The 113,037-nt window shown below is 39.1% G+C and overlaps 1 protein-coding gene and 1 long non-coding RNA gene across 2 annotated transcripts; one reads left to right on the top strand and one right to left on the bottom strand.

Moving 5' to 3' along the window:
* Positions 1–8,650: 8,650 nt before the first annotated feature.
* DOCK8 (dedicator of cytokinesis 8) lies at positions 8,651–106,112 on the bottom strand. The gene is made up of 48 exons (XM_053969014.1): positions 105,941–106,112; positions 87,707–87,809; positions 83,252–83,427; positions 80,219–80,290; positions 69,525–69,648; positions 68,562–68,774; positions 68,096–68,181; positions 66,910–66,976; positions 66,508–66,657; positions 65,825–65,905; positions 64,850–65,009; positions 64,126–64,259; positions 63,807–63,900; positions 62,496–62,658; positions 55,764–55,881; positions 53,283–53,353; positions 52,464–52,602; positions 50,832–50,933; positions 50,006–50,101; positions 48,635–48,869; positions 47,511–47,675; positions 45,573–45,748; positions 43,710–43,805; positions 42,671–42,766; positions 41,731–41,880; positions 39,265–39,378; positions 38,157–38,312; positions 35,369–35,508; positions 34,606–34,775; positions 33,148–33,293; positions 32,278–32,460; positions 31,459–31,594; positions 30,772–30,859; positions 29,020–29,116; positions 28,186–28,320; positions 25,947–26,099; positions 24,724–24,882; positions 23,870–23,970; positions 23,243–23,435; positions 18,552–18,695; positions 17,575–17,706; positions 15,820–15,954; positions 15,174–15,263; positions 14,491–14,727; positions 13,687–13,830; positions 12,645–12,751; positions 11,590–11,757; positions 8,651–10,987 (listed from the first exon to the last, which is right to left on the bottom strand). Exons 1-48 carry the CDS (start codon positions 105,991–105,993, stop codon positions 10,924–10,926), a joined length of 6,312 nt encoding a protein of 2,103 aa, XP_053824989.1. The 5' UTR covers positions 105,994–106,112; the 3' UTR covers positions 8,651–10,923.
* Positions 73,321–79,373, top strand: LOC128802530 (uncharacterized). The gene is made up of 2 exons (XR_008435474.1): positions 73,321–73,905; positions 78,311–79,373. It is a non-coding gene; the product is annotated as an uncharacterized LOC128802530 (long non-coding RNA).
* Positions 106,113–113,037: the final 6,925 nt, after the last annotated feature.

A 113,037-nucleotide genomic window follows, 5' to 3' on the forward strand; every position in this document is an offset into this window, starting at 1 on the left:
GCCATCTGCCGTGCACATGCATATAGCGAAGGCTGGGAGAGGGAATAGAGACCCCACCCTGTCGAGCACCAAAGAGAGAAACTTGTCTAAATTAATCCGGCCAAAGCCTCCAGGAGAAAGGGGATGACGATGTGAATGTGTTGCTTCTCTTTCACAGGTGCTACTCCTTTTCACATGAGGAGCAGGTTCCTCCTTCCCAGCTGGGCACTGGCACTGGCACTGGCACTGGCTTTGTCACTGTCAGAGATGCCTGTGCAGCTCCCACCTGGGGCTGTGGGAGTGAGTGTTTGCCTTGCTCAGCCTAAGCACCAGCAAGAGACACTGGGGTTGGGAATAGGTGCTTCTGCAGGGCTTTTCTAGATCCCTGTATGTTTTTTATTTGTAATCTGCTCTAACAGGTAGGAAGTCGGGACCATTAAACATTTAGAGAAAAAGTCCCTACCACCCCCAAAAATCCCAAACCCACCTATTTCTTTCAAAAAGCCAGATGCCCTATGTCTGTGAGTAGGAAATCATAAGGGGCATGTACGGAAGTAAGTAAAAGTAATACTTTGAAGAGAGATAACACATTGTATTTTTCCATTATCTGGTCCAGATAATGTGGTATGCTGTGGTATGTGGATATGTGGATATTGTGGTATGCTTTGGCAGACATTTCAGATTGCTTACAATACAGATAAACCCTATGCACACATAGAGCATGTGTTAAAAACAAGAAGGACTTCAGAGAAATCATCCTGCCCTTCTGCAATGGGTTGAGCAGAGGCTCAGGCAGAGTGAGCTCTCATGGATTTCAAGCCCAATCCTGGATTTTAACATTTCCCATGCCTGAAACCTGTTTATTGTTGGACATCCCTCACAGCTTACTCAGGAGCCACTGGGTCAGTCACATCAGCATCCTCTGTGCTGCAAGTGCACCTGCGTGCAGGTGATCTGCAGGCTAAATTTAGAGGCAGGTTGCTTCAACCCTGCTCCCAGCTGTGGCCCACTTTTGTAAAAGTGTAAAAGGAGGGGCATCAGACATTCTCTCTGCTGCTGTATTTGGCAGCAATTTTTTGCTTTGCTGCCACTGTAGAGGCGCATGAGAGGCCACAGTTACCTTAGATGAGTTGCTTTAGGTCTTCCTCAAACTACAATGTATGTCTATGGCTCCACAGCAAGCAGCTCCTCAGCACCCTAAGTCATAAATTGCATAATTTCACTTCTCCCACATTTCTCCAACCTCAGAAAATAGGATGCTGACAATTCCACAAGTTTCACAGCTTTAGGAAAGCTCCTTAAGCCACAGTAAACTTTGGCTGATTTGTAGGGGTAGTGGAAACAGTCCTGATGTATAAAAAACACCAATCCTATGAAAATTTTATAAAAAGAATAATTTTGATTCTGCCAAACAAAACAAAAAGTTGAAATGTTCTTTCCATAGGAAATGGTAATGTTTTCCTGTGCCTTATTTTGTCCATTCTAGAAATACCACTTACCTGAAAAAAAAATGTATTTCTTTTTTATCCAAAAGGAAGATTTGGCATGTAGGAAATGGTGTTCAAGCACCCACCGAAGAATGACCAGAACTGAGGGACCCTCCCACCCTTGCCCCACAAGTCCTCCCTGCCTTTGTGGTGTGTCAAACAGGGCAGGGCAGGGCTGTGCTGCTGGAGTATCCCCCATGAAAGGCCTCTGGTGCACCTCTGCCTCTGAAGGACACTGTGAAGTGCTGATTACTGCCAAGCAGCTGCCAATGCCAAAACTGGATAGCAGCCTAAGGAATTAAATAAAACACTATTTAAAAATACTGAACGTTTGCTGTTGTGAATATTCTGCATACCACAGTGAGAGCAGGGGTAATGCGTTGTACTGGTGTGAATGTCCCCACACAGTGGGCATGGCAGCTGAGAGGCAGAGTAATCCTCTCCACTGCAAGCCTGTAAAAGCCCAGCTTTTTCTCTCTTGTGCATCTGCTGTCCTGACTTACTTTTAGAGATGCAGTAGTTTCACTAGATGCACATTCTGTCTCTCTTTTCTCAGCACAGGACACCACTGGCAGTTCACATTGCATGGCTGGTTTCTGCAGAGCCCCATCTGCAAAGGAAGGATGTTATACAAACACAAAAGAAGGCAGGGCATTTTTTCCACCCTGGTTCGTGGCTCACATCAGTGGCAGCAGGGAAAAAAATACCATATGCTTGCCTGGGAGTCCAGAGTGAGATGAAAGAATGCAACAGGACACCTGATTTTCCATCATCAGAGTTTTCAATGCTGGAGGGTACGTGTTGCTGTTTGCCACACATTGTCTTGGATCTCACCATTAGGCCTATGGATATTTGAGGCAGAACAGTGTTCCGGATTTGTGCATGAATGCACAAGAATGCAACTACAGAAATCATTTACTAGATGAAATGTAACACTTCTCTTTGGAGAAGCAGTGTCAAAATATGCTCCCCAAGGTTTGCACAATTCTAATATGACAGAGGAAAAAGTTGCCACCAAACTTTTGTCCCTGAAATATTTTAAAGAATGCTTGATTCCCCAGACCTCCCAGACCTTCATTTTTGAGCAGGACGAGAAAGCCACTGCAGTTTAATGTAGTTGTATCATTAGTATAATGAAGTTGTACAACCAAGCTCAATCTCTGCAAAAGGCCTTACTTCGACTTGATGCCTGTCGTGATTCATCTGAGAGATTAATAGAATAATTTCCTTAATGGATATGTGCATACAGCAGCTGGGGTTTTGATGTACATTGGAGAATCATGCTGAAACCTAAAATGATCACCAAAGGTCTCTTTGGATGCCTGTGCTGGGAAAGATGAGCATGTCTGCATGACGGCTTGTGAGAGGCAGAGTTGGCCTGAATGAGGCTGGATATTCACAGGATGACTGTCTTACATGCCAGGGCAGGGAGAAAATATTTTACAGCACCTCAGAAGCAAACTTGAGACCTATAGTAATAGGCAAAACAACATCTGTAGGAAGAACTCAAGACAGAAAAACCATTGGCAATTTCTTGCTGGAACAAGAAATTTATAAAATCAATTCCCAAAGTTAGACTAATTTGATGCAATCCTAAATTTATGCATGTTAATGCCAAGGAATATCAGAATGAGGAAACTAATGACCCCAGCATTTGTTTCCCTCATGCATAGGTCATTGGAGTAGCTTCTCCTTCGTTGTGAGGAAGGTCCTATTCTCTCCTGCATAGATAAATTTGTTTACTTTGTACAAATGATTATTTGATTTCATCAAATTCATTAGACAACTGTCCTCTTAGAATGGTGTTTCTCAGCCTTCATTCTGGTTTCAAGTACATGAGAGTATTTTAACTTAGAGGCATGGTATCTTTTTCTTAAGAAATATGATTAGGATATTGAGAGTCTTAACTGTAAAAATGCAAGAAAAAACTTGATGTACTTGGGCATTTTGTTGAGAAGAGTGGTGGACCCATCTTCTGTTCTTCTCACCTACTGACTGATTTAACAAATAAGGGCCCATCTGATGGTCATTTAATGATGATTCTCAACACTAAAGGTCACATCTTGACTAGACATCAAGCTGAAGAAAACAATGGGCCTTTTGTTCCTGTTTGGAAGACATCAGTGTGAAGCTGCTTTTCAGAGGCTGGGGACTGTTTATTTGTTCTTCAAACGCATGGCATGCTGATTAATCTTTATAACACTGGTTGTGGGTGTAGATCCTCTCCCACAACTCACAAAGATTTTTCATCCTGAAGCATCCAATACTGGCTTTTGCAGCAGCAGGGGTGCAACATGCCTGTATTTGTGTTTCAGTGAACTCATGACTAGCAGTGTAAGCCTTCAGCCTTCAGATGTACCTACTGCCAACACAAGCTGGTACAGATAGTAAGTACAGATTGATCCATTAAACTAAACCATTGCTTCATTTTAGTAGCCAGATGCTTCACTGGGACCTGGCAGTTGTTGTATGGATACAGGTATCCTCTCACTGTCTCAGACTACCCTGGAACACATGAAGAGTCCCAGTTTTTAATACATAGTGTGTGGTGTTATATTTTAGTCAAATGGTGTGCTTTGTCTCACCCCTCGAAAATGTATGGTTTATTCCAAGCCTGTGATCCTCCCCTGAAGTATCACGTGTCTGTAATCCCATTGGCCCAATCTTACTCCGTGCCCACTTTGAATCTCCCTGTTAAGTGTGCTGGGGGGACGGCGCTGGCTCTCTCTTAGCCGGCTCTCGTGGCTGGTGCTCTCTTGGCCCCTCTTTCTCCCTCCCCTTTCCCCCCTCACTCCCCCTTCCCCGCTTCTCCCTCAGAAACCACACTGCCTCCTGGGGGTGGGTAGGACCCCAAATAAACCCTCATCTAATTGGCACCCTCAGAAGCCGTGTGGAGTCTCCTTGCCTGCCTGCTGCTGCCAGCGAACTCACAGCTTAGGCCCCCCCGCCTCCAAACGCGCTGCTACAATGGTGTGCAGTTCTCCCTGGATGCAGGGAATGCACTTTGGTACTATTTATTAATGCAGAGTACTGCTGAGGAGTCAAAAAAATAAGTTAATCCCCAAATGACTTATTGAGTCAGGGCAGCTTTCCAGCAGTGGCATTGAGTAGCTCCGTCAGTGTTGCGTGCTGGCGTGTCCCAGCTCTGCTGCATGGTCTCTGTAGTGTGTTCCTGCAGCTGTGCCTGTGGAGTTGTGAGCCACCCCGCTACTTTTGTGGGCACTCCCTTCTACACTGAACTGTCCAACTCAAACCACACATAGGTTCAAAGTAGTCAGGCAAAGGGATCTTGTGCAGGCGGTGCGTCAGGGAGAGCAGGGATGGGAACTATCTGAAAGAGAACTGCTGAAGTTAAAGGAAGATTAAACAAGCTCCCATTTTGCCACGTACTTTATGTTAAGTGCTTTCCCAGGCTGTGGGAATGACCAGCACTGTAGGAAGGCTCAGGTAACCTTTCTAGGAAGATTTTCATCACCATGGAAACACTGAATGCTCTCACAGCAGCTGGTGCTGCAGGGCCAGTGCCCTGGTGATGGTGCCTCCTTTGTGAGCAGGACTCCAGAGCGCAAAGGCACTGGGTGGGTATATTTGGGTGCATCCCCCACCAATTAGCAATACAGAAAATTACCAGTGAACCAAAACTAGTGGAAATAACAGGACATGCTGCAGTGCCCTCTGTTTCCTCAAACAATGCCTGTCTGTGACTTTATTTCCAAATTATGTCATTTCCATCCACAGCACCCCTTTTGTGCATAGGATGTGGAACCAGCGGTCGCTCCTGGCATTACTGGTCATTACTGCAGGAGATGTGAAGGGCTGTGTCACTCCTAAACAGCCTGAATCCTCTCCTGGAAGCAACAATCCCAAGTTTGTTCTGTTTCTTTCAAAGGAAGGATGTTAAAGGATGTGCCTTTTGTTTGTTGCTTTTGCAGTTTCCCAGTTCTTGGTGTAAACTGGCAAAATCCAGGAAGTCAGCATTAAAAAAAATCAAACCAAAATGAAACAAAACAAAACCCATGACATCAACAAACAAACAAACACAGCCCACTAAATCCACAGAAACCCCACAAAAATAAGAATGTTTTTATTAGGAAAAAAAAATCTCTATTTTATTTATTTGTTTAAATATTTTGTTATTACATTTTGCCTGACAGCTGCTATTAGTGCACAACAGTCCTCACTTCGGTGCTGAGTGCCCCACATGGTCTAGAAAGTGAGATGTATTCAGCAATTTACCCTACCCTTTTAAAGTACTGCTCCCTTTGTTTCCAGCAGTGTTGGTGTTTTGATCTTTTCCTTTCTGATTGCTTATTAATGGATGGGTTTCTTTCACTCAGATGCAGCCTTTGTCCTAGGCTGCAGCAGGCCTTGAGGGCAACTGATATTCCCTACAACCTGAGCTGAGCAATCTTTTTACACATCCTACATGCTCTTTAATCTGCCATAGATTACAAGAATTTTGCTCTTCCTAATTTAATCAATTATTGAAGCCTCTTACATAAAACAACTTCTTTGAAATATTTAGACACTGTTGATTTAATATTATTTTCCCAATATTAAAAGCTGGCACTATGAATTACAGTGAAGATGCCATCCTTCCAGGCTGCTAACAAATCTCCAGCCTCTGAGACAAGTGCTATCAACTTAATTTTTGTAAAATTGTTCTTGCTCACAAGCCCTTCTCCTTCTTCCTTCCCCTTCCCTTTCTTCCTCTGGGAAAAACATCTCCTCAAGGAGATTTGGGCCCAGGATTTTATGCTTTAAGTCAAAAAGGAACACACTCCTTTGGAGCACTTCCAACCCTTTTTTGATACCTGAGAAGGGACTGTTCATCTCTTGAAAAACTGACTGCAAAAAAAAGGCAGGGATAGGGTTTTGTACATACTTCCTTTCTTCGCTATGTATTAAGTCCAGAAACACTTGTTTGCTTGAGGTTCTTAAGCTTTTAAGATGGCTTTCTGGCACTTTCAAATTCTAGATGTACCAGTAGTGCTAATCTTGCTTTTGTTTGTTTGTTTCCATTGAGCTCTTCTTGGGGAAAAGAAATTTGCCCAGATGTTCACATTTGGGAAAGTCAGAAATGTGTGATTGGAAATCTTCTCTTCCAGTTGTTTTACACATGTTATTAAATGCACAAGACTTAGTCCTCTTGCCATCCAGCTGAAACACCTTGTCCCTTTGGTTATTTAATTTTATTTTGTAATATGCATCCTAGCAGTAGTTGCATGTTTAGAAATATTCCATGAATAGAGGCTGATAGTGAAGAACCTTATTTCTGTAACAGGACATAATTCTAAAAGAACATAGAAAAAAGGGTGTGTAATGATTTAGGTATCTTTTAAATTAATGAAGAGAAACTAAAAAAAAGGTAAAATTCAACTTTGTATTTTTTTTTCTAAAGAGAAAATTTTGTTTTGAAGGGTGCAAAGCATCAAATTGCTTAGAACAGACAAGCAGAACAAAATGTTATAACTTTCAAGGCTTTCTAAATTATTCTTATAAAAGTTGTTATTGAGCATCTTCAGGGGTTCAGTTTTGCATGGTTTGGTCAGATAAACACTTTGTTTGATGTTTTCAGGATCTTTTACTGATCAATATTGAGTGATAATAAAGTTGCAAAACAGTCTGGCTTTGAATTAAAATGAGTAATTTAAACCAATCCCTCAGTAAGGACATAAAGAGTGACAGAAATGTCGTCACTATGTGAAGTGCTCAATGAATGCCAGAATTTACTGTAGCTTTCCAAAACATAAATTGAGTTCTACTGTGAGAGTGCATTGTCTTTTTTCGTGTAATCAAAAGGGACTTTTGCTAATGGCGGCACCTTATGAGCATTCCTTGTACACGTTCCTCTCTATCAGAAGACATCAGCAGTGTAGTGCAGTAAACCCCAGTAAAACAGTGACTGTGTGCTTCATTTTCATAACAAGCATTGCTTTGAGAGATTGAAACACCTAAAAGAGTCCTAGCTGGCTCTGTGTCAGGCTTTCTGCTAAACTTTAATTGCCCTTTCTGAAATATTTAAGACAATGATACTTCCAACAGACAAAGAGAAACAACAAAAAAAGAGTTTAAATGTTTGCTTTCGCTTTCCCCAGCCTTCACAATTGGTGGGAAACATAACGAGAAAGCATTCAGCTTCCCAGGAGAGGTCAAATAACAGACACCTGCCAATTTTAAGTGACAACACTGCTTTTCTCTGTACCCAGCACAAATGTGGCTACTCCTACTCATGGTCATGCCTGTTCAGTCCATCACCTCCTGATGTTGTGATTTTTTTTCAGGTAGCATGAAAGGTGTGCTCCCTGTATAGATACTGTTCTGCAAACCAGGAAATCCAGTGCTGCCCATGTAGGGTTCATAGTTCTGACCAAAAGCAGCTGCCTTGACTATTCAAATGTTTTCAAAATGCGCTGATATTTATACTTCCAGGCATTATTGCTGACCCTCTCATACCTGGCATTGACTCCTTACATCTGCCAGATGTGCAAGTGTATACCAACACCTGTTCTGGATCGGGTGTGCTCTCCTGTGGCAGTGGGGCTGTGCCCAGACCTGAGGCTGCTGGTCACCACCTTGCCACCCATGTGCTGCTGCAGGATGGGGCATGGCTGATGTGTCAACAGAGAGAGGCTGGTGCTGAGCTAGAGGATTCCTGTGCCAAGTTCAGCGCTGTGCTCCTTAAAGCTGGTGCTTGCTAGTGGTAAATGCAAGGGGTGAGTGAGCTCCGGTGAACTCCTAGCTAAATGTCTAAGAGGGTATCATGCTTATCTGCTGGTACCCCTTTGACAGTCTCAACAGTTTAGCCCTGGATCTACCTAGTTTGGACGCACAAAACTCTTCCTAGTCTTGAATCATCCAAATACTGAATTCAGGAATCAGGCATGTTTCTGCTGTACAGCTACAGACCAGGGGAAGATAGGAGGGCACTACTGTCACTGAGCTTCCCACTGACATTTTTCACATATACTGAATGAAAAACAGAAGTTGGGAAGCAACTTGTTGCTTTTAATCCCTGCAATAGTCACAATTTATCTTAAAGACAGACCAACACATCCTCTGCCCAAATACATGTATTTTTTGCTAAATGATGCTTCCACAAGAAAATGTTCTTCCTACTGAAATTTTCTTTCCAGCTGCATTCTATTGAGATACAAGACATAACACAAATGCATTTCAAAATATACTGTATAACAATAGCTTTATTGCAAAATTAATATTGTAAGATAGAAAATTTGTTTCACATAGTTCAGCTCTTAAAATAAATGTACAACCCATGTTCCATTTGCAGCAGGGACAACATGAAATGCAAGCTGAGGGCAAGACTGGCCATCTGATTGCAAGGTGCTCAGCTTGTAAAATGGGAGGGAAGAGTCCGCCAGGATTTATATTATCCTGAGTATTATTTCAGTTCAAGGAACCACTTCATTACTTTTATCTAGTATATTGTACACCTGTTAGGGGTTTAATTTACCTGAGGTTTCTGTTAGTTAGGCTGTAAAGGATAAGTATCTTGTAAACAGTGATGTTAAATTGTGACCTTTCTCCTCAACTGGAAATTAAAAACAATAGAGAAAGGGCTAGGTTCTGATAGGCAGAGACCTCATAGCTTCAAAACTTTGGGAAATCAGTAATTTTTCAATCTAGAACTGTTTCAAAGCAACTTGAATATAGAGAAGCCACTCTGACATCGAGACATCTTTTGCTTTGAGCTTTTTATACCATTTGCTTATATACTTTGGATATGCTCACTTCAAAGTCAGGGAGTTTTTATTCCTGATTATTTCATTTAACAATACTATGAATGAAGACTGAAATTATTTTCTTACACTCCAAGCACTGTGTAACTACAGGGTTTATTTCACCTATTTCTACATCTCATCTTTTTTGATCATCTGTGCTAATCTTCTACAAAGCACATTCAAAGTATGATACAAATGTCAATTAAGTGCTTGGAATATTCATATTATCAAATTGCAAGGCTACAGGTGACCATAAAAAGACAAAATGTTTCCACTAAAAGCAACAGCCTCAATCTCCCTTACACTTTTGGGTCAAAGAGGCCTTGCCTTTTGAAACATATGGTATCAGCTCTGAAAAAGTTCACTGTAATTTTCTAAAATGAAGCATAAAGGAAAAAAAATCTACCATTTCCTTGAATTTTAACATTAAATTCTGTGCTTGGGCAAATTGAATTGGTTACTTTAATCAGCATTAAAGTATCATTTCCAAAACATTGAAGAGGTGCAGGAGAGGAACTAATATTTACAATGCTTTCTCACATTCTTGTTTCAAAATACAAACATTATGTGGCAAGCATAGTCACAATAAAAATTGTAGCTCTTCCACTGCCTCACTAAAGGAGTTCCAAAAGTCCTAAAGAGTTCCAGAAGTTCTAAATGAGTTCCAAAGTCCTAATTTCTCCTCTCTCTTTGCATCCTCATCTGAAAAATTGTAATAACATTTCCATAATTCAGAGAAGTGGTGTAAAGATTACTTAGTAGGATATTTGCTTAGGACTCAAAAAATACCAAGCACTAGGTATTATAAATTATGTGCTAATTTATCTTAAGCTGCAGTAAAGACTGAGTCAAGTGATTTGCAGGAAATCCCCATTGTGAGCTTCTGTAGTTAATTTTCAATAAGTTTATCTATGTAAGAGCTTTATGTAATAAAGAATCACTCATAGCTTAGCATCTTCTTTTTAAACTATTACTTGTTAGCTCTGCTAATATAATATGTCACAGACTACTAACTGCATGTCAAGTCACTATACTGCATGTTCCTATACTTAGAAAACACTTCAGAAGATCTATAAGAACTGTCTATTGTTACTTCTTGATTTTCATGCTTTGGTTGAGAAAACTTGTGCAGAACTCCTGCAGTTAAGGGCCATGACAAGAATCTGTTCAGAAACTGACTGAGGAAATGATCCTTCCCTAGAGTGCCTGCCCAGCAAACACTGAGCAGGTAACTATGTCCCTCCTCATTAAGACAAAATTTAAGCATGTGATTAACTTGTAGAATGTGCTTTTACTTGTTAAATGCTGTCTCGATAAAGGATTATAAACATATATAATTTGTTGTTATTCCTTAGACATGTTATTTGGATTCACCTCAATCAAACCACATGAAGTTCTATGTCTCTTACCTAGTCATGACTGGCTTCATGTCACTGGCCACTCTAAGGTCCACCCCTCTGCATTAGGCCATTATTGTACAATATATACAAAAGTATCTAAAAAGTATCCCCTTCCTTTCCAAGCCCTCGTGATATGTGCTTGATTAGGATTGATCCCCTAGTATTAATTCAGTGATCTTGTGTAAATGCTTTTCTGCATGCTGTCCAGAAAGTGCACATGCTGTCTTGTGAGAGATTTCTGATTTCATAGATGTGGAATAAATATCTTGTCTGTCTTGCAGCATGAAGCTCTTCCTTGGCCAAACCAGATAGTGCTTAGGTGCTTTGGGAAGAAGTCTGGGCATCATATTTCCTAAAACTGTGGTTACGAAAAGATTCCCTGCAATGAAACAGATTCATAAATAGAGTTGGCAAATGAAAAACAATCAAAGAAATACCTGTCTTGTGAAAAGGAACTCTGCTGAAACATGCTATGTGTTGGCAGGTTAGAGTTGTCATTTCTTCTTCTCCCACCCCAAACTGGACACAGTGACTTTGTGAAGAAGCGTATAGTCATAATCAAAGTACATTAGGCTCTTCTGTGTCAGTCATGTGACTAAAAAGGATTATGTTTTCTGTAGTGAAAGGATGGCTTCATGCTGCCTAACACCACATGGTGCCATACTTGTTCTATCTCCTTTCTGGCTTCAAAGGTTGAAAAATCACAAGATGTTTCCAGAAAATTTGTTAGGGTGAGAGGGAAGTCTTATCTAACACTTCATTGAAATTACATAAATCCTCTACCCCCAAAATGCAGAGATTGAAAAACACAGCTAACATTACAGTCATCTCCAGTGGAAGTCAGCAGATTTCTTTAATCAGTAATGGAGTTAGCAGTGTGTATTCTGGCTTGGTTTTAGCTGCCAGTAAAACTCCCTTTCTTCCTTGCAAAAAATGGCATATTTTTGTATAGCCATAACAGATAACCTGCCCTAACTATACCTTATGCTATGGGCTTTCACTACAGGTTTGTACAGCTCTGGGATCTTCCTCTCAATCATGGGTCTAAGGTTCTCCTTCAGTTTCATGTAGTTTCTTTTGAGCTCCTGATGATATTCCCGCTGATCAGCAGTAATAAGGTGCTTGTTTTTCTCCACTGCTTCACCACACCTAGACAAAAGGAAAGAAAAAAAGACATGACGTATATAATCTACTTCTGTTAAACTCAATAAGGTGCTTGTTTTTCTCCACTGCTTCACCACACCTATACAAAAGGAAAGAAAAAAAGAAATGACATATATAATCTACTTCTGTTAAACTCCCTTGTTTTGTGTTAGGTAATTTAAATGGACAAGAATCCAGTTCTGGCTTTTTCAAGTACATAAATTGAGATGATATTTTTAAGAAATTAGGAAAGCATGAGTGAACTAATAAAAAGCAAATTTAATGACTGCAGAATACTGAGCTAGCTGCCTACTTACTGTATAAACAGATAAATTGGCAATAGCATTACTTAGAAGCTGTATCTTCTGTATAAGACTTATTTTTATTTAACTCTATTTAACTTATCCTTTAGCAAGGAGGATAGTCTGGACTGAGGAGGTGAGTATCATCGTATGTGAATATTCTTGTTGAGATTTACAAATGTATCTAAAGCAAAGGACGCGTGTCTGCCACTACCACTGTGTCTGCTTGACAGATGCGGTTTTCTTATGAACAGCTTTCTAAGTAAGAATGTCATTTTATTAAAAATCAAATCAATGCAATAGTCTGATGTTTGGTTTCTACAAGATGTCAAAAGACAAAACAAAAGGAAGATCTTAATTTCTATATTATTAGTTTAGGGTGTTAACATTTCTTCCCTTTGAGAATGCAATGCCGACCTAGGCATTAATGTGAAGCAGAAATAACAAGTGTGGTCCAAGTGTTCAAAGTGTGAGATGCCAGGATTCATGATGCTAACTTGCATAGGTAATTACTCAGTTATATTATCATTGCAGTATTGCTAATATTGAATGTATTGATGTAATTCCGCATTTCAATTTTGTTTTACTGACCTCATTATAAACTCTTTGAAGCACAACCTCAGCTTGTTGTGATGTCGATAAAGTTTGGGGTCTGCTGGAATTTCAGCCAGGAACACTTGCGCTACCTCTAGTGGTCCCTTATAGAAATAACAGGAAAATGTGAAAGCCACCTCCTTAGACTGAAAACAGAACACACATTTGCTTAAAGCTGTTTGTTATTTCATGAGTGCAATTATGAAAGAAAACAAAACTATGCACAGTTACCATAATAGGATGGATTTTAGCTCCCTTTCCCCCACAATACTTCCTTTGGCAAGCAGAAATTTTGCCCATCATATCTTATCTTCTCCTGTTATTATTTGTCTTCCAGTTCCACAACAAAGGGAACAAATTCCGCCCATCAAGACCTTCAGGCAATAAGCCCAGTACTGAAAAAGGTCACTCTTGCAAAGCTTACAACATTTCATAATAGATGCATTGGTTGGTAACAGAGTATTTAGGCTTTCAGAAAAAAACCCCAAACTCTGTGAAACTGTACATAACACCAAATTTTTGCTCAGCCACGGCTTCATCATTCCATTTTAATTTTTTTTAATTGCCTGGGCTTTTTTTAGTGTGTATGTTTATGTTATATATATTGCATCTCAGCTTTACTTTGGGGCACTCAGGACTTGACTTCATGTATTGACTTAATTTCCATGAATCTGAGTTTGTGATGATTCCACAGGAAAATTGTTATTATTATTATTCCCATTCCCCAAGGATTAATCTGGAATGAACAAAATGGCTGAGATGGCTAGCATGTTAGAAATAAAAATCCTTGGATGCATTCATAAGATTTCTATGAGTTTCTGCACCTACAGCCAGGACAGCACTTCCCATGAACACTTTCACCAAAAGCATAGCTAATGAACAGTATGCAGTGACTAAATATCAAGGGATGAAGTTTAAATACACACAGTGACTAAATGTGTCTGACTAGATGTACTTCTTCTAGTGCAAGAAATAGGAGTGCAAAAAATAATGCACAGTGAGAAAAGTACACTTAATCTGCCTTATTTGGATCCCTTACCTGATTTACAGTGGCTCCAACTGAACCCTGCAAAACCATCTGGAGCATTTTGGCATCTGGTGGTTCTTGGTTGGTGGCTGCAGTTAGTTCCTGTGTTTTTTTACGCATATCTTCAATAGCAACTTCAATTGGTGTTAAAATAAACTAAGTGAAAGGAAAGAAAAGATGTTTCATTACCTGAATCATGAATGCAGTTGACCTATTCTAAATATGACAATATCACTATCATTCCCCTGTTTCAAAAGCAGTAGTTGTGACATGCAGGAACACTGTCCAATCTAACTTGGTAGATGGTCATCTTGGTAGATGGTGCAACTGATCCAAAGCTCTTAGATGTCTTATTATTTGCAGAAATAGGTGTGAATCAGACCTTCTGTTGGCATAAATTCATTCTTATTCTAAATTACTTCATGACTGAAATGGTGGTGTAATTTCTACGTGTAAAGCTTCCCTGTCTCTAAACCAGCCCTAAGCACAATCTAGTTCTCTGACTGTACTCCTATACTACATCTGCTTTACCAGCTAGAAGTATAGCTACAGAGCTCCACATATCCTCCTACACAGCATTAGAGCTAGGAGGTAAAAATGTACATTGTACATTGAATGTACATTGGCTATTGTCTCTTCTCCACAGTATCTCTCTATCTTGCCTTGTCTGTCCCTTCTGTGATAGTCCTGTTTACAAGACCAGTGTCTGAGAAATTCAGCATTCTTTTTTTCTGTCAAGCATAAATTTGGAAATCTTCCCATCCAGAGATTCATTCAGTCCTTGAGAAATTAGATCTGTCTTCAAAATCCAATTACCTCTTCTCTTTGGATGACATTGATTCTAGTTTTGATGTAGGGGAAAGCATGCATTGTGGTTAGGATGGTGTTCCTCTTGTATTGCTCACTAAGTTCTCCTCTGGGACGCCCATCCATAGTGAAAGGCGTAGTGTACATGAACCGACAGATGTTGAAGTTCTTTTCAAAGTGGGTAACTCTGTCCTTCATCTCATACTCATCAAAATAGGGCTCCACAAAAGTAATTTGTATGTATGCCTAAAAAAAGAGGGAAGAACCATTACAATACTTTACAACCCAAGGAATGTAAAAGGAATGGCGCGTGTGAAGTATTCCATAGTACACATTGCCTAAGGATGTGTAGGCAATGGATGGTCTGGAAAAGCACACAGCTGATAATCCTTCAGAGGTCATTTTCTTATTCAGAGCTAACAAAATTTGCATCTAGGAGGGCAGAACTTAACTGTGGGGATCAGAACCAGGGCAGGGACCAGAGATCAGAACTTTTAATTTCTATACTCTCTGACAAGTTACCTTGCTAAGCCTGTCACAGAGGTTTTAATACCCCTGGGCACAGAGATACCAAGTTGGGTGGTTTCTTTTAGTGCCTTAATGTTTGAGCATAAAAGTTGCAAAGGGGACCTTCTCTCCTCATTTCTCTTGTGAGACAAGGCATTCAACCCTCTCAGTAGTACTTTCCCTACCTTATTGGGATCCAGCTTTCTTTTGTCTACAGGAGCAGAGTCCTTAATCACTTCCACAGCATCCTCCCCAAAACACTGGCCATAAAATCCCTGCAAAGGAAAAAGAATTATCCCAAAATTCTAGTCCTTAATGCAATGCTAATGCAATTCTAGGAGAAAGGAGTGACAATCATGACGATTTCTGGGCTTTGTACAGTCAGTATACTGTTCCACAAACCACAGCTGGCCAGGGTAAGGCATCTTCTGACAAAGATCACTGTGAATTGCTCAGACAATCACAGAGCTTGAAATTAAACAATCAGAAGGGGACACAGCAATTCTATAAAAAAAAAAAGCTGAAAAGATACCAAAGCAAATATCTGGCGTGCTCAAAATCACTCAACGTTTTACAGGCCTGCTTGAAAGAGACATAGCCTCAAAAGAATGGCTCACTTACATAATTATGCTTTAAAAAGGGATACAGTGAAAAGGAAATACTAAGGAAACACTAAGAAAATACTAGGGAAACGCTAAGGAAATAATCTATGGCACAAATCAGTCTGTTACTGATTTTTTTATATAGCAATGATAATATCAGGATTGTGTGGGTTAATTGAAAAGTATAATATACCATTTGAGATCCTGTTAACATAATGTTTTTCCTTACCTCTAATCTGTGAGAAATCTCTGGGAGTTTTGTAATTGCAGGCTCCTTATAAACAAATTCCTGTTCATCCAAGTCCCCAAATTTCGATCCATAGAAACCAACACGGAAGTAAGTTCCAAACATTCGTTTCTGACCCTAATTGATAAAAAGAAGAGGAAATTTACAAGTGCTTTATGTGGACATTGTAGTATTTGGGTGCCTTTTTTCCCCTCCAGCTGATGTGTAAGAAAATCCACTACTCTTACATTTTTCCCATTTCAAAGCCACTTCTAGATATCATCAGTGCTGATGGATTAGAAGCACAGGAGAGAAAGCATACAACTAAGGGGACATTTGACTGCAATCTAATTTAAAATTTAAGCTGATCATGAAGGAGGTTGCACAAAACAAAATAGCTTATTATTTCTTAATTCCTTTGAATACATGTAACAAAATTAAAATTTTGCAAATTTGCAATAAAAATTGATATAAATTTGAAACTAAGCTCAGCAATAAGGTTCTTCTGAAGAAAGTGAAGGGATGGTATGAGTGCTGACAATTTAGATGGGTTTTCATATTTATGAAATATGTTTTATAAATGTAAACACTCTTCTGTTTAAAACTAAAACCACTAACCAGTAACACAATAAAGTTATCTTTGTTAAACAGATGTGGCCAGGTGGACACAGATATGGTCGGCTAAACCCATTTTATATTCATTTCTACTTTTTTTTGTATGGAGAGCCTTTTTACACTGTAGGCTATGTAGGTAGACCCAAACAGATGGAAGCTTTTATTTGAAAAAAGGAAATGGAACTATTTCAAATTCTGGTGGGTTGATCATGGCAGGATGCCAGGTACCCACCAAAGCCACATTATTATCCCTCCCTGCAACTGAACAGGAGAGCGATAACAAATGGTTCATGAGTTGACATAAGGACAGGGAGTGATCACAAATTAGTTACTATCATGGACAAAACACACTTAACTTGGGAAAACTAATTTAATTTATTACCAATCAAACTCAGAACAGAATAACAAGAAGTAAAACAAATTTTAAAAACATCTTACCCCCTTTCTCCTTAGGCTCTACATCTCTTCTCCCAGTGGTGTAGGGAGAAGGGAAATGGGGGTTATGGTCAGTTCATCACATGTTGTTTCTCCCACTGCTCAGGGAGAGGAGTCCTTCTCCTCCTCCAGCCTGTGGTTCCTCCCTGCTCTAGTGTGAGCATGGGGTCACAGCCTTCTTTCAGGCATCCACCTGCTCTGGCATGGGCTGCAGGAGGATCTCTGCTCCTCTGTGGATCTCCATGAGCTTCAGGGACACAGCTGTCTCACCCTGGTCTGCACCATGGGCTGCAGGGGAATCTCTCTCTGGCACCCATAGCATCTCCTGCCCCTCCTTCCCCAGTGACCTTGGTGTCTGCAGAGCTGTTGCTCTCATATATTTTCCACTTGTCTCTCCTCTGAGCACAATTACATCTGGCCAGTAACTTTTTTCCCTTTTAAAATATATTATCCCAGAGGTGCTGCCACTGTCACTGATGGGCTCGGCCTTGGCCAGCCCTGACTAGCAGCTGGCATTGGCTCTGTTGGACATGGGTAAAGTTTCTAGCAGCTTCTTATTGACATTATTCTTTTAACCCTCCCCCTCCACTATCAAAACCTGGCCACACAAACCCAATACAGACATGAGCAGTTTTATTAACAGCAGTCTCAAACAAATAGTGCAACCCAGCAATGTGTCTTGCTAGCAGTGCCTTGCCTCAAAAGTACCTTATTAATAATGCTGTCAAAGGCCTTCTGTAGCTTGCTGTGTGTCAAGGTAAGCTTCCTGAAGTCTCGATGTGCTTCCAGTATGGGGATGACAATTTTGTACACTTCGTTCACAGTTTCATACAAACCTCCCTTAGAAATAAAATAAAAATAAAAAAAAAAAAAGGAGGAAGGAATGAAGTGAGTTTTCGTGCACTCTCAAAAGAAACTATATCTCTATCAATGGAGAAAAGGGATTTATAGGACTCATCTGTTAATCTGCTATGTTGCTTGTTTTGGTGTTCTGAAAACTAGTAATAGTAAATGGGCCGTTCTGAACAGCAAACAATGAACTAGATGTAATTTGGATCTCTGATCTGTTTGGCTCTTGAGCTCAAATTCCTGTGTAAAGCCCTGGTTTCTGCCTCAGGGTTACAAGAACTAGAAATGCAGGTTAGCAGCAGGAAATGGATTTGTTTGTCATGTATGGTTCAGAGCAACCAGAGCTGTGTCTGGACAAAGGGACCCAAGTGATATCTTTAGAGATGCTAAATCAAAGGTCCTTATATAGTAAGTGAACATTATGAGGCTCCTGGTTGTATGCTTTATAAAAGTAAATAGAAGTAACTCTCACATGCCTCCTAAAATATATACTTTATGCAAGATCTTTTTCTTAAATGTACTATCTCATCATAATACCAACTGAAAATCTTGGTTCCTGCCTGAGACAATCACTTTCTGTTGGTGTTGCCTGTGGTCTGCACAGTAGAGGTGTGTATGTGACTGAGCTGGCCTGAAAAAGCCTAGGTTAATCAATCTGACTGAGGCAGTATTTGGACAGATAAAAATGTGTCCTCTTGTAATTTGGACTGTTGCAAGGCTGTGATGCCTGGTTTAGGAGTACTGCATTGTTTCTTCATGTGCAGGAAAGGAAGCTGTGGATCTGGCTTAGGTAGCTCACTATCCATTCCCTCCTGGTAGTTCTGGTCCTCACTCACTGTGCTGAAGAGCTCTGCAGCTTGTTCCAGCAGGCCTACCAGTCCACTTTCTGAGAAATACCTCCCAGAACATATGCCATCTTCATCTGGAGACAAAACATCATCTGAAACAGCAGATTCCTCCAGCACATTGGATGAAATGTTCTAAAATACATCAAAGCACACAAATAAAAACCCTAAATCAACAGTACTTCACAAAGATTGAGGAAGAAATTGTTTCAACATATTTACATGATGGGAAGAGGAATTAGTTTTTTCAGGTGCAACCAGGGGACACATAGTTACATTCTTTTTTAGAAGTGAAAGTAACATCATAAATCTCCATAGATGGCAGATCAGGAGTTTCACTGTAAGAATCGGGAACTTTCTTTCTAGCCTCAGGTTTAAAATGCAGATTCCTGTAGGTGTCAAACTAGCTCTTCTCTGGTGGCTGGATTTCCATGGAGCTTGCAGTGAGCTCAATCCCCAATACTACTAGGGTCACAAGCAATTTGCCCTTCCTAGTGCTGGCACTTAGGGGTGGGAAATTCCAAACTGCACTCCAGACCTTCTGCCACCTACTTGACTAAATTGAACTTTCAGGGTTTTATCCACCCTTTCCAAGCAGAGGAGAAGTAGAACACAGACAATATCATACTAAAAACCACAATTATTGATTGCTTCTTCTTGGTTTATCCTCTGCCATACTACACTTCACACCTGCAGAATTTACTCAGTTTCTTGTTAATATTATGGATCCCACTGTGCATTTACATAAAACTAGATTAAGTCACTCTCTTGAGATTCTAGACCTTTATAACATGTCTACAGTTCCTCAGGACTTCTTTGAATATATGACACTGGGTGGCATCAACATTAACAATTTTATAATATATAGAAATATGTACCAAATAACAGCAAAATATGTGTACATATATGCATATGTAACTTTTAGCAGGAGCACAAAGGCTAAGCTTCGATTTTCTATTAATTAAGAGGAGTTAAATTAGTGTCATAGTGTCTTATTTCAGCAGAAACTGGCAATGACAATCTGTCTGAGTGCAGGATGGATGCCAGCTGGCTAGCTAGCTGAGTCCTTAAAGGCATCTTTACAAAATAGCAGAGACACTGAGGGCTGTTACTATTGATCAGATTTCAGATAAAGAATTGGCACCACACACCATTAGCAGCATTGGGCTTTCCCTCCTGGGTTTTATAGATGTATTTATTTCTCCATGGGTGAAATTTACTCCAACCATGCTGCCATCACACTGCCTAGTCTGCACATCATGTCAACACCACTGGAAGGGTGAGCACCGCCTCAGAACAGCATTCACAGGAATTAAGAATACATCTGAATTTTGGCCAGAGGAAGAACTACAGCACATCTGGCACACCTATGCCACTTTTTACCAACCAGTGTCATTGAAGAGAGTGACTTCAACCAGACTTAGGTTTACTGGCTCATATCTGCAGAAACTCACAAGCCATGCAGATTAATTTCAGGTTTTCCTTTTCTGTAACAGTAGCCATTAAGGACTGTTTTCATGTGACTCCAGTGGCTTTAAAAATTTTTTATTATTTTTTATTTTCCTTTAGCAAAGAGAAGAGAGTCTAGAGAAGTGACTTATATACAAAAGTAATGAGAAAGTCATGGTCACGAATTATCCCTTCTCCACCTTTAAGCCTCTAATAACTAATATCAGGAATGTACTTCCATGTTTTACAGTCCATGCACTCTAAGAGGAGAGAGCCTGCATGACATACTCCTGGGGCTTGCATGATCTTCTGCAAAGTGGACATGCCTCACCCAACTTAAGCCTTTATCTACCTTTCATATTGAAGAATTTTAAATATCCCTTATATAATAAAGGCAATGCATAAATCACCACGTATTTTATCAGCAATTATATTGAATTTCACAAGCCTAGTTTTCATTAAAGAAAATAAGTACTTCTGTGAACTCAAAAAACCCTCTGATCCCCAGCCCTTATCACCATGTTAAATAAGGCCAGGATAGCCTGCAACCTAGATGCCCAAATAGCCCAGGCAAATTAGGCTGCTGCTGAGCCGTGTCCTCAGCAGGTAGACACACACACTAAGTACTTGTCTGTGTTAATACAAAGTGGTTTTAAAGTCAGTCCCTATGCACTTCATAATCTCACTAATTCTGCTTTACAGTTTGTGAAGGGGATTTAGTGTAAATATGAATTAAGCTCAAAGGGAATTCCACTGAAAGTGACCCGACTCTGATTTTGAGTGATAGATTTAATTGCATATAGTGAAGCATTTTGTCTGGTGCAATATAAGGAAAAGTATTACTCTACTGACAGTCAGTTTTCTGGATGCTAACAGACTCACTGCAGAAGATCAGAATCAGAACTGACTTGATCCTTTGCTGACTCATTTTATTCATCTGTGAAAATGAGGTAATACTTCTACTCATCTAGAATAATATTTTTATTCACATTATTATCACCCTCAATTCCACAACTAAATGCATATCACCAACATTAGTTGATCTCATATCTGAGCCAAATGAAGAAATGATCACAGAAAGAGTCAGGGAGTGAGACCTGTAAGTACACGTAAAGCTGAGCCAGTCTGCATAGTGTTTCCCTCTTTTAACAAAGTCATCTGAATAAGATCTCCACAGGTGCCATAAAACATAAGCCTGTTTGTAATGAATGGGAAAGCTTTTGTTGAAAGCCTATGTAAAAATGCGAAGGGTTATTATAATTAATTACTGTTATTGAGTAAACTGAAATTCAAAATTGTCCTGTTAGATAAAGAGTTGTGTAATTGGGTCCTTGTCATTAGGGCATTTTATTACCTCTCTCCTATGGGGCAACTATTTCTTTGGAAAACATGTATTTACACAAACATTTTGATGAAATTGATTTGCTGCTTTTGTACTCCTAAGTTTTTGCTTGCCTACTGCCTTGCACAATAGACGTCAATTCTCCAACATAAATTAAAACATATCCATTTATAGCAACCTGCATAATCTAGGAGCAATGGAGGAAGGAATTGCATTAGGGTCAAGTGTGTGAGCTTACAAGCACTCAAGGCAGCCTGGGAGCAGGATGACATTGGGGAGGAAATGCAGATTTCACTTATATCTAAATGTATCCAACAAGTAGAGAGAAAGGAAGGGTAAATAGAAGTAATGCATGGAAGTTAGAAATTTGAAGGTATACAAAATTGATAAGGGATGCAAAATGGCAGAAGTATAAATCCATGGCCACAAATTTAGCCATTAAGAGAATATACAGCTATTTTGATATTAAAGAAAATTAAGAATAAACACTTGTCCATAACCTAATTGCTGAGGTGGAATTGCAAATAGTAATGCCTAACAAACTAAATTCAATGCAAAATACCAAGTGTCTCAATCATGTTCACATTTACTGTTTTGAAGGGAAAAACCCCAAGTGGGGTTGGTAAAAACCCAAGTGGTATGGTTTTATTAAGGGATGATGAATGCACCAAATATTAGTGTTAGGTATTTCAAACTCACTTTGACAATAAGATGTGCTCCTCAACAGATCAAAAGAGCTAAGCAAAGTAGTATTCAAGCAGTGAATCCTGAGCTGCCATTTGTTTTAGAAAACTGGGGGAGTTCCAGAAGACAAAATATGCTTTGAGGATCATCTACTTTAAAGTGTACAAGATGAGCAGATGGTGGTAGGTTTATCAGACTGCACCAGGACAAAATGGTGGAAATACTGATAAGAAATTATTAAAGAAAATCTTAAAGGTATTGTACTTAGCCTGAATCAACACCAGACTATGCAAGCCTGATACTTTCTAAAGAAAAGGATTACAGTCTAATAAAGATAACAATGTCTAAACAGCAGATATCTATATAACATCTAAGGTGATCCTACAAAATATTTCCACTAATTAATTAAAATTATTTATAATTTACTTTAATCATTGCAGCCAACAATTCACTGGTTTCAGAGAGTAATGATATAAGAGAAATTATCAATATATGGCAATAAATTAAGGGTTTGTCCATTTTTGTTTTTAATAATGTGGAGAAAAGCACTAAAACAATTGAATTTGCATATGAAGTCAGTTCAGGCAACTGCATAATCTGATAAACTAAGTGTATATATATCTGCATTTAAAAAAGTTTAACCACAAGGATTTATGCTTTCATCTATGTGATGTAGAAAAGTAAGGTGAAAAACTAAACCCAAGAAAACTGTTGGGAAAAGATCAGTTTATTGCTGAGTAAAGAGCTCAACAATGTTAAAAGAACCAGTGAAGTCTTCAGAGAGACTGTGAGAGGATGTGAGAGCTACAGCTCATGCTGAAAGAACTTATGGGATATTTTTACTTGACTTGGATATACTGGATTGACTGCAGTGATTGTGTTATTCATCAGTCAAAAGGGTTTGGTTAGTCACTTGAGGGCAGTCAAAGGATTGGAGAACACGCCTGAAAGAGGTGAGCAGCTCCAATTATCTAGATTATGAGAAAGAAGTTTGAAAGATGCATCTGTCACAGTTGGTAAGTAACAGCCCTAGAAAAAGCATGTGATAATAGAGGGGTTCTACTTAGCAAATGAGAGATTATAGTGTCAAACTGCTGGAAATAGAAGCTGGAGACTGCCATTGTAACATCCACCCCATACATGCACCTCTGCTTTGCTTAGCACAAGAATAACACCAGAGCTGCCTTATGCCGTCAAAGCTTTTTACCTGAAAACTGACGCTGCCCACAGGGAGATAGTTCCGATCCTCAAGCATGCTCAGGTACTCTGACACCAGTGCTGCAGCATGGACCAGGCACATGGCTGCTTCTGTGTAGCACTTCCTCTTGGTGTGCTTCTCTGCCATGTTCTGCAGCCAAGTCAGCCTCAAGTCTGGCGATGTCTGGTATCCTTTTGCAATTCTGAAAAGACAGGCCAGAAAGCAGGTGTGAATGATCACTTCTCAAATAACAAAAAATACCTTTATAATTCTTCCCCTGGGATGAATGGAAGAAGACATCTCTGTCTTTATTCTATATGATTCATTAAACAGAAAGCAAAAGAAATGGTTAGGCAGGGCTGGGCAGGAGATAGAGGGGCTATGAGGAAAGTAAAACTGCTGCATCCAAGACTCTTCAATGTTCCTGACTCTTATCCTTGCCCAAGTTTATGTCCACCTCCCAGAGGCTGCACTGCAATGTGCTTACTGCTGCAGCCTGGGCCTCCTGCTAAAGATCAGCTCTGCTAAAGAGGAAATGTGCACAAGCAGATAGTTTGTCACAGCTTGTCCATAAAATGCATAGTTCAGCTCACCTCACTGTAGAATTTTCTCAGTAGCAATTCTAAATGGATTCACCTGTACATGAGGTCCATCAGCATCTCGGGATCTTCCTGAAATTCCCTCATTTTCACCGTATCTGACAGGATGCCATTCAGATTACACAGTAGCTCCTCTACCTGAAGCAATGCAAAGATCAATGTGCAATGTGTTTATTTTTTCCTTCTGGAAAAACAACAGCATCTGCACAAGATGATGTTACTCTTCTTAAGCCTCTTTTACCCAAGGAAATGTCAGGATGTTTTCTTCAGTTCTATGTAATGCAGCAACGGCTGCTGACATAGCAAGTCTTACACACACACATTTTAATTAATCAAAATGAGCTGAAGTCCTTTGATCTATTTATTTCTGAATGAAAAAAAAAAACAAATGTGATAATGGATTTCAGCTTTAGTTGATCTTACATCTGAAACCAGATGTTTTCGTAAGTCTTCAGCACAACCTGAGTTACTCTAAGAATTTTAACAAAGTGTTTGACAGTTGTCTGACATGTTTTTCATTATTGCTGCTGATACCTTACAAGTTGGCAAAGAGAGAGAAGTTTCCCAGATGGTACTTGTCTGAAAACATAATGAATCAAATTCCATTTTGGGAAAATCTTAGAGGGCATAGTTCCTGCTGGGATCTATGAGAAAACTGAACTCAAAACCAAGAGATGATTCTCCTGTAATGTGATTTCAGGGAAAATTCTTTAGAGTTTATTTTATAGAATAATATCCACTTCTTCCCCACTTACTGTTGTGCTAGACATAAACTCATGCAATAATCTCTTATTTTCATTGCTTTGAAAGACCAAGATCTAGAACTTGCTTCAAGCACAGTCCTATGTGAAAGCTCCTGATAAAAGCCACAGATGCCATAAAAGATTTAACCTGAATGGGAAATGGTGTTGCCTGCACATCTGTATCTTCCTCTGCATAGGCCAGGATGGTTCGCAAGGATCGTCGAAGGAATTCCTCATTAAACTCAGGTGATTTTCCAACCAGAGAAGCTAGCGACATGGTCACCTGCATCTTCACTCTTGAAAAATTCTTCCAGAAGAAAAAAACAAAAGCATGAAAGAATGATGGCTGCACTGCAGTTCACATGTCTACCTCCTCTATGAAAGTGATTCTCCTGTCCATATCGAGTGCAGTAGACTCACCACTCACATAAGTGGCCTCTGGTGCATCAAACCTAAATCATGTTTTACCCACTTAAGCCAGAGATCCCTAATTCTGACATGTCTGTACTTTGGCGCTACAATGTTCCTTGAAATATGCATGCTTGCTTGAGACAGGAGAAAGCCAGAAACACCCCTTTCCTCCTTTGCACAGGCCAGTAGGTGTATGGATCAGACCACACACCAAAACAGATGAGGAAGAATGACTGGAAACACATTCTGGAAACAAATCTGGGAGGCAAAAGGCCTCTAGGAGCTTCAATTGGGAATGCTTTACACCCTGATGATCATGGTGTGGCTGCAGTATATTTTCCTTCTGCAGAGCTTATACTTTTTACATATCCAAGGCTTTTAAAGTAGTAACTACTGAAGAAAATTCCGTGCAAGATCAGATGCTATCCAAAATGCTAATGCATATGCTTTTGTGCCAGAACATTATTAATCTACATGCATAATGTATGTATTTGGCTCCACATGTGTGGTAAAAATCAGAGCCTAGTTCTAAGACCAAGGAGCTGTTGAAGAATTCCCATTAATACAAGTATACAGGAGTTCTACTGAGGTTGCAATTGTGTTAGAATAGAACTAGGCTGAGTCATTCTGACACAAGAATGAAAGAAAAAAGACAACGTGAAGGGTATTTCTTATGCATTGTATAGTCTTTGCTGTCACAGGCCTAATGCTGCTCTGTTTGAAGCTGCATTTATAGATATTGCAGGACAATATTGAGTCATGTTTCCTGAATCAAAGAAATGAACAATAATTAAAGCTACTTTCCCCCTGCACTTCTAGCAGTTCTCTTAGCTCAAATGTGTGAAACAGTAGACCAGGTGACTGCAGATGCATTCCACTTGCTGTTGCAACTTCAGTCTTTGTTACAATTGATCACAAAAAAAGGTGGCACAAAATACACTGCTGTTCTCAAAATCTTACACTGGTAGAGCTGAAGCTGTATCTCATGAGGAGATAAAGAGTGGCACAGGCTTGAGTCCGTGTAATATCTATGCTGCTGCTGCAGTGATGGAGAACTCTTTGACACAGGTCAGCACACTGTTCAACCTCCTCTTCAAACAGCAAATCTCCAAACTGAGGGAAAGAGAAGAAAACATTTATTACTCTTATTTATAACCATTAAAACATCATTATCTTAGTGCACAAAAGTCACAGGATTCACAAAAAGTCCAAAGTGTTCAAAAACTACATTTTATACTTCTTTTTATTATGACTTCTGATTCCTGAGATGCTGTAGATTACATTTTTAAGATTTTCTACAAGAAAGAAGATTTTCTACAAAGAAGGGTTTGAAAAGAAGAGTTTGTATTCTGGAAAAAAGAGAAAGAGACAGAATAAATTCAGAGTATGATGGCTCCAGGAGTTTTTGCAAACATCAAAGATTGCAAAATTCCTAGAAGTATGGAGATTTGCTATTTTCAGAATACATAATGATTGATGAAGCATACAAATACTTCCTTAAGTATATTAAGAGCAACTTTTAGCTCTTTGATTTCTCTGCTGCCCATCTGATTGTAAACTACTCTTGCTGATATAACAACTTTGCACCAACACCCTACCCTTCCCCAGCCTTCCAATATCTTCTTCCTCCTATGGTATGTGACAAAACTTCCACTGCCAAGCTTTCATACCAGACCCTCCTTTACAGTGTCTTCACAATGCACATAGCAGGCAATAAACCCAGAGGGCAGGATGTCTGTCCAAAGAAACTCTCAGCAGAGACAGCACAGATGCACCAGTACCATATCTACATACACGGGACTGATAAAGGTGTCTGAGTGAATACAAGATATTGTTTCCAATTTGCAGACCAATTTACCAATTCTCAGCCTTTCTTCAGTCCATTATCTCACTGTTTTGTGTCTAATTTACATTATAAGCCTGCTGGGCACAGGGTTTTATCACTTTTATTTGTAAAATGACATATATATGCCTACAGTGTAATAGAAATAATTGGATTGATTGCTTCATGAAATACAGAACAGAGTCAGCTTAACTACAAGATCTATTTCAATGAGAATAACAATTGCTTCACAAAACTCATTACTCTAATTGGAAATTAGCTTTTAAAGATAAAGGAAAATGAAAAGATAATTATTTGTTTCATAACTATTCAGATATCTACCCTGTAATTAGGCTTTGTCAGCCAATCTGCATTTAAGAGCAGACAGGCATTAACTGGAAAGGAGTATCCTGTTTCTTATTTGTATTTTAGAATAGTTTAGGGAAAATAAACATTTCATGGATTCTTTCTTAGTGGAACTGCTCTTTTTTGTAGGAGAATGAATCTTAAAAAAAGATTTTAGAGTCCTTATGAAGCTCCCAACCTCTTATGACCTTTATTACAAAAAAAAAAAAGAAAAAAAGACTTCGGGTCAATTTCTGTCCTCGTATGTGTTTTGAAGTTTGCAAGTGGTTTTTTTTGGTTTTTTTTTTTTGTTGTTTTTTTTTTTTTTTTGTTTTGTTTTGTTTTTTTTTTTTGTTGTTGTTGTTGTTTGTTGTTTTTGTTTGTTTGGTTGGTTTTGTTTGGTTTTTTTTTTTTGTTGTTTTTTTTTTTTTTTGTGACCTGGAGTTTTTTTATTGGTGATACAGAAGTGGAAGAAAGATGAGGATTTGGCTTAGTTTTCAGGCAGAACAAAGATGAAAACTGTCAATGTCTTAGAATCTACTTAGAATTTTGAAACCCATCTTAGAAATAGAAACCTAGAATGATGCCCTCAATGTCTCATGAGTTTTAATTTCTCTGCTGCCCATCTGACTGGAAACTAGTCTTGCTGATATAACAACTTAAATTTGACTCTATGGAATTCTTGTGCAGTTCTTGGCATTAAGATTCCTAATTAAAATCAGAATGTATTTGAAATAAAGTGTGTGGAATTGCTTACCATTTCATTAGTAAATCTTATATGTTTAAGACTGCTAAACCCACAAAATTAATCAGATTTAATTATTCCATCTTGTGTGATCAGTGAAATAACCTTACAACATATGCAGAAATCCTATAACAACCCGATAGATAGTAATTTGTACTTATATATGCAAAATTTATTTAATAAATGTCAAAGAAAATTGGTAAGTGAATGGAGACAGCTCTGCTCTACAAATGCTGTTCTATTAACTTGATTGGAAGCATGAAAACAAAAGTATATCAAGACCATACCTTGGCAATGAGGGCTCTGAGTGTGGCAAAGCAATGAGTCAGGTAAGTCGTGCTCTGATCATAGCCAAGAGAATTTACCAGGACCTTCAAAACTCCTCCCAAGAGATTATCTCTGCATTCTGCTGCAAAGCTCGCCTACATAGGAGGAAGAAAAACAATAACTGTATGAGGTAATTCAGCAATGAACTGGCACACAGGAAACTGAAGTTCTGCTCTCCAGCCCATGAGACATCCAGTAATTCAGAATTTGCAATTTCTTCATTTTTAACATCTGCTTTGGAGAAATTTCAAAGCACTTTTGTAGTGAAGACAAGAAGACAGAGGGGGAATGGTCCTGAATATTTTCCAAGTTCTGAAGATTCTCCAATGCACTTTTAAGCTCAGTGAGCTCCCGCAGTGATTTTTGAAGCTCCACTTCTGTTCTTTCCAATTCTTCATGTATACTTTGGGTTAGGAACTGATCCTCTGGTGGGCAAGCACCATTCCTTCCCTTACATCATTGATATCCTGAGCATCTAGACTAAATAGATATACTGGTATGTTCTGATCAAACCCACAACCAAAACAGTGGAGAGACTAGGTGCTATGAGCGGTGTAATGTAAAAATAATGTCCAGTACAACAAAAGTCTAGCAGATAAATGCTTTTCTAGTTTTCAAGCATGAACTTTTCTCCTTCCTACCTATGATTTTTTTTCTAGTCAAAACTCTATAAGTTTACAGAAGATCTCAAAATATTTTGCACTGTCTAAGAAACAAAAGGGAAAAATAATCATGCTTCCACTGGCTTCTGAGGAAGCAGGGATTGGTACTAAGCCACCTGTACTATTTTTCACCTGAATGATGTTCTCTTGCATATCAAGAATGATCAGGTTAGCTTCAGTTGCCAGGTTTCCACTGATCAGAGCTTCTTGGTCTAGCTCAGCTTTCGTCCTGCAAAAGGAGTTCTAATTAAAGCAAGCAGAGGGTATCCCAAGAGTTAGATGACCTGCTGTTTAAACAAAGCCAAATAGAAATGCATACTATTCTGAATGATTCCATAAGAGTAGACAATGACAATAGTGTTCAGAAGTGTTTCTTAAAAACTATGGAGTGAAATTAGGAAAGCTGCTATCATAGAAGAGCAGTCACAAAGGGGACTTCTGAAAACTAGGCCTCTAGACAGTTTGGATAGATGCTTTTCTTCCTTAATAGTCATCTGCATAATAATGGCCACTTAATATCATGTTCAGTTGTTCAGTAATCTATGCTGTAATTTCTGAATGCATTGCCTGTAGCAGGACACAAAACTCCAAAATGGAGTAATTGATAACTGATCTGACAATTTCATTAAAAGAAGTAAAAACAATAAACTAGACCAAAGTGGAAATTGCTTCAGTGCCATAGAAGCATTGTTTAGTGGAGGCAATTTAAAATGTTGATTCCTGAGACTGTTGAAAACAAAAGACAACAGGTCCATACAGCAGTGTCCCAGGCTATTTAAGAGAACTGAAATATTGATAAAAGACAGGAGATAGTGGTAAGGCAACACATGATACCTTCTTAGCTGAGACTTAAGAACAAGGTCTGTAACACAGTTCCTCTGCAGCTGAATAAGCATAGGAGCAGCTACTAACGAAACCGCATTTTCACACACCCATACCAGAAGCGCAAAGAGGCATTTCTCTTTTTCCTAAGCTGCTCAAAAAAGTGCTGTTGCCTGGCTAAAGGCTGCTTTCTAGAGCTTGAGATTAAAGATCCTTTGACTTTGGCCAAAGTTCCTAAGGTGCATTTCTGTGGCTGGAACAACACCCTTATAATCACACTTCTGAGTGACTTCAAAAATATATAGCTGCTCTGCTACATTAATTTACCCCCCCCCCAAAAAAAAAAAAACCAAAAAAAAACCAAAACAAACAAACAAAAAAAAAAAACACCAAACAAACAAACAAACAAAAAACCTGCAAAAATTTCAATGCTATTATAAGGACAGAAATCCCAATAAGAGTAAGAACTGAACAAATTTAGTTAACTTTACAGGTCTTTGGACTATTTCCAGCAACCACTGAGCTTTGATCCACATGCTGACTGGATCTTTTCTGGCATGACACATATCTTATAACTGCTGCTACAATCCCAAGGCATTATCTTCCCTGACTCCTGCTAACAGAGCTTCTCAATATTAATATAGCATATCAAACCCAGCTTAGCTGATTTAATGTGACAATACATATATCACAGTACCACAGTACTGTATGTACTGAGGAGCCAGGAGCAACATCAAAATAAATGTAGCAAGCATCCGTGGTGTACTTAATACAACTCTACCACTAACTCATGTTTGCCACACTGTTAATAAGAAGGAAAAAAACGGGTAGATAGCTATTTTAAATTCTCCTTCTAGTATTTGTGACCTCTTTGTTGTGTCATAGCAACAGTTGGATATTTACGCTACAGAAACATTTTCTTTTTCTTTCTCTTTGACAAAAGAGAGAAAGGGTTGAAACTGCTCATTTTGTAATAAAACATCCTGGGAGCAAGAACAAAACATAAAAACCCCAAGCAGCTTGGTTCTAACAAAAGCAATATGCATTAATTAAACTACTTACTTATCTTGTCTCTCATTTGCCTGCCGCCACTGTGTCTGCTCCTTTCTCCAGCGCAAATTTTCATTTACCCCTGCTGATCTGTCATTCCCTAAGAGTGCAACATATGTCAGAGATTAAAACAAAAGGGGACACTTGAAGTCTGACAGCTCGCCAAAAGAAGGAGATATATTTCTGTAGCAGTCTATCAGAACTAAAACCATTCAACTTACAGGTTCAGGGCTCTAGTGAAAGACTCATCACTTTTTTTACTTAGGATTTTTAGATGATTATCTTGCTTAATGTCTACAAAAACCTACAAAAACCAACCCACAGATTTTCCATTTATTAAATGAAGCAACCTTTTTTGCTATGAACGGTTTGTTTTTAGTGATAGTTTTGATACCATTTCTTGGCTCTTGATTAGATACTAACATAACTTTTTAGAATATCTTGAAACTTCTTTCTTGGCTTCATATTCTTCACATGAGAGGAACTCAGTCCTAGTTACACCTTGGACAGTTGAAACCTAATGATATTTTCATCCATGCAAAACCAAGAATGGTCTGCAAAGGAATGGACTGTGGGTGAAAAGGGGGTGAAATGGACAAGGATGAAAATGGATAGTGTGCACAAACCCAACAAACTCATTTATGTCTATAGACACTCGAGGTCCTCTCAAAAGACATGGGGAGCAATGGTATGAAGTACCAGCTGGTATTCTGCAGCGCTTCATCATTTCTCCTCTGGCTCCTTCTCCTCTCAGTAAAGCCTCTTCTAATCGAGCTTTCACATCGCGTGATTTCTGGAGTGCTTGGGTGCTAACTTTATCTGAGCTTTGCTTGCCCTGGAAGTAAAGTTAAAGCAATCATTACCAATGCCTCCATTTTTGATCATGAGACCAAATTACATCTCCAGAATGAGACACAACAGGAGAGACCTGTAGAGGGGGCAGAAAGCAATGAATGTGATTGATTAATACATAGAGTCTAATAAATGTTGCAAATGAGGAAAGAGGTACAATGTGTACTGCTAAAAGAAACTAAAGATGTAGTTCAGATGTAAAGTTCAGATGTAGTTCAGATGTAAAGATGTAGCTAAAGATGTTGTTCAGTTCTACTGAGAAAGAAATTAAAGTTCAGAGAGAAGGTTATTTAGTCCATTTCAGACAGACCCTCCCAGAAAGAGAAGTACTGACATCAAGTCCCTGCTCAGAACTAAAGAGTCATCCTTAGTGTCCTGTCCAGTACTTACAGGAGCTGTCGGTATAATTCCCACCAAAAATAGCCCCCAAATACCCAGGTAAAGAAAATAATTAAACTGCTTAGGTTACCTTCATAGAACTTCCTCAAGAGTTTCGGTAGCATTGTGCTTGAAGGCTATTGTCAGTTATTTTATCTGAAGTAATTTGTGTATATTAGAAAAGTGCTAATTTAACCATTGTCAATAACAGATTGTCTCCTGGACAGCTGGAATTTAAGGAAGAAAATTGATCAAAACCAGGACAACAAAATTCCTTGTTTCACTTACCTTATACTCAAAGCATGAAACACAAATGAAGAGGAGGTCTAAAATCCTGTTCAGCTGCATGGATGGAAGGTCTGCAATCCATTTCTGTATTAGGTTCTGATCAGCATTTTTCATAATCCAGAGGAAACAGATCAAAAGGTTGCGAGTAGTATCAGGACCTAATGTGGCACTCTGTCTGTAGGGCTAGGAACACATAAAGTAAATATCAATTGAAAGAAGAAAAAGGAGAGGAAGGTCATTTGGGTGAAGTAATCTTATTTAAATTTCATTGGAATCGAATCTCAGGACTGGACTTCAGTAAATTTAAAATCTTCCAGGTGATAGTTATTGTAATTTTGACTGTATGTGTAATTAGTGAAAGGACCAGTTGAATGCAAGTGAAAGACTGAGAGAAGCACCAGTTTGCTACATGCTTTTATAATAATTTCCTTATAAAAATGTAGGGAAAAGATTCTGTAATCATTTGCTTCCCCTCTGCCATGTAGTTGTGTCAGCCCAACTGCATAGTAGATTTAAAAAAAAAAAGACCATACAAAGAGAAAAAGAAGCATCAGAATCCTAGATGCATGGATTCAGGTAAGACTGAAACAGTGGGGCTGCCATAGTGGCATTTGCTGATCTGGGCAGGAGTCTAGATTTGGTGTGGAAATGAAAATAGGCATGTGGGAGAAAGTGAACAATGTATGTTAAAACTGCAAATAACTAGAAGAGAATAGGAGAACATGACAGAAGGACTATGAGAGATCTATTGGGGTTGGAGGAAACAAAAATGCAATTCCTCATGACTGTAGCTATTAGTGGCAAGAAAGGATAAAAAAAGGAAGATGAAAACAGATAGAAGAAAGGAGATTGGCAGAGCAGTGAACATACCAGTGATACCAGAGGTACTCCAGGGTTCCTGATGTTGAACTGACTCCCTGCAATGGCAAGGGCCACATTTTGGTTGATTGCACCTGAAGGCTCTTGTTCTTCTTCTGGGTTTCCTGTGCGTCCCTTTCCACCGCGGATATCTGAAACTAAATTTGAAATATCCCATTGGAACTTCAGGGGCAATCCAGTTGCTTCTGCTCACGTGTCATAGTTTTCCATCAGTCTGTAACTGAGCAAAACAATTGGCACTTCCATCCCTGAGACTGTTTGTATGGCTGATGTACCAAGCAGTGAAAGAGGCACAGCATCAGCAAGAGAAATTGCAGCCATCTGCAAAGACTGCCAAATTATTCAAATACATAAAATACATAAAAGGTGGTAGCAAACATGAGATTACCTCTGAAGTTCAAATCCAAGCCAGTACTTTGTAAGACTTGGAACCATCCAGTTCTAGTTAATTTCAGTCAAGAGGATAAGCACAGAAACTAGACATGGATTTGGTAATATTCAACAAAGTATGTAAGTCTGCTAAGCGCTGACAGATCCAGTATTGTCTGCTGACTTAAAGACAAGTTTTATTTCAGGCACATAACTGCTTCTAACTGCTGGTTCTTGACATCACTTTCAGGAAATGAAGTTATTTATATCTAAGTTTTGTAAAAATCTTGTCTGATTCTGAGCATCCATTTTGTGTTTTGCAAGTTCTGTTCTTCAGAGAAGCTGAGTGATCAGCTGGACCCCAGGTTTTCAGAATGTGATCACGGCCTCTTGTGACAGATTCTCAAAGGAAGACACTCTAAACCTAGGCATATTGGTACACCTGGGCTTCTTCATAATAACTCTTTTCATCTATGGTATAAGGATAATACTTAGATTAAAAGAATGGTGTGAGATCTAATTAGCCAACGTATAGTAAATGCTTTCACCTTACCCAATTGAAAGTGATAAACAACTATTAAGTTCATACTAGAAAGTTTTTTGTTAAGACATTTAAATGTGAAATATTTTCAGAACCACTGACAAAAATACACTCCTCAAAGTTTATACCTTTAATTAATTAATTTTGGTGTCATGTTAATAGCAGCAAAAAAGCAATAGAAAAAGAGAATACAGTCTAATTTCTATAATTGTGGTGTAACATGATGTCAGTATCACTATCAGTATTTTCACTACTGTTGAGTGTATCTAGAGCTAAGTATTTCTTGCAGACCTTGCAGGCTTTATTTGGAAGGTCAGAAAACTTACACAAAGAGATATGCAGGAGCACTTACAAATGTATCTCTGGTCTATCACTTCCTCATGAACTGAGGACACTGAAGTTTTTCCTGTTTGTAAAAATCCAGTTTATTTTTAAGTAAAGAAATATTCTACATTACTAGATTAATCTCTTACGTTTGATAAATTATTTAGACAAGTCCCTGTTAGAAGTTGAAAAATTCAAAGGTAAAAAGGTCTTACTTGTAAAATCATGGAGTTGCGGTAGTGAATCCAGAATGATACCAACCAAAGGGAGGTAAAGAGCTGCAATTTTAATCTTCACCTCCTTTTTGGAGCAACGTGGGTCTAGGTCATGGGAACTCAGCAGGCTAAGGATAGCACTGACAGCTTTTCTTTGCACCTTGCTAATCCTGTTAACACAGAAACCATCCATGAGTTCCATTCACGGATCATGCACAAATCACTTATAAATCAAAGATTTAATAAATAGAAAGGAGGTGAACAAAACAAATAATAAATGCCAGTATGCACTTGATAATCTCTTTCATTCTGAGCAGAGATTCCCGTTCCCTGCAAACAATAGGTATCTTAAATCCCCAAGACACTTTACCACAATCAAAGAGCACCCAAGTCTTTCAAACTTCCCAAAAAAAAAAATCATTGTGCTAAAGGGAGATGCTTAAGGAAAAGCATCAATCTCTGGCCAAAGTTTAGCTAAACGCTTAAGTTCAGACAAAAACAGAGGTGTTTTAGAGGGAAGAGCCACTGAAATTTTGTGTTCTCAATTTCTGTATTCAGCCAACACTACTACCACAAATAATATATTTTTATTAGTTGAGAGAAACATACTGCAGCTAAAACCATGACTGGGTCATTGCTATGTTAGAGCGACTCACTGAAAAGCATGGGGGAAGCAGGACTGTCCTGGAGTCAAACTGTGGCCTTGCCAAGAATAACAGTGTGACCTGATCCCATTCTAAAATCTGCAAATGAGGATACGCACCCCTCGCTGTCTGCATCCAGTGCTGCTGCCAATTCAGTGAAAAGTAAGCCAGTCAGGAAGTGCTGCTGACGGTATTCAGCTGAGAGGTCAAACATACCAGTGATTTTCTGGTCCTGGTAACTAGAGCAGGAGCTGGAGTTCTGCAGAAATATATTAGAAGTGTTAAAGAATAATCACTGAAACCAAAGTTTCTTAAAGAGATCACCGTCACAGTCAATGTAACAAACTTTGTAGAAAATCTCTACCAGAGGAAAACCACAGGCTTTGAAAGAAGGTTGGACATTTTGGAGGAAAACATCTGTGTGTGAAATTAAAAGCTCTCTAGGATGCAATCTCATCCTTTCCATTCTGTGCAAGCAACTCATTTTACACTTTTTAAGACATAAATTTCCTACCCTGTATTCATTATTTTGGACAGGACACAAAGTCAGAATTTTCTCCATTCTTGCTCTTATTGTTGCAGAGCAGCCATTAGCTATCACAGAGCAAGAAGTGCCTCTACATTAAGAGGGACTTAGGTGCCAGAAGCTGTTCACTGTGTGTTCTTCAGTCTCCATGATGTCTAGTATGGAAGTAAGGTCAGGAAAGACATGTGAACCATGTTTCCTTTTGCCCTGGAAATCCTTGGCTGATCCTACTGGCAGCTGGTATAATTTAGACCAGCCTTCAAACTGCTCTAACTTATGGCTGTGACTGATAAACAGCCAGCCCAGGAATAGAAAGTTGCTGCTATATATGTGCTGTGAACTTAGATTCTGCAGTCATAGGTGTGTGCCACAGGTCACCTGAAATGTTTTTGTCCCTTGCTCAGGTGAGCATAAGTCTTAGACTCTACTCCCACTGTAGCTACTAGGTTTTATGAGTCCAAATTTTGCTTTTAATCTATATTCTTCAGCATTCCTTCCAATATTTTTGTCAGTCACCTGGGAATAGTCTCAGAGCCCAAACACATGAAGTATCAGTATACCACACTGTGGTAGCTATCTTCTAGTATATTGGGTCAAATGAACCCCATGTCTCTTAGCAGCCCCGTATTTTGGATCCCTATACTTAGGCCCACTCCCATTCAACCTTAAACAAACAGGTATTGGCTGTACTATGTTTGTGTGAAATAATGTCAAAGTGTAGAGCACTCCGTTAAGCGAGTTTGGCTTCTCTCAAAAAATTTCACAAGATTTATTCACAAGACCATATTTCTACTGCAAGTCTAACTCAAGCGGGTTGCACTCCTGTAGACAGATCAAAATTACTGCAAGGGTGGTCAGCTAGTGCATTAAATCATGCAAGGGCCACAAAAGCCTTATTGATTTGCACAGGTTGCACATTGTAGGTTACTCCTAAAGGAGTTGATGATGTTGCTTGAAGGAAAGATTAATTAAACTGGTGTTGGCCAAGCTGTGACATGCTAGAACTAGTTACAAGAACTATGTTAATATTTTTTATCCCCATAAGCAGAAGAGTCATATTTCTAGCTCTTTGGCATCCAGGATTAGTATTAACCAAATATACTGTGATGCTTTGCTTTTAGGATTAGGAAAAACTTCAAGAAAATATTATTTACTATAACAAACATTTGACAACCCTTATTAAGGTATGAGATGTAGTACCTCTTAGCATCCAACCAATTCTTTGGCAATGACACTCAAAAAAGAAACCATGAATTTGAACTGCTGCATTACTGAGGCTGTTTCTGTACCTCCCATAATTTTTTGTTTCAATTCCATCCCCTTGCCTCTAAGCGTTGTGGCAATTATAGAGCATTGCACTGAAATGCTTCAACCCAGTCCTGACCTCTGCAAGACCATTGAGGTGGAAAACAGACATGTGAGCAGCATTTGATGGGGGGTTTGCTCCATTGTAGAAAACCATCTCCATAGAATGTAGAGGAGAATGGAGGAGAAGAGCACAAGACTGGCAAAATAGTGTGTTGCATGCCAATCAACAATTTGTTTTTTTTGATGTGTTTGTGAACTCTGTGGTCAGGAAGATCATGGGAGGTCCTGACATTAAGGAACTCTAGAGCTGTGTCAGTATCAGACCAAATCTGGAAAAATTTCTGGAGAATGAAATATGATGCAGATTGCTTGGTCTACTCAGAACACCTGAGTGTTTCCACACAGAAAAATAACATAGTTTAAATTAAAAGGAGAACACTGTTCAAAAAAACACAGAGAATTATGGACAAAGATATAGCATGATCTGTACTACAGTGGGGGAGAAACCCAGAAGGAAGAACATCAGAAAAAGAAAGCATGATAATCCTATTTTAAGCAACATGAAGACTCAACAAAAATTCACTATTCAAGATGTTGAAAATTGTAGTCTATTAGTCACTAACTTGGATAGCGGTACCATCTATTTCCACCTGGAAAGTAAGAAGTTCCATTAGAAGGCAAACACACAGAAAGCATGCACTGCTGCATGCCATAATTCTCCAAAACAGATATTGAAATACATATTTGTGGTTGTGTGTGGATGGGATAAGTGTGTGCCTGTGTTCCTTTTAACCCTCATGTCTAGACCTCAACAGTAATTTTCTGTGAATGTGCATGTTTCCAGGGGAGAATATGTCTGTGTCACATTCAACTTTTACTCCTGTAGATGCAGTTTCGCAGTAGCACTCCTGTAGCCTTTCTTCTTCTGTCTCTTTTTCTCAAGTGGGAAGTTTTTCTCCCTGATCCAACAGTGGCTGATTCTAACTTAAGTATCTGAATACAGAGCAATGTAAGTATTTTTCTACGTGTGCTTCATGTGACGTTCATGCAATACCTATCTAATGGATAAACACCTGGGAGGACAAGGAGGGAGAGGGAGATGCTGGAGCAGATGCAGATGTCATGAAGAAGAGGTTCAGATTGAGGTAATGCTCATGGCTGCAGAGAATTCTCAGGAACTCAAGTCTCATGGAAATCAGGGTGGAGAGCGAATTTAGCTTGTTTGAAAGCTAGAAAAAACAAACAAAAAAAGTGTCAAGTGATGGGCTAGTGTTATTTAAATTACCATGTAGTGAAATATCTTGCTCCCTGAAAAGGACATAGACATGTAGCCCTGCGTACATTAAAATGTTCACTGTACCTCACTAGTTTCCATACATTAGCTGCTCTTTGTGTGACGATTTGTTTCTCATTTGTTTCAATGAGATGTTTCTCTCCCTGCTCCCCAGCTGACTTTCAACATCCCAAGAGATAACAAATTGTTTCTTTCTTCTTTTCTCCCAAAACAAAAATGTACAATATTTTTGTCTTTTGCATAAGACAAAAATTAAAAACAAACTGAACTTTTCTGAGTCTGTGGCAAACTCATAAAATGTCCTGCTAAGCAACATAGGACATTGGTGGTCTCATCGTTTCCCTTCTTATCAACAATGACATCAGTGAAGGAATTAATGAAGATACCTGATGGACCTGCACAAATACAGGTCACAAAACAGAAGGAAAACACTCCCTGTCAAATACAACAAATAATTCCATAACAACATTCTGCATCACCATTTATTTTTAATTTTCAGAGACTTGTGAAGCAAGACAGATGCATTATTTTGAGTGATTCCCTGAAAGCTAAATACTGTCCTCACAGCACTCAGCAGGAGAAGTCAGAAAGTTGATCTGTATTATCTGCAGATCCTTCTGCTAAGGGCAGTAAAAAAATAAGGGAAGAGAAATGGTTCCATGGATGTTTTGCAGCAGTGCAAACTATGACAGTTCTAAAAGAGTCTTTACCTCTACTCATTTTTTTTCCCTGCAGATCACAAATCAAATTAAAATCATTGCATATGCAATAAGAAATAGGAAATTTACCCAGACCTTTAACACAACTCAAAGATCTTGATGGATAAACTAATCAAACAGAACAAAACACATAAGCCAAATGCAATCCCAATCATGCATGGTGCCTACCTGATTACAGTAATGTTTGATGAGATTAAACACAAATCCTCGATCCATTAAAGAAAGAAGATCATACAAGAAAAATGCCAGGCTGATATTAATTTTTTCTGCTTGTTCACTTTCCTTAAAAAAAGAAAAAAACTCCAGTTATAATGTGTAAAACTTACATTAAGGTGGAAGACTTTTTAGAATAATGAAAAATAGTGCAGGGGTCTGCTCTCAGAACTATCTCGAGGAAAATACAGGATAAGATCGTTTCAGTTCTCCAGTTCACATGATCTTGTTAAAATTGCACAGAATCACTTCTGTAAATTATTTCAACTGTTTCACAGAGAAATGTCACGGGATGAACAGTTCATTTCTGTACCTCTTTGGGCTGACAACAATGAATTTGAGACCTGATCTGAATGAATTGTCTATTGGCTGCAGTACTGCAAATGACTTTTTTTCCTACTGAATATAATAGAATGCTGGTTTAGGAACTTAAAACATATAAAATATTAAGAAAAACCTGCACTGGCTTTGCTGATGGAATGCCAAATATTTTGTTTAGAAATTTTAAATGTAAAACTGATAGTAACAAAATACTGGTAAAATAAATCTGTGGAGTTCACCATCCAGCAGTTAAACTCTTGTATGCTTGGCATTGGCCTGATTACCAGAGTTACACAGCCTCAAGTAAGAATCACAAAGAACTTCATGTACCCTCTAAAATGAGGCTACAGTTACTTCAAACATACCAATTTAAACTATAAACTCTCAGTAGCCTATGTAGTTCACCAAGAGGAATTAGCGAAGATGCCTGAGGAATCTGCACACATTTAATGCTCAAAACTGACAAAGGAGATGACTGAGAAAAATATTGCCTGTACTGGCACCTCTGGTTAGTGACAACAGGTGTGCAGCACCTCAGGGTGGCTACAATTCACTTTTTCATTTTTCAAGCCTTTTGTTGCTGTTCAGGAATATATACATTCTCTACAATCTGGAATTTGCACAGGAAAATGTTTTTCTACAATGAAGAAAAACATGATTTTCCACTACATTATAGGGCAGGCAAGCATATGCCAGACATATTGCTGTAAAAATCCAGGGCAATCTGTCATGCTCAACCATGTATTGAAACATCAATTATCACTTCTTGGATTTAAAAATCAGACATATTTTGCCTACTACTCTGTACACCTAACCAGTAGCCCTAATTCCAAAAACACAACAGTGAGATTTTCACACACAATCAGGTTCTATATGCCCATTCTATCAATATGAGAATTAAATTAACAGCCCACAAAAATCTGTGTATTTTTTGTGAGGAAGCCATACATACTAATTTATTTGCAAAGCCTACAATTCTGTTAAGGCATTTTTATTGTAATGAATTTTTATTTCACAATGTATTTAAAAAAAAAGGCACTGATGGCTTAGGTAAACATTTCTGTGGAAATTATTTCTCTGCATGTGGCTATCACAGAAGCACACCAATGGATTGAGCTTCAAGAACAATCTTTTGGTGAACAGTGACCATCCATTCTGTCATTCTCTACCCCAGTTTGTCTGGTCTTGCCCTTTCCCGGTTTCTGATCTTCAGCAGCACTTGGTAGAAGTGGATTATGAAACTGAGCTTCTTGAAAGTGACCTGACAGGCCAGCTCTCCTGGCTGCTCTGCCTTGCCCTGCTTCAGAGCACTCTACTGGGCTAGCTGCATTTGGCAGCTCTGGGGCATGAAAACAAGTTGATTACAACAACTGAACAGTCTCTCAGTGCCTTTCTGTGGCCTTAGCATTTTCTACTGGCCAGTCCAAAGAGGTGTCAGTGATACAGGCCGACAGCAGCAATGTTAAAATATAAATTACAGTTTGTGGTTCTTTCAACTGTATAATCTGTTGTATGAGTGCAATTTGTTAAAAGTAGAAAGAATTTCATGGGACTTAAGGTTTATTTCTGTTCTTCAATTTTCAGGTGGCCAGTGTCTCTTTAAAGAGATCAAGGGTAAGATCACTTGTGGCTGGCTTTCGTAACACTCATGAGGAGCACTGCCTTCCTAAGGCATATTCCACTGTTACAGAGAACTCAAATGAGGAATTAACCACAATGCAGCAGGATAGAGGGTAACAGCAAAGGGGTATAAAATGAAGTCCTGATGGGGCTGCAGTCTGATGTGATGGCTAACATGGCATAAAGAATTACTACAACTGAAAATGGATGTCCAGCCTTTCCTGTCAATAGGAAAGGGAATTATCTTTTTGTACACTGCAGCCACGGTGTGAAGAAGGCTGAGGAACTGAGCTGAACAAAAACAGTCTGCTAAGAGAGCACAAGGCTGCCTTTTACAGTCCCACAGCTCTCACTTAAGGTCCATGTGAGAATATTGGCCTAATTCTAGCAACACTACTGATATTGAAATGAGATTAAATGTAGCTCAGTGTAACACAGGATGAGTAGCAAGGATCCACAGTGCTTATTTAATCCACTTACCTTGGGTGGTTTGACTACAAGTGCAGCAATCTCTGAAGTAATCACACTAACTATAGTAGTAATATCATCTTTGAAACGATCAGAGAACCGGCTTCTTCTTGGGTTATCTTGCTTCTCTGTGTTGTGAACATACTGAGCCATACTCTTTATCTGCAAAGCAGAAAAAAGAATACTAAAAAAATGCCCATACTGGAGGTAAAATACAGCTTTAAGTTTGTTTGTAAGAGTAAGATTTCCTACTTCCTTTCCCCTGAATTTAATTACTCATTTTCTCAGAGCTGCTGTGATAAATCCTACACAATGACAACAGAGGGTCTAAGGCTCCAATACAGACAGATATTGATTACTGCTCATATTCATGTGAATACATGAATACTCTCAGTACCTGAAATCATAATCACCCTCCTGCAACCCCATTTATCTGGACTTCTGAAATGCTGCTGCTTGCCACTTTTGTCCTTTATGATGACAGACAATGAGTGACATTTGTGGAATTCTTATTTCTAATGTTGCATTACTTACATGCTGATAGTGGAAATCATTATAGTTTTTCCACTGACATGCGTCATTGCAGGGCTCTGTAGAACTGTGAGTTTGTGGAACTTTGTCACTGCTCCCATGTTGTTAACAAAAAGGAAAAGATAGGAATAGATATTCATCAAAAAGGAAGGACTTGGTTGATAAGTGTCTCTCAGTGTTTTGCAAGCTGTGGACTACTGCTCATGTAGTTCATGCAGAGCTTTGCTATCACTGCCATAGTGCGGAAGGAGGGTGAATACGAGGAACTTTATTTTGTACTCTTTGCACTTTCATTATTTGAGACCTCTCCTTTACAAAGAGCAGAATAACTGAAGAGGTCAGCACCCAGCTGCATCTGTGCCTGGAGCACCTACTACATACCACCATTAACTAACTTTAAAATACCACTGTTGAGTCTTACCAGGAGCTCAAAGAAGAACCAGGCATACTTGAAGACTGATTCTCTCACCATGCCCGTGCTGACCACCATCTGCAATGCCAGTTCCTCATGGAAATGCTACATAATAAACACAGACTGTTGGAAAATGGCTTTTCAATCAACTCATCTTTCATTTTCAACATCTTCCCTGAGGGAAACTTTTCCACACTGGAGGGTGAGCAGCCAAATGGGGATGTATGGGCATTCTTGCAGGATTAGAAGGCAGATTTCACCAAAGTGAATGCTGTTGGCAAATAGACTTTGGCACCCATTTTTCTGTGGATCTAGAACTGCATATAACTGAAGAGGGAAATGCCTTTGGACCATTCTCAGGTCATTGTCTGTACATGATAGGGAGCAGTCATGTTTCCCACTACCTGCTAAGCATTTTTGTTTAGCACATCCATGTTTTTCTGAGAGAAGGTAAAAGTAAGATTGACTCTGTGGTGGAGGAGAAGGACAGAGCAATAACCACAGCAGACCTTGTACAGACATTTCTAGTTGGAGACAGTACTTTTTACAGTGACATCTAAACACAAGACACATAAACCCAACTATCTAAACTTTTAGGAAATTCAAATCTGGACTACAAAAAGCTTGGTTCTAAAAGCTACAAAAGGGACAAAGAAAATAATTCATTACAGAAGAAAAAGGAGGCAAATACTTCTGAATTGAGTTTACTGTAACATGTAAAGACATGTATCCAAAGGTAAACAGCAGTGGAAAATGACCTAAGCTCTAAGACCTTGAGAAAGAGAGCAAAGGGAGGATTTAGACAGGCTGCTACTTGTCTAAATCTGACCTGGATAAAGAATCTAAAGACTCTGGAGCAGAAGCAAAAAAGTTTGAGTAGTGTTTACCCACAGATTCAATATCTCATCACTAATTCCTTATTTGATAAAACTGGTTGATATTTTGTTCTGTTGCTCCCCTCTCCACATTTAGAAGTGCTAATTGCCAGCACTAGCTCAGGATGCTCCAGGTTCTGCAAGGAGTTCCCTCATGTGTACCCATAGCCTACCTTTTTATTGGAGGGTCTTGTGCTTGCACAAAGGCCTGACATATCATTTGTTCCTTCAATGTAGTAAGACATCCGATTGGAGCTGTGATCCACAGGCTGGGGCACATGGAAGAAATACATAATAGTAAATCCATAACTAACTTAATCTAATTATCAGAGAAAAAATCACCTGCAGTTGGGGTTTTTTGTTTGTTTGTTTGTTTTTGTTTGTTTGTTGTTTTTTTTTTTTTTTTTAGCTAAGCACACACATCCATTTAAACAGTTCTTCTGTTTCCTTCTTCCCATCCCCCTTCCCACTCAAGTCCGAAGACCACCTGACAGCAGCAGCAGCAGCAGCAGGGTGCAAATGCACTGCCATCGCGTGCCCAGTGGCAGCATTGCAGCTGTACTTTGGAGGATACGATTCACCCTTTAAAGGTGTATGTTTATCCCCGGCTCTACATCGAAAATAATTAGCCCCTTGAAGTTCTTCGTTCCATTAAAAGTGATGCCAATTTAAGAAGCAGTGAAACGGCAGTAACCAATTGTAAATTTCTACATTTATCAATGTCATGAAGCTGTAATATCAAGCACTTTAATTTTGTATTAATTTGGAAAAATGCCTTGAGCCCTGTTTTGCTTTTTTTTTTTTCCCCTAGGACACAGAATATTAGAGTAAAAGTCATAAAATTCGAATCTACATTATTAAAAATTGCTATGCATGGATATATATGCGCATATGAACAAATCAAATAAATAGTCAAAGCCTGTGTATCTTACTAGTTAGCTGAAGACCAGTACCTATTCATTTTAGATGGAGAGGCACATGCTCATTCAGTAGAGAAAAGACTTCAAAATATTTCTGAAAATAACCTGCTTGAGAAGCAATATTTTACATATATAACACTCAAAGAAAAGTGAAGGGGGGATACAGTTCAGACCTCATCACATGTATTACTGTAGAGCTCTGCCAGGGCTGCAACTAGCAATAGCCTCCTTGCACAGGGGAAAAAATCCTGCTTTTGCCAGAGGCATAGCTTCCCAGCTCCAGCTGAGTGGCAAACTCTAGGTTTTGGTTTCCCCAGACACACAGTCATTCTCATAAAGCTCTGAGATGGGCTGGGATGCTGTAGACCAGCAAGCATCTGGTGCCAATCAGAGAAACAAGATCCTTCCTCTAGGATGCTGTTGACTGTTCTGTCCTGCAAGCCATTGGAGGTATATGTAGCAGTGGTTGAGAATGCAGAGGAAGCTTGTATTTCACTCTGTGGTTGAATGAAGTATTTGGAAAGACTCAGGTGCAAATGATGCACATAGCATCTGCACTGTAGCTGATATAAAGCTATGGGGCTGCTGTCATATAATTGACTACTTACTGTGGTGTTTTTTTTTTTTTTTGTGGGTGTTTTTTTGTTTTTTTTTGTTTTGTTTTTTTTTTTTTTGTTTGTTTTTTTTTTTTGTTTGTTTGTTTTTGTTTGTTTTTGTTTTTTTTTTTAATAGGAAGCTATATAACACCAAACAAAAAGAGGAAGAAAGGTCTGTGGCTCTGTGGCTGCACTGACTCTGCAACTTGGACCAGACCAGGTCACCAGCTGTGAACAGAAGTTAAAATCTGGAATAACAGTAGAGTGAGGCAAATCAAAAAAAGCAAATGCCTCTGTGAAGTGTCTAAGCTACAAACAAGAGATACCTCTTGCTCTCCACTGAATCAGAATTTTGCAATGGGATTTTACATGTATTTATGCCAAATCAGATAAACAGAATATACTTCTGGTGATACATACAGTTCATTTACAAGGAGCAAATCCAACCCTCTAAGACAAAATCTAGATTATTAAGTTTTGCACCATAACATTCTTCATATATTTGACCTTATTCTCTTACCTTGGATGACATGATGTTTTTGACCTCCTCATCAGTAGCAGCTTGTGTAACAGTGATGTCAGGATTGCTGCAGCTTATCACTCGGCTCTGCAGGAGTTTACTTCCAACAGACACTGCGGAAGTGCGTCCAAAAGTGTAATAACGAGATTCTGTCGAAACGGCACTGCTGCCTCCACCTGCCATAGTGAGATGCTTGAATTAAGACTGAAGGACATATATATGAGACAAACATCAGGTTCAAGCTGTTTTTGCTCAGTGGTGTTATAACATCAGCATTTTGAAAAGAATAAAGCTCCTGAAAAACCCACTACCAACTGCTTCATTAACAATCTACACAGGCATTGAAAGAGAAGTTACAGATATTATCCCAGTCAACAGCTAACAGAGTCATTGCACAAGCAGTACCAAAAGAGTAATAGGGCTACTTAAGTATCACCACTATTACAATAGCTCTTTCTTCCCATCAGTTCTTTTAAATTTGCTGTAGATTAAGACAATATTCACAGTCCTAAACACAAAATACCACCTTCAACACATGATTTAATGCCATGTTTGAAGTATCTAAGGAAATGGGGAGAACTGCCATCATGAATTTCACTAAATGATATCTAGTTTTCAGTTTCACCACAGAGCTTATTTCTCCAGGACAAAGAATTCCCAAGTGTATGTGAGCTCACAGATTTTTGCATATCCCAGCATCAGTCTAAATTTGCCTCAAGGGGGATTTAAATTAATACTCAAAAGAGAAAAAGGCCTACAGACCTTTAGCTCCCACAGCACAGCTGCTTGTGGTAAATCATTGAGCCTATACAAATTAATCAAATTAATCCTATAGGGTTTAGGACAATGATTGCAACAGAATAACAGAGTGGTTGAGATTGGGAGGGCCCACTGAAGGCCATCTAGTCCAACCCCTCTGCTCAAGCAGGGTCACCTTGAGTCAGCTGCCTGGGACTACAACTAGATGGCCTTCTACTATCACCAAGGTGAGAGGTTTGGGCAACCTCTCTGGCCAACCTTTGTCCAGTACTCAGTCACCCTCAGAGGAAGTGTTTCCTCATGTTCACTCTGTTTCAGTGGTGCCCATTGTCTCTGATCTTGTCACTGGGTGCCACTGGAAACAACCAGGCTGTCTTCTTTGCACTCTCTCTTCAGCTCTTTGTGTACACTGAAGATCCTCCCTGAGGCTTCTTTTCTCTAGCCTGAAGTGCCCAGCTCCCTCAGCCTTTCTTTATTGAAGAGATGTTCCAGACCCTTTTGTCATTTTTATGGCCCTTGGGCCCGTCTTTGACCAACATGTTCATGTCTCTCTTGTACTGGGGAGCTCAGAGACGAACACAGTGCTCCAGGTATGGCCTCACCAGGGTTGAGAAGAGGAGAAAGATCACCTGTCTAAACCTGCTGGTCATACTGTATTTTATCCTCTAATGACATCCTTAATGCAAAGGAGACATTGGGTGAGCTTGGCCTTATACCACTTGGCAGTAGGTTACTTTGCATGGAAAGTAATTTATTTATGTACAGGTCAGTAAAAAAATGATATCTTAAGGCCATTTTAACTTATGAAAATATTCTTCTAGAAAAAGGTTCAGGAAAGTTTAGGCAATTTCTCTTGCATTCATCTTCATGAAGCTGCAACATTGCTTGTAGCTGTGGAAACCTCTCACCTCAACCCTTCGTCTTAAATTAATAACTGAGGGCTGGAGACTATGAGGGCAAATCTATTTTGCTCTTTGCGGTGCTGATATTCATGACCTACCTCTGAGAAAAATAGTATATCAGAACAGTGTAGTGCTTAAATGGTACACAGTCTGGGTCTGAGAAGTTGTGTTTGCTGTCTTACAGGTCAGTGCCTTAAATCCTTTTCTCAAAAGCACCATGCTGAACAGCATGTATCAATTAAAAAAAATACTTCTGCAACCCTTGCACCTACAATACCTGGTTTGACCACTTCTCTTTGTGGGTCTGGCAGACGAAATACATAGTACACATAAGATGCCAGGAGGCAGTTCCTTCCATGCTGATCCTTGCTCAGCTCTTTGCTGTTGTGGAGACTATTCACTATTGCAACCACAGACTCAAAGGCAAACTGTGAGAAGTTGGCTGTGAAGCAAAGGCAAGACTTAGAGTTAGCACTGAAGTGTATAACATAATTAAATGAGAGCATTCGTAGTATCAACAACTAATCTTGCAAGGTTCAATTCAGTCCTTAACAAATAACAAATTCAGGGTTTTAGACAGCAATTGCTATGCCTGACCAGACCAAAGTCTACATAGGCCAAAAAACACTCTTTAGCAGACCCACTGACTTTCAATCGAATCACTGGTATTCTGTCACTTTGTGCTACATAAAAGCAGACTTTAATGTAACTGTTAATTACATTTCTAGCAGCCTTCACATAATTCCTATAAACTATCTTCTTGCAGAATACTAAGACTCATTACTCTCCAGCTGACAGACAAATACAAGCTAGCAGGCTTTAGCAGAAATATTGTAGTGGATGACAGATGTTAATTATCTGAATGAGATAGGAAATTACCCACACCACTGTATGCAAGTATGCCATTCTTCCAGACTTAACATATGTTACGGGCAACTGGCATCTCACTAAAACAAAACCAGTGTTCACTATTGTATTCTCTGGTTTTGTGCTCACTCAACTCTGTCTAAAGATCTTTGGGCAGAGGATATGATGCAGATAGCAGTGTCAGTTGTAAGATAATTATTTTGCTGGTGTTTTGCTTGCAAAACAACTCAATTCCAAACAAAGCTGAACCACAATCCACTTTCTGACCTATATTTTCAGATAAGTAAATTACTACAGTTTCATGTATCTTCCAACCACAGACTAAGAGTCTTAAGTTCAGGGGGAAAGGACAAAAGGTAGAAACTCTGTTAAGTCTGATTAAATTGTGCACTGAGACTCTGTCTTGAGCAGCACAACTCTTTCTAAAGGGTGCTACCCTAAATAATAAATCCAAGCCTGAATATTTCAGCAACCATTTCCCCCACATATCAAAGTTGCTTGCAAAGCACTTGAAGGCCATGAACCAGTAAATACCTGTCTGGCCAGCTATGACCATAGGCTGTACAGCCAGCTGGAAAAGTTTATCTAGTACCAAATGCAAAAATAAGACAAGAGGTTCAAGGCGTGAAGAATTCAAACAGATAATGCTGAGTTTCAATTCATGCTCCAGTGAAGCCTCTGTAATCTTCTGATCCATCATTCGAAAGGGGAATGTCACTTGGCTTTCCAGAGAATGGCACAAGGTGAAGAACTTCTCCAAATGGTTGTCCTGCAAATACAGTGCACTCACAGTTAACAAAGTTGATATATTTCAGGCTAGCACTAGCTAAGAAAAGCCTGATCATATTACCTCATGGGATGAAAGGAAAGATTTTTGCCCTTCTGGCTTTCAGTAGTAGCTGCTCTGAGTGATCAACTTGTAAAGTAGCTGTCACAGTGCTTATCCATTTGGTTCAAATTCAGACTGTGGTGAGATCAGCTTAAAGGCAGGAAAGTTATTGCCCTCACTAAACTGATTGCTTCATTTAATGAAAATACTTTTCCTTCTATCTGATAAAACTCTAAAACATTATAGTCCATCTGCCACTCACACCTGAGTTCCAGCTACCTACAAGTTATGTGCCATATGAGTATGCCCTACTTGTATTTAAAAAACATGCTGCAAAGGGGTGATGGACCTGCTTCAAACACAGGGCCTTCAGCTGTTAGGACATATTTACCAGGCTTAACTAGAATGGGATAAGGGATAAGAGCCACTGAAAAACAACAGAAACAAAACAAAGCTGATCTGCCTCAAACTGGCATCTCAGTAAGATGGGCAAAGATCAAATTTCTTATGGCATTTAAATTATGGGAACCATTGAGGTCTCACCCAGCACTAAGCTTGTGTCCCCAAAGTGCATGGCATTGACAAGTGAGCTGCTTAACACATACTGGTGGCATATAACATGTCAATGGGGGCAGGAAGGTGTTATGTCTTTGGACAGTTCAGTGGACTAGTTCACTTGGCTAGCTCAGTGGACACACTGTCTGAACTAGCCTTGAAGAACAGAAGATGCTGACTGCAGAAACTGGGACTGTGCCCTGCCAGCACCTTTCAATCACAGCCTGAGCTGAGCTGAGCTGAGCCTGAGCTGAGCCCTGCTGAGCTGAGAGGACACCAGGCTCCCTATTGCTCCATGTGACTTGCTGCCAGGAGTGCTCATTTGTTCACTTCCCTAACAGATTTAATTTCACCAAAGGATTTCATTCTCGGAGGATATCAGATTATTTCCATAGCTCCTAAATTTTTTATAAACTGTGTGGGCTGAAACACCTCAGTTTCATAAACCTGCTAAATTGGCCTGGACATCTGAATTTTCTTTGAAATTAAACTACAGCTGTATGTTACTGCTGATGCATTACCTGGGTGTGAACAGATGACACTGCTTGAATGTCAACAATGAAAATGCCCTTGTGTCCTTCAACCCACTTTATAGGGGGTGTCTGAGATGGAATTTTCTGTGATGGAAAAAAAAAAATATGGGAATTATTATCTTCCTATTAATGCTCAAACAAAAAGTCTGCTTACATGAGGGTCTATAGGGTATTCCCACTATTCACTTCATTTTAGACATACAAATTTAATGCCACACAGAGGATGACAGCTAAGTATCTCCTTATTCTCATAGACTTTTGGACAGAAGCTTATGCACTGAACAGGGATACTTAGAGAATTTCTGCTGGATGTCTAGCACAGACCATGTAAGTATACATCTTCTCATGGGATATTGTTAAGGCTAAAATTTCCTAGTCAAAGCATTGCCAAAGGCATTCCATGGTTATGTAGTGCAGTTTAAACCCCCAGACAAGTTTCCTACATGCCATGTTTTCTGAGAGGGCATGTATTTCTGCTCCATTTCTACTCTCCCTCCCACAAAGTCACAGAAAAAAACCCCAAATTATCCTGTGGAAGAAATCGAATTATTGCCTTGACACTCTTGAAACAAATGTGTCCCTGATTAGACAATTTACAAGAATTTGCTTGCATACACTGTTAATAAACAGTATAATGATATAAAATATTAACACCAGTGACAATAATAACAACAACATTTTACTTCAGACTTTCCCCTTCTAAAGAACAAAAAGAGGCACTGCTTACCAGCAGACAGCAATGTTAGTTTGTAAAACACTTATGCTGTTCTCCTACATTAGGAAAATACTACCTTTTAATAATTTTGTTTGTTACCTCAGGAGACTGGATTGAATAGTGTAAAGGCAGTTTATCCAATGCAACAGGAAGACTATAATGTCCAGTTTGAAGACGATCATTTAATAGAATTGGCAGCCACTGAAACAAATGAAGAGAAAACACAGCAATATTCCTAATGATATATGGTTAGACCTATTTATTTAATTTGTTAGATACAGTCAACAAAACAACAAATGAGATATTGACCCAAGCTTCTCTGCTCTAACCCATTCAACAGTAATTTCTTTGTATTTTAAAATTCAAAGATAGCTGATAGCTACTGTAGAAAAATGTACAAGACTGCTTTATAAACCATCTCTTTTGAAGAAAACAAACACAGAGCTTCTCATGTGTGTCACACATTTTTCTAATAAATCCTATCAGAAGGATTTAGTGGAATCTGCATTTTGATTTAAAAATTCATGTATCTTGAATACACCAATTCTTGGTATTGAAGCAAATCAACAGCTAAAGCTTTTCTGGGCTTAAATTGAACATCTTCCTTGTGATCACCATGCCAGACTGACTTGTCATACCCCTGCATTGATATTCGGACACATTTAATTTTTTATTCAAGTCTGAAAGAGCCTGGGCATTTGAATATCACAGGGCGGAAACATTTTGAATTTAGGTGAACAAAAACTTGAAAATTTGGTCCTCACCTATGTCAAATCTTGGTCCTGAACTAATTTATTTCTCAACAATCCCACTAACATTGCTGGGACTATAACTGTCCATTAAAAAAAAGCCCATTTGAAAGGATTCTCAGTACTGTGGTTTAAAAACTCCAAAAGCCAACAAAGAAACAAACAAGCAAACAACTAAAAATACACAAATACAATGGCCTCCCAAATTTCCTAGCAAGAACACATGGAAAGTACTTGTCTGGCTCCACATTTCAATTGCTGATCAAAGCTCTAGGACATTTTCAAATCTGAAGCATCATCATCTTCAATTCTTTCCTTTTATATTAAAATCTCTCAATTTAAAATTGCCATTTGATAAAGAAAATGGTCAGAGAGACTTCTTAACCTAAGACATTCTAATCTCAACATGAAGATAAAGAAGGCAAGAGAATTACATTTTAGCTTTTGGAGTATTTCTGGTTTTTAAATTTTTATGTGGATAAAAGACAATTTAGAACAGAAATGAAGTGTCATTCTAAATAAAAACCTAAATAAATCTAAATAAAACCTAAATAAAAATATTACATTAGCCGTTACCTCATGTATGAACATGGTAACAGTAATAGTTGTAATTATGTATGGTTTAGGGATTTTTTTTTTTGCAATAAATAGAGTCTAACAGGATGAGATTATGTGCTATAAAGTATTGCTGTTGCAAATATTTAGTTGCTGTTGCATATTTCGGTTGGTTCAAGTGAATTCATTAAGTACAAAGAGAGTTAACACAGTAAAATTATAGGATAAGGATGTAACACATCTCAGGTGGCACCTAGTTTCTATGAATTCACACTCAGATGTTCCACTGGTTTTGATGTATTGCCATAACCAGAAAAGGAATAAATGACAAAATTCTTGATAAGCAGAGAGTCTGCATGGGATACACATAGACATGCACATACACGCACCCACACACCCCCACTCCTATATATCACATGGAACTTACTGAATACCCTAGGAGGGTTTCAACAGATGCTCCTTGTTTTGGTTGGCAGCTGATGTGATAGAATGTGAACAGTAGATGGTGTTTCTCTGTGAGTTTTGCTGGCAGCTTAATTTTCACTTCTTCGTAAAAGTCAGGGGATCTGTTAAAAAAATGCCAAGCATGTTCCCAGCGTAAGTGTAAGACTGAGCAAGAGGCAAATTTGCCAGTTGGCTTTTAGATGCTATGATTATTAAACCAGATAAATCCTGAAAACAGAGCTGAATTAAACAAAGTATACATATATATACACACACATTTTTATGAACTTGAAATATTTTTATACATTATGAATCTGGAAGTTATATTTATGAACAATCTACAGATTTGAATCAGAAGCAAACAGTATCAGCTGGACAGATTCAGCTTCCACGTATCACTAGGTTTCAATCTCTGTTTTGGATTTTTGCATAAGTATTCTGCAAATCCTAAATCCCAAGTTCTCATTTGTGAGAATGAAGTGTCCCTTCAGCTCTTTTGAATCTATGAATTCACTGAAGTGAATGATTTTAAAAGTTGTGCTGCTTCCTGTTCCTGTTCCTTAATCTTCATAGTAGAAATATTCTCAACTACTAAAAAGCTTCAAACAAGAAAAGCAAAGGTTGCTTCTACAACAACCACTTATGTAAATGAAAGTAGCAATCCAAATTAGGTATGACAAATTGCACAAAACATAAATGTTTAAAATGGCATTCCTTGATGAACTATGTAGGATAACAATTACGTGCAGAGATCATGATGAATACTTCTCAAGTTGTGTGAATAGATAGTAACAACACTTACTTATTATGATATGTAATAGCTGTGTATATTTCTTGGACAAATTCTGGACCTGAAGATTTCCCAAAAATTACCTATATTAAGAAGAATAGAAAATCAGGACTATAGCATTTATTTGTCATCATCTTGTCTAAATTTTAAGACAGTCTCTAAAGATTTAAAATGACTCCTCAATTTTATTTTAGCTTGTTGGCATAAATGTCTTATTACCAAGCACCTTTCCCACACTCCATTCAGGGTAAAACACCAGGAAAATGGAGCAGTTATTTCTAAGCCATTGACTACTTCACATCACATTCTTTAGTCATGAACTAAAAGCCTGGGAATCATAGGGAAAAAAAAATTGTGGTAAGCCACTTACATGTTGTAACACTGTCTTTATCTAAAAAGTTAAATAAAATCTATATTTAGGAGTTTTGTTTTCCAGTAACCTGCTCATTCAAGGTGAGATAGATCTCGCCTTACCTTAGAGGTCCAAAGTACCTTTAAATTCAATGAAGAAAAATAGGCATTTCTGGTGCTAGTTTTGCTTTCCTAAGACACATGTCTATGGTAAGGCCTTGAAATCAAATAATTTATAGGGAGATGAGCTTAGACAAGAATCTCTGCACTGTGCAAGCCATTATATATGTATTGAGAGGAAGGTCACTTACAGTGGAGAGAGAAGACAGATTAACTGTGTCTGTCCTAACTATTTTTCAAAACCTAATCATAACACAGGTAGAGTTTAAAGAAATCAAAAATGAAGTATTGTGTAAAAGAAGGTATTACATTCACATCGCACAGCTCTAGCTCTGGAAGAAATGTAGCTTGGGAAACACTGCTGATGCTCTGATTTCACATCCACAGGTTATGTGGAGCAAGGGTTGTGAAGTATATACTAAACAATGTCAGCACACTGATAAAGGCTGGTTGGGTGATAGTCCTTTGTCCAACAGATTGTTATACTAAAGATTCCTCAATGTAATATTTCCACTCATTGTTTTCCTTCTCCAACACATAAAATCACAGAAGATTTTTGTCTCAATGTCATTCTCAAGTAGCCAAAAACAATGTCTTGAAAATAGAAAAAAAATCAGGCTGAAGCAGGCATCTGGGTTAGAACACTTCAAACCGAACCTCTGAATCTTGGTAAAGTTGAATAGAGGATTGGAATGATTTGACACTGGTGCAATGCCAGTGCCTTTATGAAAATGTACTTTTCTTAAATAAATGCTGTGAGATGTGATTAGGAATAGAGTAGAGTAGGTTTAAGATTAGAAATAAAGGAGAAAGATCTAACTTTATTAAGCTACTACTATGATAAAAGATGCATACTAAATTTAGAATGAAAACTTTAAAAAATATTCTTCTTTCTGTTCAAACTTTAATAAACTATAGTGAGACACAACTTGGACCTTTAATCAAGTTATTACCTTTTAGATAATTAATACGCAGTCTATTAAGGGAGAGAGGAGTCTCTCTTGCACTATAGACTCTTAGGAAACACAATTGCTACTTTTTGCGTTTCAATGTTACACATGGCACTGCCTGGAGAAAATCTGCTAGTGTGACATTCTCTTTTTTGTGTTACAGTGGTCTTATTACTGTGCATGGACAGACGGCCCATAGGGCTCCTTTAAGGATGCTTTGCTAAGGACCAAAAGAAACAACAGTTCAGTTTCTCATTTTGGGACTAGAGTCCCCCCCATTTCCCCCTGCCTGGGGCTGAGGGTCTCGAGAACAGAGATCTCCTTTCTGAAGACAGAGGGCATCACCACACCCTCCTCAGCTTTTTTCTGTTCACTCTATTCCTCTGCTAGTAGTTGCTGAAGCAGGTCTCTTGGGGCGCTCTTCACAGGGGCGCTGGCATTGCACCAGCGTCAAACCATGACAAGGATCTTACAGTGAGAGATGCTGAATAACCTGAACGTAGATAGGACTGTCTGCTCTGCTAGTAGTATACATGTATGCCCTAACACACAGTGTGTTTCAAACATGGAAATCTCTACCTATGCAGCATGATTGTGCATCCATTTATGCTCAAGCATAATGAGCATATGGAATGAAGATCCCAACTTTTACCTTCCAGTGTAATACCTGAGCACTTGTGTAAACATAGTGCATGCAGAGGAGTTACCCTGCAAAATAGACTATATCATTCTTAAAAGGTCTCTGAAGCTCTGTGAATTTTACCCTTAGAAATTCCAGCATGATACTGATGTAATATTATGTCATTCTTCTGAAAATAGGGTAGGAAGATTTAGATACGAGAGAGCAACATGCCTCTGGTTGCACTAGAATCACAAGTCTTTTTTGTTGTGGATAAGGAGTACAGCTCTGCTTTAGGATGAGAATGAAAGCTTCTCAAGCTCTCTGTGTTAGGCTTCCTAAGTCCCCACTACAAACTGTGTTGATGGGAAGTAAATAATGACTTCTCTTGTCAGAGGTTTCTCAGGAATGCATGTAAGCAAAAGCCTGCTAAGAAATCTCAGCATTTATTACCGGCATTGCACAGGATGGGTCTTCACCACACATAAATTGGATCTTGATGGTAATGTTCCTTGCAGAAGCCAGTCGGTTAGCAAAATTCAGCCTCTGAGGGTAAACATAGAGGAGATTTCTGGAAGAAAGATAAGGAAGAACTGGTAAATGGCAAGCATTCTTCTTTGAAAATTAAGCGCACAAATTAGCGTCTTGCTCATTCCTCTCCCTGTCCTTCAATTCCACCTACATAGTGAAAGATCTGTCAGAACTAAATTTCAAAAGTCCACACATAAAAGAAGATTTCTTTGTGTGACACATAGAACATCCTATGTTTAAGGTTTCACCTACACTAAGCTATGTTCTGTTACAAACAAACAATTATCTTTGCTTGATGTAATGAAAAGCAGGAATCTCTCAAGAAAGCAATTCCTTTCTCAGATGTGAATAAACAGATATTGGAAGGGGAAAAGAATCCTCAGAGGCGATAAAAACAAAGAAATCAACAACTGAAGTTCATACATTCGTAGCTTAAAGCAAAAAAGAAGGTTATACAAACCAAAAAGCAGTATCAATGAACCTGAGTAAATACAAATAAGAAGATTTGAAACAGTAATTCTATAAGCTACCTCTTATTAGTAATGAATATGAATAATGCTTTGAAATATAGCATACTTTACTGTTTACTAACGTCTGTACATGAACATATTTCTAAGCATAAAAAGCACATTTAATTTCTGTGGGGAATTTGACAGCATAGGTAGTTTTCTGATGTATAATTCCAATAGAAGAGTAAAAATATTAATAGAAAGATTTTTCTCTGGTGAAGTTTATGGCAAATCTCAGATTTCAGGTATACCTGGATTATACACAGATTCTGGAATCATGATTATGTATATTTACTGAATTGTTTTCCCCATCTGATATAGGATTCTCACTGCTTGTCCTCTGAGTGTAAGGAATAATACTAGTGTTGGAGGAATCATGCTGACTTTCAGTGAAAAACAATGAGAATTGCTCATGAACTTTCAAGATTTCTTTTTGTCTGTGGCAGTCAGAAGCTGCACACAGAATTGTACTGTCCTTATCACAGATATCTCCTCAGTACCATCATCAGCTGAAAAAGTCAAGCAGCCTTGGAGAATATTGTCAATAAGTCAGACAGTCCATCTTCCCTTTACTATATGCCAAGACCAGGAAAACTGTGGTTTCTTCTTCTGATTTCCATGTGTTGCAACATGACAGTACCATTCAATTACTCAGTACAAGCTACTCTTTTCAACCAACATGCGCTACATGGCACATGGCATTCCTTAGTAAAAAAAAAAAATTGCTTTTAACTTGCCTTTCCCTTCATTCAGAATGGTATTTCTGCCTGTCACACTAATGCAATTTCTTCCTTACTATCTTATGTGCAAATTTGCTTTGCCAAATTCTCTCCTAGATGATGTCAAGGAAAGCTAAGTGAAAGAGCAAAATATATCTGTAACCTCTACTGAATTATACCTGGGGGACTGACATATTAAATGAAGGATATTGTCAATACTACATCTGCCAGAAGTGAAGAAATACATGTAGGGAAGGCTGAATAATACAGCCACTGCTTCATTAATCTGCAGCCTAGGACAAGATGTCACAAATCTATGTAATGTACCTGAGCACTGGATTTTAGTTTTAGAAGTGACTTGAGATGAAAGATATGTAAAAACACAGAGACCTCTCTGCTGACTACACAACCGAGGAAGCATTATTCCAACAAGTACTGGACTGAAAAGCTAAAGCTTGTGCTACTTATGCTGAAGTAGTTTTAGGGATCTTGCTTACATGTGTATTAAACCCATCAGCATGGAGGAAGAACAGAGGCAAATGCTGACTCTGGATATCCTGCAGAGATGAAAGTGATGGCTGACATCTAAAGCAGGAAAGTGAGACAATAATCAAAAGATGTTCCCTCGCACAGGTATGAATTGTAAACCCACTGCTGACCACTGCCTTAGTACTACTGCCTGCACTCCATCCATACACTCCAAAAGCCTGAGGAGAAGCAAAGACAAGGAGCATTTTTACATGGCAGTTAGCAGGGGCATTGGGGCAGCAAATACTGCTGTCTTTTAAATAATAGGACAAATAGGATGCCCAGAAGAATGTGCTGGGCTCCAGAAGGCATTGCGTCTTCCCCAAGGTTCTGCGTTGAGCAGAACTATAGCAACACATCACAGCAAACACGTCTGGTCAGTGTGATTAACTTTCTCCCCTCACTCTCCCTTCAGAAAGTGCAGGACTCTACCTCCAGATACAGCCAGATATGCTTAAAAAACAAAAGAGCTATTCAAGGGACAGTGTGTCTACAAAAGCCATGGCAGAACACCCAATGTCACTGAGAATACCGCCCCAAAGGCCTGCAGAGTCCTGGGTGAGGCACAAATGCCAACAGCTTCTGTGGGTCAAAGAATGACCCAGAAGAGTGGTAAGAGACTATTTCAGAATCAGCTACATGCTGGGAAAGCTAAGGGTCCCCTTAACCTGACACAGGACACCACATGGCAATTCTCATACAAATTTACTGACTTTCCTACATTTTCATGGGGCTTAGCAGTGATTTAATCACTTCCCATGAGCAAAGCAACAAAGACCTATCCTCTGCCAAAATAAAATCTATTCAGAGTTTCAAGTCTGTGACCATTCTTATTTAGTGTTTGTAAATACTGCTTGTGCATATGTGCACATAAAAGAATCCTTCTCTTTGCTAGATTGCACCTCGTATGAGGTGTCAACAAGTGCATCTCAAACTTCTTATGAATATTAGACATCTTCACTGAGGACTGTGATGAGAATTCCATACAGAGCAAAACTCAACATATGTGCAAGTAACCCCTGCTGAATGTTCTGTAGGTGAGGAGTGATGTTAACATTGACATTTAAAACTTACGGTACTAGACACTGATGCACCCATTAGTTACAATTTTCAATATTTGTTGGTTCTTTCACAATTTTGGTGGGGAGTCTTCAGAAAAAAAAATTGTTAAAAAATAAAAAGCACATCACAAATACTTAAGTAAACATGGAAACCCATTCTAGTCAGTCATTGACTAGGTAAATAGCACAGTGACAGAACTTCAGCAAGAGGATGTGTATGAGTCATAAATTCCATATTATAGGATGAGTAATTTGGAAAATAGTTTGAATGATTTTTCTCACGTTGCTAAAATTTTGGATCATCTGAAGAGTTGGTGAACAGATGTAAAACTAGACCAAAGGACCCTTAGAAGACTCACATGTAGTAAACATGTTCTCTCTGGCTTCCACAGGCAGAGAGGCAGAGAGGAGTAAATAATGCTATGAGGGCAATAACAGGAGTGAGATACTGTCATTCATCAACAACCTTTCCTCATCTCAAACCAGTCAAGGATGGGGTAGAATGATTACCACCAAAGCATAGGCCTCCAGCTCACACTGCAGACTACAGCAAGTCTGAGAACATTGCTAAGTGGTTTGCAATTAAATGAAATGAAACCACAAAGAAAAGGTTTTTTTCCCCCTTCCTTCAAAAATCCCCTAAGCGTTAGGTACTACCCCTAACATAAGCAGGACTTCCTGTGCCTGGTTAAGCTGAGTTACTGCTGAAGTGATGTGACAAATCTTTCTTCCTCAGCACCAACATTTCATAGTGGCAGTAAACAGCATAATTTTCATTAATATTTAATGAGAAAATAAAATGACAAACAAACTTTAAATTATATGATTTTTCCTATTAAAAATAGAGGGGTATGAAAGAAATAAATCTTGGAATGTTTTGACAATTTCAGGGAAATATTTTTATTAAAGAAATGTAAGTACACAACAAAAAGAAGTGCTCAATTTCACAGTGCACAAAGAAAGTGGGCTGGCTGATCTCTCTAGCATAAATCAGAAATAGCATCATTTAAAATAATGGCATTTCACCACTAAAAAAAAAAGCTTGCAAGACCTGAGTTCAAAGACTATAACAGAAGGCTCCATTTTTCCTTTCACAAAGGAAAAAGCTATTAAAAAAAAAAAACCAAAAAAAACAAAACAAAAACAAAAACACAAACAAAAACCCCAAACAAAAAAACCAAACAAGCAAACAAAAAAACAAACTAAAACAAAAAACCCAACAATTCATCCCTCTGAAATACCTTTGACAACCTCTCCCCCCAGTGTCTACCCCCCCATGTATAGCACCTATGGTTTGTAGACTTACATCTAAAAATTAGAAAATACTAAATCACCTTGAAGGCCCTAGGAAGCCTTGACTCACATCTATGACTAAATGCTATCAAATTGCTTAAGTAAGACAGGATGATTCTACTTTTCAGAAGAGAAGAAAGGAAATAAAATAACATCAAACACTTTGTATTTGGCTCTATTACAAATCCAGTTACTCCTTATGGGTTAATCTCAGACTCAAAATGGTATTCACTGTGTTGAAAACCAAGCAACGAGAATTGCATGGCAGTTAAATTAAGGAAAGGGTCATAGGGCTCCATGGAGGGATCTGAACAGGCTGGATCATGGGCCAAGGCCAGTGGTGTGAGGTCTACTCTTGGGCCAAGGCCAGTTCTGGGTCCTGCACTTGGGTCACAACAACCCCAGGCAGTGCCACAGGCTGGGGCAGAGTGGCTGCAGAGCTGCCCACAGGAAAAGGCCCTGGGGGTGCTGGTGACATCATGTTCATGGTGAACATGAGCCAGCAGTGCCCAGGTGGCCAAGAAGGCCAATGGCATCCTGGCCTGTACTAGCAATAGTGTGGCCAGCAGGAGCAGGACAGGGACTGACCTCCCATACTCAGTATAGGTGAGGCTGCACCTTAAATCCTGTATGCATTTCTGAGCCACTCACTCCAAGAAGGATATGGAAGTGTTGGAGTGTGCCCAGAGAAGGGCAACAGAGATGGAAGCAAGCATTTCCTCTAATGTGGATGTATGTATTCAGTACAGACACCCTGGCAATGGAAGGATGGTGTGGAGACACCCAAATTTGCTTTAGGAGAAGCACAAATTAATTTTCGGTCTGGTGGCTTTGATATTCATTATGCCTGCAGAAGTGAGAACCTGTTGAGAACTAAAGGGAGAATATTCTGTGCAGACTCAGCTGTTGTTACAGCTCAGAAACACAGTAATTACTCATGGTTTTTGTCAAAAGCAGACCTTTAGACACTGTGAGACTGCACATTGGAATTGACAATTACTGGGGCCAGACAATGAGTAGAAAAGTTAAAATTCTGTCTTATTTTTTCAATAAACTAAAAAAAAAGAGGCATCTTTGCTCACATTCATTTACATTTCCACTTTCAATTCTATAAAAACTACTTTCCCTATAGAAATGTCTGCATTAAAGTTCTACCACCATCCAATTCTATCTTTGATACACAGAAAAGAGGTACCATAACTCTGCATTTTACTGTACTGGTGCTGTGAGCTGCCCTCGGAAGATTGAATACCACTGAATTGCGGCAGAGCCCAGGAGTAACTCCTCCAAAACTTCTAATGAGGCTACAGCCAAACTGGCTTACTTATTTCCTGCTGACACCACACTGCAAGTTGTTACTGTAAGATAAGATTTGCCACTTCCTCTTTTTGCTTTCCTTTAAAGCTGAGACACAAATCCAGGTGTCACCAGCAGCCAAACAGATCTCTAGTTTACTGTGAAGGTGTGGATCATCTCCCCAGAACAAATTAGTTTGCCATGGTGCAGTTCTGAGTTGTACAGAACCACAAGTCTTGTCCTTCTCTCCTCCTGGGTTGGGTCAGCGGTTGGCTCTTTGCTAATTCCCACTGCAAGAAATGAGTAAGCTTTACATCGCTTTATTCTGGGCCTTCATTCTGTGATTCCTTATTGGTAGTCACATTTTTGCCATTAATACGATACAGTATCTAGCTACTGTTTTAGGAATCAGAAATCCCCCTTAGAATAGCATCATGTATTATTTTTGTTAGAAGGTCCATTGTCTTGACCAACACAATGGTCTGATGAAAGTCATTATTTCAAGATATTTCTGTATCTATAATACTGCAATACACCCCATCAGAATTACTGTTAGCTATTACTACAACACCACTCACTAGCAATGAAATACTGCACAAACATCTTGAAACATATTCTTCTGCTGTTAATTTCCTACAGGACACTCAGGTGTTCCAGATTATTAAGAAATAAATTATTGGAATTTCTCACTTGCATGCTACTGAGTTCTGTGATCACCTTGAAACAATCATAACAGAACAGATTTAAAGAAATTAAATTACATAGCGTAGAGTACTCATCATATTTAAAAAGTTCATAGAGCAATACATTATTTCCTCAGATTCCCAGATGACTCAAATTAACAATAGAAACAACTGAGCATAAAAATTTACCAGACGTGTTAAAAATTATAATCAGATCTACTGGAAAAAAAAGCCCCAAACCAAATAAACACAAAGGAGAATAGATAGATAGATAGATAGATAGATAGATCAATAGATAGATAGATAGATGCTAAATCAATGACAATTGTTAAAGGAGATTTTTTTTTAATGTTACAGAAAATTTTTCAAAAGACAGCACAATTAGATCAGTAAACACATTATGGAATATCATGCAGGTATTTTATCTTGTAATGGCTAGGAAGATTAAATCATCAGCCCAACACATTGTCTTTAGCATTTAAAAAATAATTTTTGTTTCTACTTCTGAAAAAGAATCTGAATCATATTTTTCAAATAAATGTTAAAAATATATGCTATTTCTTACCTATAAATGGTGTGGGGAACATACACTTCTCTAATTGGGAATTCCAAAATCTCTTTGAGAGGGCGATTACGGTTTTCTGAAAATGGCTTCACTGGGAGTAGTTCTGGTGTCAGACAATAACCAATGTTTTCTGGAGCTGGGGAAATCTCCACTTTAAGTGTTCCTTTAAAATTAAATCACAAAATCTTAACAAAAATTTAAAACTGATCAATCTATAATAAAAAAAAATTAACACAATATGTAAGGTTACATAGCAACAGTGCAGAAAAAAGAACTGGTTCTTGAGCTGCATGAGAAGGAAATCATAGGTACATAAGAAGGATACAGAGTAAGTAGCCTACACACATCCCTTCACAATCAGGGCAACACATAGCTCCTTAAGTCTACCCTGTACTGTTCCAAAGGAAATGCAAAAAAAGAAGGAATATTATATGCTGGCTGATGTTCTAGTGTCTTTCACACACAAATAATAGAACTGGGAGACAAACAAAAGGTGTGCTGTCTAATACAGTTCTCTCTTACTCCCCCTCCCCCTCAGATTCTGCTCAGACTAATCTCTGACAAAACAGGCACCACCCACCAGGAAAGCTAGGCTTTCTGTGGTGAGCAGTTACACAGTTAATACTGATAACATTTACCCCATTATAAACAGACTTCAAATTTAAATTCTCTGCTGTGGTAATTTAAAACCGTTTGTAGAGCTCAGAGTTGTCATTTCTGGCAATCAGCTAAAACGGAAAAACAGCTTTGCCCTCAGTTCATATTTTTTAAGGTTCCTCCACAATGCAGAAGAGGTTGAACTGTAATTTACTTAAAAAGAAAAATTAAGCTGGTCAGGTGTTAGACAGTAGCTAAACACTGCCTATACTTCTCTACTTTGTTAACTAATGCTGAGTCTAATATCAAGCTAAGATGAAATGTGTACATGTTTTAATCTCTCTCTATAAAATATGAACAGTTTCAAAGCATTGCATGGAAGTAGCAAGGATCCTAGAAATTTGCTTTAAAGAACTGTCTTTAAATTGTTTGAATAATAACAAAAGATATCCAGTAGGTACGCTGTAAATTAGGGAGAAAAACAAATAATTAAAAAATATCAAGCTAGATCTAAATCTCCATACTCATTCATGCAGAAAAAAAAAAATCAAAAGCATCTGTGTTCAGGTAGACACCAGAAACCCAGGAAGTTCCATAATGGCACATATTATAGGTTTTAAACCCAAGTCAAATACATTTTGGGTTTGAAATTTACAGAATAGTTTAGGGGAGAAAAATGCATATAACACCTTCCATCCAAAATTAATTATGTACCTGGTAAAGTCTTGATTCTTCTTTGCAAGGAAGATGATCTTTTGAAATCAGCTAAAAATTTAAACAGATCTTCATCACTGAGCCTGTCTCCTTCCTTCCAAGAGAAAGACAAAAATCAGTACCTATACTTCATAGAATGGACAAAAGGTTCAGAAGTGAACCATGTCCTTGAGGCATACAAAGCAAGTGGGTTACTGTTTACTTGACTGCAGTTGTCCTCTGTCCCCACACAAATATAACTGGTAGCTTTCCCCAACACAATTCACATTACATAGATAAAAAATGTCTTATGAAATCAGAACTAAAGAGAATCCAGTACCTGTTTATAGAAGGTGTAAAGGGTCAGAGAGATTGTTTTGAAGTTTGATGCTGGATCCTCTGAGTTGAAACTTCTTTCAGAAAGCCTTCTTGCCTGTAGCAGTGTTGCCTTCTTGTCACTACTGGAATCTTTCCCTTCAAAGGGAAATTAACTGTATCATCATCTTGTTTTTTGCTTTTTGCTGCAGTACAAAGATTCTCAGAATACACTAGAAAATCACAGAAAAATCTCACAAACATCAGAGGATAGAGCACGTAAAACATTCTGCTTCTTTTATTTCAGACTGTGTGAAATAGTGGAACACTAGGACATTGAAGTTACATTATTGCTGCTGCAGAGCAAAAGTTTTTAAAATTTTTAGTTCATGGGTTGTAAAGCATATTGAACAATGGTCCTGCCTACCAAACTGATATGTTTGGTATCTTGGTTGCTCAGTATTGCTAGCTAACTCCATAGGCAAAGGGAATTTTACTTCTACAAAGCCAGTGTTCAGTGAAAATTTGGCCTAAACCATGAAAGAATATTTAGCAGACATAAAAATAAATATGCAGAGACAACATGGTGAGCACAATTTAATGTGTATGTGTTTGAGGACTGAAAAGGAAAGCTGAGAAGACATAACTTTGAATCTGTGATTCACTTTTGATGCCAGAATGAATAACATTGTTTCCTATAGCCAGTCCTACTGAAGAGTCATTTTGCCTTAGAAAAGTTAGACAAGTACCGTTTAAACCTTCAGCTTCTTGTATTTCTCGTTCAAGTGTTGAAAGGTTGAAGAAATTACTTAGGCTTATGGGAATCCAGGCAAATGGCATTCTGTATTTCCCTAACCTCTGACAAAAGGATTCAGCTTGTGCTTTCAGTTTTTCAATCTTTTCTTTTGTCTGAAACAGAGGAAATATCAGCTGTTTCAAAAGCAATTAGTTATTGCAATGCTATCATAGACAAAAATGTAAATTACATATTTACAGTTCAGTAAATAATTTGTACTGGTATCTCATATTTTCTTGCTACATCACAGATAGAATGGTAGCTGTTTTGATTTGTACATTCACTTCAATTTCTTTTCAATGTCATTTGCATTATAGAAATGTAGAAAGTCAGTCTTTTTGTAGTAATATTCAAATCCAGAGTGAACAATCACCATGAAACGTTAGCAGGTTCTACTTCTTTCATCAGATACAGAAAAAACATTCTATTGAAAGTAATATTCTAAAGGTGAGACGTGTGGAAGCCCAGCAAATACTGTCAGTCTGTTCCAGGGAGGTAAATGACTGTGAATTCCTTGAACAGAACTCGCATTATCTATGGACAACAGTACTGAATGGGACAGCTGCACACTACAACAGGCCATCTGCCCATCCAAATCAATAGCATGTCTCTGAGGTACAAGCATTTCTGCTAATTCTACATTTCAATAATTTCCTTTGCTCACCCCTACCTGCTTCATGACGCAAGATTGTCAGTACTGATTTCCAAAGGGGTCAGAAACAATAATACCTTCTCCTGATTTCTTTCTGTCAGCCACAGACATCAAACTGCTTTCACCATGGATGATCTAACCAGCTTTTCCTCCAGTGTATTTGGTATTTCATCTTATTTCAAGGGGTCTGGTCGTTCTGTGTTGTTTTTGTTTGTTTGTTTGTTTATTTTTAGCATACTTTTTTAATCTAAATATTCTTTACAGTTATTTACTTACCTTGCCAGCATCACTTTCTTTAAGAACCATGTAGGGTTCTGCACAGTCTCCAATTTCTCCTTGCTGAAGCACTTTTTCTATCTACAAAAAGCAATACAATAAGACAATTAAAGAAAAAATGTCATCCAAATAGTAACATGTTGCTTCTCTAGCAATTTGAAAGAGCTCGCCTAGATATATAGTTGTATATAATGTCTTAAAACTTTCTTTATGGAGTAACTGATACTAAACCTTCTAGTTTTCCATCTGTTAGAAAGCAGAAAATATATATGTGACAACACAGTCAATCACTTACTCTACATTTTCACTGAAATCAGGATAATTAACGCATTCCAAATGAAGTGGTTCAGGCTAACTCAGTTTCAGAATTAAGCAAACAAAATGATGTAAAGTGCACTAAACCAATGCCAAAAAAACCCCACAGAATGTAAACAAAATTTTTAAAAGTGCCTTATTTCACTATATTTTTGACATCCCTTAGGCAGATATAGGAAATTCTATGTACTTAGTAGAACTGGTACACAGGATACTAATATAACTTCATAGTTTGAGAATGAGAGATACCACTGGACACCTGCTCACGTACTACTATTAAAAATTGTCATAATTCATCTCGTCTAGACAAAAGCCACAGGAACAGCTGGGAACAGGCAGAATGGTGTCAAAGTACCTCTGTAACGTACCTTTATTACCAGGTATATATCTGATGAGGGATAAGTGACAGAAAATACTGCTGATCTTGCCTGAGTAGACAAGTCAATGGAAGGTGTATGAGAACGCAAGAATCCTCTTAATGAATCAGAATTGAGGTCACAATGAAAATTTTCTGAGATCTTGAAAAGAAAAAAGGGGTTAAAATATGTTGTAAAGCAAAAATGTTTAAAATTTTATTTTAAAACAAATCAAAAGTTATAAAATAAATATATAAAATAAATAATTGCAAGCATGTGACTGACTGAATAACAAGAATCCTGAATCAGACTGCATGTGTAAAAAAGTAGCAATTTTTTTGTAAGTTTTCCGAAGTTATTACTCTGAAGATAAAAACTCAGGCCAAGTGAACAAAATATTGTGTATACACTTACCTTTTTTCTTTCCTTTATGTCATAGAGAGCTATGCATGCGAACAAAGGTTCTATCTCTATATCAAACCTGTTAGGGAAAGACATACAAGACACTGATTGATACTGCAGTCATATGGCCATGTATTAAAAAAAAAGAGGAATTATATTTTGACTGGCACTTTCATTAAAAAATGCAGATAAATATTTAGCTCCAGACCTCAACTCTCTCAAAGTCTTGAGGATTTTTTTATTAGTGCATTATATTAGATGATTTTGAGAGGAAGAGAAGTAGACTGCGTACAATGTATTTTCTAAATTTGACAGAAAGGTGGTCTCAAAGATCAGTTAAAATTATCATATTTTTTCCTGTTTATGAAGTTGTGCTGGCTTTGGTTGGGGAGAATTAATTTTCTTCAGAGTGGGGCTAGGGTTTTGGATTTGTGCTGAACACATGGTTGATAATATAAAGATGTTTTTGCTATTGCTGAGCAGGGCTTGCCCAAAACTAAGGCCTTTTCTGCTTTTGGTACTCTTCCCGCTGGTGAGGAAATTGTGCTGTGTGGGAGACTGGGAGGAGACATAGATAGGTCACGTGACCCCAAATAACCAAAGGGATATCCAGATCACGTGGCACCATGCTCAGAGTACAAATGGGGGGGTAAAAGGAGCAAGGGGGTGGATTCTGAACTGATGGTGTTTGTCTTCCCGAGTCATGTTATGTGTGGATTTTCTCTCCTGGAGATGGATGAACACTTGCCTACCATTGGGAACCTGCAACTTAATTCCTTGTTTTCCTTTGCTTATCTATGTGCCACTTGCTTTCCCTATTAAAATGTCCATGTCTCAACCCATGACTTCTCCAGATTTACTCTTCTGATTCTCTCCCTCATCTCGTTGCTGGAAGAGTGAGCGAATGACTGTGTGGGGCTTGGATGCTGGTTGGTGTTAAACGATGGAAGTCCAGCAGTGCATAGTTTTTTTTTTTTTTTTTAATATTTAATCTGTGTTCACTCCCAACTCCTTTTCATCCTGGCACGTTAAAGACTTTTGTAAAGATGGATAGAAAAAATTCTCTGCTACACTAAGAAAGAACACTTGAGCAGTGAATGCAGTTGTAGGGGACAACTGTGGTGGTGCAACAAGGCGTGCTGCTGCACACTGTTGTGAACTTAGAAATGGTGAGCAATGATTGTGAAGGATTACTTACTTCAGAGTCTGCAGCTTCACCAAAATCCTGTTGCCCAGATGTTCCTTTGGGCAATCTGGCACTGGCCGTATCTCCACTGCATCTTCCTATCATTAAACAGTCATACTCAATTAAAACAACTGTAAATTTACACACTTGCATAAAACATGTATGTGACAGTAGCTGAGCTACTGCTACAGAGTAACATCTTCCCCCCTCAGTGGGCAGTTAATGTCTCCAGAGATGAAAGAAAATAGATTTATTATTTCTTAATATTTACATTTCTGACCCCTAACTGGCATTTACACCAAATATTTACAGTTGTGGACCCCAAGTACAAGCTACTACGAAGGTCACAATCTGACATAGCCATATCACCAGCATGTGGCTTGGCCACTGAGAGCAGTGTAGTGTTTATCTACTGTGGTGCAGCTTTAACCTCAGGTGCACTGGGACAGATGAGCAGGACAGCTGGCCTCCGGCTCACCTCATCCATGGAGGGATAGAGGGCAAGGAGCTCAGGGTGCCTGTTGGTGCGGCGTGCCTCCTCGTTCAGCCTCTCGAACTCCTCCGCACTGACGTGCCGCAGCAGGTGCTCCAGCCGTGGGTCTGGCTGCAGGCTGCGCAGCTCCAGGTCTGAGCAGGCCAGGCTCGTCCTTGAAGTCTCCTCTGGGAGAGCAGGCACATGTTGGGGTCCCACCTGTTGGAAAACAGGAAAATGGCAAGGTGTGGCTTGGGCACCAGAGTATCACAGAATGGCTCTTGCTGAGCTGGCAGAGGGGACCTTAATGCCTCTTAATCCTCTGCCATGAAGCCTAATGGTGAGCATGGTGCTCTGCTTGATGCCATCACAGATCACAGAATCACAGAATATGCTGAGCTGGAAGGGACCCACTAGGATCACAGAGTCCAGCTCCTGGCCCTGCACAGGACACCCCAAGAATCACACCATGTGCCTGAGAGCGCTGTCCAAAGGCTTCTTGAACTCTGTCAGGCTGGTGCTGTGACCACTTCCCTGGGGAGCCTCTACCAGTGCCCAGCCACCTTCTGGGGTGAAGAGCCTTTCCCTAATATCTAACCCAAACCTCCCCTGACACAACTTCAGTCCATTCCCTTGGGTCCTGTCACTCTTCACACAGAGAAGAGATCAGTGCCTGCCCCTCCTCTTCCCCTCACAGGGCAAATGTGAACTGCAATGAGGTCTCCCCTCTGTGTCCTCTTCTTCAGGCTGAACAGACCAGGCAACCTCAGGCACTTCTCATACAGTTTCACCACAAGGCCCTTCACCATCATTGTGTCCCTTCTTTGGATGCTCTCCAATAGCTTTATATCTCTCTTATATTTCAATGACCAAAACTGCACACAATATTCAGGGGGAGGTCACACCAGATGATTCTTTTGAGGGAAGCTGCTGTATTTGATCACTTTTCCCAAAGCGAAGAAAATGTACCTGAAGAGTTGCATCGCCAGAATCCAACGTTTCTGATTCAAATGTTTGTTTTTGAAGTGTTTTGTGAAAATCTTTTCGGGATCCCTTGTTTTTCAGGCTACAAGTATCTGAATTCCCTTGGTTTCTTTTACGGAGAAGCCCCAGAAAGTCAGGATAACATGAAGAGGTATTAAGGGAAAATAAAACAGAAAAGACAAATAAAAAAATATTTAAAAACTGAGAAGATTGTTCTGCAAAAAGCAGTATAGCACAGCTTTTATGTAGAAATGTGACATTTCACAACTTCAATGTGTTTTAATGCAGCATTCCAACTCTACAATGTATATTAAGAACAGTTTAAAAGGAAAAAAAGATAATTCAGATAATTTTTTCCAGAGTATAAGTCTGAGACAGCAGGAAAACCTGACTTAGGTACAAAATCTGCTCTGATCTCCTCATCAGACATGGTGGTTATTTCAGTGACCTTAAGAACACAAATCAGGATCACTTATCTCTTGGCTGTCTTCTTCAATCATATACATCAAAACTCTTACTGCTCTTATCCTGGATCTAGCTAGTATCCCAAGTTGCAAGTAACAATCTACAGCTTCCAAAAAAAGGCCTGGTTTTGAAGTTATTTCTATGCCACAACGTAACCCTCCAGGTTGGCAGCTTTCCAGAAATTCTCCTGAAATTTCAAGTTACATTTTTGAGGCAGATGGAAAAAAACAGCAGGTACCCTGAAAGAAAGGTGTTGGATACATCCAGAGCTCTGTTTCTTTCACTTTAGTATGCAATTTGCTAAATCTTGTGATGGTCTTTTTGCAATCAATCTCCTTATTTACAACATCCTGCTTCATTTATGTTCCTTTCTATGACACTCCTAAAGAAATGACTGAGAATCTGAATACTTTCATCAAGAAGACACAATAAGCAATTATTGATCAGGGAGACACCTTTTTATTACATTTTGGGAGTAACTGAATTATATGCTCTGATGTGTTTTAATTTTAATTGTTTGAATTTTAATCGTTTGCCAGTTCACTGCAATGAAAACTGGTCATAAAAAGACAATCCAAGCTCTCCTTGGATGTGACCTTGTTTTGGAACCACTGTAATTATCCAGAATGGAAGGCAGAAATTTTGCATGACTTTAAGACATTTAAGAATCCAAAAGAGGTTGTATAGATTATTTTTCCCTACCTCTGATGGCAAACAAATAATTAATGGAGAAATGTATGTACCTGAGTTCACATTTTCCCTGTGGTGTGAAAACTACACTAAAGATGCCTTTTCCCTAAACTATTCCTGGAAGATTTATTTGTATTGTTCATTTATTTAGAAAAGCATTATAGCAATTAAAATTCACCAAGTGGCAAACCATGGTTTTAATACATATGTCAATTTAATGGACATACACTGAATTAAGAAAATGAGATGAGAAAAAAAACCCCAAAGGACAACTGAAAGGAGATATAGGCACAGGAACAAGCTACCCATTCAGCCTCCAGCAAGTCCACATAGACTCTGCCCAGCTTTTCTGCCACATAACTCTCTATCCTGGGGCCCAAGGATGACCTCTGCTCATGCCACCCACTGGAGACTCCTCAGTCTCCTGTTCTGAGCCTTCACATTCATGAGTGGATCAAAGTCACTCACACACTTCTCTCACTCATAGCTCACCAGACAATATATTCAGCAACTTGTTCTATAACATCTGTCAAGTAGGCAGCTACAGTTTTTCTACCCTTCCTCAAAACAATGGAAAACCTTCTACAGTTACTTTTTTCTCATTTCTCTCTTGATAATTTTTCTTCCTCTCATGCTTGTTTTGAAAAAAAAAAAGCTGTCCAAGCATAACATGAGATTCCCAATAACAATCTATCAGTAACAATCTACGGATTATGTGACACTGCAGCATATTTGGTAGTGTTTTGTTCTTTGCAGTTTTTAATAACTTGCTGGCATTGTTAGCCACAGATGCCAAAGCTCAGCTCTCTGGCAGAGTCCACCATCATGCTTACCACAGAGTCAACTGCTCAATAAAGATTTTGAATGCAAATTTACCTCACTTGACTGAATGAAATAGTAAAACACTCAGCAAAACTTTCCACATATGCGTGTTTCTATGGCTCCATTCACACTTCTACCAGCACACATAAATGCAAAAATAGCTATGTTCTGTTTTTCACTTCACCTACTTTACTGCTTACTCCCTTCTCCTGTGCACAAACAAAGCTGCACACTGGCTCTTTACAGCATACAGAACAGCACTGTGTGAAAGGGCTAGTGCCTCTGCTCTGAGTGGTGAGGGAGGAGAGCCAACAAAACCCACTAGCATACTTTTAGTGACTCATTGTGGAGCAGTTCTGAGAATTCAATCAATTTCATCAGCACCCCTGGAGGAAGTCTGTTAATAACCCCCAGCAGCTGCTCCACTGAGGAGCACAAGCTGCACAGTTAAAGAGTGCAAATTCCTCTACAATCAACATCGTAAACCCATAAGGCACTGGCTGCTGATGTACATCAGAAAAACACAGAGTAACAAGGGCAAGTGAAGAGGTACAACAAAATGACAGCAAATGTGTCAGCACTCAACCACCTGCTGTTCCTTCTGCTTTTCAAGAGCTGGGCACAAGTGTAGGAGTGGATGAAGAGGAAGTGCTACAGACAAAACACAGCTCAAAAAATCTCTTTCTGAAGAAAAGGATGAGGTGATAGGGAAGGAGGAAAGACATCCCACAAGACTCCCCTAAGAGTCTGGAAACAGACGTTGCTGCAACAGAGAGCACTGACTGAGAGTCCCCTTTACATTTTACATATGAAACAGAATAGGACAGAATAAAAGAAAATAAAATTAAAATATAATGAACTAAAGGAAATTAAGCACTTATAATGACTACAGGCCCAGCTCTGTGTGTTGAATTACACTGCGCTCAAGTGTAGAAATAATTTATTGATATAAAATAGTCAATTTGGGTATAACATGGATAATCCCATGAACACACTCAATCACTGCTGGGAAAACCCATAATCCTTGAGTTTTCAAACACATTTGGAAATCAAATTGTGATAAACTGTGGTAACTTGTTTGTTCATCAAAAGAATTGGAATATTAAAGGAGGAAATATAAAAATTAAAGTATGATTAATCACCATATAGGGAGCTTTTTGTAGCTTTTTTGCAGACACAGGCTAAGGATGTCGGGGGATGGCCGGAGCTGATTATGAAATCAGCGACCACCAGGCAACGGCCACCGGACTAGACAACGTAGGAGTGCTCCGGGTACGCCCATCACTGTGCGGAGCCGATTGTGAAATCAGCGATCACCTGCCTCGACACAACGCAGACACGACGCAGAGGGATGCTCAAGCTACGCACACTGCTATCGCAAAAGACACGAATTAAGAAACCTCCAAGAAACTATAAAAAGAAACTGAATAAGGGAGTGGGGTGTGGGGCACTGCAGTGTGGGACACTGCAGGAGGGGCGGTTAGGAGACCCCTACCCACCCAGCGCTGTTTTGCTTGCTACTGCTTGCTGTAATTAATAAAATTCTAATTGACCTTAAAAAGGCTGAATCAAATTATTCGCCTCAATTTATCACAATTTGGTGCCGTGACTCGGATAAAGGAAACCCGGGAGGGAGGCCCCACTAGGGTGAGGCGCCCCATCGCCTTTTTGCGGTGGACCTAAGGGGGGGCTTCCTCCTTGGGCCTTTACCGACGAACCTAAAACTCAGTAGCAAGCAAAGGTACCCCCGTTAATCTTTGTGCACGAAGAACCGCGGAAGAGTGAACACGCAGGAAGCGTAAGTAGCCCCCAGTGGGTGGTGGGCCTCTTTTCCCGGTGGGTGGTGGGCCTCCTTTTTCCAGGGTTGATTAAAACCTGCTGGATTGAGGGATTAATATTCCAAGAGCATCCAGGGTTGATTCAAACCTGCTGGATTGAGGGACTAATGTTCCAAGAGCATCCAGGGTTGGGGGACGTAGGAGGGGGGGAGCTGCACCCCGCTCGGCGTCGAGTTACCCTCGGTGGGGAGGCTCCTGGGTTAGGAGGAGAGCAAGCGGGCCTAACCCAGACGCGGAGGTGGACGGCGTCAAAGTTCCTGGGGCGGGGGATCCCCGGAGAAACTTCCCCAAGTTTCGGCTTACTAATTTAGTATAAGTGTATGTGCTCGGTCGGCCCCGTACAAGCGGTCTCCGGAATGCGTGTGCGTGTGAAAAAGACGGTGGGCCCCGTACAAGCGGGCTCCGGAGTGCATGTGGAAGGGACAAAGCCTCGACCCCGGAAACGGGGTCTTTAAGAGTCGTTTAGGGGTGTGTAGTCCCGGAGTGATTGAGGTGAATAAGAAGACACACAGGGCGAAGCCCCGGTTGAGAAACAGAGGCGCCGGAAAGACGTGAGTAGTCCGGTCCGCTCGGTCGCTCGGTCAGGGGTGGGAGTCCTGGAGTGTAGCAAATGCGAACGTGTGTGTGAGAGGGGAACTGGCAGCTCAGATTCCCCAAGTGAGTGTGGACCCCATAGTAGGGCGTTTCCCATATCCGGCGACGGAGTGGGCCACGAATTGGGGGAAGCGACTGTCGTATTGTTTGTGTTGAGTGTGAGAAGGCACTCTAGAAGATGGGTCAGAGAAAAAGTAAATCTGCTGAACCCATGGGTGGGAGAATCTCGGTAAAACTTCCACTAGGCTTAACGGTAGAGTATTGGGATGCCTTTCCTTCTAGAAAAGGAAAAGATAAGGTTAAAATGATCCATTATTGTATGGAAATTTGGGGAGGTAAACAAATAAGGGGAGACCAACTATATTGGCCCGTATTTGGGTTGTTTGAGGATTGGATCTGTCAAGCTCTAAATATATATGTTAACTCCAAAGAGCCCTTTAACCAAGAGGAGAGCGAATATGCAGCTCTTTGGATAGTGGGAGAGATTGAAGAAAGCTTTCCAGTTGTATTCAGGGGTGGACCCCAATACCCCAGAAGGGGAGACACTTTTGAAGGTGCATTTTGTGGTCGATTCTTGGGTGGACATTCGGAAGAAGTTGGAGAAATTAGAAGGATGGCAGGCGAGAGGATTGGATGAGTTGTTGTGAGAGGCTCAAAAGGTGTGTGTTGGGAGAGAGGATGAGAGTTTTAAAAAGCAGTCTGGAATCGTGTTAGCAGCAGTAGGGGGGGACAACAGAATCCCCAAAGGGGAACTGGAGGTCAGTCCAGAGGTCGGACTGACGTCCAGCGAAGTTGGTTTGAAGGGAAGTCGAGAGGTGGAGAGAGCATTGTTTGTTTCTATTGTGGGAAGAAGGGACACATGAGGAGAGAGTGTCGGCAGAAGATTGCTGATGAGGAACAGTTCAAAGAAGATTAGGGGGGTCGGGGGCTCTATCTGCTGGGGACAAGAGAAAGAACAGAGCCCCTGGTAAAATTAAAAATAGGTCCCCAGCAACGAGAATATGAGTTCCTTGTGGACTCAGGGGCGGAGAGATCAACCGTCCAGACCCTTCCCCAAGGGTGTAAGATTTCACCTGAGATAATACAGGTGATTGGGGCCAAAGGGGAACCCTTTGGAGTACCTGTAATTAAGGATGTACTCTTAGAAAGTGATTCTAAATTAGGAATTGGGTCATTTTACTAGTTCCAGAAGCAGATTAAAACTATATCCTCTCTGAGTTGAAGACGAGAAAAAGATTAACCCAGAAGTTTGGTATACCCCCGACAGTGTGGGGAAATTAAATATTGAACCCTTTGAGGTAACTATCAGGAACCCAGAAATCCCTGTCAGGATTCGGCAATATCCCATACCCAAAGAGGGGAGGGAAGGACTAAAAACAGAAATAAAGAGACTTTTGGAAAAGGGACTTTTAGAACCCTGTATGTCCCCTTTCAATACCCCCATCCTGCCAGTAAAGAAACCGAATGGCAGTTACAGATTGGTGCATGACTTGCGGGAAATTAATAAAAGAACAGTTGAAAGATTCCCGGTCGTAGCCAATCCACATACTATTTTAAGCCAACTTGGCCCAGAAAACCAGTGGTATAGTGTAATAGATCTTAAAGATGCTTTTTGGGCCTGTCCCCTTAAGGAAACCTCTAGAGATTATTTTGCTTTTGAATGGAAGACCCGGATACACATAGAAAACAACAACTGAGGTGGACTGTCCTTCCCCAGGGGTTTACCGAATCCCCAAATTTATTTGGGCAAGCTCTGGAACAAATATTGGCAGAATATTCACAGGGGAAGGGGATTGTGCTTCTACAATATGTAGATGATTTATTAATTGCAGGGAAAGAAGAAGAAAGAGTAAGGGAAGAAACTATAAAACTCCTAAATTATTTAAGCCTTAAGGGACTCAAAGTTTCAAAGTCGAAATTACAATTTGTGGAAGAGGAAGTTAAATACCTCGGACACTGGCTGACTCAGGGGACTAAGAAATTGGATACTGATAGAGTCCAAGGAATACTTTCCCTGGAAGCCCCAAAAACTAAAAGGCAGGTTCGGCAGTTACTGGGACTTTTTGGGTATTGCAGACAATGGATTGAAAATTTTAGTGGGAAAGTTAAATTTCTGTATGAAAAATTAACAACAGATGGGCTATTAAAGTGGAGCCCTGAGGATGAGACCCGGTTAAAATCATTAAAAACTGAACTGGTCAATGCCCCGGTTCTCAGCCTCCCGGATCTAAAAAGACCATTCTTTTTATTCATTAATGTCAATGAAGGGGTGGCGTACGGGGTGTTAGCCCAGGAATGGGCTGGAGGAAAAAAACCAGTGGCATATCTTTCAAAGCTTCTCGACCCTGTTAGTCGAGGGTGGCCTGCCTGTCTGCAATCGATAGTGGCTGCTGCCCTTTTGGTAGAAGAAGCAGGAAAGATAACTTTTGGGAGTGAACTGAAGGTTTTATCTCCTCATAACATTCGTGGAGTACTACAACAAAAAGCAGATAAATGGATAACAGATGCCAGACTCCTAAAGTATGAAGGCATCCTAATTTCTTCTCCTAGGTTAAGTATTGAAACCACAAGCTTACAAAATCCAGCCCAGTTTCTATATGGGGAACCAGTTGTGGGACTAACTCATGATTGTCTTTTGCAAATAAAGGAACAAACAAAAATAAGACCAGACCTCGAAGAGGAGGAATTAGAGGAAGGATATCGGTATTATGTAGATGGGTCCTCTCGGGTCCTTGAAGGGAAAAGGAAATCTGGGTATGCTATTGTGGATGGGAAAATTTTTAAGAAAATAGAATCTGGTCCTCTTAGCCCCAGCTGGTCAGCACAAGCATGTGAATTGTATGCAGTACTCAGAGCTTTAGAACTACTAAAAGGAAAAGTTGGGACCATTTATACTGATTCAAAATATGCTTATGGGGTGGTTCATACATTTGGTAAAATCTGGGAAGAAAGGGGTCTTATCAATTCACAGGGAAGGGGGTTGATACATGGGGAATTAATTCTGAAAGTGCTCCAGGCCTTGAGAGGTCCGGAAAGAATAGCTATTGTTCATGTAAAAGGACATCAAATGGGGGATGGGAAGCTCAGTACGGGGAAATAACTTAGCCGACCAGGAGGCGAGAAAGGCAGCTCTAATGAATTTAAAACCATATAAGGGGGGGGTCACACAAAGGAAAGATTGCTCCACTTGTGGAGCTGACTTAGAGGAAGAACCATGTTGGGCTTGCTGGGATGCATACGGGATTGATTCGATACAGTGTGCCTGTGATAACCCCCAAGACAAACATTGCCGGTTCCATGAACCCATTAACCATGTGTTAGCCTTCACGGTACAGGAAAAACAAAAATTAAACCAAATGGGGGTGAAGGAAAAAGAGGGAGGCAAGTGGATACTACTGGATGGGCGGGAGGTACTCCCAAAAGGAATGGCAATAAGGGTCCTGCAAGCAATTCATGAGAAAACCCACTGGGGAACTCAAGCCCTGGTTGACCAATTTGCAATTAAATATATGTGTATAGGGGTCTATAATCTTGCAAAACAGGTAGCCCAACAATGTTTAACCTGTCAAAGAATAAATAAACAACAATTAATAGAAAGACCAATGGGCGGAAGGGAACTGGCACAACGACCCTTTTCACATATACAAATAGATTTTACAGAATTTCCAAAAGTGGGGAGGTATAAATATCTATTGGTACTGGTAGACCACTTAACCCATTACGTGGAAGCTTATCCTATGGCCCGAGCTACTTCGAACACTGTGGTAAAAGTATTATTAGAGCAAATTATCCTCCGGTATGGATTAATTGAGTGTTTAGACTCAGACCGGGGACCCCATTACACCTCTAAAATTGCAAAAGATGTCCTGACAGCTTTGGGGACTCAATGGAAATATCACACCCCATGGCATCCACAGAGCTCGGGGAGGGTGGAAAGAATGAAAGGAGAAATAAAAAAAAAAAAAAAAAAAAACCAAAAAAAAAAAAACCAACTCACAAAGTAAAATGCTAGAAACAAAAATGTCATGGGTTAAGTGCCTACCTCTTGCCTTATTGAACATTCGAACTCAACCCCGAACTGATGTGGGAATCTCCCATTTGAAATGCTATTTGGAATGCCTTATGATATGGAAGCCCCCACAGATCACCCCTGCCTAAAAGATTCTCATATTAAATTCTACATTACCCAAATTATGAGCAGAAGGCAGTAATTGAGGAAGAAAGGAGTATTGGCACAGAGACCACCTCTGGATATCACAATCCATAAGATAAAACCAGGGGATCAAGTACTTATTAAGTCTTGGAAGGAAGATTCCTTAACTCCATGTGGGGAAGGTCCTTTTCTTGTTTTGCTTACCACAGAAACGGCAGTCAGGACGGCCGAAAAGGGGTGGACTCACGCCAGCCGAGTGAAAGGCCCGGTTGCCACAAATAACCAGTGGAGAGTGACTAGCCAGCCTGGGAACTTGAAAGTGACTCTTAAGAAAAACTAATGAACTCTGTGGACATTATCCAAATCAACCATAAGGGGAAGCAAAGGGATACAATTACAAAAGACTATATAGTGATTTGTAATAAGGAAGGTTGTGGAGATTGTTACCCTTTTGTGTGCTTTATATGTAAAATTTGCCAAGAACGGTGGTGGGTCCATTGCCAGAGGGGAAGACCACCAATTGGGGTTTGTACTGAGTGCTATAAAACTCAGCGAAAACTAACTGAAACTGTGCTAAGGATAGGAGAATTGGAAAATCGGTGGGTCAGTTTTGGATCTGAGTGGTGGGAAATATTCTTGTTTTCATACTAACGAGCCCACTCCATTTGCTGCTCAGGTAATAAAAGGGTGTTGTCGAAAGGAACTGAAGGGGATTCCTTGCAATCCACCTCTGGTCAAAGATAAGAACTGGGAACAGTACAAGGCTAGGCAGGAGCGGAAAAGGGGACGCTCAGGCGAGTACTGCTGCTGCCGAGAAGATGGTTTACCTCGCGGCTCGAAGCACCCGAGTCGGCGAGCGAGGCAGAGAGGAAAAGGCCAAGCCCCCTCTAAGTGGAACAATGCTGAAATGCTCCAACTATTGCCAGCCGAGTACTAGGATCCCTCAAAGGACCAGTCTAAGTGCCTCCGAAACACCAAGGGAGCAGCAAGCCAAAAAGGGGAAAAGAGGATATTACGTAACAAAAACAAGGCTAGGACTCCACCCTTATTGGCAAATTATTAGTTTTCTATCGCTCTGTCCTAATGGTGTTTCTAGTCAGGACAATGCTGAACACTTTACTTCTAGCCTACGAAGCAGCAAAGCGATTTGATGAACAAAATGGTAAAAGAGAAAATGGGGGATTGTGATAAACTGTGGTAACTTGTTTGTTCATCAAAAGAATTGGAATATTAAAGGAGGAAATATAAAAATTAAAGTATGATTAATCACCATATAGGGAGCTTTTTGTAGCTTTTTTGCAGACACAGGCTAAGGATGTCGGGGGATGGCCGGAGCTGATTATGAAATCAGCGACCACCAGGCAACGGCCACCGGACTAGACAACGTAGGAGTGCTCCGGGTACGCCCATCACTGTGCGGAGCCGATTGTGAAATCAGCGATCACCTGCCTCGACACAACGCAGACACGACGCAGAGGGATGCTCAAGCTACGCACACTGCTATCGCAAAAGACACGAATTAAGAAACCTCCAAGAAACTATAAAAAGAAACTGAATAAGGGAGTGGGGTGTGGGGCACTGCAGTGTGGGACACTGCAGGAGGGGCGGTTAGGAGACCCCTACCCACCCAGCGCTGTTTTGCTTGCTACTGCTTGCTGTAATTAATAAAATTCTAATTGACCTTAAAAAGGCTGAATCAAATTATTCGCCTCAATTTATCACAAAATCATGTTGAATTTTCAGGGCATGAATAGGAGAAAAGCATGCAAATATAATCTTTATCCCTGTTATCTTTCCTTTTAGTGGGATCAAACAGTACTAGTTTTCCTGATTAAGATAAATCATCACTACAGAGGGTTGATGTGAATTTCTTCCCATCAACTTCTCATCCATTCCCAGCGTGCCTGATAATTAAGAAGGAGATGCAACACTATTTGGCAATGCACACCATCTCAAACAAAATAATATGGTTATTTATACTACTGAAAAGTCAGTTCTTATCTTCAATCAATGACTAAAATCATTATAATTTAGGATTACTTATAACAGCAAACATCTCCTCTCTGATAAGTAAGATGCAGTGTAATTTTTATTACAATTAGTTTTATGTTGCTTACTTTCGATTCACAATCAGCCACTCACGGATGTAAGTCTGAACACAGTCTTTGACGTGTGAGTCCAGTTCAACCCTGTGGAAAAATATTTCAGCTCCTAAGTCATACTTTCAGGACAAACAAATTTATCTAAACATGCTAATCAGATAAAGGCCTCTCCGTTAGTCCTCTCCCATGTATTTATTTTACTGCTAAACTATTGTTTGAGGTTTTAAAAAAATCCTCTGTACTGCATGAATTCCCTTATGCAGGTTTTTGGTACTGTGCTGATAAACATACATTTAACAGAGGTAACCACTTGCCACACTACCTATTTATAAATATAAGAGTGACATTGTTTTAAAATATAGTAAAATGAAATAAATTATACAACATTACCAACCTTGTGACTTTCAAAACTTGATAACAAGTCTCAAGATATAGAAATATTCTTTTAGAGGCCTCAGCTCCTTACCCAGTTTTTATGTAAGTGCAATTTTCTTTTCTCACAGAAACAAAGAAAAACTTAAAAAGGGACCCTAAGCTTTTAATCAGATAGCGTAATAAAACTTTAAGTTCTAAGAATACATTGTAATTTCATTTTCTCTTTTTCAAATAAGTCTCCTTTAATGAAGGGGGGTGTCAGTGCTCCTTGATAGCCTGGATACTATTTGGAACTACAGGTCTTTTGGCCAAAGAAAATGTCCCGTAAACTTGACATCATGATGCTGTGGCATAATTCTCCTATGCCCATTCTTAAAATTTTTAATGACCTGTTCCAAAATAATTTCTAGCATTCTCCAATCGAAGTGAGTAAAAGAGTAGGTAGGATGCACATTCATATAGAAACAGGTGAAAGGTATGATAATTTTTAGCACTTTCCACATAGAACTTCTATGAGATTTGCAACTGGTCAGTGAGGCTGGCTAACAGTTTGTTCGGCTTTGTGTGTGCACGGTGGGACAGAGCCTTGGCTGATGCCAGGCTGTCAAGTGCCCCTGCCTCTGGTGGTTCCTGCCTCTGGGTCAGGTGGGAGGTGTGTTTGCTGGCAGGCAGCACATTAACCCAGTTTGATCAGTGGTACCTGTTTCCTGCTCTCGGTACACAGAGACATCAAAGACTGCATTGCGTGCAGACCCATCCTTGGTGCATGCCCCTCCTAAATTCTCAACCTCCCTAACACATCCTGGCACCCTTGATCAGGATTTTCTATAAAAGCACTAATATTAATGATATTGATGTGAATGGCTAAGCGGCAAGCTGCTGTGTAAAAAAATCTGCTGAAAGCACATTTGTTGGTATTGACTAGTTGAGCTTTGTCACAGACTTGTTATAGAGTCTTAATTATTTTGTGGTGCAAATCAGGCTTAAAATTGATTGTACAGCATGAACCTGCATGGTCTTCTACTGGAAAAACAAAAAGGTAACTGATGTTTTAAACATCAAGCATGGTGGGAAGAGTGCCTATTTCTTTCCTTGAAAATTGGTAAGAAATGGCCTTATTTTAGATGTAATTTCAAAAGTTGAATAATTATTTTGATATTTTTGTCCATCATTTAAATAAAAGATTACTTAAAGTAAAAAAACCCCATTCATTGTGTCCTACATCCATTCTCTCTCTCAAATCCACAGAAAAAACAAGAATACCTTGTAAAGATTGGGACTTTTCTATGAGTAACTTTAAGTGAGAATCACATATTGTGCAAATATTAGAAAATCCCTTAGAAGCTGTGTGATTCTTAGAGTTCTCAGGTAACCTAGCATGGCATCTCATCTCTACATATCTCTGTTCTCCTGAACTTCTTGAGAGAAGCACTGGCCAAGAAGAAACTTGCAGACTGAAACCTTGCTTAGAGAGAGGATTCTCAACTAGTCTACAGCTGGCAAAAATCACACAAACTGTGTTTCCCGCTTAGCCTCATTGTATTTGGTGTGTCAGGCAGAAAACACTGAACAAATACTGCTGTTATATTGGGCTCTAGTTTGAACAACTGTCTGGAAAAAACTAGAGCAGCGTGTAGCAACTTTTGCAGGAACAGAGAGGGATGCAGGTCTACCCTGTGAGCCAAGACAATGTGAACTAAGCCTCAGTGTGGCAGTTCAGCACAGCACTGAATATAGCCTGTGCTGTTCATTTCCTGGATACACTGCAAGGAGCCAGCCCCCATCCCAAACACACTGTATAGTTAGCCATCTCTGCTGATATAGCAGTTTGGGGCTAAATGGTGCTGACTTCACATTTATCTCACCGTTACTGCTTGCAAAATTCAACAGGCCTTTGGAGTTCTACTTAAAGGTACCATTTACAATTATATAGTCCCTGAAGAGTATTTTATATACAATGCACAGACTTTCTTATACCACATCTGAAAACTCCCTGATGGATTTTCTAATTCTGAAAAATTATTTTGCTCATAGCATGCCTGTTTTTCAAACCACCCTATATATTTGCAGGACCATTGAGCACCAGTGTCACCACAAGCTACCTATAGAAGCTGTTTAAAACAGGGTAATTATTTCAGCAATGCCAACCTGAAACCACATGTGACTTCTACAAGAGAAATTAACACTCGCTCCCCTTCCCAAACCTTGTAAAGTATGAACCATTTCCTCCCATTTAAGCAAGACAGATACTGAGAAAGAGATTCTTAGTGATCTGATCAATGCCACGTGACACACAGCTGGCAAAAAAATCCAAAAAACTCAATGCTGTGCTTGTTACATGGTCAGAGTAAACTTTTATCTCTGGCATCACAGCTGCAAAAATAATTTTTGGTACCATCCTCCTGTCCTTCTTTACTCTTCTTCCTGGTTTGATGCCTACCCCACTTGTGCTGCTACCAAGGAAGTTGTGTAAACACTTGAATAATTTTAAGTGTGCAAAGAAGCCTAACAGAGCCAGTGGCAAAGTTCAAACATTTGAAGTTCAGGAACTGTGTAATGGCTGGATGGGTGGAAGAGTGATGTTGGATCAGCATCTTTAAAACTATTTTTAACTATTCAAAACTAACTTTAATTATTTTTGCAGCATTTTGGAGGGAGAGAAACTTTCCTTACCCATCTTCTGGCATAGAGGGTTGCAAAGTCCTGCACTCTTTAGGTGTAAAGACAACATCCAGATCATCTTCAGGAAAGTCCCCAAGTTCTTGTGCTAGATCTAAGTCCAAGTTGTTCAGCTGTGTCATCAGGAAGCCTTCAAAATCTACTGGGTCTACTGCATCATAAAAGGAAGGCTAATGAGAAATAAAGAAGCATTTATTTTAGCAACAGAAGGTTCTTCTTGATAGTGTAATTTAGGCTTATTTATTTAACTGTTGTAATTGTCCCATTCTTTATTACACATTAGAAACAAACATCTAAACTTCTAACCTAGAAACAAGAAAAGACATAAGGGAGATGACCAAAATGGCAGTGACAGGCAATGCCAATAAGCAGGAGACAGGAGACAAAACACACTAGGAATAACAAGGCCAAGTCTTGGAAGTTACTCCAAGTAACAGCGCTAAGGATCAACTGTAAGCACCATGGCTGCTGCTGTCATGAAGAAAGACTCATTTGAGGTGCTGTGCCTGAAATACACTAATAGAAATGCTCTGTGTTTTCGACTGCAAGCAAAATTGAGGACAATATATACTCAAAATCAGGAAAAAATTTACTATTTTTCATTTCTGAATGTTACTGGGTTTTTTATTATTTGAGTTCCTAATTTATCGTATTTTTCAAGGGTTTGTACCATGCTTTTGCAAAAGATTACATGGAACTACTAAAATTATTCCTGCAAACCTTAGATATTCCCCAATTCTACAGCTCACAGCATTGCACCTTGATAGACAGCAGTTGTATCTCATTACATTTAATTAGTCATTCTTAAACAGAAGGTCCCCTCAGAACAAAGTTAAACAACTACAAGCTCTATGACTCATGCATGCCATTAAACTGTCTGCTTTTTATCTGTTTAGTGTCAAAAACAGAGGAAGAAACTCTTGTTTTATTTGCTACCTAGAGATGTTCTACATAAAAATAAACGTGACTTGATGTATTAAAAGTGTATGTATAGACAAAACTGAAAGTTATTTTATTTGCTATGTAGCAAATAAAAATACCCTGTATATCTTTAGGAAATACAATATTTGTCCAGTTGAGTACAGAGACTAGAATCTCTTATAATTTATTTTCTTGACAAGTAAAAAGTAGATCTAAAAACTACAGCATTAGAATATCTCTAGTGTATTTTCTGTGTGTTCCAGAAAGGCTGATGACACCTCATCACTGTAAATGCGAAGAAACTCATTTGCAGCATTAGAATAATAGGACTGGAATAACTTATTTACTGTGAGAAAGAATTCTAGCAAAATAGCTAGAATTCCAGCTAATAAATCCTCCTTTCTGTAAAGAGTGAGGATTGTATTGCACTGATTTGCCCAGATATCTTTCACAAGGCTTTCTTCTGAAGCTGCCAGCAAAAAAAAAAAAACCAAAAAAAAAACAAACCTCTGTGGTGCTGTTGATGTGTTGTGGGGAAAAGAAGGCTTCCAATGTCCCTCATATGAACACATCTTTATATTCCATGTTATTCTGCCTATTGTCTCATCCAATGTGTTCTTAAGCTATCCTCATTATACTCCAGTGTTCTTCTGCACAGAAAAAATCTGTGTGTCAAAATCAGCAAGTCATCCCTCATTAATACTGAAGCGTGCTCATGCAAGGCTTTCATGGAAGTCAACAGGAATTTCATCAGAGCATGAAGTGACACCAGTGACACCATTGTTCTATCTACAACATCAGGAATTTTAGCTCAATGGGACAATGAGAAATTTCTTAATTTATGAAACATGCATAGAGACTCAACAATGGCAAAGCTCCAGCAACTTTGAACTAAAATGGCTCTGAGTTTAATATGCCACATTAGCCACAGTAGGGAAAAAAAAAGTGTTAAAAACAATTAATAATAAATGCAAGGTTTGGAACCATTTTTGTGTTCTGGGAATATAGTTGAGGAAGTTTTTCAGATAACAAAAATCCAGAAATATCTTGCAGAAAGTTAAGTATATTTGGAAGAAATGTGCTGGAAGCATCTAGAGGAAGCAAACTAATTTAATCTTCTGAAAAAAAAAAACCCAGATGTGGTAAATACTCCTGCAAATATTTTAGTAGAGACCTTTGAACCCAACCAAGTACCACGTCCTACCTCAGGTTCCCCTTTTAAAGGGAAACTATATTGGTTTCTGCACAAACACAGTCTCTGAACTCATTCCTCTGCCTTTACATTTAAGGCATCGACTAAATTATCAAAAATGTCTCTGGGAAAAATCTTTCCCTCTCTTTGCTCATTTTAGCCAAAAGGAAAACTTAACATTACCAGCAAGTCCATCAAATTATGAGGCAGTCAGCCAAAGGAAAATACTCTGCTGGTTTTTAGTTTACGCGCTATCTCTGGTTTGCACCCAGTGTAGTGCTGAACATGCTGGATCAATAGTTATGAGTAAATAGTAAACCTTATTTGCTGTTGTTTTTTTATTAATTATCAGCATAATATGGTTGAAGCTCACATACTGTACCATCAGTAGGTAAAGCATAGCATGTTAATACATAGATATGTAAATAGGTCTAGATAAAGAATTTTAGATCTAAAAATATATTTATAAATAAATAAATAATGTATAATAACTATAATAACTATAACTATAAATATATAAATAAATATAACACATATTTAGATCTAATAATAAAAGCCATTCACAGAAGATTAAAGTAAAACACAGCTTAAAGTATAAAAGGTGTACTACATCTTTTTAGTTGCTGAAGATACAATGTTTTGCATTCAAAATAGTTTTGCTTAATACAATCTAATTTTTGATTAAACATTTCACTTCCTTTCAGAAGTCACACTTTTCCATTCTGTCAGGTCAAATCCATTGCATTTCGTTGTATCCTCTTCTTCTAGTTCAAGTCTTAACAATAATCTTTAATCACTAGAAATATGCACTTTTGACTATTGTAAATTAGACACAAATGTAAAAAAAGATAGCGTAAAAAGAAAATGCAGGTGGAGGGACATTAACTCCCTAACAACTGGTGCAACTTTTCAAAGGAAACACAGAAAATGGCTTAAATAAGAAGCCAGCACTCCTTTTCACATATCATAAAAACGTGCAAACCAATTTTCTACAGAAAATGCCACAAACCATTACTGCAAACATACCTTTTTAAGGATGATGAATTAGAGGCATGTAGATTGTGACAGCACACACAAAATGGCAGCTACGGCGTAATACTTGGTAAATGAAATGCTACCAAGTATTTTTGTAGCACAAGCGGTTTTCTGCATGCAGAAGAAGGGACTTGGCCGCGTCAGGCCGAGTAACCACAAGGAACAAGTTAAAAGATCACAGCGCCTCAGATTAAGGAAGTGAGTAGTGGCAGGAGGCCCTGACACAGGAAGCACCCACTTGCACCTAGATTTTCACAATCACTGGTGCACAAAGCCTCTTCCTGTTTCTACTTATCAGGCCTCACAAAAAGAATCAGAAATTAAAAGGATAGGGACCAGAATCATAATCAGATTCTTTTATGGCATAGTATGTTTGCAGAACACTCATCTTCCCGAAAGGCAATAAAAAGATCTGGCATTTTTTCCCTTTGTCATAAGGGCACTGTCATATGACCTGCCTTCTTTAGAGGGTGATTAACGTGGAAGGCTGAAGATGATTTGGAGACACATAACGGTTGACTCAATTTTGTCTATGTCAATTGGATATGCTTCAACATTTCTCACTTAACATGCACATTCTACAGCACTGAAAAACAGTCAGCATGTTGCCCCTGCTGCTGGCTCTGGAAACTATATTAAGTTGAGCTTTTTGAGCCTCTACCTTTCTGATTTTTTTTCTTTATTCATTGATCTGTGCTGGTTTTGGCACGGATACAGTTGATTTTTCTTCATTGTAAATATTATGGAGCTATGTTTTGGATTTGTGCTGGAAACAGTGTTGATAGTAAAATTTGTTTTCATTATTGCTGGGCAGTGCTTACAAGGAAGCAAGGCCTTTTCTGCTCCTCATACCATCCCACCAGCAAGGAGATGGGGGGCACAAGAAGCTGGGAGAGAACTCAGCCAGGACAGGTGACCCCAGCTGACTACAGAATATTCCAGACCACATGGAATCATGCTTAGTATATAAAACTGGGGGAAGAAGGACTACCACTCAAAGCATTTATCTGAAGAAGTTGTTGAATGTTTCCATCAGGGAAAGAATGTAATATACTCCAACACTTACTAATTAACTTTGATTCATAGTAATATGTAGAGGGACTGTCTATTCCAGGCTCTAAGGAACAGTCTCATATTTCTCAAAGGCATCATTTCCGCAGCTCACTAGAGAGTATTTTTTAACAGTTTCAGGTAGAAGCCAGTGGAATGCAAGACAACTTAGAAGATAATTTAATTTACTCTAAAATGATTAAGCAATGTACATGCCAAACCTGTGTAAAGAGAATAAACCCAGAACTTACCAGATGAAATGTAGAAAAGCCAGGGGTGCTTAAGCTTCGTTGACAGAACTGTGCAAAGCCTGGTTGAAGAGTAAATTGTTTTCTTATTTCTGCAGATGAGTGCCTTTAATTAAGCAGAGAAAAATCCTTATAATTACAATCATCCCTTTACAAATTCCAAATGCCAGCATTTAGCTGATTTAGTCTCCAGTCTCAGTGTTTAGAAATATATTTTTATAAGGATCTAGACTCCTCTTGGTTTGTAGTTAATGCAAATCTTATAAAACATTTGTAGTCCTATATAACTAAGATTCTGTCACTCTTCCAACAGATTTTTATCATTATTTTGCAGCCATCACAACTGGAAAATGCTATGCAAGAAAGAATAACCTTGGCCTTAAGTAAAGTGTGACTGCAACCTTCACAGCAATACTTGCAGATTCACTTCTGCGAAGCAAAAATACATTAATAAAGCAGAGAAAGAAAAATGAGCATCACATAAGCAAATATTTTAATTGATCAAGGGATAAAAACAAGACCACTCATTAAACAGTGTAAGCCCAGACTTACACTACTAATGCAATTTGCTGTTAAAAGCCCAAGGAAACCAAAGAAGGAATTAAAAAATCTGCCTATTGTATCAGCTAAACATTTGAGGAAAAAACTTCTGAAGTGCTAAGCAACTGAGGTAGAGAGACCCCAGGACTGAATTCTTCAGAAGTCCCAGGGTGATAATGTACACAGTCTGAAAAGATAGCAGAGTAGCATGGTGATTTTTCATGGAAACAAATCAATTAGTATTTATAATTTAGAATAATCAGTTTAAGAATAATCAGCCATGAAATATAACAAAACACCTACACTATATTTCACCATAAGATTGCAGGACAAGATTTTTAAAACAAGATGCAGTTAAGCAGATTGCAAGCAAAAATAATAGTTTGCAGCTGACCAGAGCAGTCAAATGGGAAAAAATAAAACACAGAGGTAAGAAGACACTCCCTTCCACATGAGATTCTTTCAACTTCAGCAAGCATTAACAGGCATTTTAGAATTACCAGATGCCACAGGACAGTTTTGCCTGTACTTTTTCTCCTTTGTGGCCTCTTGATTCCTATGACCACTGTACCTATTCTGTGACACTTACTACAGCTTTTTTGAGCATGACGAAACCCTGAATTTCACTTAATACATTTCTGTTTATGTGAAGCAACAGCCACCTGGCAGAAGGCATTCAAAGTATTAGAGGTATTAGGCCTGATTTAGAAAATAAAAGTTGCATAAATTAGATGTTTTTAGGTCAAAAGGCCATGACAGATGTGAGTGTAATGCTGCTGCAATTTGAAGTCAACAGCAATCACAGACTTGCTGAATTATAAAAATATATTATAAAAAGCCAGAATTATAGAGAAAGTAAAGAGATCCATTTGGAAGAGGATTTCCTACTCATCAGTGGTATTCCAAAACTCAAAACCAAGACCTTTTAAAGGTTAGTCAATGATTACATAAGCAAGAAGCCATGTAGGGAAAATGACAAAGTCTGTGCATTCCGTAGATTATCGTTGACATATTTTAGAAAGAAAACCTTCTTGTATATCAGGGTTATTGTTACTCAATTTCCCATTACAAATAATCTCTGATAATGAATGAATGTACAAAACTCAAATTATTCAAAATTATTATTTTACTGCAAACTGAGTCAGTTTCTACCCTATGCCAAAGTATCTATTACCAATGGAAATAGTAGAGGTAGCAGCAGAGGTAGACTGTTGCAGTCTATTGCAGAAGTTGCTGCTGTAAACAATGATGTAAGACATCTTTAAATTACATCCAATATGAGGTTATCAGATGCTTCAAAGAGGAAATTATAGGAATTTTCAGTACAAGAGGAAGCACACATATGTATGAAGGACCAAATTTGCTGTCTGGTAAAAACCTGGGCAAATGTAGCTAAGTGAGAGCAAATACAGTTCTCAAGAGCACTGTCATCAATTAGTTCCTTTCTATTGTCTCACCAATAGAAAGAACTTGCAAACTAAATCAGTCCAATGGATGACAAACCTTGTAATCTGTAATGGCAACTTTCAGATAAGACTAGTTCATTTGACTGACTTCACAGTTTTGCAATGACTAAAGAAAGAAAGTACAGTAAGAATAAGAGAAGACAGCAAAATTTGTTTGAACTAACTCAGAAATTATTGCCTAGATTTGCTAGGATTAGATAAAGGAAAGTCCCGATTGCTAAAAGAACCAAAAGCAAAAGTTAATCACACCAACATGGAGGAAAGGTGGGTGTAACAGTCAGGGATCTGCATGGAAACTTTTGAAAACTTGTGGAATTGTGGAAACAGAGGTCCTACTAGATGGCTCTTTGATAATGCCAGAATGACTGCTGTCTGCGACATGCCTGTTTCCTGATCAAAGAGCTGCCTTGGGCGCTATTGGTGTACCCTTAGGAAAATGGTAGTTCACAGTCATTTAGTGCATGTCATGTCTTAGCTTTCATGGAGGCTGCAGTTGATCTATGCCTGGCTATACTTTTGCCCTCCTTGTCTGTACAAAGGCCTGTCTGATTCTGAGGAGAGCTTTACAGTCATACTTGACAGCAACAATGGTCTATCTATGTGTTAAAAAAGAAGGAAAGAAGGCAAGTGGTTAAGGATAAATGCAAAGCAGTCACTGAAAAATATGAGAAAAAGTTCTGTGGTTTCCATTCAGTTGAAGCAAGGGGACCATGAAGTTGGACTTAACTTTAAAATGTACATCACATTAGACATGCCTGTTTATTAATAGTCTGATGATGAAGTATATGGTGGACAACTAGAAAATATGGACTGCAGTAAATTCTGGTTCAAAAAGTTTCACAATTATTGGTATATTATTGGCAATTATTATTAGATGATGAACAGACAATATGGATTTATCTAAGGGCAGTTACATAAAACCTATCTAATGCTCTTCTGTGTCAGTTTAACTGGCTCAGTGAGGCTCTTGATACTGTCCCTTATGACATTCCTATAAGCAGAGAGAGCGGCTGGATGGAATCATCACAGCTGGTTCCAAAAGAGCTCACAGCTGGTTAATTAAACATATTCAAGGCATAGTCATCATTGGTTCAAAAGACAATTGCAAGGAAATGTTACTATAAGAAGCAATTTAATTTTTCCTCAATCTAATTCCAGTCTATATTTTATTTTACAACATGGATGATGATATAGGTAACATAGGACTGAAGTCTGGGGATCATATCAACCCAGGAGGAATTGTGAGTATTTTAGAAACAGTCTGAAATCAGCACAGTTAGAGTCAATAAAAATGAATGTAAACCTCTAAACATAGGAAGAAAAAAGCCAACTGCAGAAATACAAAAAGTAAATTAACTGTCAAAAAAAAATATAGCCACATCACAGAAGAAACACTGAGAGAGTATACTGGGACACTTACCAATACAACTACCACAGTGAGGAGAAACTGATGCTATTTCTGCTTATAGAAGACAATGAGACATACTTGGGCTGATGAACACACTTATTACAACACAGAGCAAGATACAATCAATTTTAAAAGGCTTCAAAAAAGAGCAGTCAGAAGGCAAAAAATTTTGGCAAGGATGACCCAGGAGGAAAGACTGAAAAAACCAGCTGTGTCACAAAAAAGGAGACTGACAGGAGACAGCAGTTGTCCTTGACTATGTAGAAGACAGCAAAAAGTAAAGAATATGGTGAACAGTTCATGTCCCTAGAGGGAAGAAGAATAACTAATGTGCTTAAATTGAAAAAAGTAAGCTCTAGTAAAGTATTTTGAAGAAAGTTCCCACTGCAACAGCAGCAGGACACTAAAAGTGGCCTGAGGAAGCTAGTTGGTGTTGTGGCCAAGCCATTCTCCATTATATTTGAAAAGTCCTAGTGGTCAGGTAAAATCCTGGTTGACTGAAAAAAGGAAAACATTGCTCCCATTACAAAGGGGAGAAAGAAGGAACACAGAGGCAACTACAGACTGGTGAGCCTCACCTCTGTGCCTGGGAAATCATGGGGCAGATCCTCATGGAAGCAGTGTTAAGGCACATGGAGGTGATCCAAGGCAGCTAGCACGGCTTTACTAAAGACAAATTTTGCCTGACCAGCCTGGTGGCCCTGTATGAGGGAGTGTCTGCAAAGGTCAACAAAAAAAGACTTACTGATGTTGTGTAGCTAGGTTTTTGTGACATTATCCCACGTGACAGCTTATCTCCAAATTGGAGAGGCATGGCTATGATGGATTTACTATTTAGTGAATAAGGAATTGGCTGGATGAACACAGCCAGTGAGTTGTTGTCAATGGCTCTTGTGAACCCTCCAGGTGGAGGCTGGTGAGGAGTGGTGCTCCTCAGGGCTCTGTCTGGGGACTGGTGGTCTTCCATATCTTCACCAGAGACATTAACAGTGACATAGAGTGCACCCTCAGCAGGTTTGCAGATGACACAAAGCTGAGCAGTTCAGGTAACACAACAGAAGAAAGGGATGCCATCCAGAGGAACCTGGACAAACTTAAGCAGTGGGCCCATGGGAATCTCTTGAGGTTCAACAAGTCCAAGTGTAAAGTGCTATCCCTGGGCTAGGGCAGTCCCAGATGTGAGTACAGACTGGGAGAAGTACTCATTGAGAGTGGCTCTGTGGAGAAGGGCCTGGGGATTCTCCTGGATGAAAAGCTGGACATGACCCAGCAGTGTGTGCTCACAGCATAAAAAGTAACCTGCATTCTGGGCTGCATCCAAAGAACTGTGGCCAGTAGGCTGAGGGAGGGGGATTTGGCCTCTCTACTCTGCTCTTCTGCAACCTGCCTGGGATACTGAGTCCAGGTCTGGGGTCCTTAGGACATGATAAACATGATGGACCTGTTGTAGCAGGTCCAAAGGAGAGTCACAAGGATCAGAGGACTGCAGGATCTCTCCTGCAAAGGCTGAGAGACCTGGAGTTGTTCAGCTTGGAGAAGTCTCTGGGGAGGCCTCATCACAGCCTTTTACTACCTAAATGGAACACATCAAAAACAGGGAGTGTGACTTTTTCTACAGGCAAATACTGATATGACAAAGGAGCAATGGTTGTAAACTTAGAGAAGAGAGATTTAGATTATATTTTAGGCAGAAATTCTTTACGCAGAGGATGGTGAGGTACTGAAACAGGTTGCCCAAAGAAGTTGTGGGTGCCCTGACCTTGGAAGTGTTCAAGGAAACATTGGATGGGGCTTTGAGCAACCTTGCCTATTGAAAGGTGTCCGTGCCCATAGAGGGGACAGTTAGATCTGGATGACGTTTAAGGTTCTTACTGGCCCAAACCATTCTGTGATTCTAAGCAGCCATCTCATGATTGCCTAGTGTGAAGAGCCCATTTGCGATGTCCCTGAACTACCTGGAAAATGGCATCTGGGCAACTGCAACCCTTTCAATGACCAGTGGGACACAGCAGTGTTAATAGCTCTATGGATCACTTATATTGATAGCTGCTCTTTTTCACTAGCTGGAAAAAAAAAAAAAGTGAAGACTTTTCCACAAGGGTCACTACTAAATTCAGTTTGTCAACATGCATGTAGAAAGATAGTATAAACCTGTACAAAGATGGCAGATGACAGCATACTAAGGATTTTCTGGATTTTAGGTCCTTGGCTGAACCACAGCATCAGAGCAAAATAACATAAATTGGAACTGATTTTTCCACTCTGTGATGTCTTGGGCCCTGAATGATGATGGCATACAATCATACAATCTGGTGAATTCTTGAAAAAGCTGGAATTCACCAGATTTCCTGATCGACCCACACAGGACTGGAGGGTAGCCAAATAAAAACAACCAACCAAAACAAAACTCAAACCCCAAATTGGTGCTTCTCAATCTCAATTTCACCAGTGTCTGTCCCACAGGTAGATATAAACCTCCAGTAATTACTAGCAAACAGCTGAGACATAGTCTGTATTTCACAAATACTCTCCAATGCAAAACACTGAGTTTGCATAATATATTAACAGTGTAACCAAAGTTACAGACTACACCTGGAGGTTCTTAAAAGTAAATTAATCTTGGAGGTCAAATTCTGGAATGTTTCTCAGGACAGAGTGTTGCAACAGAGCCCATTGAAGGATTGTAAACTTGAAGATTTGGGTTATTAGTTGGGCCCAGATGAGGTATCAGGAAAGGAAGATAAAACAGCCATTTATTTTCTTCCTGTAACATATGTGAGATCTACGGCCAAACATTGCTGGTTCTATAATTAAAATTATGTGAATGCTTATAATGCATAAAGCAGGTTTTGCAGTTTCACTGTAAATTCTACATGGCATATTTCAATGACATATGTCTTTGAAATGTGTAATTTAAAAGCAGGCACAATAGGTATTTTTTTAGTATGCATATAATATGAAAATTTAAACAGAGAAAAACAATTTAAAAATAAAAGTGAAAGAGAACAACATTTAAGATCACCTATTAACTGAAAACCAGAAACTTCAGAAGAAAAGATCTGATTTTAAAAGTATGCTTCACATGCCTACAGGATGAAGTTCTCCAAAGTTGCTTACTATTAGAGGAGAGGAAGAAAGGGTAATCCTTAACAACCTCACAACCCCTTCCAGGAGACTGAAGTCTTCTGCAAGAGCTGCATATGCAATTAGATAGCAAGGAAATATGAAAATAAATAAATAAATAAATAGAAAGTACAAGAACTGTCCCCAAAGACAGACACATTCATACTAAAACGTATACGGTTGGCAGAATAATAAAAAAAAAAAGCTAAAACTTTTACTTAACAGGTAAAATATTCAGTCTTAGATACCCTGAAGAGTAATCCTTTTCATCTGACACTGACAAAGAAAATTAATGACCAGCTTTTGTTCTTTTCTGAGTCTAAGATGAAACTTCTCTACTTACAACTGAAAATGAGCAACTAAAAAGCTCTAGAAGAGAAAAATGTAACAATTACCTACCGCTCTCTTTCACTCCCACAGGCAAACACACACAAAGTTTTGGGCAATGATCCAGATCTTTAACTAGCAAATATGGGAATCTCACTTAGATCTCCTGTTCTTACTGCCAGTGGCACTGCCTGTTTTTCTTCTAAGTTTCTAATTAGTCCTTAAGGCACCAGCGCTCAACAGTGTTAGTCACTGTTTACAGCAGTGGTCAATCTGAACTGATGCTGTTTCCTTGTTGGCTCAGGTAGGCTGTACACTCTCTGGCATACACCCACTTTGGGGTCTAACACATTAAGACTCTATATCAGCTAAAGCAATAAAGATCCTATTCAAGATGGTTGTAATTTAACAACAATCTTCTTACAAGGAATGGTGTGGGAAGAAAGAAAAAAAATTAGAAGAGGAAACTGTTGACTTAATTATGCTGTCAGCTTGTTACAAAGTAAAATGGGCAAGAGCTCAATTTTTATTTCTTTCCCGGGTCATGTATGATATTTATTCAGAGAAGATTTTTCTCTGCCTTTCTGTTTTGCTGTTTCTCCCTCGGGAAGAGACATGAGCACAGATAAAAATAATTTTCTAATCGTGGCCAAGCAAAGAAACCAACAACCTATGATTTGCTCCTGATGAACAATGGTTTTTTGTGCAGTTTTTAATCACTGTATGGATAATAGGAATAGCTATAAAATAACATTTGAGAAGACAATGTGCATACATTGTTGACTGCTGGTGTTTGCAATGAAAGTAGTTTTAGGTGTGATAGTTTAGTGGTGCCTCCTGGAAAGCAGAAAGTGTCAATGTCATCTGCCATCCTATTATAGACTTAGACTGGTTGTGATAGTTTATATATGCAATAGAAAATTTGTAATTAATATCTCATTTGATGCTAATTACTGATGCTAACAAAAGATAAATATGTGTGTAAACACCAGAATTCTTTTGTTGTCTCCATTGACTTAATATCCACCAGCACACAGCAATATGTACACAAAGCTTTCATTCTGAATGGATTAACCTCAGTTTATCTAAAGACAATTTTCTGTGTTTGGCTCAGAAGCCTCTCTGCTTCAAAAGCACTAAAGCTCACCTTATTATTTTCTGTTAACTGAGATGTCTGAAGAAATATTTTTTAACAAATATGTCCTACAGCCTCCAGGAGACACACAGGTCTATATTCCATTGCAAAACTGTAGTTATGGCATAGCTTTTTTCTTTCTTTTTTTTTTTCTTTTTTTCCTAAACTGTTTTAAAGTCTCCCAAAAGCTTACATTCTTTACAATAAAAATGATAATTGTAATTTCAAGGCCAGTAATGATTGCATGTGCAATCCCTCTCCTTATACTGTGATTTGAAAGTAATAGAATAATGTTAGTTTACTCTTCTAGATTTTTGTTTTGTCTGCATTGTTCCTGCAATTCATAACAAAGTGATTATGAAATAAGTGCAAAGATTTATATTCCAGCTAATGTGTATTATCTGAGTATCCAAAAGGCTTCACTAAGAAAATGCTATGGTAATACTGACAATTTTGTAAATCCTATACCAAGTTTAATAGTTCTTGTGCTTTGTTTTCACTTTTTTACTAAGAAACAATTATTGATACTAAGTGGAAAAAGTCAGACATTAGCAACAATAATGAATAATATTAAAATAAAGACTATGTACATGTTATTCAAGGGATTTTTTTTTTTTTTTGCTCCTATAGGGTTGTTTTTATTTTCTTTATGAAGATCAAGATCTGTATTTTATCAACCAGCAAAAAATGTTGCTGTCAATTTCAAATAAATTCATAATATATTCTTAAAGGGTACAGGAAAGGCCAGAGGAGGAAATAAGGCAAATGGGACAGAACTAGAAAAATAATTTTTGTTAATATTTTGGCCCCTCATTTCTTAAGAACACACATTTGTGGAGCTTCAGTGTGACTTTTCTGATATGGAAAAAGCATGAGAGTTTTTTTCCCAGTCACTTCTTAGAGCAACATTTTTTTCTTTAGAGCTAAGTTGAACTAGAAAAACTAGGATCATTTACTAAAATGCTTAAAAAAAAAAAATTGGCCCACTTTCAAGCACATGAAGGGGTACTGCTATTTCTAGAACAAGGAATTTTGATTCAACTTCAGCAGGAGCCAAAGTCATAATATCTAAGATACATTTGAAAGCAGGATCTTTTGCTCACACTCTGAAAAATAAAGTGTTCACAGAATTTGGCAAACATTAAAAGCTATTGTTAAAAAGAATATATTTTTGTATCTGCTGGCTGTCTTTACATGTCCAAATTTCACTATTATACACTGTTACAAACATATGTGGATTATGCAAGACATTTTATATCATAAGTTACAAACTGAAATATCTGGAAAATTTCAAGCTGGAGAAATGTTACATTTTGCTCAGTGTTCTAAATATGAGGTCTTGATACTATTATCTTTGTAAGGCTCAGATCATGTAACAACTGAAATAATATATGCTTTTATCTAACTCAGTTTGCTTGACTTTAGGGAAAAATACTAATATTGAGTCTAGGTGTGCTGACTCCCTTATAAAAGATCTCCATTATTAACAAGGCTCAGAAAACTGTGATTCATCATGTGCAAGTATAATTCTACAAAACTCATGAGGAACTGATAGGGACTTTTTGTGTGAACTTGGTCCAAGAGCTGGTTAAGCCTTGGCCTATTTTTCTGTAATTGCATTTACGATGGCATACTTTTAGTGTAATTGTGTTACACTAATAACACATTCACAGACTACCCTTTTTTCTACTGCTACAGACAACGGTAAAGTCTGGTATGGGTTTCTCAAATCAAATTTAAAAAATAGTCAAGTCAGAATAAGAAAAAAAGACAACCATATAGACTTGTGTTCATTAACTGTAATTGTTAATGATCATAAAACCTGAAAATGGTAGAAGGTATAAAATATTTCTTTCTGGCTGGTTTTCACTTCATGTTTGAAAATGAGAACTGTTTGGAACAATGAATAAGAAATATTCATACACAGGGCTTGGTGGATGTAAAAATGTTTCTTATTTGCACCTACATTTTCCTTTGGTAAGGTTAGGATTTCCTTGACTATATATTAAAAAAAAAAAAAAAAAAAAAAAAAGAAGAAGAAAGAAAGAACCTCATCATAAATTGCAGGCCAGGCTTCACCATGCACATAGATGTCTGAAGTCATGAGGGACATAAGATCTTAAAAAATAATGTTAAAATGCTTTCCTGAGCTTTTCTGCTCAAAGCTTAAAGTCTCTTTCAAGCTCAGCAGTCATCTCCCAGAGAAAAAGCAAAAATCCCATTACTCTAATCCTGTAACAGGGATTATTACACCTGAGTTCAATGATTGCACATATGTAAGTGCTGTATAACACTATGCTGAAGCAACTGTAACAGAAAATAGATGGCCATATTTTAAACTCTATTTGAGTATCAAGTCTGCAGTTAGAGAGCTTTCTAGCTGTCAATAACATCTGTCTCAACTGTAGCAACAGTATCCTGCTTGTATGACCAACTGTTCTCTAAAGACACAGTTTCTACAGCTGCCTACCAGCTGATAAAGTGTACCCTTGTATTATGGAGCCTATCTTTCCTGCACTTGTAATTTTTCACAGAGATATGGCTGGGTGGGCCTGTGTTTGTCATCAACCTCCTACTTAAGTGGCTACTATCACCTTCATTGTATGGCAGGCAGATGACTCCAGAAAGGGTAATCAATAAAAACCAAAAGTAAGTCACTATGAATAACCCAGGCATCAGTACTCTCTGACAAGTAGTTATGAGGGCATTCTCTTGCTATTTCTTTTCTACTTCCTAAAAGTTACATATATTTTAGTCATTAAATGTTGCAATTTTTACAGAGTATGACAGAGGAAAGGGCTTTTAGTCTTTGTGATAGACACTATGATACCAAATGTAGTAAAGGCATCATCCTGAATAATCTTACCTTTAAAAAAATGGGGAGATGCTCACAGGAAATTTAAACAAAAATATAAATTATTACCCTATGGCACAATCTAGACCTATGATGCTGCTTTTTTCTTCAGCTTACTCCCATAACTGATTTACAATCCACTTTTGCTAATTTATGTCTCTCCCTTATAGTGGAGGAGTACTTGTAAAAATGTCCCAGAATATGACACACAGGTCAATATGCCTAGAGGAAGAACCATCTGAGGCTTTTAATAACTATTTAGTTGTTCACATACTGTGAGCACTTGTAACTAATAGAACAGGGATGAAACCATGGTATTGAGTCCTTTTTATCTTTTCTGCTCCCTCATACTGCCTTGATTTCAAGCAGTGGGAAGGTGGAAGGTAAAGCATCTATGTGCAGAGGCTGCAGTGGGGACTGGTCTTTATGAGTAGTATATGCAGTTGCAGAGCACCCAGTCTTCTTTCCCCTCTCTTCACCTGCTTTAGAGCCATGTACAATCTATTCCTTATGCTGAATACAAATCCAGAAGACACCAAGACAATGATGTCACAAACTGGGAAAAAACAGCTTGGAGTAAAGAGATGGGGTTCTTCATTTGTCTAAAAGAATAATGTCTAAAGCTGGTGAAGTATAAGTTGGATGAAAAGACAGTGAGTTGAACTGAAAACTTCCTGAACAGTTGGTGATGATCAGGGGCAAGAAGTCTAGGTGGAGGGTATAAACTAGCAGTAAAACTCAGGGGTCAGTACTCGATCCAATCCTGATTAACATCTTCATTAATTATATGGATGACAGGGCAGAGTGTACCCTCAGCAAGTTTACTGATGACATAGAAGTGGGAGGACAGTACAGCATTACCTTCTTGATGCACCAGAGGGTCATGCTGCCATTCAGAGGGAACTCAATGGGCTTGAGAAATGGACTGATGGAAAACTTGTGTAGTTCAAAAAGTGCAAAGCCCTGCACCTGGATCATCTTCATGCACCTATATATGCTGGAAGGCACTTAGCTGGAGAACAGCTTTGCAGGAAAGCATCAGAGGTCCTAGAGGACCATGACTACATTTGTTCTAGGAGACTGAGACTTCCACAAAGTTGAACATGAGCCAGCAATATGTCCTGGTTGCAAAAAAGACAGATGTTATGCCAGGGTGCACTGGGCAGAGTATTGCCAGTGGGTTGAAGGAGCTGATCCTTGCCCTCTGCTTGATGCTGGTAAGACATACCTAAGTTCTCTACCCAAGACTGGGCTCCTCAGTACAAGAGAAGCACAGAGATACTGGAGAAACACTTGCCAAGGGTGACTAAGGTGACAAAGAGACCAGAGTGTCTCTCCAGTGGGGAAAGACTGAGACAGCTGGGACTGTTCAGAGAAGGGAAGGCTTGGGGGCATCTTATCAATTTATACAAATATCTAAAGGGAGAGAATAAAGAAGACAGAGCCAGACTTTTCTCAGTGGTTTTCAGTGACAGCACTAGGGGCAATGGGCCTGCCCCGAAACTTGGGAGATTCCATATGAAACATCTTTTTCCCATGAGGGTGACTGAGCCCTGGCACAGGTTGCTCAAAGAAATTGTGGAGTCTGTCTCCTTGGAGGCCTTCAAAATCCAGCTGGATGTGATCATATGCAGCTAGGTCTAAATGGCCCTGGAGGCCATAACCTCCAGAGGTCCTTTCCAACCTCAACTATTGCGTGATTCTGTGAAAGAATTGAGCAGATACTTTGGTCAGTTTATAATCTATCCCTGTAAACCAGAAATTGGAGAAAAATGCTGTGGACAATTGGAAGGAAACACATGTTGTAATCAGCTGAAAAAAAATGGAAAAAAATTGAATGAAAGATGAAAAAAGTATGGTGATATTCCTGTATACTCCAGTATTTATTTCCTATAGCCAGATTAAATGATTTACAAACAAAACCAGTATCCAGGAACAGTGCTAGTCAGCCTTACCTCAGTGCTTGGTAAGATCATGCAACAGATTCTCCTGAACGCTATAATGAAGCACATGGAATACAGATAGGTGATTAAAGACAGCCAACATGACTTCACCTAGGGCAGATTATGCTGTACTCATCTAGAGGCCTTCTACAATGAAGTGACTGCATCAGTGGACATGGGTAGAGCAACTGGTGTTACCAAACTGAATTTCTGTATGGTGTCCCACAATTTTCTTACTATAAATTGGATAGACATGTATTTAATGGATGGACTCGTAGCTGGAAAAGGAACTAGCTTGATAGCTTTCTTGCTTGATCTCCAGTGAATGTGCAATGTCCAGAGAACAGAAATAAGTAATAAGAGCTGTTCCTCAAGGGTAAGTGGAGGGAGCAATTCTATTTAATAACTTCATTAATGACATACATGGTGGGACTGAGTGCACCATCAAGCTGAGTAGTTCACTTGATTGACTTGATGGAAGGGATCTGTCCAGAGGGAAGGGACCCTGACAGATTTGAGAAGGCTTATATGAACCTGATGAAGTTCAAAAAGGCCAAGTGCAAGGCATTGAACATGTTCAGGGCAACCAAGACCTGTATAGATTGAGAGATGAATTCATTGAGAATAGTTGTCCAAAGAAGGAATTGAAGGTACTGATGAATGAAAAGCTGGATATGACCCAGCAATGCGTGCTTAAGGCCCAGAAAGCCACACATGTCCTGGGCTGCATCCAGAGCAGTGTGGGCAGCAGGGCCAGGGAGGGGATTCTGCCCCTCTGCTCTGCTCTGCTGAGACCCCACCTGCAGTGCTGCATCAGCTCGGGGGTCCCAGCACAGGAAGGAAACAGATCCCTCGGACTGAGTCCAGAGGAGAGCTGAAGCACCTCTCCTGTAGGGATGGACAGCCTGGAGAAGTTGGATTTGTTCAGCCTGAAGAAGAGAAGGCACTGGAAAGGCCTAATATCAGCCTTCCAGTACCTAAAGGTGACCTGCAAGAACTATGGGGAGGGACTTTTTAAAAGAGCCCATAGTGACAGTACAAGGGAGAAAGTGACCCCTCTCCCTTTAAAGTGAAAGAGGATAGGTTAGGTTAGATATTAAGAAGAATTTCTTTACTGTGAAGGTGGTGACACATTGGAACAATTTGTACAGAGAAACTGTGGATGTCCCATCAATGGAAATGTTCAAGGCCAGGTTTGTTGGGGCTCTGAAGAGCCTGACTTGGTGAAAGATATCTCTGCCAATAACAGGGGGTTTGGAACTACATGATCATTGTAGGAACCTTCCAATGCAAACTTTTTTAGGGATCTAAGATGCAAACTTGATCTGTATACCCCGTGCATGTGAACTCCATGTAATTGTCCCAAGTATTTAAAAGAATAATCTCATTTATTTTAGTGGAAGTCTTAGAAAAATGCCCATTTATTATAAATTGTTATCTTACATTGCTATACCTAACATATGAAACATGTTCATCTTACTTTTTTCTCTTTTCTGTGTACCAAGTACCAAACCATTACCATTTCACACATGTATGCGTGTATACATTAGATTTTTATATTTAGTACATAAACTTAATGTACATACAAAAGACTGAGGTCCTCTATGGAGCTTCTTTTATATATTTAGAGTTTGAAAATAAAAAAAATGAAAATAAATAGCTTAGTGTATACAATGGAGTCTGGTCAATGCTTTTAAGTAGTTAAAATCTTACTATATCCATATATCAATGGTTTTATTGAAATTCAATCAAAAGATGTTAGTCTCAGTCCAATGAAGGGGTTGCATTGAACAGCAATCTACTATCAGAGTATATAGGAAATGAAAACAATTTTTGCACTGTGCTTAACTCTTCCACAACAGCCTTTGTCATTTAGGCTACATTCTTGTGAATCTTCAGACCCAACACTCTTTACAATTTTTTTAAGCTGATAGTTTCATTTCAGGTAAAAAAAAATCATAATTAATGTAAAATGGAATTCCTGATACAATTGGAGAATTTCATATGAGTATGACTTTTAATGTAAGCTTTTAAAAAATTGAAATCTTTAGTTGTTGCCTTTAATATTGATAGTGTGAGTTTGTTATTGTTTAATATAAGTCTATGCATGTAAACACATCCTTAAGTACACATCTTAAAACTAGAACAGGAAAAGCTAAGTTTGTTGCACAACTGGGCAATTTCAGGGACAAGGAAATGAAATTACAGAAATGAATGTTGAAAATTTCTTATGTAATACTTGTGAAATTCAGACAACAGTTGTCTGTAGAGGCAGTTGAGGAGTATGTCTATTGGGAGGGTTTTTAATTGCAAGAGACAAATTACTGAAAGCTAGGTGATTTGTTAGGGACCTGTATTGCTGTTCTTGATACCCTTCTGTTTTGTAATTTGTGTGTTGAAATGTTTTTAATGTAGAGCATTGGTGACCAGTGCCCCAGCTATGTGCTTGAAGCACAATTTTCTTCACTTGAAGTTAAAGCAAACAATTACTGCTGCAAGACCTATGTGAAAGATAAGACAGTAAATTACACTAGCTAAACAAAAATAATAAAAATAGAATATATCTTCTGTTAATGTTGCATTTATCCTAACACACTGCCATGACAAACTGATTAAAAGTCAGATTTTCTGGTCTCTCAAACCTACACTGCTCAGCTGGTACATATTAGAGCCCACATCTCTAGCCATGATGAGTTGTTTTCTCCTCAGTGGTTTACAAAATTATTTTTTAACTTCCTTGATTCCTAGGTATAAATACTGTGATGGGAAAGTAGACACAGTTACTTTGCACAATCCAAATATCTTCTAATTATTATCTTGAATTAAGCTCAGCAAGGATGATCTAGCTTTTTGTGTCCCATGCTGATTTCTAGCTGCCTGACTTGAGGGACACTAAAAATTTGTTCCTTCACTTCTACATAGGAATGAACATCATTATTCATAAAACCTATCCTATTAATGCAGAAGGAACTATTTACATACATGCATTAAAAGCATATGTGCAAGTCTTTGCAGGATTAAAAAAGGCAGGAAGCAACAGGTTGGGGCAACAGACCCCAGATGGGTGGAAGGAAGAATAAAGTGATAGGAAAACATGGTTATGTAGGCAGGTTGCATACAAGAGTTTGAAGGCATTTGAAGACCTGTTTTTAAAGTTTGACCTAGCTTTAAACAAATATGTTGCTTGTCATGTAATAGCTGTTCCTGAAACATCTGCAACTCCAGTGCTCATGAACTTGCACTAAATTTAAATCATAATGAGACCACTAAGATATTTTGTATCATGTTATTGCTGATTTTTTACAGAACAGATTTCATAGGTTGGTCAGATATCTGTCATGGCTCACCAAACACACCAGGGTTAGCAGGGAGGTGGCTGAAGTTTAGGCAGAATAGAACCTAAAATTCTGCTGGTCCTCATAAAAACAGTGTATGGCTTACATAAATCACTGGCAAAAGAAGGAGTGAACAAAAAAGCATGCAAATTTGTAGTGAATGCAAAGTAATTATAGAGTCAATGTACTAACTCCTGAAAATGTTGCCCTGTCAGTAATGTTCAACTTTCAATACAAGTTGTATTTTGAAGAAGTCACAAACTCTGAAAAGAAAGAAACAAAATTTTACAGCTGTAAATTAACCTTTTGTGTACAGTCAAGAAACTCATTCCTTGAGTTTCCTATTATTCCTCTGATTTTAAAAATTACTTTAAAAAATCCAAACTACCACATTAAAAATGCTTCTTGCAAAGATCTATCACTCTTCTGTCAGCAGTACAAACGGCATTGGAGGCATGTAAAAATGTCCTGCTGCTTTTGAAGAAAGGGAAACAAAATATCCTTCTAAAAATATCTACTATACTGATAAAAGAGAATAAAGTGTAAGTGTAAAAGAGAATATCCATGTTCACAAAATAAAAGGGCACACACTTAAATAGGAATAATATTCAGAATATTTTTATAATATATTTCAACATTTAACTTGCTATGAAAAATACTATTTCACTATTGATTCAAAAGAAAAAGAAAATTTAAAAAAATATAGCTAATTTAATTTCAGAACAGTTCTTACTAACAGAACTTCTGTGAATCTTCGTGAAATGAAGTGGAACTAATTGCTATGATTCTGCTACTTTCTGCTGCTTTAGTCATAGAGATGAAGAGTGACCATCACCGAAGCTAGGAAAAGCTGCCAAAAAGCTGACCCTAAAAATAGGAAGAAAGAAAATAAACTCTGTAACCATCGGCTAGTTGTGATTTCTGTTCAAGCAAGTCTCCAAATGATCAGGAATTGTGGCCTGCTCCTCTCATGAGGCGCTCATCTGATGGCTTCTAAATATGGTGTCTCACGCTTGTGAATATTCCACCATAAATTTAAAATAAATTCCCAACGGATACAGAAAGGTACGCTGATGCATATTCTGCCATGAGAAAGGCACATCACAGAGGAGCTAATTTTATCCTCCCTGACTGCAAACCCCACGTCTTCCAAAAAACTGCTGAGGAGGTGGAGTTTCTCTGCATACTTTTCTCTCTGGCACAGAGACTTATCCTTAGTTTATATTACCATTATGCTATTTGTTCTTTTATGTGTCAGCAAACTCAGGTGCCTGTTACTTACATCAACACCCTGGAAACAGTTTTTGTCTCAGATGACAAGACTCTTGAAAAGGAGGCCTGTTTTTTTCTTTAACCTAACAATATGAAAATAATTGTCTTGGTTTCTTATTGCCACCACAGAGCACAGACAAGCTGAGAGTCAGTACTTCCCTGGGAAAAGACACCAAAGTCTATCAGACAGCAAGTTTAGTCTCAAGAGTATGGTGTTCCAACAGCCGAACTCATATTAACATATTTGGTTGAGGGAGGGAATGTGGGAGGTAGATATATTTTCAGTCATCGGGGCACTTTTCCTTTTCATAGACGAAAGAATGAAAAAAGAATCCCATTGATGTATGCCATTGCAGTATTGATGCCCTACATGAACTCCTCATTTGTCAGGAGTGCTAATTTAGAGGGATCAAGTAATTTTGCCACTTCTTGTGAAGGGGAACCCAAATCCCCCGCCCCATCGCCAGCGAGCAGCCCCTCCAAAGAACTCGGAACTTCTTCGAACAGAACAGATAGGGAACGAACTCCTGGGGTGAGACTGGACGTCTCCTTCCTTCCAGAGGACATGGACCCACGGCCGGCTTCGTCTGAGTACCCTTCATCAAAGCAAACCTTACAGCAGAAGTGCAGCCAGGTCCGCAACTCCCGCAGGAGCAGCGGGCGGCGCGGAGCAGCGCCCGTCGAAGGCTGGCCAGCCCGGCTACCTGGAGCTGTCAGATGGCTCCCCGCCCCGGGGGTCTCCGCGGGAGGAGCCGTCCCGCCGTGCTCTCGCCGCCCGCCCGCTTGTCTTGGCCAGGCGAGGGGTAATTGCCGGGTACGAGGAAAGCCGCTTACCTGTTGATTTTCAGGGCGAACGCCCTCCTGTCTGCGGCAGGTAACGTCGCCATACGGGCGAGCAGCCGTGGGTGTCGGCTGCCGACGAGGACCGAGACTGGCTGTACGCACGAAGGGCGGCTTTATTTCATTTATTTGTTTTTCTTAATTGCGTGCCCCGGGCTAAAAACCCGACGATCCACTGACAGTTCTGGGTGGCAACTTCCGCATTTTACCTTCCTCACTGAAATTGGCCGGAGTGGGAGGGATCTGCCCTAGTGCACGGCAGACTGCTCACCCTGCCGCGTGTTCCCCACCGCCAGCAGCGTCCAGCCCGGCGTCCCGGGCGTCCTGCGCCTTCCCGGCGGCCTTCACCAGCCGTCCGCCTCGGCCAGGGCGCCCATAGGCACTGGGGGAGAGCAGGAATTTCCCTCCCTCTTTTACAGAGGCTAAGCCTGAGCCCTCCGGGGGGCATTTTGGAGGGAAGCAGCGGGGAAGGCAAGCGCTTAGGCATGGACAGGAACGGAAGGCACCGTGTACATCTGAACACGCATAGTTGCGGGAATCCACGCGCGTCCCGCATATGACCCTTTTTCTTTTGGAAACTGCAGTGCGAGTGTCAGACACCTCCGCCTCCGCCCTACCACACCACACCCACACACATATGCACGCCCGCCGGGGGTCAAACGCTGCTCTGCGGGGGCGGGCGAAGAAGCAGCGGGCACTGCTGCGCACCGCTGGCCATTGCCGTAGCTGGGCCGGCCCCGGGAGCCGAGGCTCCAGCCCGTCCTGCCAGGCGGAGCAGGCAGGATCGGGCGGAGCAGGCCGGAGTAGGGCTGCTCGGAGCGGGGCAGAACCACGCCCACTGTCCCACAGGGATAAGAGATAGCCAGGTACCTTCCTTCGGCCCCAACGGCGCATAGATGGAGCTGTTTGGGCAAGTAGGGACAGCAAGTTGGGAAAGGTAAATACATGTCAACTCTTTACCTGGGACAATATTTTGCCAGTACACCTGTGCACCCAGGATCTTTGTTTCTCTTACATCTAAACAGTGTGTGTAAGAAAAACAGAGATAACAAAACCATATACCAGCTCAGCTTGGCACAAAGCTTGGCACTGCTGTTCTGTTCACCAGTACTTACTGCTCAGCTTTTTAAAAAGGCCATTTTTATTAAGTATCTTGTGGTTGTGTTACAAAATTATGTTTCCTGACTGGTGTTTTTCTTTCTGCCTTGATGTAGTTTTCACTGCTGCAGATAAGGAGAACTCACCCTTCATTTGAAAGGGGAAACAAAAGCCAAACATGGTTTCTACAGATGAATTTTGAGGTAGTAGAAGCAGTTCAGTTTTAGATTGTCTTGTTTTTATTAAACCTGTGCTTTGATGGCAACAACATTAGGATTCACCCATTGAAGGCAGTCATAGTTTATCTCTCCATTCTTAGTAACCTGGAGGGAGTCTAGAGGAAAAAAGTGGGATATGAGGCATGGAACAGAAGATTGTCAAACAGTGAGGGCCTAAAATGTTCTACTAACAATTACCTTTTTCTGAATCTCTGTAGGATTCACCATTCTTTGAAGTACTGTTAAGTATGCGTGGTCTCAAATATGAATGTTAATCTCTAGGTTAACCTCTGGCTAAGGGCCCCTAGGGAAATGTAGAAATGCCAAAGAGGTTTAAGAAAACAGAGGTAAATAAAAATTCAAAAATTGAAACAAATATGGGTATGTTTTTGGGAAGAAAACCCACAAGGATCTACAGCAGAACAAGATCTGAAATAGTTCAGAGAAACTTATGAGTGAAAATATTAAAATCTATTATTAATAGATTGTTGTTACCTAACAAATATTTGCTTTGGGAAGAATAAATTGGACACTTTATTGCTTGGAATTTACCCACCACACCCATCCTGTCTTTACCTCACCAAGATAAAGCTAAAGCCATTTACCTACATGTAACTTGAACTTAAATATCACTTAATTACAAATCACTGATATCTAGCTGTAGTTCAACATGTATTGGTGACGAGAAAAACTTTTGAATGCCATAGATACTGGGTCTGGCAAGACACTACCTCACTGAAGCTACAAAAAAGAATCCAGGCTTCATTTTAATAGCTCATGTGGCATGAAGTAGAGACCTTCCTTGATTACTAAATCTTGCTATAGTAATAGAGCAGAAATGCAGATAACATACCAATGAGCACAAATACATCCATTTATTAATGATACAACTGTTTATATTGCACCTTCATATAGTCTAGGTAAGCATGGACAAAAGGATTGCTCTAAAATGTTTAGCCACATGCAGGAAAAAAATGCCTGAGAAGACACACAAAATTAAAGTTTCCAAAACTTTAAAGTTTTGGCAAGTATGTATATACATTGAGAAAGAGGATGCTGCCATGGTTTAACCCCAGCTGGCAACTATGTCTCACACTCTCATCCAGTGGAAAGGGAAGAGAGAATTGGAAGGATAAAAGTGAGAAAACTCGTGGTTCTAGACAAAGCCGGTTTAATAGGGAAAACAAAGGCTGTGCACACAAGCAAAACAAAACAAGGAATTCAGTCACTTTTTCCCATGGGCAGGTGGGTGTTTAGCCATCCCTAGGAAAGCAGGGCTCCACTATGGGTAATGTGACTTGGGAAAGCAAATGTCATCAGTCTGAAAAGCCCCTGTTCTTTCTTCTTCCCCCCAGCTTTCTATGCTGAGCATGATGCCATGTGGTCTGGGATATTTGGGGTCAGTTGTCCTGGCTGTGTCCCCTCACAACTCCATGTGCCCCCTCAGCCTCCTCACTGGTGGTCTGGGGTGAGAGGCAGAAAAGGCCTTGATGCTATGGAAGGGCAGCTCAGCAATAACAAGAACGTCCCTGTGTTATCAACACTTCTTCCAGTACAAATCCAAAACACAGCCCCATACCAACTACCATGAAGAAAATTTATTCTACCGAAACGCAACCAAACCAAGTCAAAACCAGGATATATATTCAGCAGACACAGGACAAATACTTAGATAATTTAAAGTTCTCCTCTTTTTCAATGAACTAAATTATTGGAAACCCTACTTTGGCATAGAAGCAGCAAAACTCATCAAATACTCATTTAATCTATTATGTCAGCAGTTACATTGCCTTTTTTGAAGGGGGGGGGAGAAGAAAAAAGTACTTTTTTCCTTACGAAAAGGACTTCTATTAAGAAAGTTTACATGATTTTAACTCATTGGAACACTACCAGATGAGAAGCTGGTGAAGTTATTTTTTTAAGTTATCTTATCCAATTCAATACTGTCAGTATGAGTGCGTGCTCCAGTTTTTTGCTAAACAAACAGTATTATTTGAATTCCTGCAACAAACCAACCTACCAATACAAAGCAATGAAGTCTAAACACTCCTTTATAACACAAAGTAGAACAAGATCTTTCCAGTCAGAGGATTAAAAAAATTTCATCAAACCAAGTTCCCGTGAAGGCATCAAAAAATCAAAATTAAAGAAAACAGTGCAATTCAGAACAGACCATCGTTTTCCAAAACTAGCTTGTTTGGGTGTCAATAGTAGCTGCTATTAGGTGTGTTAGATACAGTGGAAATCATGCTTGCATTCCCCACCTCATTGCTTCACCACTTCACCCCTAGAATCAGTCAAAACCTATGCTTTCCTGTAATTTTTCTTGGGTTTCAAATGCTCAACTTGGTCTTCCTCCTGCACCTGACTAGGAGGTGTTGGGTCCATGGCTGGCTGGATACTGTACCTGGGCAGGCTAAGGAGATGCAGGCCCAGCCACAAAGAACAGTTGAGTGGTGGTAATGTCAGCACCAGTTCTGTATAGGTGCCTGGGAAGAATGGATACTGCTACAAATTGTTTTGAAGGGGTTTGAAAGTTGGGATTAAAGAAACACTGGAAGAAACAATGATTGGCATGTTGGCATGTCTACATGTCACCTACCAAGGAATTTTTTTTCCTTGTAAGGTACACCTTTCCAAATTTCTTCATTGGCAGCAGTATCCCTGTGAGGAATGCTACTGCATGACTGAGTATCAGGGCACCATGAGTATTGCTAACACAACTTTGTATCTCAGCACAAACATGGCCTGCATCCCAAGAAAGCCTTGCTTAAGTGTCACCTGTTTATTTGTAGAGGATGTACCTTTGCTGATTGACCAGCAATTGAGTTAGATCCATGGGAGTTTCCTCAATATCTTTTATAATGTTAAGTTTGCATCCTTGGCAAAAAACACCAGTGGTATGGTGAATTCACTAATGAATAAATGTGATTTGATGAGCCCGTAAGAATATCTGGAGGTTCACACCAAGAGGAAAACTGTAATGATCTCAGTTTGCAACCTGCCAGGAACACACAATGCCTGCTAACATTTGCTCATATTCGACCTTCCTACCGCATCAGAAGAGTGTAATGTAGCCAGTGCAGCTAGACACTCTTTCCTTAAAGGAAGCTGCCATCAAGTTCAGTGGTTTTTCTGTCACAGATCTCAACTGTATCCAGTAAAATCTAAGTAACTTAGTCAAAAGTACTTTAAACAAAAAATGTTATCTGAAATTTAGTAGACTAACCCTCAGAAAAATGAGTTTAATTTTCCATTATTTCTTTAAATGTTTTAAATAGATTGACAAGGAAATACTGAATTCCCTTAAAAAAATAAATTTAAAGTTACTCCCTAGGTTTAAGTTTCAGTTTTGTGTTGGTGAAGCAGAACAAAGGGAACTTAGATCATTTTGCAGCCTTTTTTTTTTTTTTTTTATAAAACACTTGAGTCTAAAAGAAGAAAACCAGTCTATGTGAAAACATATCCTCTTTTTCCACTTGTCTGTGCAAATTCTTCTAGAGAAATACAAATTCTACTGGCCAAATTCACATCTGAGTTTCTCAAACAGAAATGTTTGCTCACCTTCACAGTGAACAAAACTCTAGCAGAAACAACACTCACAAAATTTTCCCTTACTGACATAATTTTCTTACATACAATGAGGCAACTTGCTAGATGATGTCTGATATTTAAATTCTGATTGTAAACCATATCTTTTTTCTAATGTTCCCAGTTTCACTAAGTTTCAGATTATATCAGCATATTGAGAACATAAGCCATAAAAAGTAGCAGGGTTAAAAAGCAGGTGCACTAGCTGAAGTAAGATCTTCCTTGTCTTAAATGACATGTGAATAACCTGCATTCTTCAAAGAAAAACGAAGTCTTGTTATCAGGAGAAACTGTCAATGCAAGTACAGATAAGAAAATAAAAATAACTTAATATAGGAATAGTTTAACAGGTAGCAGACAAGAAAGAAGTAAATGTACCCTGGGGAATATGCAAATCATACTGACTGAAGTTATGCATCTGCATACCAGCTTATATTTTGTGATTACAAAACTGAACTTAATATCCATTTCCTTATTGTTTTGCAGGTTAACTGGTATCATGGTATGAATTTGCAATTCCTTTCTCTGAGCTGCTGAACTATATTGTTCTATACTGACTAGTAGGAACATGCAGGAACCTCCTTCTCACAGGGCTATTGTGCTTTAAGACTCATATTCAACATAATACTGAAATACCAATTATTTTCTTCTCCTGCTGTTTTGCTCAGATCATGCTCCCCTTGCTACTGTATCAGGAATTAGCAAGTTGTAATAGTCTTCCTTATTCTCCTGTTATAGTCTTCTTCCCTAATTCTATGCTAAAGCCTTAAACACTTTAGTCCATCATTCAAACCAGTCTTTGGTCCATCATTAAAATGCCTTGGCTTGCACTGAGATCTTCAGTATTAGGAAAGGGAGTAAGTTATTTCAAGTGCAGCCAACTAAAGTAATAATTAAACACAACTTCCTGGTACGCAGAGACACTTTGCTTTCTGATCTTGTATGTTTTATCTACAAATATGTTAGAATAAAACGCTTCAACTGTGCCACCCAGATTTAAGTTTGCAATGCTCATTTGGCTGCTACCAAACTAAATTACATCTGTCTTTACAAAGTAGACTTTATTACATGGTTCAGCAGAAAAGAAAGGACAGCGAATATAGCAAAATTCTAGTATTTGAATACAAACTTTAAAGAAACCAAAAGAAAACCCAGGAACCATAGTATTTGTTTTAGTTAATTTTGTTCAAAAGAAAAAAAGTAATAAGCAGTGTTATGTGAGCTGATGAAAAGCAGAACCAGTTAAGGAACCATGACACTGGTTTAATCACCTTTCTTTCCCAATACCAGATGTCTCACTGACATGTAATTGAAATTTTGGTATTACAAATTGTCTAATTTTGAAAGACAACTTACACCCCTTTTTTAGTATGCACTGCAATGCAAAACTGCTTATTCCCAATGCATTTCTGACCTTCTCCTCTTTTACACAATCTTGTAATTTTTTTAAATCAATGTCTTAATAATAACATTTTATAAAGCTGTGCAGTTCCAGGACAGCAAAAACATCTACCACCAGGCAGGGTTCTAGCAGATACAGCTTTGAAAAGCTGATCAGATTTTTCCTATAAAATAGGATGCATCATACAAGGTGATCTGAGTCACTGAAACAAGAATGCAAAAAGATGCATTTTATAATGCATTGGTGCTAAAATTCTAGAAGTCAACAGCGTGCATACTGTGGGTATTTCTGTTGGAATAAATATGGTTGTATCTCCATGGACAGGTTGAATCAATGTATTAAATGAATTATTTTATCATTTCTTAAACCAGGTTTTCACATGCTTGGTAAAATTAGAATGATGAAAGGAGATGCCAACTATTTAGAGTGGAATACCATCAAATATTATCAGTATTAAATATTTTAACCTAGGAAGAGTCAAGAATAAATACCAAGTAGATTTATTACAAGCCATATAAGATGGACAAACAAGATGAAGCCTAGCATATTTTGCCACAACAGCACTCAAACTAGTGCTACTGAACCTTATTTTGAGAGCAGAGAACCCCACCTAGGTTTTGAGCATGTGCATGTATAAGCATGCATCAGGCCAATCCCCTCTCTGTGCCTCCCTGATACTGTTGCATTTACACCTTCTGACATGGAGAAATGTGTTACCTATTTGCTAAACCTCTGGCCCACAAAAAGCCGGGGAGCACATAACACTGTTAAAATTAACTGTA

The sequence above is a fragment of the Vidua chalybeata genome, chromosome Z (genome assembly GCF_026979565.1).
Source record: "Vidua chalybeata isolate OUT-0048 chromosome Z, bVidCha1 merged haplotype, whole genome shotgun sequence".
Classification (NCBI taxonomy): domain Eukaryota; kingdom Metazoa; phylum Chordata; class Aves; order Passeriformes; family Viduidae; genus Vidua; species Vidua chalybeata.

Excerpts from the sequence above, each read along its gene's own strand:
- DOCK8 (XM_053969014.1), bottom strand. The coding sequence starts at position 105,993 with ATGGCGACGTTACCTGCCGCAGACAGGAGGGCGTTCGCCCTGAAAATC. Across the intron at positions 32,461-33,147 it reads GAGTACCTCTGGTATCACTG|CCCTACAGACAGAGTGCCAC; the intron begins GTATGTTCACTG and ends ATGTGTTCCTAG. Across the intron at positions 17,707-18,551 it reads CTGCAGAGCTCTTCAGCACA|GGAGGTTTGTATGAAACTGT; the intron begins GTGAGTGAGGAC and ends TTTATTTCTAAG.